Here is a 144,179-nt window from a genome sequence, read left to right as displayed (position 1 = left end):
TTTATTTCGGTATACTCTTTATGAGTACAAGAAACCAATTCGCCAAAGATTTTTGATTAGATGAGGAGATTGTGGGATGCAACTTTTGTATCCTCCTATTATTTCTTTTAGCATTCTCTGTTTTGAATTTCAAATCTATAGAAGGCACAGATTAAAGCAAAAATCTGAATTTTGTTCATAAGGTTCATAAAGTTTATAATTTAAGTTAGCTATGCGGGACAGCAAAGAATTTCAGCGGATATTAGAAGAGATATAAGAAGATATAATACTAATGTAATTACTCAAACAGTAGAAAAGAACAAAGGTTTAAAGATAATGAAAAGAGAACTCACACAAAGTAAAAAAGAAATATACAAGCTAGAAGATAAAGACGGAAAGGCAACAACAGATAAACAAAACATTCTGAAAATAACTAGAGAGTTTTATAAAGACCTCTATACCAGCCAAAGATCACAAGAAAATTTACCGACACGAGTAAAGACTCTCATAAATCAGGGATCGGAAATACTTTTACCCATTACTGTGTCAGAAGTAAGATCAGCTTTAAAGGAAATGAAGAACCATCGATCGCCTGGTGACGATGGACTCGTTATTGAGGCAATAAAAGCAGGAGGAGAAATTCTATTAAAATCAGTAAGCGAACTGTTTAATAAATGCTTACATGCGGGTACGATTCCTAAAGACTGGAACAATGCAGTGATAGTCTTGTTACACAAAAAAGGTGATATTACTAAATTAGAAAATTATAGACCCATCAGCTTCTTGACACATATGTATAAACTCTTTATGAAAATCTTAACAAAGAGACTAACACCTAAACTAGATTTCTATCAGCCCAAAGAACAGGCAGGCTTTAGGAGAGGATATGGCACAAATGACCATTTGCACACCATAAAGATCTTAATTGAAAAATGCATCGAGTACAACATACCACTGGTTCTTGCATTTGTCGATTACGAGAAGGCTTTTGATACTGTAGAGTTTGAAACCGTACTGGAAGCCCTAAATCAAAGCCGAATAGATTACAGGTACACGTCACTAATCAAAAACATCTACGAGAACGCTACATCAAGTATACGACTACACGAAGACACAGAAAAATTCAGCTTAGGTCGAGGAGTAAGACAAGGAGACAATATTTCACCAAAATTGTTCACGGCAGCTCTAGAGTCAATATTTAAGAACACCCAATGGCAAGATATGGGCATCAATATAGATGGAGAAAGATTAAATCATCTGAGGTTTGCAGATGATGTCGTATTAATCGCAGATAACTTACAGGATATGGTTTCTATGCTACATTCGCTTAAAAGTCTGTCTGAAAGAGCAGGATTAAAGATAAACTTTGAGAAAACTAAACTTATGACAAATCTCGTAATGAGTGGAAATATAACTATCGACAATAATACCATACAACAAACAGACACTTACAAATATCTGGGACACGAGATCAAAATAAACAGAGACAATCAAACAAATGAAATACAGAGGCGAATAGGCCTGACATGGGCAGCATTTGGCAAACTAAGCCATATTCTAAAAAGTTCAATTCCCATGTGTCTCAAGCGAAAAGTTTATAACCAATGTGTTTTGCCTGTACAAACTTATGGAGCAGAGACTTTAACACTCACGCAGAAATCTGCGAATAAACTAAGAGTTACACAACGAGCCATGGAACGTGCAATGCTGAATGTGAGCCTCCGAGACCACATAACAAACCGACAAATCAGGCAAAGATCAGGAGTTCAAGACGTCATCGAAAGAACCACGAGACTTAAGTGGAACTGGGCAGGACACTTAGCCAGAACACAAGATGGACGACGGACAAGACGAATTATGGAATGGAGGCCCAGAAATTATAAAAGAAGCCGAGGACGACCACCGACTAGATGGACCGACGACATAAAAAGAGTAGCGGGAAACTGGCTACAAGCGGCCCAGTGTAGAGAACACTGGAAAGAACTGAGGGAGGCCTATGTCCAGCAGTGGACGGGATTGGCTGATTGATGATGATGATGATGCGGGACAGCGGTACACAGGTCGGGTCGCGGGAAGGGACATTGAAAACAACTTCGGGACTCCGAAACAGCTCACTATTCAGCCCAATGCAGCTAAGATGAAAGTATTGAGCTTTCATTTAAACAACAGATTAGCAAACTACCAATTAAAAATCCATTTTGAAGACAGACGCCTCAGACACACTAAACACCCAATATACCTAGGCGTGACATTCCATAGATCGCTAAGCTTTAAAGGACGTCTTTCGAAGACAACTGCAAAACTTAGATCACGAAATAATATTCTGCAAAACTGGTGCAATACCACAGGGTGTTTCTCAGTGACTACATATAGACCGACAGCGCTGGGACTCATATAGTCCGTTATGGAGTACTGTGCACCAGAATGGCTCAACAGCCCGCACACCTAAAGTGTTGGCGTCTAACTAAACCAGTCTTTGTATATTATATCAGGCACAATTAAAGCTTCGTCAACGAACTGCTATTAGGACTGGGTCGCACGCCCGCAGGAAACATGTACTTGTCAGGGAATATAAAAAAATTAACGCCGATTCTGTGCTCCGCTTCCACGTTGGTATCACCGGCAGAGACATAAGTAGGCTTTGCTTAAGAAACAACCCTCTAGACTCTGTTTATCATCATCACCCAGTCCTTTGCGTCCACTGCTGGACATAGGCCTCTTTCATTTTTGTTCATTGTGCTCTATCTTGAGCACTTTTCATCAAATTTCTTGACATTTTCTTGAGATCGTCAGTCCAACGAGTAGGGGGTCTTCCTCTACTTCCTTTCCTCGGCCTCCACTCAAGCAATCTCTTCGTCTACCTTTCATTACTGATTCGGGCGACGTGTCCGGCCCAGTTCCATTTCAGTGTGGCAATTCGGGAAATTACATCGGTAACTCCTGTTCTTCGTCTTAAGTCTTCATTTCTAACTCGATAACGAAGCGATATACTCAGCATTGACCTTTCCAATTTCCTCTGAGCTATTTCCAATGTTTAAGAAATTGTAGCTGTCAATGTCAAAGTTTCGGTACCATAAGTCATAACAGGCAACACACATTGGTCAAATGTTTTACGTTTTAAGGAAATTTTAATATCGCTTTTAAAGATGTCTTTGAGTTTTCCATAGGCTGCCCATGCTAGGTTTATTCTTCTTCGTAGTTCGCATGTTTGGTTGTCTCTTGTGATCTTTATTTCGTGTCCAAAGTCCAAGGTCTATTTATTTTCCCAGCAGCTCTACTTCGTTGTCTCCAATATTGATATTTCCGCTAGGTACTAGGTTTGTCATGAATTTTGTTTTGATGTTTATTTTAAGACCCACACTGGCACACACTAATTGAAGTTCATGTGCATTGTACATATCTCCTTGAGGTTGTCCGAGAACATAACTATGTCGTCTGCGAATTTCAAATTTGTTAATCTTCTACCGTCAATGCTCAGGCCTTTCTCGTCTCAGTTAAATTTTTTACAAGCTATATTCTAGTACTGCGGTAAACAGTTTGGGCAATAAGGTATTACCCTTTCGGACTCCTCTGCCGATTGAAATATGATCCGTGTTTTATGTAGTTTCACCGACATAGTTGCGTTCTTGTATGTATTGTAAATTAACCTTGTATATCGGTAGTCAATGTGGCATGCTTGTAGTGCTTCCAGGATTTTGTAAAATTCTACCGTGTCAAGACTCTGTTGCAAGTATTTAATTGAAAGGAACTTCAAGATAACCGACCTTTGGCGAGAAGTCTTACTTACTTAATCAGTAGACCCATTTGTACCTTTCGGTGTTGGGCCAAATCGCCGGTGTTGGCGAGAAGAATGGAAGAAAAATGTTATATTACAAGCAAACCAGGTTGTTTCGACCAACAAAGATGAATCTGGGCCACACTTAATAGAATAAGAATAAACTCGGGCAGATGCTCCGATTTACTTTTTATTTATCAACTAAATGTTTACTTACACACAATCAAAGTTATATGGGATCATCTGGCATTTCTTAGTATTTCGAGCGAATTTAAAAAAAAAACAACATACGAAGTCAAAGAATATTTATTTTAAAGCAATTTAATTACCAATACATAAAAATTAAAGAAAACGGGTAAAGAAATAATAAACTGAAACCACTTGTTTCAAGGTTAATAACATAAAAATTTTCAATGTGAAACGACTAATATTTAAATTGTTTTTATTTATTTGTGTTTTTTTTTATTAGTCAGTGTAACCACCCCTAATTCTTATGCAAGCTTCAATGTGCGTGGGCATGCTCCCAAACAAATTGTCGATATTTTATTGTGGCAGGTTGTTCCATTCTTCAAGAACAGCTTGTACTAGCTGTGCCGTGTTTAGTGGATTCTCCCGGTGAGCTCTGATTCTTTTTTTAAGCATATCCCACAATTAATACTCTATAGGGTTAAGGTCGGGTGAGCAAGCAGGTCCCTCCAGAACAGTGATATGTTTTGCTTCAAGGAAGTCTATAATCACTCTGCTGGTATGTGCAGGTGCATTATGATGCATAAAAATTAAATTTTCTCCCATTGCATCTCTCCAGAGCCTAACTACAGTTTCTAGAGCCAAATATAAATATTTACGAGCTGTCAAAGTTGGTTGGATGAAAATTAAATAGGTTTTTTTACTGATCCTAATGCCTTCTCAGCACATGACACTTTCTCCTTTATATCTGTAAACAGATCTGGTAATTTCCGTTTTTACTATTTAAATGGGAATAAGCCACAATGTTTGTATTTTGAGAGCGATTTCCGAAGTGGAAATTGAAACTTCAATAAACGTACTTTAACCTTTAATTATGGCTTATTCCCATTTAAATAGTAATTACTTTAACATACCACAAGAAAATAGCTTCAGATCAATTTCCGTTTTTGCTTGTCTTCTTTGCTCTCTAAGTACACGATTTAGTCGATCATCTAATTTTTCACAAATCCTAGTTTCGACTAAAAATAGCATATTTTGCTAATTTCTGATGTTCCAGTTTTGTTGTTAAAGACACCAATTTAAACGATCAATATTGAGCTGTCTGGATAACTCAGGAACCCGTAACTGTCTATTTCTGTAAACTCCTTGGGTACGAAGTATTTTTCTTATCATTTTAACTGAAACACTTACTATTGTTCTGAAGCTATTTTCTTGTGGCATTTTAAATTAATTAATATTTAAATGGGAATAAGCCACAATCAAAGGTTAAAATACATTTATTGACGTTTCAATTTCCACTTCGGAAATCGTTTTCGGAAAAAAAGTGGAAATTGAAACGTCAATAAATGTATTTTAACCTTTGATTGTGGCTTATTCCCATTTAAATATTAATTAATTTAAAATGCCACAAGAAAATAGCTTCAGAACAATATTAAGAAACCGTTATGGGCCCAGCGTTATTCAAAATTTTCGGAGATTGGAAATTCTATACAAGAAACTGGCACATTGTCAAAATTCAATCAAATTTTTACGAAGATCTAGAGACAACAACCTAATACCAAAGGGCTTGAAGTTACGTCCAGCATATTCAAGCAGAAGGTTGAACAACATTCTACATAGAGAGAACGATTTCCGAAGTGGAAATTGAAACGTCAATAAATGTATTTTAACCTTTGATTGTGGCTTATTCCCATTTAAATATTAATTGAAACACTTACATCTGTAGCTTCCCAAAGTTACCTTTGGAGCTGTGGGTGAGAAATTGTTGGGTCTCTTCTAGCTAATTGGCCAATGAAACGATCGTGGCGAGCCATTGTTGTCTTAGTCTATTCTTAATCGTTACTAATTCCTGATACCTAGCATAAGTTTTTGACACAATGCCCTGTGTTACGCCTACCACTGCCGCTATGTCCCTCTGAGACATTTCTTATTCCACAAGACCAATAATATTTCCACTTTGGCCTGCGTTAAACTCACATAAGGCATATTTTCGTTTTTGAACACAAAAGTAAGTTTATTTATTTTCGTCTAATGTAACTAAAGCAAATAATCTATAACATACCGAGCTCTGTTATCTGATTGTTTTATGGGTTTGTTAATTTTCAATAAAAACCTTTAGCGATACATGAATTCTTGTAGCAGTGTTCAGTTATTTATTGTAGCATTTAGTGGCTCAGAATTGAAAGTTATAGAATTTTTACACAAGCAAACTTTTTCTAAAGTCATGTCTTGTCAATAAAAAAATCATAAGAGTAATCTTAAGAGTTCCACGTGCAGATTGTTTCTATTTGGTTTTGTTATCATAGTACGTTTAAAAGGAAAGTTTTTGATAAAATTGGAGCCCTTGATTATTACAAACAATGTATGATTACTTTTAAATGATCTAACCTTAATCCGATTATAATTAGGACTCTTATCAACACAAATGATATCATAAATCAAATAAAAAAACTAACTGTTAGATTGATTGTCTGCGATAAGAATATGTTCAAATTCTTGAAATTTTGAATATCGAAAGAGAAAAATGTCTCAAATCTAATTATCCCAAAATCGACAAGACAACAAGAGACGCAGAATATATCAACTCTCTTTTTCTTGTTGTTGTAGCTTTATTGAAGATAGTGATTTCTCCTAATATGTTCAACTAAATGGTTCCATTGGTTTTTATCTCCAGTTGCCCTATTTTGCTGAATAAACGACCTGTCGAATACCAGATTTGGTGAGTCCACCAGGTCGGTGACTGTTCTTTTATTCTCCTTCCTGAAATGATTCAGCAGATAATCTGTCTTTTAAATTACAAATGACAGTCTTGTTTTAATTCTAATACCCCAGTCAATTCGTGAAAAAATCATCATTTCACATAAAAAATCTTATACGGATTTTTAAAGGTTCTAAAAGGTACTTATATTATGAGGGATAGCTGATGACCAATCCTAGAAGACGTACAGCTGATTTTACTTTGTTCTTTCTTATACATGTTAGAGAAAGATAGATCAAATAAAAGTTGTAGACCTTAAAAAGTTCTTTAATTTGCTTGTTTTAAAATTAAAATACATCAACAATTGACCTAGATAATTGCAAAAAACCCTTATTTTTGCAGTAATTTATAAATGTTAATAACTTTGTTTTTTTAATAATGACATGTAATATCCTCCTCCTCATTCCTTGAACCCTTATCAGGACTAGGTGACACTCTAAATATTATTAGCTTGCTGTCTCGAGTGACTGCGATCCTATGCCTGTGCTATGGACAGTTTTATGTAGGGTTTTTTCCACCAAAATCTTCATTTGGTCTGCCCATCGTATTGGAGATCTTTCTCTTGGTCTTCGGACTTTCCTTCTACTACCAATAGTTCCATGGTCCCCGTTCTTCTAGCTATGTGGCCAAAGTAAATTAGGTATGCTCGGTTTACTTTTTTTAATAGCCTGCTTTTATATGAAGTTCTTCCAGAATTGAGAGGTTGGTTCTATGTTCTGTCCAAGACACGCGTAGAATTCTTCTATAGACCCACATTTCGAAAGGTTCGATCTTATTCCTCTCGATTTTTTTTGAGAGTCCATGTTTCAGCTGCGTACGTAGCAAGTGGAAAAATAAGAGCATTGGCCAACATAAGCTTAGTATTCCTTGTTATTGTTCGGTCTAACCGTATTTTAATCAGTTTAGCTGTTGCGGTTCAAGTTATTGCTGGTCTACGATTGATTTCTGAGGAGCAATTGCCATTGTTGGTTATCAGGGAGCCTAAGTATACAAATCTGTCTAGAAATCTGGCGAAGTCCGAATTCTTCGCTTATCTGGCTTAGTCATGGAGTGATGGTAATCATTTCGACTACATTCGCTACTAGTTTAAGTGTGTCATCTGCGTATCACAGGTTACTGATTTTTCTGCCTCCTATAGTGATTCCTCCATCGAATTTGTCTAGTACGTTTCCCATTATATATTCAGAATATATATATATATATATATATATATATATATATATATATATATATATATATATATATATATATATATATATTTCCCTCCATTTTTTTTTGGTCCCTTGCTTTCTCTCTCCAATTTCTCACGCCTATTTCTAACAAGTCTTGCTTTACTGCTTCCAACCATTTCTTCTTTGGACGTCCTCTTCTTTTTTACATCCTCATTATTTCTTTATTCGTTCATCTTCTCCAAATATTCTCTGCCGTCTTTATTTCTCCGAAGATTTTTCTGAGCACCTTTCTTTCCCAGATCTCTACTTTCTTTTCTTCCTGTTGGTTCAAAATCCACGTTTCACTGGCATATTTCACTATCTGATTATTGTCTCGTAGACTCGCAGTTTAGCTGTTCGTGACACATTTTTTTCTTTCAGTAATGAATTTAGTGACCTTATCGCTCTGCTCTCCCTTCATTAATCTTTTGTCTATCTCTTTTTCTTCTTTTTCCGTGTTCTTTATGGTTACTCCTAAGTATTCAAATTCTGACACTTTTTCAAAACTATAGACAGTCTCTGCTCCTTTCATTTTGATATATTTGTTAGTATTTGTTATGTCTCTCTGCTATGCTTTCCATATATTGCGTTTTTGTTTGGTTTATTATTAATCCGTATCTTTTCGCTTCTTCGAATTTCTGGAAAACTTTTTCTAAATGTTTTTTTGGTCTCGCTAGATTCACCACATCATCCGCGCACGCTATGCACTGTTCCCTGCTATTGAAAATAGTCCTCTTTGTGCTCATATTTGATCTTATTTGATCTTCTTGCGATTTGTTCTAATACTAGGTTGAATAAATTCGTTGATAGCGGATTCCCTTGTTTTAAACCTCTATTACCTGTGAACTGTCTTGAAAAGCTTCCTTCCATTGTTACCATATTTATCTTGTTCCTAAGCGTCGTTCTCACTAGCCTTATACGCTTTTCTGGTATGTCTAATGTTCTCATGGCCTCATATAGCATCATTCGACTTAGGGAGTCATATGCTCGTTTAAAATCGATAAATACCATATTTAATCCTAAGTTTTGTTCATAGCTATTATTTTATATTAATGTTAACATACTTATTTGATCAGTAATTGTTCTTCCTGGTCTAAAACCTCCCTGGTATTCTACTATCACTTTGTTGTCATATTTTATTAATATTTTCATAATAATTTTTGCAACCATGTTGTAGACTACTTCTAATAGTGCTATACTTCTATAATTTCGTCGCACTTCGTTTTGTCTCGTTTTTTATAGATAGGACAAATAAGAGCGGTATTTCATTGTTTCGGCATTTCTTCCTTTTGCCAAATTATTAATGTCAAGTGAAATATCCTTTCCTTCAATCTTTTACCACCTTCCTTAAAAATCTCAGCTGGGATACCACTTCCTCCTACACGTTTGTTATTTTTTAGGTCCCTTATTATTTCTTTGACTTCATTCAAAGTTGGTTCCTAGCACGTCCCTTCTTCATCTTCTTGCCAATTTTCATTTCCCTCAAGTTCCTCTTATTGGTCTTTATTTAATAGATTTTCGAAATATTCCGCCCATCTGTTTAATTTTTGTGTTGTTTCAACTAGAAGTAAGCCTTCTTTGTTTCTGCAATACTGTGGATTATTCTTTATAGTTTTTCTGGATTTCTTAAATTCTAGGTAGAAATTCTTTACCTCTTTGTGTATGTAGGCTTCTTCTATATTTTCAATTGCTTTTCTAGCTGTTCTCTTTTCTTTTTTCTGCAAATTCTTTTCACTTCCCTTCTTCTAGCCACATAGTTTTCGATCGCATTTTGGGTATTTTCTTTATCTCTTTGTAGTTTTGGCCTGTTTCTTCTTGCCAAAGCATTCCTACATTCTTTATCGATCCAGTCTTGCCGTCTTTTTATATGCTCTCTTCCTATACACTTTTCCGCTACTTCCTACATGGCTGTCTGTATGGTCTGCCACTCTTCTTCTATATCCTGTTTGATTGGATTCTCTAGTTTTTTATTTATTTCTTCCTCTAGTCTGTTTATAACTTGCTTCTCTTGAAGGCGCTCTGTATCTGTTTTTTTATTTTTCCTTCATTGTGTTCTCTGTAGCAAATTATATTAACTTTTTCCCTTTTTTATTTTATTTCTTATGTAAACTTCGTCCCCACGTTATTCTTCTATATATTTCCTCTTTTCCGACTTTCGCATTCATGTCACCAATGATTATCTTTATATCGTATTTCCGTATATTTCTTATTAGAATGCTTAGCTTTTCGTAGAACTCTGTTTTGGTTTCTAAATCTTTATCTTCAGTGGGCGCGTATACATTAATGATTAATCCTCTTACTCTCAAGTAACATATTCTGTCTGATATTGGTTGAAAATCTACAACTGCTTTGTTTAATTTCTCCTACACCATGAATCCCACTCCAAAATATCTCTTGGTCCCCCCACTCTTGACAGTGTGCTCTTTCCTATTTTTATTATTACACTTCTTAGTTGTTTCGTTTCTTGCAGGGTAAGGATATCTATTGTAAATTTTTCCCTAATTTGGTCTAAGTTCTTAAAGCTTCCTGCTCATAAGTACCTCTCACATTCCAAGTCCCAATTTTTATTATGTCCTTGGATTGTTGCCTTGCTTTTGTATTTATTTTTTCGTTTTCCATGGTCGTATTCCTTTGTCTTGCCGTTTCGGTATCATATCTCCCCTGTTGTTTTTCTTCTACTCGTACTAGTTTTTTGGCAAGTTGTATTTGGTATTTTCTTTTAGTTGTTGTTTTTCTTCATCCCATATCCATTCTTTCCCATTCACGAACAACTTCTTATGTATTTTTATAGCCTATTTTTGCCTGTTTTCCTTTATTTTTTTGTTACTTTACTATTTTAAACTATTTCTTTTTGTATTTCTTTTTCTTTTGATGTCAGATCATGGTAATGGGGGATTTAACTCCAAAGTAGGAAAAGGCGAAGTCAGTGAAGTAGTTGGCAAGTATGGGTTGGGAACAAGAAATGAGCGAGGTGATCGACTAATACAGTTTTTCCAGGAGAAAAACTTAATTATCACTAATACTTGGTTTAAGTTACCATTAAGAAGATTGTACACTTGGAGGTCACCACAGGACAGGACTGGGTACATAATTAGAAATCAGATAGACTTTATAACAATTAACAAACGATTCCGTAACGCAATAATATCAGCCAAAACATATCCTGGAGCTGATAAACTCTGATCATAATCCTCTTGTAGCCCAATTACGAGTCAGACTAAAAACCTTAATCCAGAAACAGAATAACAAAAGATTAGATATGGATCCATTTAGAAATCCCGAGATAAAAGTCAAGCTTACAAATAGCATTAATAGTAATGTTGCTTTAGCAACCAATACTGATGATATTGAAAGAGACTGGATCAACTTAAGGGACGCTATATGCAACGGTGCGAAAGAAGTCATTGGTGACTATGAGCGGAAGAAGAAGAACGAATGGATGACAGATGAAATATTACACCCTATGGACAGAAGGAGGGAAAATAAGAATAATCCCGAACAATATAAAGAACTGGATAGAACTGTCAGCAGAAAGATAAAAGATTCCAAAGAGAAATGGTTACAAGAAAAATGTCAAGAGATAGAAGAGCTAGAACGAAGACACGATAGTTTTAATATGCATTAAAAAATCAAGGAGTTTACTTATACTTACAAGAAAAAACTGTTTGGTAGGTTAATAGACGAGAACAACAAACTTATTGTAGATAAAGAAGAACAGTTACAGACTTGGGCAAATTACATAATTACGTAAGATTTGTTTACGGATTATCGTCATATTTCTACGAACACTCTTGATCTGAATGGACCAAAAATATTGAAAAGTGAGGTGATAAAAGCTATAGATCAAACGAAAGATGGGAAAGCAACAGGATGTGATGAAATACCAGTCGAATTTTTAACAGTTTTTAACGAGAACAACCTGAATGTAGTGTTAGAACTGTTTAATATGATATACGATACTGGTCAAATTCCATCGGACTCTTTGAAATGCCCATTTCTACATTTGTGCCCCTTCCCAAGAAATCGAATTCTAAGACGTGTAGTGAATATCGCCTTATAAGTTTAATGAGTCACACCCTTAAAGTATTCTTGCGTATTATCCATTCCAGAATACGAGCAAAATTAGAACACAGCATAAGTAAAACACAGTTCGGTTTTAGATGCGGTTTTGGAACTCGAGAGCCGCTCTTTGTAATACAAGTCTTGATTCAAAAATGTCTAGATCAACAGAAAGATGTTTACGCCTGTTTTATCGACTATGAGAAAGCATTCGATACTATCAAACATGACAAACTCATAGAACTATTACATCTTACAGGACTTGGCACTAAGGACATCCAGATTATAAAAAATCTATATTGGAATCAAACAGCCCACATGAAGAATGGACATATGGTGAGTGAAAACGTAACCATTTCGAGAGGGGTTAGACAGGGCTGTATTCTTTCGCGACTGCTTTTCAACCTGTACACGGAACAAATATTTCTAGAGGCACTGGAAGAGTACAACGAGGGCATCAAGATTAATGGCGTACCAATAAGTAATTTTCGATATGCAGATGATACTGTTATACTGGCCGATAACATCGAAGGTTTACAGATGATGCTAAATAGAGTAAATACAACTGGCAACCAATTTGGACTGAAGATCAATAGAAAGAAAACTAAATTTATGGTGATCAGTAAAAAGAACATTCAACATATCGACCTGAATATTGAAGCCGAACGTATTGAAAGAGTACACCGATTTAAATATCTGGGATATACAGTAAATGATAAGTGAGACCCAGACGTAGAGATTAAGATCCGAATTGAAATAGCAAGATCCAAATTCATCAAAATGAGAAAGCTCTTAAGCAACCGCCACCTAAGCGTTAACCTCCGATGGCGCGCCACGAAATGCTACGTACTCTCTACGCTACTTTACGAAGTTGAAGGGTGGACGTTAACAGCAGCAACTATAAAGAAGTTAGCGGCTCTAGAAATGTGGCTGTATCGACGCATACTGAGAATACTTTGGACAGACAGAGTGACCAACACAGAGGTATTAAGACGAATGGGTAAAGAGGTGGAATTGTTAACAACTGATAAAAGGAGGAAAGCGTCATACCTGGGCCATGTGTTCCGTAATGATAAGTACAGTCTGCTACAGCTTATCGTGGAAGGCAAGATTGAAGGTAGAAGAGGTTTGGACAGCAAAAAGAAATCCTGGCTGAGAAACTTGAGAGAATGGTTTCAAATATCAGAAGCTGCGAACATAATACATGCGGCACAAAACAGAGAAACCTATCGTTTGATGGTCGCCAACCTTCGGTAAAAGACGGCACATAAAGAAGAAGTCAGATCATTATTTATGTAGATGCGATCTTTATGATACTTCAACTTATTTTTTCTATTTAGTATCTCAATTTTATCCGTGAAAGGTTCTGTATCTATGGCATAGACTGTTTCTCCCATTTTTGTTGTGTTCCTCAGTTTTATTTGCGCCTGTAGTTCTTGTGATATGAATGTTTCCATGCTTTCTTTTAGGTTCTTATCATAATTTATATCTATTTTTAAACCCGATATAATCAAACTTTTTTTTTACTTGTTTTCTCCAGCTGTTCCATTCTGTCTTGTAATTGTTTCACGTCGTTTTTTAATTTGCTGTTTTCCTCCTTTATCTCTTGTAGTTATTTATTATTTTCCATTTGTTTTTTCCTTATTTGCTTCAATTCATTCATCATTTCTTAATTTTTTCCCATAGATGTTGTTGTTGCGTCATTTTAATCATGACATCCTCTTTCTCTTCCTTTCTCTTCATGTAAAAATGAAGAGAAAAAAAATGTCACGCGTTCTTTTTCCTGGTACGAATCCGCATTGTTCTTCAGCTATCTCTGGAAGTAGAAAGTTCTTTAGCCGTTCATTGATTAGATGTAGCAGGACTTTGCTTTCGTGAGGAATGAGGGTAATAGTTATGTAATTGCTATATACGGTTAGTGATCCTTTTTTATAGATAGGGATAAAGGTTGATGCGCACCACGGCGCAGGCCATTCACCTGTGATGCACTATATATGCCACTCTCTCCCATTGTTTTTAGAGGCTCTTCTGGTATGCCATCGATCCCTGGGAATTTTTTGTTTCTTAGTTGATTGAGAGCCTTCTGTACTTATGTTCATAATATTATTGGTTTTGCCTCTCTGATTGACTACTACTTGAAATTAGTGCAATTAATGAGTTATTGAAGTGTGCTAAATCTCAGCTAGATCGATCAAATAGTTTATTAAAATGGTACGTTTTTACTGGAGCGTCTGTTGCGAGTTGCGATTATCTCTGAGCGATCGTCGCTAAGCGATGATCGCGGTGTACCGCTTATGTGGTCTGTTACGGCGCCGTTTTGACTGAAGCGTCTGTCGCTGGAGCCGCTAGCGTCGATCGTGGCTTGTGTATGTGATTTTGAGAGTTTTTTTTTTTGAGAAATTCCTTCTGGATATGACATACAGTTTGTAGACGACTTTTTCATATGCTTTTTTAAAAAACTTAACACAAAATCAAACTGAAGTTCATTCAAACGGAAGAACTGTGGAAACTTAACAGCATCTCCCAATAAATGGTTTTATCAAATTTTCAAGTATCCTTCTTCTTGTCTTCTTTTAAATATTGCATGTTTTTCTAATCTTGAAACACTTTCTTCGTTTTTTTTCTGCTAGCAGGTATTTTAACAATAATTGTTTTCTTTTTCATACGCTCATCGCTGAAACAAAAGCACTTGTTTGCTAGACAACGGACAACTCACTAAACAAATCATCGCTTCAGTAAAAACACTCCGCTTGCGATCATCGCTTAGCGATCATTGCTCAGCGACGATCGCTCAACGATGAGCGCAACAGATGCCCCAGTAAAAACTTATCTTAAGTTATAAATTTGTTTATCCCGGCGAGCGAATATTTAAACAAAGTACTTTTCCAAACAGTGACTCTATAGCTATTTAGAAGATCTCAATCAATACTTTGAGACTTCAGTTTTAAGATATATTAAAAAATTTCAATATTTTATAAAAATTGTTATTAAAAAACCATTTGACAACTTTTTAGCTTATAAACAATTATAATAACTTTGATATTTTTCATGTCATACGTTTGTAAGTCGTTTCACTGAAAAGATGGTGATGGTGAAAAAAAAAACACAATCTTTAAAAAAAAGAACCTTCTATGACCAATAGGAACCATGATAGAATATTTTTCTTATAATCATGTTTCCATTGTTTCCGAAGTGGAAATTGAAACGTCAATAAACTTACTTTAACCTTTAATTGTGGCTTATTCCCATTTAAATATTAATCACTTTAAAATGCCACAAGAAAATAGCTTCAGAACAATATTTCCATTGTTTATTTACATTAAGAGCTTAAAATTAAACATATTATAAGTGAAGATCTAGATTTTATGATCCAATGTATAGATGACATATACAGAAAAGTTGTAAAAAGTTATAACCCGTTAAAATGATCGTACTCGTAAAATACCGCCAAGTTAAAGTGGCGGTATCTTTCGGCGGAGGGGAGAACTTTCCGAGCTCCGTTTTTTCGAATGGAACTTCAAATTGAAGCGCTCTGGAAAATTTTGCAATGTCTCACCTTCTATGGCACGCAGAACATTCATTTTTTTGAACTTTTTTTTAGAAATACTGCAATTTAAAAAAATCAAGTTTTTGCGTGCCATAGAGACCAAAATATTACAATCTTTTTCATTGTCCTCAAATTTTAAGCTCCATTAAAAAAAAGGAGCTCGGACAGGAGGTATTTTTTCGAGTACATTAATTTAACGGGTTATACTTTTTAACCCCTTCTCTGTGTATTCCGTCTAGAAAATGCATCATAAAATTTAGATCTTCGTTTATAATCTGTTCAATTTTCAGATCTTAATGCCAATAAGCAATCAGAATATGATTTTGAGAAAAAAAATTCCATCTTGGTTCCAATTGCTCATAGAAGGTTAAATTCAAAATTCTTATAAATGTTTACAAGCTAAAAAGTTAGCCCTTATTTAAACGGTTTTTTTTTAATAATAATTTTGATAAAATGTTCATTTTTTAATATATCTAAAAACCAAAGCCCCAAAGAATTGACTGCGATCTGCTATGTACCTCTAAAGTCACTCTTTGGACAAATACAGTTGTTTAAATAATCGTTCTCCGGGATAAACAAATTGAATAACTTACAAACTATTTGGTCGATCTAACAGAGATTTAGCACACATTAGTAACTTATTGATACAATTTCAAGCAGTTATATTACATGTCATTGTGCAAATAACAAAGTTATTAATATTTATAAATTACTGCAAAAATAAGGGGTTTTTGCAATTATATCGGTAATTATTTATGTATTTTAATTTAGAAACTTGCAAATTAAAGAGCTTTTTAAGATCTACAACTTTTATTTGAACCATTTTTCTCTAAAATGTATAAGAAACGTTTTAAAGAAAATTTAAAAAATAAATACCTTCGTTTAAAACATTATTCATTTTAATTCGCTTGGAGTTTTATTCGATTTCAACTATGTTATTTTTTTTTATTATTTATAATTATTCTATTTAGATTAATATTCTTTAACTAATTTTAATTATTGTAATTTCATGTTTTACTAATCATTTACTTTGGTTGTAATGTCAAACATTTCGATTGTTGTGCAGGGTTCTTAATTAGGCTTGTTAGTGTTTATACAATCGCGGAAAAAACAGGTCTTCCTCCGTCACAGCACAGATGCTTTTAAGTCTTTGACCTAGTAAAATCACGCACTGAGTTAACTCTGCAAAAATCATTAGAAAAAACGTTGCATCATTTTATGGCATATGTGTTTCTAATGAATTTCTTGTATTGATGTACTTATTACAACGAATATTTGTTGCAAATCACAGTTGTGTTATAAATTATCGTGAGGCTGTTGAATGAAATATTTTGCATAATCTCTAAGGATATCTCGAATGTGTACCTAATAGGAGTATCTATATTTTATATAAAAAAACACACAACAAATTATGTTTTCTAACAATCTACGTTCGCAGAATAAACAAAACACTCATTGTCAAAAGTTGATGATCCAATAGCCTTTTTTGGAAATGAAAATGTGAGTGTCTTTTGGGGAAGATCCTACTTAAGCTTTTTGATGGCTTACAAAGAATGGAATCTTTAGTCAGATTAGATTGGGTGAAAAAATATATAACAACAGACGCTTTACTTGTTTACCTCTGTTTATTAGCTGAAATTGACCTTGAAGATTTATATCCTAACAATACAATCTTCTACTGATTTACATACTCACTTTATTTTTTAATATTGTTTTGAAGCTATTTTCTTGTGGCATTTACACTCTGGGCCAAAATTAACCGGCCACCTTAAAAATAGGTAATTTTTGATTTCTTATATCTCCTAAACCTGTTGTCCGATCTAAGTGATTTTTTTAATATGTTATGGCCTTATTCCTTGACAATATCTTTATAGTAATATTGTTGCTAAACAGGTAAATTTTCGTTATATACCGGATGTACGAATCAAACTGTGTTTTTTTCTTAAAGTTTGCATCACCCCGTGGAATATTCTAGCATTTGTAGAATACTGAAACTAAATCGTAACTATAGCCTCATGCTTTCTTAACATTTTGTTTTTTGATTGATTCGCTTATGTTGGATAATACAAAAGTTAGGTGCTTTAACAACTAGACATGTTTTTTATCAATTTTTATCTCTGCGGAAGAGAAAAAATAATCTTTTTGAAAAAAAGTCTTTGTTACAGTAAAAATCCAATGAATAAAATCTTCGAAGAAAATTCAAATTAACAATATTTTGGAAATCAAAGTCTAATTGAAAAAAAAATTGGGTATTAATAATGGGTGTTGCCGCTTCTAGCCCTTAGGACTTCTTGGAACTAGTTTGGCAATCCATTCATGATATCCTGGATATCAGATTGGGGGATATTGTGCCACTCCTCTACCGCAGCTGTCTTCAGCTCTTCAAAGGATGCAGGGGCTGGTACTCTTGCTCTTATCCGTCTTTTGAGATTGTCCCAAAGGGACAAAGGTGGCAGATATGCTCAATTGGGTTAAGATCGGGACTGTGTGCTGGCCATGATAGAACTTGAAACCCGACCTCATTAAGGTACTCACGGGTAGATCTTGCTGTATGGCAACGTGCATTGTCATGCATTAGTCTGAAGTTATCACCAATGAATGGTGCAAAAGGCATGACATGGTCTTGGAGAACTTCTTGCACGTATACTTGGGCATTCACACTGCCTCTACCGAACACAACAAGATCAGTACGCGCTTTGTAAGAAATACCTCCCCAAATCATTATTGACCCTCCTCGGTAAGCCACTGTTTCGGTTATAGCGCATGCAGCAAACCTTTCATTTTGACGCCTATAGACACGTTGGCGTCCATCTGGACCTTTTAGGGCTATTCTGCTTTCATCTGAGAAGAGTATATTCTTCCATTCCGCCATAGTTCAGTTAGCATATTCTCGCGCAAAATGAAGTCTAGCCCTACGGTGTTGTGGGAGCAGTTGTGGTGCGTGAGCTGGACGAGAAGCCCTCAAGTTTATTTCTGACAGTCTTCTTCTAATCGTTTGTCTACTCACACTAACGTTTCTCACCTCAATAAGAGACCTACGAGCTTCAGGAGCGGTGCAAAAGCGATTTCTCAATACTTTAGTGACAATGAAGTGGTCATCTCGAACTGAAGTGCATCGTTTTCGGCCTTGACCTGGCCTGCAGTTGTACGATCCTGTCTCCCGAAATCGTCTGATGGCATCTTGTACCGTAGTTCTGGGTACATCGAGTATACCAGCGATATGACGTTGAATGTAACCAGCATCAACTAAAGCCACTGCCTTAGCAGCATCGGTTGGAACGAGTGGCATTTTTAAAATCACAAACAATAAATAAGTACTAAAATTTCATTTAAACAATATTCACTCACAATGATATAAAATTACAATTTTAATTGTTAATTTTAATTACAAATTTAATTTTATTTACAAATTGTTCAAGAATTGTTATTAACACGGAAACAGATTTGCAACAATGTCGTACAACGACTATGTCAAAAATCCTTCGATGACATAATAGGAAACAAATAAAGGTGGTGGGCTTTTATACTATCAGTATGCGCAGGAAGGGAAGCAGCCACACAGGGTAAGACCGGTTGTCACTCGACACTGAGGAGTAGGCAGATTGAGACCTCAGTGCCGAGAGACAGTTCTTATATTTATACAAAACACGATACTGGTACGTCTCGAGTGAGGGGAGTAGGCAGATTGAGACCCCGAACTCGAACGGAACCGTATCATCAGTCTTGAAAATGGCTTCAAAACGGGTGCCGAAACGTCGAGTTTTAAATTCTCAACGCAGTTCGTCCCGAGAACTTAGTAATTTTCATTCATCTGACCGCGGAAATTTATCCGAACATTTTATTCGCCTCTACGGGAAGGAATTTTTCATTCTTACTAAATCTTTTTCTAACCTTCTAACACGCAAATACCGTCTTCTCTTTGACCTTGCTTTTCTTAAATCGTGTCGTGATCATCAAGTCATTCCAAAATCTCTTCAAATTAAACATCACACTAAATCTTCATCAATTTCCAAAATTCTTAGAGCAACTGGTTTTTCGCTTCTTCGAAATTCAATTCATTCCACCCGACGCAACTTAGATACAACAAATTCCCAACTTATCAAAATTTACAATGACATCCACACCTTTAATATCCAATAATTATTATGGGACACTTTCGATCGTATTTCTCACCAAAAAGCTCAACACATTTCTGACAACAAAACCCAAACCCAGAAACGTAAACTGGACCAACTTATCTCTCAACAAAATCCAAAGCCCATTTCGAATCAACAACCTTCTACTGTTGTTCGCAATTTCTCAGATATTCACATATCCGATTCAGCTACCAAAGCTCTGTCAAAAGGCTTCAATTTTTCTGTCACTCCTCTTTCAATCCCAACTGACAAAAATTATTTGTCAAACTGAAGAAGCTATTGCTCATCTTCCTTCCGACCAAGTCGAAGTTGCCACACAAGATGTCGCCAGAACTCTCCGTACTTCCAAACCCCCACCGTCAAATATCAGTCTTTCAGAAAGAATCGCCCTCAAAGAACTTTATAACAACCCTGACATTGTCATCCTTCCGGCCGACAAAGGTAATGCCACCGTCATTCTTAATTCTTCTAATTATTTCGACAAAATGTTCGAACTTCTTAATTCCACAGAATACAAACGCGTCCCAAACGATCCCACTACCTATCTGGAAAAAAACGACCAAATCCATCATAAATAAGTCTACTCTACCTTCAGACACCAAAAAATCTCTTATACCCAGAGAAAAATCATCCCGAATTCCAAAGATATACGGCCTTCCAAAAATCCACAAATCCAATGTTCCCCTAAGACCCATCGTCAGTGCATACAACTGCCCCACTCAGAAATTGGCAAAACATCTTGCTTTATTCTTACAACCATTAGCCGAAAAAGCTTCGTCCTTTGTCAAAAACTCTTTTCAATTTATTGATCTTCTGAAAAACATTTCTATTTCGCCCTCAGATATACTAGTTAGTTTTGACATTGTTTCTTTGTTCACCAACATTCCCATCGATGAAACCATTTCCATCTTGGACTCTAAACATCAAATCCCCCAAGATACACTATCTCTTATAAAATACTGCATGTCTAATACATACTTTTCATTCCAAAATCATTTCTATCGTTAAATCAAAGGTGCCCAATGGGATCCCCCCTCTCTCCCGTAATAGCTGATATTTTTATGGAACATTTCGAAACAGCAGCCCTGCCCTCATCAAATCTCAAACCCACCTGCTGGTTACGGTACGTTGATGACACCTTTGTCATTTGGCCCCATGGTAAAGACACATTAGATCTCTTCCTCTCCCACCTGAATGGAATACATCCTAGTATTCAATTCCCGATGGAAGTTGAGTCTGAAGCATCTTTTCCATTCCTTGATGTTCTTATTCAGAAAAACCCACCTCACAGTTTTTCCTATTCCGTGTACCGAAAACCCACTCATACAAACCGTTATCTTAATGCCCAGTCACATCATCACCCCGCCCAACTCAATTCAGTTGTCAACACTCTGATTTCTCGTTCCATAAGACTTAGCGACAACAATCATAGGTCATCCGAAATCAATTCAATAAGGCAAACACTCTTACAAGTGTACCCTTTTCCTTCAAAACACATTTTGATTTTTGTGGATAGGACACTCGGATCAAAAAATATCGAATTTTTACCGTCGAGCTGATACAAATTTTATTGAACATTGATTTCGCTCGCGTAACTGACATTAAAAATTGCCGATCCCTTCAAGCGTTGTTTCTGAAAGAACGGTTCATTCTACACAAAAATGCTAATAGATATTTTTGTTCAAAATTATCATAGCTACATTTTTTATTTGAAATATTTTTTTCTATGGCGTACAGATTCTTGGTCTTGGTAAATCGGGTTTTTTCCGTTTTCCCCGTCTACGAGGGGGGTTTTAAGAGAAAGCCCGAGGGTAAAACTGGTAAACTTTTTTTGTAAAATTGACATTCTTGGCAAAATTCAGGTTGTTCGTATGATTTTTAGAGGTTCAGTGGCATTTTCGTCTCTGACGACTGGAATAAATTATCAACTTGTAAAAAAAAATTTTGACCAAAAACAAATTTTTAACCAACCAGCCATGCTTTGTAAGTCCTACATTCAATTAAATACAAACGCTTCATTCTTTTGAATTCAGCTAGCCTAAAGAGAAAGTATTCCTTTGTATCAGTTTGGATGCAGGTGGCATAAATCATCAAAGTTATTTGTATCTAATAGGATACAAATTGCATTAAAGTGTCAAACGTTTAGGATGGTATCTTAGGTATGTTAGAGTAAATTATATAATAGACTCTTTCTTCTTTGATAAAACAGTAAACGGGGAAGTTTATTTAGATTTTTTAGTAAATCATTTACTTATTTTACTTAAAAACGTGCAACTTACTATCCATTAACTATTATGGTACGTATTTACATGACGGAGCTACTTATCATCATAACGCACTTATCCAATGTGAATTGAATGAGCAGTTTCCTGACAGATTGATGGGAAAAACGACCAATTCATTGGCGAGCTAGATCACCAGAATTAAGTAAAGTCAACTTTTTCTTCTGGGACTATATTAAAGATCTAGTGTACCGTGAACCTCCAACAACAATTGATGACATGAAGGTATGAAAGTAAGAATTGCTGATCACTATATCAGTTGATCTCCTAGCAATGACAAGGTAGCTGTCATCTTTATCTAATATTTCTATAACCCGCAATTTATCTTTTATTGTTAATGTTGAATGTTTACGTGGCGGCGCCATAATGTTAGCGAGCGAGCTAAATTGACACTATACCAACACGAAAGGCGATAAACAAAAGACTGGCGACAGGTTGGCTCACGGCAGCCCCCGCAGCTACACCCGCGCACGAACCCATTGCCCGGCCGGATTACAGTGATCACGGAACAAGAAGTCCGGATTAACGAGGAGACCTACTGTATCTTCAAAACTATTAAGTATTTGCATAGGAAATAATTAAAAAAATTAAACTACATTGACTTGTGATGGTGATACAAAATACAAGCATTTAAAAATACTAAGCTAATAATAAATTTGTATTTTGACTTACCCTGTATCGCATTTAAACAGTATTACAAAATAAATCCTTTTTATGAATTTTTGAAAATCATTTAAAAACTATGGCTACAACAGATCGTTGCTTTTTTGTCCCTTTTCAATTATACAGGGTGTTAAACTTTGTTGCGATTTTCATTGAAAGACTATACCTAGCGGGATAAGATGGTAAAATGTGCACTCGGTTTGATTTTTATTTGGGGTTATGCACTTGAAGGTACATATTTAGAAACCTCTTTTAGTGCCCAAAAACCCTCTAATTTTTTTCAATTTTTTGAATCAAAATAAAACTCAGAAAAAATATTTGAATTTTTCAAAAAAGTTTTAGGTTATGTAGGATGTAGGTAATTTTTGGCAAACTTCTAAATAATCATTTTTCGTGTATTTTTTTTTCTGTCTTTTGAATGGCTGGGTTAGATTTTTTATTTTCGCTCCGTAAAATCGTCAAAATTTGAAAAAACCCATTTTTTTATATTTTTTCCGATGTTTTAAGCACATAGCCTCATTTAAATGTGACAAATAAAGATTTCTGTTTCTCTCCCATCTTTATTCGAGTGGTGATTATCATTTAAATATTTTCATGGCCAAAAACACTCTTGAGGAAAAATATTTAAATTTTCAAAGAATTTTTAGGTTATGTAGGTCATTTTTCGCAAACTTCTAGATAATTATTTTTCTTGTATTTTTTCCTATAAAATCCTCAAAATTTAAAAAACCCTTTTTTTGTTTTTTTGCCATGGTTTTGGCACATAATCTAAACTGTATGTCAATAAATACCGATTTTTGATTCGATCAATTTTTTGAAAAATTCAAATATTTTTCCTGAGCTCAATTTGAATTAAAAAAATCTGAAAAAAATCGAGGGTTTTTTTTCGAAAAAAAAAAAAAACACATTTTTTGCGATAGGGGACCCCAGAGGCTACAAATTTGATTTAAAGGTGTTTCTAGATATGTACAAGTGACCAACCCCAATTAAAAATCCAACCCAGTGCGGATTTTACCTTATCCCGCTATAGTCTTTGGTTATAACTTTTAAATACTTTTTAATATCTTTGATGCGGTACGGTGTTATGGAAGACCCTGTATATATTTGCAAGTAATTTTAAAATATGAAGTTGATTACAGTTGATTTTGGTATAAATGTAGAAAATAAAACTCGATTTAAACTTTTTTAATGAAAAGTTGTCTTTATTTCTGTTATAATTTCCAAAATGAACATAACGAATACATAAATGGAATAATCGTCTAACAATTTACAAAAAAAAATGAAAAGAACTATCACTATATCACGTAACACAGTTTTAGGACGTCAAATCGAAAACTGCTCTAAAAATATTTACAATTGTAATGAAATTACGCAGAAGCTTCTTGGAGCTTCTTGTCGTAGAGCCATTCGCCAAGGGCTCCGTGTTCTCCCATCATCTTTTGTAAATTGGAGACTTTTCCAGCTAAGTCTCGTTGTCCATGGTATTGTTCCTCCAAGAAGTCGCCAGTCAGGTAATCAACAAGCTGAGGACAAAAAGAAATTTTAAACAACTGATTAATTTTAATGACTAATACTACACGTCTATCTATATCTTCTATAAGTATATATTTTCCTATTTACAAAAAATTAACTTTAGTTCCTATATAAACTAGAAACCTGTTATGTTGTCTTAGAATGTGCGTTTGAAGAATTCCTTCTTCTTCAGCCTTAAGTAATCCAACTTTGGACATAGGCCTCCCCCAAATCAATTCAGTGTTTTCTATTTTGCGCCACTTGCTTCCAGTTGTGTCCTCCGATCTTCTTAATGTCATCAGCCCATCTCATTTGTGGTCTTCCTCTACTTCTCTTTTCTAACCATGGTCTCCATTGTTGTATTTCGTGGTTCCATCTTTTATCCTTCTGTCGGGCATTGTGTCCTGCAAAGCTCCATTTTAATTTGGTAGCATGTTCTTCTGCGTCTTTTACTTTGGTTTTGCTTCTAATTCTTATGTTTGTTTTTTTGTCTATAATCTCACCCCGAGCATTGATCTTTCCATCGCTCTTTGTGTCTTTACTATTTTATCCATATTAGACTTGGTGAGTGTCCACGGCTGTGAACCATACTTAAGTATATGGAGGATACATTGATCGTAAATTCTGGTTTTCAAATATTGTTCTATTTTAGTGCTTTTCAAGATCCAACTCTGTTTTCCAAATGTTGCCCACGCTAACCTTATTCTTCTGGTAATTTGGTCAGTTTGATTTTCGTTGTTAACTTTCACTATCTGTTCCGGGTAGATGTATTCGCTTACTGTTTCTAAATTTATGTCGTTCAACTTTATTTCTCTAATATTCGGTGTATTTGTCATTAATTTTGTTTTTGTATTTGTCTTAAGTTCATCTTAAGACCTACTTTTTCCGAAGCTTGAAATAGTTGCGTCATCATGGTCTGTAGTTCTTCGAAACTTATAGCGAATATTGCAATGTCATCAGCTTATCTCAAATGACACAGTTTTCTTCTATTAACATTTATTCCTTTATCTGCCCAGTTATTGTCTTTGAACACGTCTTTGAGTCCAAGTGTGAATAGCTTTGGTAAGATAACATCTCCCTGGCGAACTCCTCTGTTGATTGGTATAGCTTTGGTTTTCGCATCTATTTGTATTTTCATTGTAGCTTTCTTGTAAATATTACGTATGAGCATTCTGTAACAACTGCAGGATAGACTCCCGATACAGAATGCTCATTCAAGGATTCCTACAGTTTGTAAAATTTCTCCAGGAGCTTCAGTATAGCATAAACGCAAAATATTACTTCAGATAGTTTCTGCAATGTTTTTCCAATGCAATAATAAATAAATCAATATGAATGACTTTATAATGACTCCAAGATAATTTATTTTAACAGTTTTTACCGCCTCGTTTGAAGGGGAGTAGGTATATACTTCTTATTGAAGTTATTATTAGCATATAAACGGTTTTTTATTGATGTTGCTTTCGGATCTTCTAACATCTCAACGTCTTCCAGTGGGTGTCAATGGGATGAGTATCACTGAGCCATAAGTTCTCATCTCTTACCGTACTGCCCATACATTGGCCGACCTGGTTCGATCCATTTTGGATTTTAAACTTTTGGACTGTGGTATATTAAAACTAAACACATGAAAAATGTCTAAGGAACAGAAAGTTTTTTTCCTATAAGTATATACATACATACATAAATTTTGATTGGATTTTAAAAAGTGACATTTCGTTATAATGCCTGATTAGTCAGCAAAAAAATTCAGTTTAATTTTAGTGTACTGTGATTTCTTTATGATGAAATAATCAAACAATAGTTACGAAGTGTACTAATTTAATTACAGCTTGACACCTCTTTGGAATGCTTAAAATTAAATTATAAATTTCGTTTTAAGGCACCATTCCTGTTTAAGATCTTAAAGACCTTGTCTAGTATAAACATTTTGCAAATGAGGAGCAATCTATTTCTGAATGATATCTCATACATGTTCGATGGGATTAAGATCTGGCGATTGTGCTGGCCACACTAAAAGTGTAATATCCTCATTATGAAACCAATCTCTTGAATTAAACACACTGTCTCTCTTATCGACCAGGTCCTCTCCAAACTCTCACTCTTCCTTAATCAGAGTAGAGACAAAACTTAGCTGCATCTGTGAATAACACACAACTCCATTCTTGTAAGTCCCACTCCACATGTTCTTCACATGTTCTTGTGTCCACCTTAATCTGACTCAACATAACATGGGAACCCTCAATGAACCTCTGGTATGCAGATCAGTTTCATGTAATCTATTCCTCAAAGTTTGGTCACATACAGTAATGTTGTGGGTATTCTCTAGGGCCCCATAGAGTTCACGCACATTTTGATGAGATAATCCTACCACATACCGATCCTGTCGAGGATCGATATGTGTGTCGAAATCACACACCAAGACACGTCAAAATGATGTTCAACATCAACTGGTGAAAGACCAGCCTAATTCATATTCACAGCATTTAACATATGTGTTAAATGCAGATGCTCCATGACTATCTTTGCGTTTAATAATCTTGTTTTGGTAAAATTTTAAAGTAAATTGAGACTATCTATGAAATTTGAAGAACTATTTATTTAAATTTGAAGCAAGCAATTAATCGTATAAATTCGAGGCGCTGTACTTTTGCCTTAATAAAACAGTGCAATTTGCAGATTAATTTACATGGCATACCTTGATTTGTAGAGAACAAGTTTTCAAATCGAATGGTATGTATTACCAAAAAATATTTTACGTTTTTAATGAAAAAAGTGGAATAATAATGGTGTTCCTTAGACACTTTTGATGTGTGTATAATAAAATAATGATAAAAACTTTAAATCGATGATATCAGATTCGACTGCTTTGGCTGAAACGAAATTTTACTATCTATTAAAAGGAAAAGAAACTTACATGATAATCGTTGAAGTTTGAGCCATCTTCGCAAACTTGGATGACATCTCTGATCTTTCTGGTAACTGAAGCTTCCAGTTTAAGAGCGTGTTTGAGGGCGCTTACTCCGTTTTCCCATGTTGTGACAGCAGGTGCAAGCTATAAAAATGGGTATGTTAAAAAAAAAAAATAAACTAATACAAATAAAAGTTTTATTGTGTTTATTTTATATTAATTGCAAATGGTATTTAATCTATTGAAAATATCCTAGCTTATTTATATCGTCCATTACAGCAAATGAGGCTGTTTAATTTAATTTTATTTTTATTGTATTTTATTTGGATTTTATTTTCATTTTATTTTGATTTTTATTTGATCTTAATTTTATTTTAATTTATTTTCATTTTATTTTTATTTTTTTTTTTCGTTCTCGAGAACTAGAATCAATACTATCTGCTGCTTTAGCTACAACAAAATGGTTGGGTTCTGACATCCGTACCATAACCAAATTTTTGTGTTATTTTAAAGAAAGAGCTTAAAGGAAAATTGTGGATTTTTCCACCATATAATCTCGTAAGTATTTTTTAAAAACTTGACCATACTCTGAAGATGGCTATATAAGCCGAAAGCACTCAGGTAGGAAATAAATGTTTACACATTTCAAAAATACTTCATTCCACTCTTTAATTTATTATATTTTTGCAAAATTTTGGACTGTGTTTAATTCGTAGAACAATTTTAACATTTGTTAATACAGATTTCCGTCCTCTACAAATAATTTCTCGTAACTTTTGATGTTAAATAATTAGAGAAGCAGGAATTCAACAGTTAAGAATTTCCATTGAGTTTCCTGTCGCCCATTTGACGATTCACCACCCAGTCTAGTATCTGCTTTGGTAAAACTTCTCTCATTCTCTGAAAGCGATCGTACCAATTTAATTGTTTGTATTCTTAAAATTTAAAACCAGTTTCTTAAAATTATCACTGAGATAGACCAAAAACATTAAGTTACTTCCATCCAGTAAAGGTTTGGAAACAGCACCGACAAGCATTATCGTAGGACTGTAACCGTTTCAAAAAAATTGTTATAATTTCGAGTGGATATTCAGAATAAAGTTGCTCAAGACATCCGTCCGCCGAGTGCATTTGAATTGCTTCAGGAACCCTGCTGTATTCCCTAACATCTCCGATAGATGCGTTCGTTGATTCGTCTCGATTCCCGAGCGAAATTCCTTTCCCTCCATCTTTATCTCCTTGAACGTCAAACAGTCAAGACGTTATTTTGTTTAGGTGGTCTCTTAATGACCTAAGCCGAAAAATTCCTTTTCTTTTATATATTTTCAAATAAATATTTATTTTAGACCCATAACCGGGAGCTATATCTTTTTTATGGTGTATAATATGTTTCCTGCTAGATAGACCCAAGGTTTCGGTCAGCCAATTACCTAGAGGGTAAAAAGAAATAAATGATATCCCTTCTTCATGACAACCAGCTTTTGATAATACCAGCTTTGGATAAATCAGGTTGTAAATATTTTATATTTTTTTCTATTGAGCAGTGAAGAATATTTATGAACTAAATAACAGTGAAGTGATTTATTAGTGATCTTTTAATTATAATAGAAGAAGCAGATATTTAAATTATAATAGAACTGGTAGAGAAATATACGTATTTGGGTCACGAAATAAGAATCAGCAGGGATAACTAAACATGTGAAATCCAAAGACGAATTACTTTAGCGTGGGCGGCCTTTGGAAAACTGCGAGACACACTTAGGGCCAACATACCAATTAGCCTCAAAAGAAAAGTATTTTACCAAGGCGTATTACCGGTCATGACCTATGGGGCGGAAACTATGACTCTAACCAAGACTACAGCTTCGAAATTGAGAGTGGCACAGAGACGAATGGAACGATCTATGCTGGGAGTGGCGTTGCGGGAGCGAATAAGAAACGAAGATCTGCGAAGGACGAGTATTGCTGATGTTGTGGAACGCATAGCGGAACTTAATGGAATTAAGCAGGCCATGTAGCGAGAATGCATGACTCACGATGGACGAGTAAAATTACACATTGGAGGCCAAGAGCAGACAAACGTAGTAGAGGAAGACCACCTACACGTTGGGCTGACGACATCAGGCGTATCACGAAAAATTGGCAACAAAGAGCACAAAATCGCAAAGAATGGAGGAGTTTAAGGGAGGCCTTTGTCCAGCAGTGAACGTGATAAATGAAGGCTGGATGATGATGATGAATTATAATAGGCATTCTACCTAATAAATAAATGTATTTTTATGTGAACTAATTTCGAAATTTGGGATAAAGTATAATTTTAGTTTTGTATAAACACTTCTCATGGTAACTAAAAGGATAGTTTTGTTTTAAAATCTACTTTTCAATTTTTTCAACTTGTTCCTTACGAGAATAAATTTAAGGATGGTGCCCATTACATTTTAATTTTAAAGATAATACACAGCTTCTATATGATTGAAAGAACCACGCCCAGTCTAAGACATAAGCGAACGGCCTTGATCGTTTGTATACCAAAGTAAATAGTTTTGCCAGGTTACAGGTCTAATACAAACACTCTTTACATGTATTGATATACGAGGCAAACCCATGAATATTCGCGGAGAATAATTGAAAATATATACTCTTTGGTGAACAAAACATATATATAAATAGTTGAACGGACGGATACTCCTGGAAGAAAATCCAGCATTACTGTTTTAACACCGCAATAATCAACAAATATAAACTATTTAAAACTCGATCAAGATGGCAACTCATAGACGTGGCCAGTTTTTTTAGTTCCAACGCTGAAAATCGCGCCCTTCCCCTGACCCGCCCCCCCCCCCCTTCCCCATATACTTTTTATACTTTTTATATTTCCAACAATGACATTTTCATATATGAAAAACAGTTTTCAATTTTTTGATCATTAAATTCTTTCTGACGAGTAGGTATAAAACCTATAATACTCTGTCTAGGTGTTGTTTCTCTATTTGTGCGCCCCTCGAAAGTTAGTGTGGGTTCCACGGCACCCACTGTGACCACGCCTATGTGGCAACTACCCAAATTTGTGAAAATATGTTAAAACCAGAGAAACATCAAAAAAAGAAAAATGGATAACTGTATGAAAAATGTAAATGTAGAGGAGCTAAAGAATCCTGAATGAGAGAACTATATGAAGAGATACAAGAACTGTAGAGTATGATCACTTAATTGTGCCTTTATACTAACTTTATATTAATTACCTTTTTTATTTTTATTTAATCAATAATTTCTATGAAAATATGTAAAGAGGGCATTCCTTAACTTTTAAAATGTGCACAAAAACAAATTTGTAAGTCATTTACTTATCAAGCAAACTCTTTATATCACTGCTATCATTTCCTAATAATTCCTTTGTACAGACATAAACAATGAAACATTGTTTACTGCTAATAAATAATAAACATATTTACAGCTGCTTTCAAAGAAAAGCAATTATATAAACATTAATATAACTTGCCAAGAAAGTCTTAAATTAAATTAAATAATAAATATGTATCATCAATTTTGATAAATTTAAAATCTTTATTCCAATCTATAAACTGAAACAGTTTACACAATCTTGACATTGTAGTCAACACTTCAGATAGGCATTATATTTATATGTTACAATATTATCTGACCAAGGTAATCAATGTTGTAATTTAAAAAATGATCTGAACAATGAATCAATGTTGTAATTATAAAAATGAGAACTTTATACGAAAAAATATGAAATACCTTTTTAATTTTTGTTGTTACTAAGCAATTCTGGGAAGTGTGACATACTTGTCTGTATAGATAAATCCCATACAATTTAAAAAATACACTTTCCATATGGGACTCCTTATCTGCATATTATACGACTTATCGCTGCTAAGCACGCGAGAAAAGAATGCTTTAATAACATTTTAACAAATTTTAAAATATACTGTTGTTTACAAAAAAATTATCTAAACTGAACTTGAATATTCGAAATTTCATATTTTAAACATATTTATTATAGGCTTTCTTAGTTTTCTTCTTTTTTATAGGCCTGTTTCCTTTTAAACAAGCTATAACAGAAAATTAATGTAGTTTCATCCTGGTTGGATTTGATTAAATCACATTTCCACAGTACTTGAGTATGAAGTTATTTTCTTGCGGCATTTTAATGTAGTTTACTATCTTTAATGAAAATTAAGCACAAATTGCCTATGTATTTTAATCAAGTTACTTCTGTAAAAGTTGTTAACAAACTGACAGAGTGATTTAATGAGGGGTAGGGCAGGGGTTTATTGATAAGATTGGTAGTAAGATTGATAATATAAGGAAAGATAAGATGAGGAAGGAATTTAGGAAGAAGGAGAGTTTAGATGCAGTTCAACAGAAACTCTTCAGAGTAGCACTATATAGAGTAAAGATAGTGATGATGATATTGAACCTCTGATTGAGAGACGATATTTAAAGAAGAAGAAGAAGGCAGGGTTCATACTTTCTCTGTTGCTCTTTAACCTGTACTCAGAACAGATAGTTCAGGAAGTAATAAAAGGAACATCAATAGGAATTAAAGTCTACGGAGAACCTATCAATAATATCAGATACATGGATGATCAGAGAGTCAATTGCAGAATTGCAGGTTCTGATGGATAAGATTGTAGATAGTAGCAAGGAGGGTGGACTAACTTTAAATATCAAAAAGGTGAAATTCGTGTGCATTGCAGAGACACATCAAGCGAGGTTATGGATTAAGGGCGAACTTGTTCAAAAGGTGGACAAATATACATGCTTAGGAAGTCATATCTAAAACAACAATTATATGCAAGAAATTACCAATTCTTGTAACGTTATAAACGTTACATTTTTATTTTAATTTTAAATTTTATTTTTTCTCAACACTAACAATATTACTTGTAGTTTATTTTTCCATTTTATACCCCACTTCAGAAACAAGTCCGTTTAAATGTAGAATCAATGACAGTTTCGAGCTTGCCTTCCAAAAATTCACAGAGATATCATTGAGAAACCATGGACTAGAATTGACCAAAAAAACTTTCAACTGGGTCATCACCTTTTTCAATCAACCAACAAACATCAGTCGATGTTGACCTTACAACAACATCAAGCTGCTGCAGACCTTTCCTTGAACACCTGATTAGGAGAAGAGCAGTCATCATTACGAGAGTTAAGTACATTTTAAAGTTGCTCGAACTTTCTTTGTTTGATTTTCTCCGACATTGTAGTTAACACAAATAAATGATGTAGTACAATTACCCTTGTTCTTATTGATCAACCTATACCTCACTTATTTATTTTATGCAGTAGGGAACCCAAAACCTTAAATATAGAGTATTATTGGTGTTATGAAATGGAGGCATGGACTCTAAAAAAAGACATTAGCAACAGAATACAAGCGTTTGAGATGTGAGCAAAAGGAGAATCTTAAGAATAGGCTGAGGGGATAAGATTACGAACAACAATGTTTTAAAAAGAGTGAAAAAGGAAAAGGTTTTGAATACAATTAAAATAAGGATATTGCACTTACTGGGCCATGTGATGAGAGAAGAGATATATGTTGCTGCAGATACTGGATTATAAAAGGAAAGATACTGGACAGAATAAGCAAAAAGAAAAATTACTTATATCCTGGCTAAATCATTTGAGCCAACAGTACAACCGCAACTCAGTTGAGCTCTTTAGAGCAACATTATCAAAGGTGGAGAGAGGAGAAGAAGATATACAAATTGTGATTAATTCCCATTATAGATAATAAATAATCTCCAGTGTCTCATTATTTGATCGAGATAAAAATATGTAAAATTTGACATTAGTGTTGCTAATGAAAAGTGACAAAATATAATAATATTGAGCTGTTCAATTTCCGAACATTTATGAATAATAATTTTGTTTTACTTTCAATTGAAACAAAGTGAAAAGGAGTAAGTATATCGATGATCCACATTTGGTGATAAGGAACTGTCCAGAGAACAAGTTTTTCGGTGGTATCAAGAATTTAAATTTGATTAGAGTAGCCACAGAGATAAGTTTTGTGAAGGTAGGCTGACAACATCAAAAACAGCAAGAAACATTGATATTAAACTTGGATGGCATTGTTTTCCAGACAATTTAACTGGAGATTGAAAAAAGGATACAAAAAAGACTTGTTCACTTGTTCAAAAGAACTGTTCAATTCAAGGCCATCATACATTATTAGTAGCGATGAAAGTTGTCTTTGTGCATAAACCCAAAAAAAACAAACTCAAAGCTTTGGATTTTCCAAGACAAATTAAAACAACTTTTAATGTCATGAAATTTCACAGTGTTTCCCAGAAAATAATTGGGCTGTTTTATATCATGGATGATCATGGAATTGTAAATGTAGAATGGTATACATATTATTTCTGTATACTTTTCGGCAGATACTATTTTTTAAGAGATGATTTCTCAGAAATACTCAAAATAAATAAAAATGTTGAATCATTCTGGATCATGACAATGCAACTATCCATACAGCAAAACAAACAAAGAACTTTTTGATGAGTAAGGACATGGAGTGGATGTGGAATAGATGTGTCATTATAGGAATAGTAAAATAAAAATGAAGAACTAGAATATGAGAATATGTTGTATAAACCTAGCAGTTGTATAAAAGGAAACTTACAAAAAAGTTTATATGTAATTGGCCATTTAAAAATGTAAGAACTTATGGAGGCTATTACAATGTCAAAGAATAGAAAAGCAACTTGAATAGACCAATATTACTTGGCATTTCTTCTTCAATATTAGCTTCCTAAATTGTTTAAATTATCGCAACATCTTTTTCTTGGTCTGCCAATACTTCTTCATCCATTTGGTGACTTATCTCGTGCTATTCATACTATCCTATCCTCTGCCATTCTACTAATGTGTTCGCTCCACTCCTGTTTCCGTTTTGCCATCCATCCATTTATGTCTTCTATATTGCATGCACTTCGTATATTCATCGGAGTATTTTCATCTCTGTTGTTTCTAGTAGTCGTCTCGTTTTAGATGTGTCAGGTCTTGTCTCTGCCGTATATGTTAATATAGGTCTAATTGCTGCTTTATAGATTCTTGTTTGTGGGTCTTGTCTTAGGTGTTTGTTCTTCCAGATTTTGTCATTAAGAGATCCCACCGCTTTACTTGCTTTTAAGCTTTGTTGTCATACTTCTTCTTCAACATCTCCGTAACTAGTTATATCTACTCCCAGATATCTAAACCTGGCTTCCTGCTTTATTTTCCCATCAATTTCGATTTTACATCGTAGTGGGTATTTAGATGTTGTCATACATTTGGTTTTTTCTCCTGATATTATCATATTGTATTTCTTAGCTGTTGTATTGAAGATGTGTGTTAATCTTTGGAGCTTGTCTTCTGCCTCGGCGATTAATGTGGCATCGTCTGCATAACATAATATTTGGATTTCTTTGTTCACCATTCTGTAACCATGACCTTTACGTACTGCTTGTATTATTTCGTCCATTATTATATTAAAAAGAAGTGGGTTTAACAAGTCACCCTATCTGATTCCGCTTTGTACTGATATACACTGTGTTTGTTTTCCATTTATCTTTGCGTGACTTTGTGAAAACTATAGAAGTATAAACTATTGAACACAATCCATAAATATACTCCAAATTGATTAATGACTTATTAAAAAATATTACAGATGCCATTATAGAAAGAGAATAACATGACAGGAGAAAAATAGATATCTAATTACATTTCTAAGATATATCATGACAAGCAAAGATTATAACTTGTTAAACAATCCACACAGAAAAAGAGGAAAGAGTAAGAGAAGAAAATGTGTTCCTTTGTTGAAAATTTTGAGACTGGATTAAATACAGATGTTGACCTGTTTAAACACAGCATCAAAAATATAAATTCCTGTGAAGATTGCCAACCTTTTAAAGAAAATAACAGAAGAAAAAATGTAATAATATGCATATGTGATATAACCTCAACCTCAACCTGCAATAGATAATTTGATTTGTGTTTAAATGTATCCATCAAAAATAAATACAGTTTTACTAAAATTAGTTGTAAATTATTTCCTAGTGTTATTTCTGAGTAATAAAATTATCTGAAATTCCTAATATAATAGACATGTGGACACAATGATATCAATGTTTATCGAACATACCAACTAAACATATTAAATAGGTATAATATAAGAATTAGTCACCTTTTTGATATCTCCAACACAAAACACAAATAACAATATGCCCTATTTGGGAATTCATGAGTAAAGTTCACAGTTCAACTGAGTATCTTAAAATTTGTGAGTCATAAGATCTTTCAAATAATTCAATGCATTTCTTTTAGAAAAATAAACAGTTTATAAAAGCATAACAAAAAAAATGTCCATATTCAGGTGCAAAAAAATGTTGATAATACTTAAAACTTCATAAGAAAAATATAGATATGGCATGGCTGAATCTGATTATAATAAAAGTTCAAGGTTACTTCCTTAGTTCATTTTAAATTATTTTTGTGAATTTTTTTGCATATATTATGTTATTCAAATAAATAACTAAAGTATTAGTTGGAAGATGGTTAAAAAAAATAAACAGGTTTTCACAATAGAAATAAAAGATTCCATAATTATTTGATGTATAAAATCCTTTTGAATGGTAAATATGTATGCCAACATTTTGGAGTATCATTTATAGAATTTAAAAATAGACACTGAAATTATCTGAGAAGCTTTGTATTAAAAGAAGCAAACAAAGCAAAAGCAATTAGATTTGTTGCAGGACAAAATAAAAAATTGTAATGTCAGTAAGTATAAAAGTAGTAAATGGCTCATATTTTTGAACAGCTGTTTTTATAAATATACACCATTTCTTAAAACACCAGCACATTTTTTTACTTACATTTCTTCTGATGAGATCACTGATGCTAGAAGTAAGTTCTCCTCTCATGAGCAAATAATGGATCAATTTGATGGCATGCTCCCTTTCTTCACTAGCAGATTTAAAGAATAAATCAGCAAAACCAGGTCTGTTCACTGTGTCTTTTGAGAAATAAGCACCCATGGCCATGTATTGCATTGAAGCTTTAAGTTCCTCTTCAACTTGGCCTCTCATCTTTTTCACGCAAACATTGTTCATATCAATCCAATCTTTTGGGATATCCAGTTCTTGGTGAGCACCTAAAACAATTTCATGAATTTTGTATTGACATATATCCAAAGCCTGAAAGATGATTAGGGAAGAAGTGATCCATGGTGCCTTTAAATTCTACAATGTTGTAACTGCATTTAGGTAGACTGTAGACCAATAATTAATATACAGTATACTCCCTCTATAACGAACACAGTTATTACGAGTTTTCGCTTATAACGAGGTACATTAGATGTAACGTGAAATTTCTATTGAACTATAACCCTCTATAGCGAGGTAAATTTGCTTATAACGAGAGAAAATAAGATTGAAAAACGTGTTTTTTTACGTTTTGGCCCGACTGTGGCTATAAATAAATACCCTTTTTAAGTGCCGTCCGCAATATATACTCCCTCTATAATGAACACGGTTATTACAAGTTTTCGCTTATAACGAGGTACATTAGATGTAACGTGAAATTTCTATTGAACTATAACCCTCTATAGCGAGGTAAATTTGCTTATAACGAGAGAAAATAAGATTGAAAAACGTGTTTTTTTACGTTTTGGCCCGACTGTGGCTATAAATAAATACCCTTTTTAAGTGCCGTCGGCAATAAACTTCTTACAATTTATGATTCTTAGTCGGAAATATACAATTTATGATTCACAATTGTCATTGTAGGGGGTTGACCATTCACACCTAATAATATAGGTCCTAATAGACAAGATGTGGAAAGTGTTTTAAAGGTTATCAGAAACTGTATCCAAAGAAAAAACGCAAATGAAGAAGCATAAATCTGTTTCACATCTTTAGTAAATATGATAGATAGAATACTGGACAATTTAAAGCAGTTAAAAATGACAGACTTCTTCCAATTGCAGACGCAGTAGTTTGTTATTCTTGAAAATATGCTTTATACAGATTTACAGAATACAGATTTTTTGTTTTAACATATATCATTGACAATAAAAGTAAACAACTCTTTTTTGTTTTAATGTATTTCATTGACAATAAAAGTCAACAACTTTTTTTCAAAAACGCCATACAAACAATATTTATTAGCATCTTATATTGCTCTGAATGGCTTCACTATAGAAAGTTAATGTTTTAGAAAACTAAACTAAACTGCACAATATTCATATGTATGCACAGTATTATTGTTGTTGGATATAACGAGATCCGCTTATAACGAGGTAATTAGTCTGCCGTTTCAGTTCTCGTTATAGAGGGAGTCTACTGTAATATCAGAATAGCTAGAAAATTTTGTAATAAGTGTAAATATTTTATATTCCTACTAAAATTTGTGTTTATTACAGATTGTATGACTTTTTTATTTGATGATTTATAGTTATTTTTTATCATGTGGTCTATTTAAATGTTGTATTAGAATCTAACATCAGGAATTGCAATGTCATACAGAGAGAGATTGTGGTATAAAGAATATATAGGTAGGTCCAGCATTAATTCTTTTGTAGATTTGGAAAAATGATTAAAAATATATCAATAAAAGAAAACACATAATTGAAACAAGCTTGTAATATTTAGGAAAATTAAACAGCAGTTTTTTTTTGCTATACTAGGAACCAAAGTCAATGACATTACAAAGTGACTTATCATTTCTAATTATGGAAATATAAATAGCACCAACAACAAAGATAAGTTTTTTATTACATTCCAGTTGTAGGCAATGTGTAAATAAAAATGTGGTTAATGTATTTACATTTTGTTTACTGCTGATAGTACTAATAATAGTACACACATTCATATCAACATCCTAATAAACAAGATTTGGAAGAGAACCAAGCATACTATTTATGATGAAATATACATTTTTTGTAGAATTATAGCCTATTCATTAAAATAAAAATCAGCAGTTTAAGGTATATGACATTTCCAATTTAAAAAAGTTGTTTTTCAGTGCTTTGTGCTGAAATTCGTTTTATTTATACTGTAATCTAAGAAAAGATGAAATAACAGGTTGTTGTACCAAAGAATTAAATCATAAATACTAAATGTTTCAAGGTTAGTTAAATTACAACAATTTTTATTGTTAATTTGACAAATTCACGATTCGTAAATGTAAAAAATGACCTTACAAGAATCATTGAATATTATGGAATGGTAGCATGACGTGAATATAATAACTCGCTTATGGTTACGGATATTGGTTGCTTAGTCACTACCGGAATTTTAAAAAATAGAAAACTATCGACCAAAAAACATTTTTTTATTTGTGATACAAATGCAATACTTACATTTTAGCTGGACAGCATGTAAACCTGCAAAGCAGGCCAAAAATACGAATACCGCAACGGACTTCATGTTGTTTTATGTATGATGATTAGATGTACTAGAAATATAACGAAAGTTTATTCAATAATAAAGTAAGTAATCACTGTAGTCTGCCTTTACACTCACTGGTGCAGAAGGTGGACTATGACAATACAACTTGAAAAAGTTAGATTATACGTAAATATTATATTTTGCGCACAGCACTACCATGACATTATCTCTGTCTCATACTTGTTTTCTACGACGGATGCTAAATTGTAAACATTCACGTCGAAGTCCATTACACTGTTGCCGTGGCACATATATATTCATAATAATCGCATCTTTCAGAAAAGTCTAGGGGTTTTTATTATATAAACGAATAATATATTTTATAACATAAAATTAAAGTAACTAATCGTTAATCATATTCATTTTAAAACATAATAATTAGGTTAACATTTTTTATAGTTTTTAAACCTATTCGTGAATTCAAACTTTATTACTTATGAATCATAACTATAACTAATCATAACCAGTTGTGTTGTACGTTGTAGCAAAGAATATAGACGCATAGAATATATGTAGATGCGTCTATATTCTTTGGTTGTAGTCTGACCCTATTTCCAGAGGAAGTGGTCCAACATTATTTTATTACCTGAACCTTCAGTGAAATTGTTAACCAATGCCATAAATACCTGAAACAGCCCTTTTAGAACGTGATCGGGTGTCTAATAAGGACTGTAATAGCTATTTTTGACTTAAACATATATGCATGGTGTACACATAAAAAATCTTTCAGATCGCAATGTAAAAAGCTATATAAGTCTAAGCGACCACTTTGCAATCTACAATGGGAACTATTAGTCTCCTGTAAATCTAGTGTACGAGTATTTTTGATAGGCTTGGTCTAATATATCAAATTATGATTACCTATATTACTAAACGACACTTGTTAGAATAATATTTTTGTAAACTTAGTAAAACATTTTTATGGAAATAAGTGAAGTCAAGTGTTAACGATTCATGTTGTTTATGATAAGTATTTTCATGATCATGATTTACCTAAAGTATCTGGCAACGTTGCCGTCGTCAATAATCCTGACAAAGCACTTTCTTGTGGTTGCGGAGAATTTTCATGCGCCCGACACAGTTGCGCACGTCGTTTCCGATTATTCGATGCGTAGACAACAAAATATAACAAGAACTTGAATCGTTTATTGTTATTCATGATTACGCTGACGAGATGCCAGGTTAGTATTCTTAAAGCTTTCGATAATACCACATTAGTGATTATTGTTCATTAATTTTGTTTGTACTAGGGATCATGAAGACTTTCATTGTACTATCTTTCCTTTGCGTCGCCGCTTTGGCCTCCGAAGATTTTTGCTATCAAGACGCAGTTACCGCATGCAATCCAACTGCTGCGAAGTGTAAGTAATCTTTTATCCATATTTAGTTCTATTTTTGTTTGACCTTTGTAGAGATTGCAAAAATATTTTGGAGAGTTTCAAAAACAAAAACAGCGGTGGCTACTGCACCGCCCAAACGAATATATAAAAGTAATGTCTATTCTCATTGAGAAATCATAAATGCTAACTTTTTATTGACATAACTGCTCTTAAAGTATAATCAAGTATGGTATTATTTATTAATTTTAGCTGATTGTGTATAATTTTTTTATATATAACCCTCATCAAAATCAGAATCCTTTGTTAATTTTTTTGTGGATACAAGGTTACTCTGTGTAATTTAGTAATTATAATTCAACAGATTGTCAATACTATTTTGTTGATAGTATTACATTTCAACCTTATATTAAATAGTTTCTTCCCAATTTTATTTTCAAAATAGCTTATAGTAATTTGTTCATATAAAATTTCTTTTAGTTTTACAGCAAAATGTCATTAACTTTATATGAATAAGTCATAAGACTCCCTATTTCTTATTGATTGTTAGTGAAAAAGTAATATCTCCAGTAAAATTGAAATGTATACTTACAAAATATAGATAAAAAATTGTTTATCATATTTTAATTTAAGATAGATATATTAATAATTATGTAATTAGTAGTGAATATTGACATATTACTGGTGTCTGGTTTGCTTAATTCATAAATTTTTTTGTCCCTGCAACATTTCCATGCACTTTCCACTTATTATCTTCCAAACAGAAAAAAGTATAAATATATTTTTAATCTGATTGGCTGGAAATTAGTTGAAAATGTTTACAGACAAAAATGTAGCATTAAGCAGACATATTACCTTTAATTTCAACCAAATGTTTATTCATAGATGTAAATTTAAACTACTAAATAAAAATTTTATTTTGTAATAATAAAAAAATATTATTTACAGATGTTGACAAGTTGAATTGTACAGCCAAATTTGGAGCTATCGATGCAGTTGAATCTGATCTACAGAAATTCATAAACCATCATTTTATCAGATCCTTTGAGTATCTACTTCTAGCAACCAATTTTGCCACATATGAAAGAAACCGAGCAGGATTTGAAAAACTTTTCCGTGGCTTGTCTGACAACAAATGGCATGAGGGTATTGAATTTATCAAGTATCTTACCTCTCGTGGTGGACAAATGAACTTCAATGCTATTTCCAAAGACATCAAAAGTGAAGAAGCAGAATCTCGTAGCTTTGACTTGCGTGAACTTACTGCTATTGCTAAAGCTTTGGATATAGAGAAGAAGTTTGTTCATGAAGCTCATTCCATCCATCGTGAAGCCACCAGAAACAACAAACAATTCCACGATCCTGAAATTTCCGATTATTTAGAGAAAGAAGTTGTGCACAAGGAGAGAGATCTTATCAGAAAGTTAGCAGGGTACAGTACTGACTTGGCTGGCCTTCTTAACGGACCAGATAGTTCATTGGCTCTGTATATGTTTGATGATTATTTACAGAAGCAGTAAATATTTATTTTTAAGTTTGTGATTTAATAATATTCCATAGATAGGTTAGAATCACTTTTCGATAACTGTATCATCTTCTTGTGATTATTAGCAACTAAGAATGTTTGTACATTATTCAACAAATGTCTATAATAATGTTTTTTAAATAGAAAAATAAATACATCCACGACAAATACTAATTGGCTATTTGTTTTATTACTTTATTCCATAAAGTGTTATCTTATCGAGTATGATCTAGGTAGCTCCTATGTGATTTTTTCATTACAAAAAAAAACATAATTCATTTAACCTTTCTAAAAGGATCAAGGAAAGTGCAGGTTTATAGAAACATAAGAAAACTGGATGTTTTATCTAATAGATGAATAGGGAAAGTTGGTATTGGAAATAAAAGAGAAGAATATTTGAACAAAGTATCTTAGAGAAAGTTTTCACGATGTACATCGACCAATAAACATAAAATACAAAACTAGACCTCCATTGACAATTGAGGAAGTAGAAAAGAGGGCAAAGCAATGATTTTTCACTCCTAATTTTTAAAACTTGACAACGCCGTAAAATGGCTGACAAATATATTTAACCCTATATATTGTACAGGCAACCCCAAATGTGGTTAGAATCAACTTTTATAAATCTTCCAAAAAACCCACTGCAGAAAATGCGAAGATCAGGATTAAAAGCCTTATTGGCCATTTACTTAAAACATTTTGGAGGTCGTACTCAAACGATACAAGTACACAGTTCGGGTTCAATGACGCTCTGAGAACACGAGGGGGCCTTTTTATCGTACAAGTACTATTGCAGATATGTAATTTGTGAAATATACATGTGCTTTATAGATTATCAAAAAACTTTTGGCAGAGTAGGTACGTCACGACAAATTAATAAGGGAAATTGGAATGACAGCAAGGACCTGAGAATTCAGAAACATTTATTACAAATAAACGATCAAAATTAAAATGGAATATCAAGTTAAGTGATAAAATTATAATAGTAGATATGATAGAGATGTACTTGATAACACCAAGTATCTTACTTATTCTACCTTAGAATTAAAAAGTTGAATTGTAAACAAGAAAAACAAATCAAATAAGAACTACAAAAAACAGTAGTTAATTGCTCATGCGAATGAGTGATTAATTATTATCAATTGCATTTAATTTAGAAGCATTATACTAATTGTAGGTATCAAAGCAATAATTGCTTTAATAAATATAATATTGTTATATTTTTATTAATCTTATTTATTATCAAAGGCTCTATTTATAACACTTACAAATTTATTAAAGTCTTTATTACTAATTTACAATTATATTTTCGGACTCAAACTAACTCGATATTCAAAAACTAACTGTTTACAACAAAATTCCTCTTTAAATATAAAATGCCGTTATTCGAGAATTGCGGCGATTCCCCATCGAAGATCCGAGAAGGTCACTCATTCTGGTTTTATTCGGCCTGCTTCTGGAAATTTCGAATCGTCGGTGACTCATCAGAATTCAGGTTGGCAAACAGGTCTTTCAACTGAGCGGCGAAATTACTGGAATAGAAAAGAATTAGAAATAATATATTTACAGTTTTATGCGCCATAATATTTATCGTAACATTGCCTCCCTCTTAAAAGATGGTTCCTCCTGGAACCTTGTCGGGACTGGAACTGGAACGGTATGCTGGTATGGGCAACTTGACCCTCTTTTACAACTTCCAGTTGTATAAAAATGACAAGGGACGGTTTTCTCTCCGCGCCAGTAACTATGCGGATTGCAACAGACTAACACCTGGACTTAGGTGTCTTTAAAGATCTTCTCCACCATACTTCGGATAACCCTCCATAATCTAATTGGCAGCACTCTAACTTTGGCATGGCTAACTTTTGCACGTCGGACTCTAGTACTTGCTCTCTCAATTGAAGTAAGGCTTGCCATACATCTCGGTAGGTAGGTTGGTCACGGGCAGTGTCTTTTGTTACCAGGTAAAAAAGGTAACGTGATGCATCTTGGAGTTTCAAGGCTTTCCCGGGAGCTGGCACTTGGCATTGAAGTTCTGCAACTCGACCAAACTTCCTTCGAAAGACGGATGCCAACCCTGGTGCGTCTTTGATACTGGCCGGGATGGGAAGGGCCAGTGAGTAGTCATCGGGAAGCGCGAGTAGATCTTGCCTTTCTTCAGTGGTAACACCATGTTTTGCTTTACCGGTACCTCCATAGGCACCCATGAATTCCTCAAACGTGAGTCAAACACATCTTGGACTTGGTTTACTTCCACTTCTTCATCTACGTCGTGGTCACCCTCGAAAGACGCCAGCCGGTTATGGTGTACTATCATCGGCTTTCCCCTCGGAATCTTGCTTATTCGGTAGATGACATCATTGATCTTCTCCATAATGAGGTATGGACCTTCCCAAAACTGCTGCAGGTTGGGAGAACAACCTTTTTGCTTCTTGGGATTATAGAGCCAGACTTTGTCGTTCTTCTTAAAACATCCCTTTTCGGCTTGCGTATCGTACCGTTTCTTCATTCGGTCACTAGCGATCTGAAGATGGGAACGGACCAACTCGTGTACATCGTCTATTCTCATCTCCGTAATTCGTTCACATAATCTTCACCAGCTACATCTTCTCCAGGTTGACACCCAAACTCTAGATCACAAGGTAGTCGCATCTCGCGAATAGGACTCTGGCTGGTGTCTGGCCTGTTGATTCGTTAACAGCAGATCTGTAGGCCATTGTGAAGAACGGAAGATATTGGTCCCAGTCTCGCTGATGATCGGACACCATCTTTGTCAAATACTTTCCAACTGTCCTATTCATCCGTTCTACCATACCATCCGATTGCGGATGATATGCTGTAGTTCTTGTTTTCTTCATGCCTAGTCTATCACATATTCCTCGGAATAGATCGCTTTCGAAGTTCCTGCCTTGGTCACTATAGATCTCCAAAGGTACTCCAAATCGGCTGATATATTCTTGGATCAACTTATCTGCAATGGTGGTGGCTGTCTGATCTGGAAGTGCGTAAATCTCGACCCACTTAGTAAAGTAATCCATTACTACCAACATGTACTTGCCTCCATTTTCACTTTCTGGAAATGGCCCAGCAATGTCCAAAGCTATTGTTTCAAACGGGCTTCCAACATTATATTGTCTCATAGGAGCTCTCCTTTTTCGGTAAGGCCCGTTACTCGTAGCACAAATAGTACATTTCTTAGACCAGTCTTTTACGTCGTCGGAACTGTTCATCCAATAAAACCGTTCCCGAATTCGCTGAAGGGTTTTCTTTACACCAAAATGCCCTCCTGATGGACTATCGTGTAACTGACGAAGTACTTCGGCTATTCTGCTCTTTGGGATCACCAACTCTCTTCTCTTTTCTGAACCGTCATCATTTTCCAGGACTCGTTTGAGCAAGCTATCTTCCATGATAAATGAGTCCCACTGGGCCCAATACGTCTTAACTACTGAGTATAGGTTTGATATTTCTTGCCAAGGTGGTCGACGGTTTTCCTCTTTCCATTTTCGAATTTTCTGTACTACTGGATCTCTCTCTTGTTCTTCCCTTATCTTGGTAGGCGTCCAGTCGTCGTTGACCATCGTTGTTCTTAGCACTGCTGCTTCCTTGGATTCCGTTTTGTTGCAGTGGGAACACTCTACTGGGCATGGCCTTCTGGAAAGAGAATCAGCGTTTCTGTGGCTAACTCCGGCCCGGTTCTCAATCTTGAAATAGTATTCTTGGAGTCTTCGATCCACCTGGCTATCTGACCCTCTGGATTCTTAAACTGCATCAACCAGTTAAGGGCGGCATGGTCGGTTCAGATTAAAAACTTTCTTCCATAGAGGTATTGATAGAAGTGCTCTACTGATTTCACTACTGCTAGAAGTTCTCTTCTCGTGACGCAATAATTCCGCTCAGGTTTTGAAAGAACTTCACTAAAATATCCGAGGACCCGTTCCTGTCCTCCTTGAATCTGAGACAGCACTTCTCCAATTTCCACATTACTTGCATCTGTATCTAAGATGAACTCTCCTTCTGGCATTGGATACCCTAAAATTGGTGCAGTGATTAAATGCTTTTTCAAGGTCTCAAAGGCATTTTGGCAGTCTGTATCCCAGCTGTAATCCTTTGCTTCCTCTGTAAGTCACGTTAATGGCTCAGCGATATCTGCAAACTTCTTAATAAACCTCGGGTAGTAAGTACATAGTCCAAGAAAACTTCTCACTTGATGTTTGTCCGTTGGTACCGGCCATTCCTTAATAGAATCGATTTTTCACTTATCCACGGCCACTCCTTCTTTACTGACCAAATGACCCAGATAATTGACTTTACCTTGAAATAGCTGGCACTTCAGGGGGTTTAACATTAATTGGGCAGCTTTAAGTCTATTAAAAACGTTTTCTAAAACCTCAGATGGATGATTATGTCATCCAAGTAAAAAAGGCATATTTTCCAAGATAACCCTCTCAATACATTTTTCATAAGCCTCTCAAATGTCGCAGGAGCATTACCGGGTCCAAATGGCATATCGTTGAATTGCCACAATCCAGGTCCTGTGGTGAAGGCTGTCTTTTCTTTATCTACTGGGTCCATTTCTACCTGCCAGTATCCAGACTTCAAATCCAAAGTAGAAAACAATTTACTTCCAGCCAATGTGTCCAATGTATCGTCGATCCGAGGCAGAGGATAACTATCTTTCTTGGTAACGTTGTTCAGCAAACGATAATCCACACAGAACCTCGTCGTTCCGTCTTTCTTCTTAACCAGGACCACCGGAGAGACCCATAGGCTCGTAGAAGGTTCTATCACCCCGTTTTTCTTCATTTCCTGAACAATCGTTTCAGCTTCCTCTCTTTTCGCCTGTGGTATTGACCACAGCTGTTTGACGAATTGGCTTAGCATTACCAGTATCAATTTTATGCTTAACAACGGTTGTTCTTCCCGTCTTTCCTCCTTTCGGTACGAAAATATCACGATACTGCCGAAGAAATTCACTTAATTTTCTTTTCTCCATCTGCCTTTAGAGACTGTCCCGCAACTGCAACCATTTGGTCGAATTTGTCGTTGGAATTATCAGATGTTGTCGCCTGACGGATTATGGATGTCACAGGAACACAAGTTCCTACTTTTGTCTCTTTCTTGATGGTCACTAGGTAGTCGTTGACATTGATAAGTCTCACAGGAAATTCTTTAGCCGAAATCACCAATTCCATTCCAATTATGATTCCACGGCCAACCTCGTCGTCATGGTTCCAAGGCTCCATCATAACAGGTGTCCCTTCGTCCACAATTCCCTGTAGCCGTGCTACTATGATCGTTTCACTTCTCGCAGGCACGACTGTATCTTCTTTAATGGCTGCTTGCACAGTGTTGTCATCATGTGGATGAAGAAATACCTCCTCGTTGCTAACTTTGATTACCTTATTCTTAAAATCCAATTGGAATCCATGCATATTCATTACGTCCATTCCTAATATAACATTCTCTTCGATGTCAGCAACTATAACAGTATGGACGAACTTTTCTGCTCCAATTCCCAATTGTATCTGGATTTCTCCATGAATGTTGGCATTTTCACCTGTAGCGGTCCGAAGTCGCAACCTCGTTGGTGGCAGTTTCTTATGGCTGTTTATAACTGTCGGGCGTATAATGGTTCTGGTCGCTCCGGTATCCACCAACAACGTATGACTTCTTCACGACATTTCAAAGAAGCTATTAGTATGAGAGAGTCTTTGGAAAAGTTCCGAGTCGTAGCTGCCCCCCTAAGGCCGACCCGTTCTAGTTTTCCTGATGGTGAGTTTCTTGATTTGCGTCGTACCTAGGGTGCTTACATGAACTTCGTACGTGTCCTATTTCGCCACAATTCCAGCATCTTATAGTCTTTGTTTTCTTGTATGTCATACTCTTAATCATATTAACGAGCTGGTCAAGTTTATCTTCATCTTCTTCCTCTTTTACGGTCCTAACTTTACTGTACCCGCCAGAGGCCTGCGTAGCTGACTCGCATTCGAGGGCGGCGGATAAGACATCAACTAGCGTCTTGTGACGAGCTAATCGCAGTGTTCTCTGCTTTTCATGATCACGAAGACCATCAATAAACGTTTGAACAGCCAACTTTTCCATCATGTCTTCGGGAGCTGTTGGATAAGCATATCGTACTAATCTGGCAATATCTACCTCATATTCTTGAAGAGCTCCATCTTTCTTCTGTTGTTCGAAATCATCCGTCTCCTCTACGGCTATGGTCTGAAGCACATCTAAGGCATCTCCTCGAAGAGCGATAGTCAGGTTTACAGCCTTTTCTTTTTCAGACCATCCGTTCGCTCTTGCTGCTGATTCGAACTGTTTCATGTAGTTGTTCAATGATGATTTTCTGTCGAAAGTTGGGACTTTAACATGAACAGAACCTCCACTTCCTTAAAATTTCGGCCGTGTTTCCAACTTACATTTCGTCTCGTCTTCTTTTGTCTCTACTGTAATTGGATTGTATCCTCTCTCTGCTGTCCCTGTTTCCTCCATCTTCCTTTCCATCACTTTTCATATCTTTTCTTCGAAATCCAACATATCGGCAGCAACTTGGTCTTTTAACGAAGACATTCTATCGTCGAGGGCAGATATCTCAGAAGTGACTTAGGATATGTTAGCAGAAACTTTGCTTTCCAGAGAAGAAATCTCGTTAGAAACTTTGCTTTCGAAAAAAGCGATGTCGCCGGAAACTTTGTTCCCTAATGATACGATGTCACCAGAAACTTTGTTCTCTAATGATGCGATGTCACCAGAAACTTTGTTCTCTAATTTCGAAATCGACGAGATGACAGCATCTTCAAATATATAAGTTTCTGGATCAAAACCCTCTTCCTCCAAAGCGTTCTTTAGTCGTTGGACTAACTCAGCCTTTTTTCCGGTAGAAGCTAATTCTCTATCCTCGAGATATCTTCTTGAATTCGTAACTGTGAGCTCATAAATCGTAGTCATTTTTACTATGTATTTTATATTTCACTTTTGACACCAATGTTATATTTTTATTAATCTAATTTATTGTCTTTATTTATTATCAAAGGTTCTATTTATAACACTTACAAATTTATTAAAGTCTTTATTACTAATTTATTTCACAATATTTATTTAGGTATATTTATTTCCGCGTACAATTATATTTTCGGACTCAAACTAACTCGATATTCAAAAACTAACTAACTGTTTACAACAAAATTCCTCTTTAAATATAAAATGCCGTTATTCGAGAATTGCGGCGATTCCCCATCGAAGGGTCGAGGGGGTCACTCATTCTGGTTTTATTCGGCCTGCTTCTGGAAATTTCGAATCGTGGGTGCCTCATCAGAATTCAGGTTGGCAAACAGGTCTTTCAACTGAGCGGCGAAATTACTGGAATAGAAAAGAATTAGAAATAATATATTTACAGTTTTATGCGCCGTAATATTTATCGTAACGATATTATTATATACGGTTTTGTTTATATACATTTTTGATTTTTGGCTAGGTATATAGGTACCATTTTGGCTAAAGAGCTTCTCGGAATTAAAAGAATTTATTCAATCGGCCACTGTTTTGCGATTTATTCAGTGTCTTTGATATGATAGCATTATGTACAGATACATATAAAGAGCAAACGATAAAGAGTACACGGTGGTTTTGTTCTATTTTTGAAAAGTGTTGTAAAAATTATACCTACCTTGACGGGAGACTAACGGACCAGTCGGGCTACGGGGAAATTATGTGATGGTTTTGAGCATCTAAACAGAAATTAATAATTTATTTACGATTAAACAAAAAATATCAGAAAGTAAAATCTTGACAGATGGTGTGTTATGTGTCACATAGTCTCAAAATTGAAATATATGAATAAAAATTTAATAGGGGTAGTTGGTGTGTGTCCTGTGATCGAGATTATCGGTATTCGATTTTACCTATTTTGTTTATTTTAATCGAGTTAAAATCGATTAAAGCTAACCTGTAAATCCTAACCTAATAACAAAACAAATGTTTTCAATTTTTAAGCTAAAAGTAATAAGCTTGTTTCTAAGGAATTTGGAAAAACTTCGTTGAGATGAGGTATGCTCAATTAGTTATAGGACCAGCGGGAAGTGGAAAATCAACTTATTGCAGTGCTCTAGCTCAACATGGTGTAGATGTTAGAAGAAATATAGACGTAGTTAACTTAGACCCAGCAGCAGAATATTTCAACTATCAACCCATTGTTGATATAAGGGAATTAATTCATTTACAAGATGCCATGGATGATGAAGAACTTCAGTGTGGCCCCAATGGAGGCCTCGTTTTTTGTATGGAATATCTCACTGAAAACCTTGACTGGCTAGAGGAAAAACTAGGTTTGTATAATATATAAATTTAACGCAACAATAGTTATGGTAGTTCCGTTGTAATACAAATACCTTGAAATATTATTAGCAATTGACTTGAGTAATTGGTTTTATTAATATTAAATTTTTTTATGTGATATCCCTTTTGCAACTTTTTTTATTCGTGAGATTTATATTGTGAATGAATTAATATCTGCTATGAGCACATTAGCTAGGTTGTATAGTAATCTCCAGCCACTTCCAGTTAAAGTCAAAATTTGACCAAAGATTTAATTACTGGACAGTTGGGACTAGGTTCAGTGAACATAGTATATTAAAATCTCGTGATCACTTGTTAAACCGTTTGAATTAGAGACAAATAATATGCAGGAACAAAGAAACTACATTAGATACTAAGTTGTTTTGCTTTTGTTTTCTTGTGATCAAAATCAAAATACAGCACCTGTTGTGTGACTATAACTAGTGATACTTTGTGAAATTAGTGATGTAGGCTTTAATTGATTGTCCAGAAATGAACACAGTAAATTTCTATGTTCCTAGTTTTTATAAAAAAGTTACATAACTTAAGCATTAACAATCTATTTATATTTTAGGTGATCAAGAAGATGATTACATATTATTTGATTGCCCTGGACAAATTGAATTATACACCCACTTAACAGCAATAAAAAACTTAGTGAAAAAGTTACAGATATGGCGTTTTAATGTGTGTGCTGTTTTCCTTGTTGATGTTCAGTTCATTACTGATGGTGCTAAGTTTATTTCTGGTACAATGGCAGCGCTAAGCGTTATGGTAAATTTAGAAATTCCTCATGTTAACATTTTATCTAAAATGGACCTTTTAAGTAAATCAGCCAAAAAAAGACTTGATAGTTTTCTAGAGCCTGATTCTCATTTTATATTGGGTGATATTGAAACTTGTGGGAATTCTGCTTTTAACACAAAATATAGGAAGTTAACAGAAGCTATTGCCAAACTTATTGAAGATTATTCTTTGGTTAAATTTATTCCTTTAAATTTAAAAAATTTAGAAAGCATTAATGATGTTTTGTTGACCATTGATAATGTAATTCAATATGGAGAAGATCAGGATATTAGAACTAAAGATTTTGAAGAAAAGGAAGAAGATGATAATGATTGAAAAATTGTTTTTTAAGTTTTGTACTGATTTAAGAGAAATAAACTTGAATAATACTGGTTTGGGTATTATTTAATTATAACAATTTACAGTAAGGATGTCTAGTATAACACTGGTTTATTTATGGCAGATAGTTGTATTTTTCGGTTTATATAGAGGATATACTTTATAAACCCTAGTTTTTAGTTAAGTCCATTTGTTATCATAGTTGATTTTAAATTTTATTTTATCTGACAGTAGCTAGGTACAGATGCGGTCATTGACTAGTTTGCACGCTAGTATTTTTTACCAGTGGCGGACCCGAACATAATAGATTGATTAAAATTTAAAAAACAAAATAAAATAAATCTACTTTACAAAATGGAAATTATTTTTCTGTTTTTGCTATTCTTCGAGTTTGGCAATTGCTCTTGTTTGTTGCATGCGATTCAAATGCATTCTAGGCATTTTGGACACATTTAATAGCTTTTTATTTTATTTTTCAATATGCACAAAATTTTTGACAAGCACTTTGACATTTAGCAAATCCGTACGACACTGCAATTTTACAGTATTACAATGTAAAACATTAAGGTGTAATCTATTCATTTATAGCAGCTGTACATAAGAGCTCTTTGATCACTTACTTTATAACAGTCTAATACTGAAATAATAATGAACGGTAGAAAAATAATTTTCTTTTATTTTAAAATATGTATATAATCAGTGAGTAAATAAATTTCTCTATTTTTAAATTTTCTGTCAATAGTGCTATACACTGAATCCATTTCCCTTTGACTGTGTTCTTTTTCAAAGAATTTATCAAAATCTTTTTATCTGTTATCCTATTGCAAAAACTGCATCTATATACACAGTTTTTATTTTGATATCCACAGTTGTCACTGTATATTGTGATATTGCTAGTATTAAGCAATTTTTAGATGTAAAAGTACTAATTCAATACCACCATGCCTTTCATCCCAAAGACAACAAGTAACATTCAGCGACAGTTGTGAATGGAAAGTTTTATTATGTAGTGGATGGCACCAAGGGCAACCCAGGATCAAATTTAAGGGGCAAGCCATGGTCGTTCAGGTTGTAACATTTTAGTACGGAAAAGATAAATCAAACCAAAAGCTTAAGAAAATCCTTATAAATAATAATTAATCATCGAAATTTATATACCCGCGTAACTTCAGAATGACTACCCCAAATTGGATAATTCTTTGTTCTGTTTGGTTATCAGGGCAAAGTTTGTTTAAAAGGAATTTAAAAAAATTATACTTAAAGACGTAAAAAAACAATTTTTGTCTATTCTCTCTAGACATTAATAGATATTATTATTATTTTAAATTACAATAATGACGCCATTACTATGATTAACGAAATAAATGTTAGTATTGATAGATTGACATTTATTCATATTCAATTAGGTACCGGTTCTTTTGTATTATATAAGCAAAATTGGGGCTTTATTTCTATACTTCGTGCTGTTCTTTCCCCTGAGGTTTGGTGTGTTTTCGCTTTCGTCGATGACGTTTCGACGTGTTCGACAATAATGTTGTCTATGTAAACGTCTTCTAACTGTTCGAGACGATATCGCGACATTTCGAACATCTGCTAGTTCATTTTTTAGCAAATTTCTGGTGACTCTCCTATTTCTGAGAGCACGTTGGCTCAAAAAACGATCATCAATTTGATTAGTGCAAGTTTTCGCCCTTGCCCTGGTCTTTGATGGTACGACCCTGTTTCATTATATCGCCCTCACCTTGCGACTGATGCTGGAAATAGCTGGAATGATGTCTTTCTAACAAATCTGCAACGTATCGCATTGAATATCCTTCATGTAGGAGAGTCGATGCTCGCACTGCCTTCTCCATTGACAAATTTCTTTGGCGGTCCATTTTTTTATTTGATTTTTATGCAAATGAACTTCCAAATATGCATGTGATGAAAAATATCACAATAAAAGCTTGTTTCTCACAAGCACTTTGCTTTAATCTGCACTTCTTATAAAAAGTATAACTCACATTTAGACTAAAACGAAGTTTAATACAAATTATTTTTAAAACAAGACTATTATTAGCTTACATAACAATTGCCACTGTCAAACAAGGTCCATAGGCAACTTGTCGTACAGTAAATTATCAATAAATAAAGATTATTGAGAAAAATAAGAGTTGTCCGTTAATTTTGTCCAGGAGTTTATCTAAGTATAGGTTTGATTGAAGATACTATAAGCATAGTAAATTTCAAAAGCGAGGATGTACCTACCTACTGATTCTAAGAGTAGGTACCACTAATGCCAACCGACTTTGGTTTTGAATTTAAGTGTGTCTTGTTTCCGGCGAGCCTTGCATTCGCAATGTCAATTAATAAATCCCACGGACAATTGTTACAAATGTATGGAATAAATTGCCTTTCTCTCCATATGGAAAAACAAAATATTGTACACTGTAAGGCATTACAATAATTATTCATTAATTATTAATACATTTAATTTTATTTTTAAACGGAAGATTGTGTCTCATTTTTTTCATTAGGTACGCAACCCGTGTCAAGCGGGGGCGGGTAGCGAATTATAAAATAGTAAAAGTAGCTACCTTTTTTTAAACCGGTCAGTACAACCATAAGCACTGCAAGAAATTACCATTTTTTGGTATAACATTTGTTTTTTTTTACTACAATGTTTAGTTTAATAACAGTAAAATTTATGTATACAGTACAAACTTGTTCAATACACGAAGACGGAGTACATCTGAACGCAGTTCCCTTTTGGTGGTCTCGACCCCGGATGCATCCATGGTACCATGCCTACCAACTAAAGCTACTCTCAGCTTACGCGCTTGCTGTGGCGATTTAATTTTTTTTTTAATTATATATAAAGATTATACAAACATTCACTTTTCAGTCACCTTTCAATTGGAGGGAGAACCAATCGACCCTCAATACTGGATTTGTCACTGCGTGCGTGACGTCTTTCCAGGCCATTCTCTCGTGAGCGCAGACCCCCTTTTCTCTCTGTTGTGTACGTTACTTATGTTTATCCGTTTTGTCCCTTTCTAAAATCTCTTTTCTTTTAACGATTTTTGTCACAGCCTCCAACACTTCTTTAAACTCAGTTTCCCCCTTTCTCACTACGGTCATAAAATGGTGTACTCCTAAGATACCAACTCTTGCGTATAGCTCCGCTCTTTCGTCATTGTGTAACGAGTCCGTTACTTAAAGAACCATTTACCTTTTGTCACTGGAATCCTTTAATTTAATTATAAATTAAATTCATTTTTGAAATATTCTTAAACCAAATATTTAAAACTCCAGTAAATTTTATTTTCGAAAGTTGGCATTAAATCCCGCCCTCTGTCTAAGACTCTGAAAGTACATCGTCGTGACAGCCGTAGCACCGTCAGATCGCCATTTGTGGCTGGAATTTCGTCGAGTGAACATCGTTTGTTCAAGGCGGCTGTAGGTGCCATTTTCATGAATTGGGTTTAAGTTTATTTTTTATTTTGTGGAAAAGCTGTTGTGTTGGAAGAAGCCATTTGTTATTTAGTTGTTTTTTTTGTGAAAGTACTTTAATTTTGGACCACCTCAGCCGGTAAGCTTAAAGTTATAAATAAATTATGTGTAAAAACATGTCATATCATCCGCCATTGTTAGTGAAATTCAAATCTATTTTAATCCTCTCTCGATATATATTCTATCTTATATATGTCCTATTTCACTTATTTCATTAATACCTAAACATATTACAAGTATTAGATTTTATCATTATCTCAAACTTTATTTCTTTCCAAAGATGAAAACCAACAATTATCTATTTCAATTCCATACCGTTTAAACCGGCTAATATTTCTTTTTTTTCTATTCTATAATATGTATAGACCATGCTTTCCGAAAACCTATCTATTTAATATATCCTATAAAACATTGTCATACCATCCCAAGGTTATTTTTTACAGAAAACCAGTATAGTTTTTATTTCAATTTAAAGCAACTTGTTGACCTTTCTTGGTTTTTCTTTACTTTCTTGTATGAACAAAGGACTTGGAGTAACACAATTGTTTTTTTAGCCTACTTACGGATTCCAGTGCAAGTCAGGGAAGAATACTTATTTTTTTTATGAAGAATTTATTAGGACAAGGGGATGAGGAATTTTAAGTTTATGGGTTTTATGAAGAAGAATTTAATGGACTTGGTTTAAAGTACCTCTTTTTTTTATATGGAATCCAGGTTTGGAGTAAATTTACCCACCTGCAACTAGTTCTTCACCAGAGGACCTTCCAGGGAAACCGGCAGGAAGAACTTAGTTTTATCTTTTTGTTTCTTGTTTAAATATCTTTAATAACATTACGTCCTCTTCAAGGTTTTAACTTTTATATCATTAATAATAATTACATTTACTTTTCCTAAAACAATAGTCAGTACAATTTAATTAAATTATTTATTGTCTACCAAGGGATGAGATTTTGACTCTCCCTTGAATCTCTCTTCATCAGGTTATCGTGTGCACACATATCCGGAGAGTTTCATTTCATTTCATTTCAAACTTAAACATTTATTAAACGAAAACTAAACTATTATATTAGTGAGTAGTATTTTATATTTATATTATCTTATATTTTATTTTATATTATTTATACATAATTATTGAGTATAACCTCTGTCAAAATTTAACATTAATAGGTACGTTAGGGGGGAAATTGTTTATCATTATATTCTGGGATTTTACTGTAAATATAGATAAGTTAATTGTATATAAGAGGTGATGGGTCATATATAAGTGTTTAAAATAGTCTGTACATAAAATTGGTATTTATTAAAGTTGGGTTAAAACAATTCAATATTTCAATTAGTACCTATCTTTCATATTTCAGAAATACAAGATATCTCGGAAGAAAACATTTAACTTCCCTGCGCCCAAACATTCAGTAGAGCAACTTTATCTTTCATCTGTTTATTTCTTGGTGGTTTTCTTGTCATTAGTTCTTATATCTTACGGTCTCTGTAGGGCATGCAAATTGGCCGAATCCCTCTTTGAGTGTCGAGTGGTCATTCTCCTGCATAGTCGCTAGCCAGCATTAATTTTATTATATTTTAAAATTCATATATACCCTTTATTTATTTCTTTTACATAATTTATTTCTATCTAATCTTTTCCATCTTCTGTTATTCCACATATTAGTTCGTTGGTGTATAAAGGTACATTTTAGAGTTTACCCTATTTCTACACTGCACATTTTTGCTACACATTCCTCATTTTTGTTACATTTCACTCTTTCATCAATATTTGTTACAGTCAAATTTCTTGTTACATTACTCATTCTTGTTACAATTGAAGTTACTGCATTCGAACACACAGTGTTTAGCTATATCGCTTATTCCGCAGTCCACACATATTGTTTTGTATATTCTCTCTAGGTATGCTCTAAACGACCCGTGTCCCGTAAGGAATTTCATGAAGAAGTAGTTTGCGATCAGACTCCTTATACCATTTTCTGATGGTTTCTGTCCTCTTTTCTGTCTTCTTTTAATTACTCTTGCCGTATATTTTGGCTCTCCCTTTAACCTGCTGGTGTATTGGCGCATACGAATCTTAATAATAGGGATTTTCTTTGGGCCTTCTTTATGCTATAACCTAGATAATGCATGTTCTTTTAAAGACGCCAATGCAAAGCCTTCAAAAAATTTGACAAGTATGACTTCTTTGTTTGATTTCTTTGGATGGAAGGCCAAGTTATCCTTATCATTTTGGCTAATCAGGTCCAGGTGTGACCTTGTAGTCTGTATGCAAGGCCACTTGTGATTTGCGTTATCAGTTATCTCTTTTAAATTAGGGCGTTAAAGAGGACTAATGTGTTGAGTTGTATTAGGATCTTCAGGATTGTAGGGAGGGATCATTCTCTCTAATCAGCTCTAACAAGCAACATTAAACCATTGGCAACTCTTTACATAGTTATCTCAGTTTAAGACAGTGGGGGATACACGGGTGACTAGGGAGGAAATTCCCTCTCCCAAAAAGGTCCAAATTTAAAAAAAAATTGTTGAAACATAATTTTTTTGTTTGGGTTTAACTTTTTTATTTCTTTTGGTTGGTGTTTAATTGGAAGTTCCCCCAAGCAAATTCTAGATCCGCCACTGGTTTAAGGAAGATTGTATTACCTTTTTTTATTTACAAATCCGCGTCAACTCGAAGGTTATTAGCGAGAAGCAAATCTTTACAATATTAAATATTAGAGCAATGGAATGACCTAATCTAAGACGAGATATTGTCACTTGATCTCTTTTTTTGGTGGGGAAACATCTCTAAGGTTTAATGTTCGGTTTAATATTCCGAAAATTGGATACTGAAAATTGCCACCGGTTTTGCCATTCACTTAGGAACCGTGATTTGGTAATACTTGCAACGTTATTAATTATCACATATTTTACAATCGTAGAGTGAAATGAGTTGACGTCTTCACGTGCGCACTTATCTGCTTGACCTAACCTAACCTAACCTCGGATTCAAATGTGTGATGGGATCCTAATGAAGATTACCCCCTTATTAAATTTTTTTTATATCTATCAGATTTTGTTTGATTTTTCCTAAAATGTGATTCCTTGAGTATATTTTTTCTATGGATTGTAATGAGTTAAGTGATCAGTCAAAATGATGTATTTATGTTGTGGTGAAGATATAATATATGTGAGTGCCCTATATATGGCAAATAATTCTGCATTAAGAATATTGTAGTGTATTGACAGCTTATATTTTTGGCATCTATTAGAAGATATAACTGCAGCTCAAGCGCCATCTGTTGATTTTGAAGTATTTGTATATCGCACCCTTATTCAAAAAGAGAAATAACTCAAAATTTGCGTTTATTTAGTTTTCATCATAAAGTGAAATAACTATGCAAGGAGAATGTCTAGTTCAACCTTTGGCGCCTTACGATGAAAAATGAAGGAGATAGATGACAGTGTTTCTCTTTTTGACTAACAGGCGGGAACAAGTTGATACCGATAAAGTGATCAAATTTAGTAATGAGTCGGCTTTAGGAGAGGTAAGAGCTGTGCAGTGAGTTAAAAAGGTGAAGTAACACGAAATCATTTGGTGTTATACTATCAGGTAATTATTTAATATACGTTTATTTTTTCCAAAAGTGCATTAATTTAGAGTTGTTTCACTTTATTAGAAAGGTTGACATCGTTTTTCCTGTAACATTGTGACTTATTACAGTTTAGTATAAATTACATCAGAGGATTATAAAAAACATTTTAAGTTAATGCATTTTTTGATTAAAATATTTAACCAAATCATGAGTGATTAAGTATTGCTTCAGTATTATATTATTTAGATATCAGAAAAATAGTAATTTTTTGTGTTACTTCTGTTTAATAATTATTGTCCAATTATTTTATAATTTAAACTTGAAAACTAATTATTGTTAGTAAGTGGTTATTTAATATCTTTTATTATATAAAACATAATTTTAAGTGGTATCTTTATTTTTAGACTTTAAGATGTCTTCGAGAGCACGAAAAATACTCGGCTTAGTTGTTGAAAATACTGTGCTGAATTCTAAAATTATGTCATCGGATTATAATTCAACTGAGAAATCTAATCATGAGGTGAGTATTTAAAATTTTTACATAATATTTAACTGAGCATTGCCTCTAATTCCTCTTTTGGTTTTAGTTATTAAGTGAAAATAGTTTCGCTGTTGAGATCCAGAAGAATGTTAACATGGAGGTTAAAATGGTACCGGTGTGATGGATAGCTCTTTCGGGGCAACAGACTCAGTAAAACACAGGTTTGAAATAAAAATAAATCTATTAAGTATATATATACAATAAATAAAAACTAAAAAAAAGGAATTCTACGTTGTATACTTATAAAACAAAAATAAAATGAATTCTACGTTTCCGTCTGGGTCCCGCGATGAATGAATTCCCCGGCAAACGTCTATAAAAGAAAAGAAATTAATTAGTACTACTAATATACTCGCTTTCGCTTCAATTCAGCGAAAGCTCCGAATATGCTCGCAAACAAAATATTTAGCTGTGCAGACCCACGGCAATGTTCAATACACAATGCCGACGGGTTCCGCTTGGCTAAGGACAGAGTATGATCCTCAATACGGAAATCTCTGTCCCGGTTGGTTCTGTGCAGATCCACGGTAATGCTCAATACGCAATACCGATGGGTTCCGCTTGGTTAGGGACAGAGTATGATCCTCAATACGGAACTATCTCTGTCCAGAATGGCTCGCTGGTTGACTACACCGGCGAGTCAGGGAGCCTAGAGCGCTAGCTACAAGACTGTCTAATTCCGCTATTCACACGCCTTAAATAGCCGTTCTGATTCCCACTACACCGTCACGTTGTAGAAGTGGATGCGCAAATATTGACACTCCCACGGTTCGAACTGTTAAACGATCAGAGCATCGTTACACCCCCTTCTCTTTGAGAAAAAAAAAGTAACATACCTTTTTTTTTGTGTATATGGTGTCTACAGCCTTTTGATGTCATCTATCCTTCTCGGTATCTTTATCACAATCTTCCTACCCACGGTTTTAAATCTTTTACATGTGCCGTCATCTGCTTGCGGCTACTACTATCGGCCAATTTCAGTTTTACTATTACTGGTGATATTACTGACGTTACTATGTATGGTCCTGAGTACTTCGGCGCTAGTTTGCTGGTGAAAGCTGCACTAGCTGATGATAGATGGTGTTCCTTTTTCATGACTCGATCTCCTGGATGTGGCTGCCAGTCTCTTCGTCTTAGATCGTAATGTTTCTTTTGGTCCTCGAAAGCGTGTTCCATGTGCACTTTCGCTAGTTCTCTTAACGCTTCTAACTTGTTTAAGTTTTCTGCATACCCCTGTATATCTTGTCCATTTGTCGCCTCTGTTGTGTCTAATTCCCTTCCGAAATTAAGAAGCGCTGGTGAAAATCCTGTTGAATCGTGTCTTGACGAATTTATGGCGTAGCAGAATTCTGGTATGAATTTGTCCCAGTCTTTATGGTTATCCTCCACGTAAGTAGCTATCATCGTTTTCAGTACTTTGTTCATTCGTTCTACTGGATTGCATTGAGGTGAGTACGGCGGTGTTAGAATGTGATTTATGTTATAGGACTTTAGGAACGCCTTAAAACTTCCGCTTGTGAACTGCGCGCCGTTGTCCGAGATGATTTTCTTCGGGATACCGAATTGCATGACTACCTTTGATCGTAGAGTGTCGATGATTGAGTTCGTAGATGCTGCTCTTATTGGCTGAGCGACGACCCATTTGGTAAACCGGTCTTGCACGACTATTAAGAAAATGTTTCCTTTTGCAGATCTTGGGAATGGTCCCATTAAATCAACTGAGACAGTATGCCAAGGCTTTTCTACAGTGGACGGTTGCATTTTCCCGGCTGGTTGCATTTGAGACGGTTTATATTGGAGGCACTTCGTACAGGCTCTAACGTAGTCTGCAATTTGTTTAAACATCTTAGGCCAATAGTACTTTTGCGCTATTCGGCAAATTGTTTTTGCAATTCCTAAGTGGCCTGCTGTGGTCGAGTCATGATTTTCCTCCAAAATATCTTTCCTTTTATATCTTGGTACGCATAATTTCCATGGGTTATTAAACTCTGGGTCGGCTAAATTACGGCTGCTCCAAACGTGTTTATATAATTTCCCGTTTGATATTTGTAAATCCGGAAAATCGTCTGGATTCTGGAGTACATTCCTATATAAATTATCGTACCAACTGCATGATTCTAGTTCTGATGCTAATAATTCCGACTCTGGTTCTTCGCTCTGGTTTTCTTGTGGTTGTCGTGACAAAGCATCTGCTACCTTGTTGAGGACTCCCTTTCTATATATTACCTCGAAATCGTACTGTTGCAGTTCTAAACTCCACCTGGCTAATCGACCTGACGGGTTTTTAAGGTTCTTCAGCCATTTGAGGGACTGATGGTCTGATATGACCTTAAAATTGTATCCTTCTATATACGGCCTCATTTGCTTTATCCCGTACACGATGGATAGACATTCTTTTTCCGTTGTGGAATATTTTGTCTCGGCTGGTGTGAGGGTTCGACTAGCATATGCAATTACTTTATCCTGGCCGTCGTATTTCTGTGTTAGTGCAACTCCAAGTCCACAGTTCGACGCATCTGTTTGCAGGTAAAATGTTTTCGAAAAATCGGGACATGCTAATACTGGGGCCGATGTAAGTTTTGATTTTAGCTCTTCAAACGCGTTTTCCTGCTTATCGGTCCATTTCCATCTTATCTTCTTCTTCAGAAGCATGTTTAGCGGTCCTGCTATTGTCGAATAGTTCTCTATGAATCGGCGGTACCATGATGTTATTCCTAGGAACCGGCGGAGTTGACGCACATTTCTCGGTGCTGTAAGTCCGGTTATCGCGTTGGTTTTCTCCGGGTCGGTTTTTATTCCTTCTGCTCCAACCACATGTCCTAAGTATCTGAGTTCTGACTGGCAAAACGTGCATTTCTCGAAGTTCAGCTGTAATCTGGCTTCTTTCAGTCTTCGGAAAACTTCATGTAGGTGATTTAAATGCTCTTGGAGCGTTTTAGATATTACTACGATATCATCCAAGTAGGCAAACGCGAATTCCATATCGGGAGGTATTACCTTATCCAGTAGGCGTTGGAAAGTGGCTCCTGCGGAATGCAGTCCGAATGGGGTGGTTTTAAACTGAAAATGGCCTTTTCCGGGTACGCTGAATGCTGTCACTGGGCGGCTTGTTTCTTCTAGGGGTATTTGAAAATATCCCTGTTTCAAATCGAGGGTCGATATAAAATTTGCTTCCTTAAGTCTATCCAGAATTTCCGATATTCTGGGTAACGGATATGCGTCCTTATCTGATAGTTCGTTGACTTTTCTAAAGTCAATGCAAAATCTGTACTAGTTATCCTTTTTCCTAACTAGTACAATCGGTGAACTCCAACCACTTGTGGAGGGTTCGATGGTTCCTTCTTTTAACATCTTGTCCACTTCTTGGTTGATGATCTGTAGCATTGCGGGATTGTGCCGCCTGTAAGGCTGCTTGACTGGATCGCACTTTTTCTTCAATTTTATTTCGTGTCTTATTAAGTTGGTGGGTCCTGTTATGTTCTCAAACTCCCTTAGTTCTTTTCTTAGGAACCTTTCTAACTCCGTATTTTGAGTGGAGTCTTTTAAAGTTTTACAAGTCTCTTCTTGATGTTGTATGTATTGTTTGGTCGTATGTTTATCGAATTTAAGTTCGATAGAATGGTTCCTGAGGAATTCCACTCCTATTAATGCATCTTCCGTCAACCCTGGCATTACTATTGTTACGTAAAAATATGAGTCATAGTTTTAACCTGTAACATGTTTATATTCTAATATGTTTTAGAATTTACGAGAGACTCCGATTTACCTGAGCGACCTTCCAGAACCGATGCGAGGGAAATCCAGTTTGCCTTTACCGTTTCGCCATCGAAGGTTTTAGAGTTTTCGAGATAACGGCACTGGTATATAATAACGGAACTTTATTTGGAAGGGACAGTTAATTCTGAACCCGCGCTCGCGAATTTGTTACGTACGGATATATATATAAATTATTGTCAGATAAGTTAATATAAATAAAGAAATAAATTAAATCCGTAAGTGTTATAAATATTGAACCTTTTAATAAATTCACAACAAATGGTGTCAGAACAGTGGAATACTTAGATAAATTGCGAAAATAAATTACAAGTGAATATAAAATAAATTGTGAAAATGGCTACGATTTATGAGCTGACAGTGACTAATTTAAGAAGACATCTTGAAGACAGAGAATTAGCTTCTACCGGAAAAAAGGCTGAGTTAGTCCAACGACTAAAGAACGCTTTGCTAGAAGAAGGACTAGATCCAGAGACTTATATATTTGAAGATGCTGTCCTCTCGTCGATTTCGAAAGTTTCCGGTGATGTAGCCAAAATTTCTGGTGACATCGCATCATTAGAGAACAAAGTTTCCGGCGACATCGCTTCTTTGGAAGACAAAGTTTCTAACGAGATTTCTTCGCTGGAAAGCAAAGTCTCTGCTAATATCTCTTTGGAAATCTCTAAAGTAACTTCTGAGATGTCTGCCCTCGACGATAGAATATCTTCGTTAAAAAACCAAGTTGCTGCCGATATGTCGGCCTTCGAAGAAAAGATTAAAGAGATGGAAAGGAAGATGGAGGAAACAGGGACAGCAGAGAGAGGAAACAATCCAATTACAGTGGAGATAAAAGAAGACCAGACGAAATTTAAGTTGGAGACACGGCCGAAATTTGAAGGAAGTGGAGGTTCTATTCACGTTAAAGTCCCAACTTTCGACGGAAAATCATCATGGAACAACTACATGAAACAGTTCGAATCAGCCGCAAGAGCGAATGGATGGTCTGAAAAAGAAAAGGCTGTAAACCTGACTATCGCTCTTCGAGGAGATGCCTTAGATGTGCTTCAGACCATAGCCGTAGAGGAGACGGATGATTTCGAACAACTGAAGAAGAGGTTAAATATGCGATATGGCCACGAACATTTGGAGCATGTATATCAGTCGCAGCTTAAAAATCGTAGACAGAAGAAAGATGAGGCTCTTCAAGAATATGAGGTAGATATTGCCAGATTAGTACGATATGCTTATCCAACAGCTCCCGAAGACATGATGGAAAAATTGGCCGTTCAAACGTTTATTGATGGTCTTCGTGATCATGAAATGCAGAGAACACTACGATTAGCTCGTCACAAGACGCTGGTTGATGTCTTATCCGCCGCCCTCGAATACGAGTCAGCTACGCAGGCCTCTGGCGGGTACAGTAAAGTTAGGACTGTAAAAGAGGAAGGAGATGAAGATAAACTTGACCAGCTCTTTAATTTGATAAAAAGCATGACATGCAAGAAAACGAAGACCATAAAATCAAGAAACTCACCATCGGAAAAACCAGAACGAGTCGGCTTTAGGGGAGCAGCTTCGACCCGGAACTTTTCCAAAGACCCTCTTATACTAATAGCTTCTTTGAAATGTCGTGAAGATAGTGTATATGTAGATGGAGAAATAAATGGTAAAAGACATACGTTGTTGGTGGATACCGGAGCGACCAGAACCATTATACGCCCGACAGTTATAAACAGCCGAAAGAAACTGTTACCAACGAGGTTACGACTTCGGACCGCTACAAGTGAAAATGCCAACATTCATGGAGAAATCCAGGTACAATTGGGAATTGGGGCAGAAAAGTTTGTCCATACTGTTATAGTTGCTGACATCGAAGAGGATGTTATATTAGGAATGGACGTAATGAATATGCATGGATTCCAATTGGATTTTAAGAATAAGGTAATCAAAGTTGGCAACGAGGAGGTATTTCTCCATCCACATAATGACAACACTGTGCAAGCAGCCATTACAGAAGATACAGTCGTGCCTGCGAGAAGCGAAACGATCATAGTAGCGCGACTACAGGGAATTGTAGACGAAGGGAGACCTGTTATGATGGAGCCTTGGAACCACGACGATGAGGTTGGCCGTGGAATCATAATTGGAAAGGAATTGGTGACTTCGGCTAAAGAAATTCCTGTGAGACTTATCAATGTCAACGACTACCCAGTGACCATAAAGAAAGAGACAAAAGTAGGAACTTGTGTACCTGTGACATCCATAATTCGTCAGGCGACAACATCTGATAATTCCAACGACAAATTCGACCAAATGGTTGCAGTTGCAGGACAGTCTCTAAACCAGATGGAGAAAAGGAAATTAAGGGAATTTCTTCGGCAGTATCGTGATATTTTCGTACCGAAAGGAGGAAAAACGGGAAGAACTACCGTTGTTAAGCATAAAATTGATACTGGTAATGCTAAGCCAATTCGTCAAACAGCTCGACGATTACCACAGGCAAAAAGAGAGGAAGCTGAAACGATTGTTCAGGAAATGAAGAAAGACGGGGTGATAGAACCTTCTACGAGCCCATGGGTCTCTCCGGTGGTCCTGGTTAAGAAGAAAGACGGAACGACGAGGTTCTGTGTGGATTACCGTTTGCTGAACAACGTTACCAAGAAGGATAGTTATCCTCTGCCTCGGATCGATGACACATTGGACACATTGGCTGGAAGTAAATTGTTTTCTACTTTGGATTTGAAGTCTGGATACTGGCAGGTAGAAATGGACCCAGTAGATAAAGAAAAGACAGCCTTCACCACAGGATCTGGATTGTGGCAATTCAACGTTATGTCATTTGGACTTTGTAATGCTCCTGCGACATTTGAGAGGCTTATGGAAAATGTGTTGAGAGGGTTATCTTGGAAAACATGCCTGGTTTATTTAGATGACATAATCGTCTTGGGGGAGACATTCGAAGATCATTTGAGGAATTTAGAAAACGTTTTTAATCGACTTAAAGCTGCCCAATTGATGCTAAACCCCAAGAAGTGCCAGCTATTTCAAGGTAAAGTCAATTATCTGGGTCATATAGTCAGTAAAGAAGGAGTGGCCGTGGATAAGGGAAAAATCGATTCCATTAAGGAATGGCCAAAACCAACTGACAAACATCAAGTGAGAAGTTTTCTTGGACTATGTACTTACTACCGGAGGTTTATTAAGAAGTTTGCAGATATCGCTAAGCCATTAACGCGACTTACAGAGGAAGCAAGAGAATACCGCTGGGATATAGACTGCCAAAATGCCTTTGAAACGTTGAAAAAGCATTTAATAACAGCACCAATTTTAGGGTATCCACTGCCAGAAGGAGAGTTCATCTTAGATACGGACGCAAGTAATGTGGGAATTGGAGGAGTGCTGTCTCAGATTCAAGGAGGACAGGAACGAGTTCTCGGATATTTTAGTAAAGTTCTTTCAAAACCTGAACGGAATTATTGCGTCACGAGAAGAGAACTTCTGGCAGTAGTGAAATCAGTAGAGCACTTCTATCAATACCTCTATGGCAGAAAGTTTCTAATCCGAACCGACCATGCCGCCCTTAAGTGGTTGATGCAGTTTAAGAATCCAGAGGGTCAGATAGCCAGGTGGATCGAACGACTCCAAGAATACGATTTTAAGATTGAGCACCGGGCCGGAGTTAGCCACAGAAACGCTGATTCTCTTTCCAGAAGGCCATGCTCAGCAGAGTGTTCCCACTGCAACAAAACGGAATCCAAGGAAGCAGCAGTGCTAAGAACGACGATTGTCAACAACGACTGGACGCCTACTAAGATCAGGGAAGAACAAGAGAGAGATCCAGTTATACAAAAAATCCGAAAATGGAAAGAGGAAAACCGTCGACCACCTTGGCAGGAAATATCAAACCTATGCTCAGTAGTTAAGACGTATTGGGCCCAGTGGGACTCATTTATCATCGAAGATGGCTTGCTTAAACGAGTCCTGGAAAATGATGACGGTTCAGAGAAGAGAAGACAGTTGGTGATCCCAAAGAGCAGAATAGCCGAAGTACTTCGTCAGTTACACGACAGTCCATCGGGAGGGCATTTTGGTGTAAGGAAAACCCTTCAGCGAATTCGGGAACGGTTTTATTGGATGAACAGTTCCGACGACGTAAAAGACTGGTGTAAGAAATGTACTATTTGTGCTAGGAGTAACGGGCCTCACCGAAAAAGGAGAGCTCCTATGAGACAATATAATGTTGGAAGCTCGTTTGAAAGAATAGCTTTGGACATCGCTGGGCCATTTCCAGAAAGTGAAAATGGAGGCAAGTACATGCTGGTAGTAATGGATTACTTTACTAAGTGGGTCGAGATTTACGCACTTCCCGACCAGAAGGCCGCCACCGTTGCAGATAAGTTGATCCAAGAATATATCAGCCGATTTGGAGTGCCTTTGGAGATACATAGTGACCAAGGCAGGAACTTCGAAAGCGATCTATTCCAAGGAATATGTGATAGACTAGGCATGAAGAAAACAAGAACTACCGCGTATCATCCGCAATCGGATGGTATGGTAGAACGAATGAATAGGACAGTTGGCAAGTATTTGACAAAGATGGTGTCCGATCATCAGCGAGACTGGGACCAATACCTTCCGTTCTTCACAATGGCCTACAGATCTGCTGTTAACGAATCAACAGGCCAGACATCAGCCAAAGTCCTATTCGGACGCGAAATGCGACTACCTTGTGATCTCGAGTTTGGATGTAAACCTGGAGGAGATGTAGCAGGTGAAGATTATGTGATCGAATTACGAAGAAGAATGGACGATGTACATGAGTTGGTCCGTTCCCACCTTCAGATCGCTAGCGACAGAATGAAGAAACGGTACGATACACAAGCCGAAAAGGGTTGCTTTAAGAAGAACGACAAAGTATGGCTGTATAATCCCAAGAAGCGAAAAGGTTGTTCTCCCAAATTGCAGCAGTTTTGGGAAGGTCCATACCTCATTGTGGAGAAGATCAACGATGTCATCTACCGAATAAGCAAGATTCCGAGGGGAAAGCCGATGATAGTACACCATAACCGGTTGGCGTCTTTCGAAGGTGACCACGACGTAGATGAAGAAGTGGAAGTAAACCAAGTCCGAGACGTGTCTGACCTCACGTTTGAGGAATTCATGGGTGCCTATGGAGGTACCGGTAAAGCAAGACATGGTGTTACCACTGAAGAAAAGCAAGATCTACTCGCGCTCCCCGATGACAACTCGCTGGCCCTTACCATCCCGGCCAGTATCAAAGACGCACCAGGGTTGGCATCCGTCTTTCGAAGGAAGTTTGGTCGAGTTGCAGAACTTCAATGCCAGGTGCCAGCTCCCGGTAAAACCTTGAAACTCCAAGATGCATCACGTTACCTTTTCTACCTGGTAACAAAAGACACTGCCCGTGACCAACCTACCTACCGAGATGTGTGGGAAGCCTTACTTCAATTGAGAGAGCACGTACTAGAGTCCGACGTGCAAAAGTTAGCCATGCCAAAGTTGGAGTGCCGCCAATTAGATTGGAGGGTTATCCGAAATATGGTGGAGGAGATCTTCAAAGACACCGAAGTCCAGGTGTTAGTCTGTTGCAATCCGCTAAGTACCTTGTGCGGAGAGAAAACCGTCCCTTGTCATTTTTATACAACTGGAAGTTGTAAAAGAGGGTCCAGTTGCCGATACCAGCATACCGTTCCAGTTCTAGTCCCGACAAGGTTCCAGGAGGAACCATCTTTTGAGAGGGGGGCAATGTTACGTAAAAATATGAGTCATAGTTTTAACCTGTAACATGTTTATATTCTAATATGTTTTAGAATTTACGAGAGACTCCGATTTACCTGAGCGACCTTCCAGAACCGATGCGAGGGAAATCCAGTTTGCCTTTACCGTTTCGCCATCGAAGGTTTTAGAGTTTTCGAGATAACGGCACTGGTATATAATAACGGAACTTTATTTGGAAGGGACAGTTAATTCTGAACCCGCGCTCGCGAATTTGTTACGTACGGATATATATATAAATTATTGTCAGATAAGTTAATATAAATAAAGAAATAAATTAAATCCGTAAGTGTTATAAATATTGAACCTTTTAATAAATTCACAACACTATGAATGTTTGTCGGGTTTGTAACTTATCGATCTCGCATTCGATTGTCAACTTCTGGTTAAGCTCAATTGACGCTCCATTTGCTAGTCTTGTTCTCCCGCTGTAGCTATCTAGAGAGTCCTTGTATATCTGAGCTATTCTATCCCCGACGTAATTTTTAGTAGTTCCTGTGTCTATGAGCGCTCTGTATGTTCTTTGCCCTATTTTTAGTGATGCGAACAGTCGAATGTCATTGCTTGCTGGCTGTGTAACGGCGAAAATGAATGGAGTCGAATCTTGTTTTACAGACTGGGACGACTCCTTGTTTCTCCAGTCTGTAATTCGTTTCCCTGACGCCTGAAACAGCAGTCGCTGCTGTAAACCCCTTCTCTGCCGCAACGCGAACAAAACTTTTTCCATGGGTTTTTGCAGTTTTTACGGCTGTGACCTGGCATCTTGCATCTAAAGCATGCCGTTTTCGCATCGTACTCTGCTTGGTCCGTGCGTCTCCAGTTTCCACGGCAAATCTGATTTGCTCGGGTCTTTTCGTCTTCTAGAGCTTCGTATTCTTGGGCTAAATCCTGTAATTCGGCTAAGTTTCCGAAATCCCGGCGGCGAGCATAAAGCTTATATTCTGGTAACAAATTTTTGTATATCCTTTCGAGTTCTTGGTTTTTGGAAAAAGAGCCTTCTCGTCTGATTAATGTTTGAATCTCCGTGATATATCTATCTACTGGTTCGTTCTGTCTCTGTCTTCTGTTTCGGATTTCCTCTTCTAGTTGTAGCAAATATCCCCTGGGATAGAAAGCTTTTTTAAAATCTTCGCTGAAATCTGTCCATGACTTCCAATTTTTGTTATTATTTCTGTACCATAACAAAGCGTGGTCTCCTAATAATTCTGGTAATGCTCTTAGTAGATCTTGTTTATCGATCTCGTAGGCCAAGCATAATTCGTCTATCCTCTCTAAGAATTCTATTGCATCCGAATGTTTCTTGTCGAAGTGTGTGTTCCACTTTCGTACTTGATTTAGCAATTCTGGTTGCCCCATTTGTTTCGTTATTGTTAATTCCTGTAATTGTCTTCGGATGCCCGAAATTTCCTGGGTCAGTGTGTCGGATTCTGTTCCCTTGGAAGTTTTTTCTTTTGGGATTGTTCCTGTAGCTTCCTCGCGATTTTTAAAATAGGTTCTGAGTCGTGCTCTCAATTCGTCGACGGTTCCCTTGGGATCTAAGCCGCATTTTTCGGCCTCGCTCTGCAATTCCTCTTTGCAAAGTCGATTTATCCACGACGTACCTGTTACTGAGTCTGTGTCTTTATCTGTCGGCATGTTATTAATTTTTGCTCGGGCGCCAGTTTGTGATGGGTAGCTTTTTCGGGGCAACAGACTCAGTAAAACACAGGTTTGAAATAAAAATAAATCTATTAAGTATATATATATACAATAAATAAAAACTAAAAAAAAGGAATTCTACGGTAGACTTAAATGCACTACAAATATTAATATAGAGTGTAGGTACGACCTTTTTAAGAAGTTTTGGGATTTAGGTGATTTAAGTAAACAAAGAGCATACATAAGTGCCAGTATGATTGACATTCAGCCTAAATACAATTATAGCAATGCTCAGAGACCCAGACACAACAATAAAGCATTTCATTTCATTGTGAATAATACGACGATTAGAGTTTGTAAAACTTTTTACAAGGCTACATTGGACATCTCCGATAGGATGATATTTACGGTACAGAATAAAATGAACAACAACGATTTTTCGCAAACTGATTTTAGAGGCAGACATGACAGTCATAGAAAAATTAGTCCAGAATTACGAGCTGCAATCATTGAGCACATTCAATCTATCCCTAAAATTGAATCACACTACCTTCGAGCTTCTACAACAAAGGAATATATTGATGGCAGCAAAAATATCAAAGATTTGTTCAATGGTTTTAAGCTAAAACAAGAAAATGACAATAGAGACGCAGGTACTTATAGTAAATATTATAAAATATTTACAACGGAATTTAATCTCTCCTTTTTTCAACCAAAAAAGGATCAATGTGATCTATGCACCTCGTATAATAATTCTAATGCTGACCAAAAGAAGAACCTGGAAGAAAAATACCAAACGCATATAAAAGAGAAAAACTATAGTAGAATTGAAAAGTTTAATGATCGCAGAGAAATAAATAAAAATATCAAAGTTGTGTTTGATTTAGAAGCGGTGTTGCAATGCCCAAGAGGTAACTCTTCTTTCTTTTACTATAAGTCTAAGCTTAATTGCTACAACTTAACTTTAACCGAATTAACACCACAGGATTTTAAGATAGCCTACAAAAATGTAGACTGCTATTTTTGGTCGGAGAGTGAGGCTAAACGTGGGGCTATAGAAATCGGATCATGTGTATGGGCATATCTAAAAGGTATAACTGATGAAGACGATGATGAAAAGGAAGTAATTTTCTATTCGGACAATTGTTGTGGCCAGAACAAAAATAAATATTGAACATCTCTTTATCTTCATGCTGTGCAAACATTGACAATAAAAAGCATAACACATAAATATTTAATAAGGAGACACACGCAGAATGAGGCTAATAGTGTCCATAGCCTAATTGAAAAGGAAATTAAAAAAAAATTAAAATCTGGTCCGATATACACACCAGACCAATATATTGCTTTAATTAAAAATGCCAAAAAATCTCCACCTTCGATAATTGTTCATGAACTAAATTTTGAATCATTTCACGATTTAAAATGATTGCAAGAAGAATGGGGATATAATTATTCAACTAATACAGAGGGACATAATGTTAATTGGATCGAAATTAAAATTTTGAAAATCGCTAAAGAAAATCCTTTTTCCATTTATTATAAAACATCATACAAAGATGAAAATTACCGGGAAGTAAATGTTAGAAATAAACGGAAGAAAATGAAACTAATTACAGAAATAGAACTTAAAGCAGCCTATTGTGATAAACAAAAAATAAGTGACAATAAGAAAAAAGACTTACAAGAACTAATTTCAAAAGGATTAGTTCCTTCATTTTATGCTGGGTTTTATAATTCTATATTTTAAGTTTTTTTTTTTAAATATATTGATTATGACTATTATGAGTAAGTATAATCAAACTTAGGTATTAATTGTTTAATAAGAATGTGTTATTTAATTTTGTATATTCCAATGTAAAATGTTTTCTCTAATAATTATAGATAAAACAAAAAAAAACACGACTTTTTATTTACAACAATCGTATTATATTTGTGAACAAAGATTAATATTTCAGTGGTTTATTTTTTTAGTATAAGCCAATACCGCAATAAGTCTAAATAGTTCACCTACATGATACGTGACTTTAATATAAAACTGCATTATTTATAATTGTTTCGACTTTGTCTAAATTATGATATTATATTTTTCATCAAAGAGTAAAATAAATATGAACTTTTTTTATGAAATTAATTTATACGTATTACAGTTTAAAAATATAATAATATGGAACCACAATATAATAATGCATTAGTTACACTACCCACTCCTACTTTTGGAATTACTATAAAACCATTTTTATATTTTTTTTTTGCAAATTAAGTTGTCTATAAAATATTATCAAACTTTAAATGCGTTTTCCCACCAAATTGAAATTTTGAGTTATTTTTTTTTCTGAATAAAGGTGCGATATATTTGAGAGAAATTTGTATAGTTTGATAAGTTTTGCAGATTTTGATGTATTGTAAATTATGGTTAGTAGTATATTTGTCCAATGAAGTTAAGGTAATTATTTTAACTACTCTCAATGTACATAGTGCAGCAGGTTCAAAACTAACGGGGAATCAAGGAGGTAAGGTGGCGTTAAGAGATGAGAGACCCGTTTTAACGTAGACGTGGTTTAAGGTGATTATATTTGAAGGTGTGTTTCTTCGCAACTGCTTCGCAATACAGGTTTTCTATTGGTGTGGTTCTGAAAGCTCTCAAGACAATGCAGAGTGCAGCATTGTGGATTGTATCTTAAATTTTAAGGAAATACTCAGTAGCCGATGAATATGCTATCGCATCATAATCTAATTTAAATCTGATTAATGTTCCGTAGAGGGAGACCATAGTTTGTCTATATGCTTCCCAGTCTTTTTTAGAAAATGCTTTAAGGATATTAAGTCTTGCTTGGCATCTGATTGCCAATTTTTTAGTATGTTCTTTCCAATTTGGTTGTTGGTAGAATGTCATTTATAAATTATTATTATATAGTGAGAGCGGAGGGTGATTAGCCTTCTTAGAAAATAATATAAATTGCGTTTTTTTTTGTAGAAAATTGAAATCCACAACTATGCAACCATTTCTCTAGTTGATGTAAAAACGTTTGATGATGTTTTGATGTGAGTTTTGTATTATCTTTCTATGAGCAAAGACCTTGATATTTACAAAAGTGTAAAAAATTAAAGTCAATATAATTGATGTTTCAATAAAATTTGTCTTTATTTTTGTTATAATTCCGAAACTTTTTTTTTAAATAATACGTTATGGTAACATTAAGATTTACAAAAAGATAGACTTATGATCTAATACGGAGTTTTATGTTGTTAAAAGCCAAACTGATTTAAATATAGAAAACATTTATACGATGGCTTTATTTTGAAGTTTCTTGTCGAAAAGCCATTCTCCAAGAGCTCCGTGTTCTGCCATCATCTTTTGTAAATCGGATACTTTTCCGGCGAGGTCTCTTTGTCCATGGTATTGTTCTCCTAAGAAGTCGCTTGCCAGGTAGTCAACAAGCTAAAACAACAAATATATTAATAATGAATACCAAATATATCGTAATTGAAACAATTATTGCATTAAATAACAACAATGTACTATCCACTAAACAAGTTGCTCCATTTGTCAGATAAACGCCTTTTTCTTTTCTCCTGATATTAATTTCAAGATAATGGCTTCAATATTTGTTTATTATAATATTATATTACGCATTATAATCCGTAAGTATATACAGTTACATATCTCAGATATCTTAATTAACTATATGTACTATGCTTTGCTATAATAAAACCGTATAATTCGTATTCTTTCTCTTACAGATTAACTCCTCTCTTATTAATCTCTTTGGTTATCAGGCATGATTTCATTAGAAAATCGAAAAGTTTAAGTATCCATCAGATATTATCATACATTTACCATTTACTGACAAAACATTATTCATCTCCTTTTAAAATTGGAATTTCACGCCAATATACCTAATAAATTATAGCAGCATGTAGAAGGAAATTATGAATTTATGAAGAAAATGCATTATTTAGTTATCTTAAAAGAAAAACAAATAAGAAAAACTTACATGATAATCGTTGAAGGATTCAGCTTCTTCACAAACTTTGGTAACATCTCTGATCTTCTTAGTAACTGAAGCTTCCAATTGAAGAGCTTGCTTTAAGGCGCTTACGCCATTCTCCCAAGTGGTAACGGAAGGTACAAGCTAAAAGAAAAGAAATTTTAAATAGTACATATTAAAAAAGTAAAGCTTATGTGTATTGGAAGATGCTTAAATAAGTAGGGGAGACCGGGGCATATAGGAACATTAACAGATATGAAATGATTAATTTGAATTTTGCGCTGAATTTGCTATTCGGTGGTTGGCACCGCTGCTGTAAAATGTGTGCACGTATACCTCTCTCACCTTCATTTTACGCGTTAATCGGTAATAAACTTTTTAAGAGGTTATATTTGATAATGTTTTTCGCGTGAAATGGTGCAATGAGGACCGCCTACGTTGGGGGATATAGGACCGCTATATGCGTCTATACATTTAGCAAAATTGCTTAGTGTATGATATCTTTTCAAATTCGGAATTACAAGAAAAAAGGCTTCGCCCAAATGAAACAAAGATACAGCAAATGAGGATCGCTGTTTAGAATGGTAGGAGTTTGAGAGCTGCAGCTGAAAAATTCAAGATTTTAGTAAAACATCTTTTCGATATGTTAAACATATTTTCAGGAACTTAACCAGTTGATGTCCGTAGAATTGCTTTCGACTTAGTTAGCTGAAAGACTTAAAATTGGCTGGTCGGATTGTTAAAACGTCACCCTCAGCTTTTAGTATAAAAGCCTGAAGCTTATAGTCTCAACAGAGCGGTTGGTTTTAATAGAAATTAAGTTAACCATTTATATGACCTTTTAAGTGAAGTGATGGACAAATTCAGATTTTCAGCTGATAATATATATGATTTTGACGAATCGGGAATTAGTACAGTACAGAAACCTAGTAACATATTAGCTAAGGAAGGTCAAAAACAAGTTGGTCGAATTGTAAGTGCTGAAAGAGGTTCCAATATAAGTAGGATGCGCAGTATCAACTTCAGCTTATATTCCGCCTTTTTTTCTATAAGCAAATGGGTCTGGTTGGACGGACAAAGACCATTTTCTCATATCTCAATTATTTAGTTCTGTTAATCTTGAACGGCCATATTAGTCACAGACAACTGGAAGCTGTTTTAAAAGCTAGAGAAAATAACATTATTCTTTTAACATTACCTCCACACTGCAGTCACCAAATGAAGCCGTTCGATTGCAAAGCTCGAGAACATATTTCTAGTTTATCAAAAAGATCGGTGTTTGAGTGTTCCGCTGCAGAGGGGCGAATTAATAAGAAGATTGTAATCCTACCCATCTATCGAACAGAAGACACACACAATTTTAATAAACAAATTAGACCAAATACTTTGTGATTTAGTTGACAAGGACTCGCACCATTTTTCTGGCTGGTGATTTTAACTTAGATATGCTGCTTGAAGGTGCGAGGTAGCCAGACACATTAAAAATGTTTTTGAGCTCCTTTGATATTAAACCTTCCATCAAAGACTATACACGTATAGAAGGTAACAAAAAATCTCGTATAGGTAATATTTTTACAAATCTCGACATACATATTTGATTCTGTTTTATTCAATCCCCATAAATCTGATCATACTACTCAAAAGGTAAAATTTGAATTACATAAATTTGAGTCAAATATAATAAAAAAACGAATATTTAGCAAGGAGGATAAAGATTTTTTTTAACTCATGTTGGGTAATGTAGGCTGGGTATCTGTTTTTGAGACATTAGAGGTAGATAATCAGTGGGATGCTTTTATGAATATAGTTCGGAACATTTTTATACAATGTTTTCCACTCACTCAAAGAGATAAATACAGCAAATAAAAAAATCACAAAAGTACTTTAAATATGATGATATAAAACATTGTAAAACTGGGTTTGATGTTTTTCACTCAATCTCGAAAAAAAAATGTTATAAAGAACGAATTGAAAATAGCAAAAATAAAACTAAAATGGCTTGGCAATTGGTAAAAGAGATTAAGGGTAATTCCAAAAATAAAGGTAATTTCTGTTTAGAGGGTGACCCTCGGGTGCTTTCTAACGAAAGAAATCAATTTATGGCAAACACAGCGCCGGAAGGTGTAAAGAAAATAAGGCATGTCAAAAATTTTCAAATTAATATCGAAAAAAATAAACATTGGATGTTTCTAAGTCCCGTTTCAGAAAAAGAAATAAACCACATTATAAATAACTTAAAAAACAATCATAGCTCTGATTATAATGAAATATCAACCAACTTAATTAAATATGTTTCATCAGAGATTTCTCTTCCTCTTCCTTTTTTATAGTTAATGCTTTTTTCAGACAAGGTAAATTTCAAAGTTTAAGACTGATAATTGTCAAGTCACTACATAAAAAAGTTGATGTTACTAAGATGGAGAACTATAAATCAATAAGCTTTCTTCCATCATTCTCAAAAATATTCGAAAAAGCGATATGTTCCAGACTACAAAACTTTTTTCCTACAAACAACTTATTTAGTAGTTCGCAGCAGGGTTTTAGAAAAACTAGAGGTACAGACAAAAACACTAGGTGCTTTTTTGGGCCTATATAAGGCCTCGATAGCCTGGATCATGTTTTCTTATTACAAAAATTACATCCACAAGGAAACTAAGTTCCTGTAGCTGGCTGTATACCATGTATCACAAAAAAATTTATTAAAATCCTTTTTAAAAGGTATATAATTAAATACCTTTAATTATATACCTTTTATAAAGGATTTTAATAATTTTTTTTTAAATTACATCGTTATGGAATACAGGGACCGGCATTAAAATGGATAAAATCATTTCTCACAGATAGGTCACAAAAAGTATGCTTAACCGTAACTTATCGTAAGTATATCTACGGTAGAATTATGCTGCAAAGCTTTTCAAAAAGTAGCAACTGTTAAAAAGAGCAACAAAGGATTTGAAAAAGTGGCATATTTCCGTAGAACAGAGATATATTTGACGAAACTGACTTTCTGTCTTCAACAATATTTAATACTTCTTCCCAAACTTAAATCTCGGAAAATTTGCACTCGTCAGCATTGCACGAATCTGTAATAATTCGCCCTTCTAGACTTGCCACTCCAAATCAGCAATTATCTGCAACTTCAACCGGCAAACGGGCTCAACCTGCACCAGTAAGCAGGCTGATGCAGAAACCAATGCTAGTTCTTTCACAGACATACTTCAACTGCTGTCTCCAAAACCCAGCTAATGTAACTTATAAGAAAAAACACAACACCAATACTAAAAAGGAGATATCGAAAATTTTGGCAAGCACCCCAAATAAAGTTGATCTTAAGAAACAAAAGAAAATAAGGAAGATTAAAGGCAAGATAATAAAACCAAAACCTCGCAAAGAATTGCAGAAGCAGGTTCAAATTTTGAAACGAGCCAAAGAAAAAACAGCCAGTGACAGTAGCGAAGATTCAGATTCGGAATGTATCTATGTATCTTCCTAACCTAACCTTATAGTCGGAGTAAGAAGGAAGAGAGCTGGATAAAGTGTTATTGATGCAATAAATAGACACATGATTCATGTGCTGGTGTGGATACTGAATGAAGACTAAAATATTATGTCTCTATGCGAATTTTGCAAATACTAACTGATGGTTCCATTTGCCCCGCATAGTGGGGTATATGTACAGGATCGGACGCCATTTTCACTTTAAGTTGTAGTTTTTTTTTTTAAAGGTGTTTGCGTTTTTTTGTTAAGCATTATAATAAAAACTGTTATTCAAAACTATGGTTAGGGTGGTGTTTTCATTACTTATTAAGTTTAGTAGACGCAAGTAAAAAAGTGTTAGGTGGTCCTTTTTGCCCCGGTCTTCCCTACCTACTTATTTATTAAGAACTTAACAAGTTAGATGATAAAAAAAACTAAAATTTTGAAACCAGTTGAGAGTCAGCTTGCGTATTTGATTAATCAATGCCTTAGAAATAAAAAGTATGGAATTAATATGTAGAACTAGGTGTAGAATACCCATTCACTATACACAAACAAACGATAGGACGGACAGATTGGAGATAGGACGGCCCAAATTTATTTAGGACAATATTCAATAGTAAATTGTATTGTGAGATATATCTCATAAGTAGCATATTACAAAAGACTAAACAATCATTTATCACTATCAGTTCTCGGAACTGGACAAATATCAAGATATTTATAATTTTAATGAAAAAAAAAACGATAAAAAAAGCAGAATCCGCATCATCTTAGACAAACAGTGATCCTGGTTGAAGAATAAGAGAAAACGTTCGAGCAGAGGAGTTTAAAAAAAGTTCTTGCCGACCGTCGATAAACCGAAAAAGATATCCGAAAAAAAAAATGAAATTTTAGCAAAATTCCATTGTGAAAATGTTCTTTGAAGAACACTTGTTTTTATAATGCTCCAGAACTTATTTCTATATTCCATAAAATGTACAATAGAAAAAATATATACAAGGTGTGTAGTTTTTGTCAACCATAATAACAGAAGCATCAAATATTATACTTTTATGTTTACCAAACTATATAATTAGTTTTCCCCTTTAACGACCTAAACATTTCGCTTACCGAACATTGCACTATAATCTCATTTATCGACATGACACTTATCATTAATGATTGTCTTGAACACGTCATTCTTAATCTCCTAATACTTACATTTCTTTGAATGAGCTCGCTGATACCGGATGTAAGTTCTCCTCTCATGAGCAAATAATGAATCAATTTGATGGAATGATCTCTTTCTTCGCTGGCAGCATTGAAGAACAACTCAGCAAAACCTGGTCTGTTTATGGTGTCTTTCGAGAAATGGGCACCCATGGCCATGTATTGCATTGAAGCTTTAAGTTCCTCTTCAATTTGGCCTCTCATTTTGTTTACACAATCTTTGTTCATATCGATCCATTCATTAGGAATGTCCAGTTCTTGGTGGGCACCTAAAACAGATGTAATCTATGAGATGTCCTAAAAATACTAAAGAAAATGTTAAATTGAAATGAGTAAAGTAAAAATACTGAAAAATTTGTAATTAGTTTGTTAAAATTCCTGATCATTGAAGGACGCGAAGGTAGTACTTATAAAAAGAAGATAAATCCAATTCAAAAGGTAATATAAACTTGTCACACTTCTTTTAGACAGTCGGGTTTCCGACGAAGTTCGTCCACGATTTTATCCCTTATGCCTTTGAGAGTACTGAAAAATGTAATCAAGGAGAGAAAATATGTGAAAACTGTATGATTTCCTCGGGAACTTTTCGTAAAAATTGATTTAAAAAAAATTTCTTTTGTAAAAAAAATTTTTTTTGTAAAAAAAAAATTCTCCATTGTCATTTTACGAATCGATAGAGTAATACTGATTTATTTTTAAAAAAGTTGGCATAAGGAATACTAGTGCCCTATAGGTGTTAATTATCACGTAATGCTTTTAACACTCCGTTCGACGATGGTGGTCTGCCAGTCTGTCTGTATAACTCTGTAAGTCTACGACGTAAAAAGTTATTTTCTTAAAAATAAATAATCTACACTGTCGGGATTTTCAGTACCTTTAATAAAAATGAACACCTACATTTTACATATTTTACAAAAAAAAAAATAGTTTCATTTTTTTCAAAAAAAAAAAAATACTTTGTCCTGATAGACCACCGTCGTTCGTTTATTTTTTTCATATACAGGAACTTTATTTTTTATTTTATTTTCCCTCTAGTCTCGGATATCTAAATTGATGAGTAAATCGTAGAAATTTATGTAAATATTATACAGATGGTATTCACTGGGCTGGGTTTCCCCGATCGAGAATATGCACTGTAATTACACACTTAGATATGCCTCAGTTGTTATTTTGGTTTTGTGTGAAATACGTCTGATTTTAAAGTGATTGTTTGCTTAGTGTGTGAATTTGCTTATCTTGTTTTTAAGGTTACTTTTAAGATAACTCTATATGCAGGAGTAACTTGGGATGTAGAAAATAATTCCAATTTTATTGCTGACGATGATAAAGAAGAATTTAGTGATCATGACACTGAATCTGAGCAAGAGGATATCCCGGAAGCAACACCAACCATTGAAGAACAAACAATTAATGAAGAACAATCTGACAGGAGATTATATTATTATGCGGAGGATGGAACTAAATGGAAGAAATTTGTTCCACCTACAAATATTCTTACACGACGGGAGAATATAGTTCCTCACTTACCAGGAGAAGCAAAAAACGCAATGAGTCGGATTGAATCGTGGGATCTTCTAATGCAAAATATTGAACTTGTAGAATACACCAATATTTATATTAGAGAGATATCTGGAAGATACAAAGATCAAAACAACGTCAAACTTACGTCTAGATTCCTTAGATGAGAAATGCTCCAAAAGCACCTCAAGCCGTCGAACCCGAAGATGGCCCTTAACAATTTTTTTCCGTGTATTGGACATTTCTGTAGCAAATTCACACATTCTACATCAGTGCTATAAAAAAATCTAGTAATCAAAGAAAAAAGTGTTTTGCTTTGGAGTTGGCTATGCATTTAGTGGAAGATCACATGAAAAGACGAATGGTAATGACGAACATTCCACGTCAATTACGTATTACAATAGCCAGATACTTGGAGCTCAAGAAGAAGAAGAGGACAATCAGACGGATGTTCTTATTTTAGAAAAACACAAGATTTGCAGTTTACGTCCGAGTAGAAAGTGCAGGATAACAAAATACCTGTGTTTGCGTTGTAAAAAGCCTGTTTGCTTTGGATGTACAAAGCCACTACATAAAAATTGCATATAAAAATGGTAAAGTTTGATGCTGAAAACAAACTTTTTTGTTCGATTTTTATTTTACTTTGTAGTTTTTTGTTAAGTGTGAAGTTTGAACATTTATCATAGCAATACACTTTTTTTCATGTGGTTTTTTATGTTTTTTTATTTACTTTACAAAACTATGTACTTGTTTACAAATATTTGTAAGGATTTCAGTTTTATTTTAATATTTTTTTCTTAACCCGAATAACGCCAAAATCTAATTCGTTTATTTTTATATAAATATATCAGGGTATGCTCATAGTAACATTTATTTTAATAACAAAATTATTTTTGTGTGTTGTTTTGTATTCTTGGAAACAGTAGTTTAGAAGACTACGCCGGACCAGTTACACTACTGCTACAGTACCGGACCAGTGAAGGGATAATAAAAAAATAATGTAATTAATTGATGTTTTCAAAGATGCCACCATAATTTGGCGGTTGTATTCCTACATAATTCAAATTTAAATAAACCAAATCTGGTTAATTAAGATATTTTCAAATAGAATTTGTAAAATAACAAAAAAATGCTCTAATAAATACTTAAATATAGGTATAGGTATCAAAGTTGAATACTTACATTTGAGTTGAATAGCATATAAACCTGCAATGCAAGCCAAAAATACAAACAAACCAACGGACTTCATGTTGTTTTAGTGTTCAAAACTTGATATAATAGAAATATAACGAAAAATAAGAAGATTTTGGTCGCTATAGTCTGCCTTTACACTCACTGGCGCAGAAGGATGACTATGATAAAACAATGCAAAACGCCGATATAAATAAAAACAATATTATGCGCACCGCACCACCGACATAATTATGATATGATATCATAATATTATTTGTTTACTATGATCCTCGGGAAAGATAAAACATTTGCAAGACCTACATATATTTAAAATCCTTGCATTGTTGCCATATCATATATTTTATAGAGTTTTTAAAAGAATATTCGTTGTGGAAAGCGATTTGCTACACGAGAGAGGCAAACCCAACCCATGGCATTTTAACTTAAAAACAGTAAACAGTTGTGTCCCATGATTTTGATCAGATACGTTTTAAAACCAACCATCAAGAGTTTATCAACTTATAATCAATTTTAAATAAAAAATTAAGGAAAAACTAAAAGGACTAAGAAATTACTATTTTTAGTTAGATATCCCACTTTACAAGATTTCAATAAGCATTCCAGATTAGGTATAGCGAAATGCGCATTACTCAATTACGTCAAGTGATAAGTTAACAAAAAGGGGCAAAATAAATACAAAGAGAAGCTTTAAAAAGATCGATCTACAATATAGTACACATTCTTGTCCTGCCCGAGTCCGCTTTTAGTTGTTTTTTCTGAGAAAATGTACTTATCTTCCTTCACATAAAAAATACATAGGTACTTATATTACAGTTCATGGCAAATATACTGTCCAAATTGGACATTAGTAATACAATGTCTGGAGTAATCACTATAATAGAGGTGGTTAAGCAGTAAAACTAATATACCATATCATATTTCATCTCAATATTTTTATCACAGGAAAATAGCGATGAATGTTTTTGTAGTAGTAACGTTACCGTTAGTACCCTAACGGCAACGCTGTCATCTCAACTTTAATCTAATGAAGACAGAAGCACTCATTCTGTGAATTTGTGAAGTACTTTAATGCGCCCGACACAGTTGCGCACGTCGTTTCATAATATTTTGATGCGTTTCTGTAGAATATAAAATTAAAATCTTGATCATTGATTGTTATTCATGATTACGCTGACGAGATGCCAGGTTCGTATACTATTTTTCTTTACTATATAACCATTTTATTTATTCTTTTACCAATATTTACTGTAGTTATTTGATTTATTTACGAGTATTTTCTTTAATTTAGGGATCATGAAGGCTTTCATCGTACTATCCATCTTTTGCGTCGCCGCTTTGGCCTCCCAAGATAGCTGTTATAAAGACGCAGTTACCGCATGCAATCCAACTGCTGCGAAGAGTAAGTATATTACCATTATTCACATTCTAAATTCATTGCCACTTTGCTCTTCTTTTTGCTAACGGTTTGAAATTATGATAATTTGATATATTTTCAATTTGAACTAGATTGTACAAGAAAATATATTTTTTCATTCTTTAGATAATCGCAGTTATACAGTAATTATGAATGTCCATGTTCTTTTTGAGTTCATAGAGTATCTGGCTGGTAATTACCCTAGATCTCTCTTTCCCTCCCGTTTTCCCTGGAGTATTAGCATCCCAATATCGTCGGCACGGGTGATGCGACAATGTGCCAATAAAAACGTGTAGAAATTTTATCCACTATATTTTTTTTTCTACCTAAGCAGGAGCGCCTTATCAATATTAGATTTTTTTTGTCTTTCTCGCATGCTTCCTACAGGAATTTGACGATTATTCTCATTCTTCATCTCGATGTTGAATATCCCTAATCATATGTAATATACTCCTTTATATGGGCATCGACATAGGCCACATTTACATAGACTTTTTCTAATACATTAATTTTTAATGGACCCCTTTTTGTTGTTTGCTCATCCAATAAAAGCATTCACACCTCTATAACGTTACTTTTCCCTTTAACTGCGCTATATTAGGTAAGTATAAAGTGACATACATATATATGTTAAGTTTAAGTTTTTTCAATAAAAGCCCGTCTCAACTGTTTCAGTATTAATTACTGTACTAAATGAAAATTAACCATAATTCTTATTGTTTAGATTTCCAACCCAGAATTCGAAACCTTAACTATAAAGTCTTTTATTAAAATTATTGTTTATTCATATTGTATATAGTGATTAATATAAAAATATCAGCTTAAAATAATTTCAAAAATATGTTTCAATCTTTGCTATAATTCTCGTTCAATATTTCCTATCAGCGTTCTATCATCAGCTTATACTAAGTACCAAGGAATGTCTTGTTGGAATTCCCCTTTATCTCTTCCAACTTTAATTGGAGTGTGTTGAAATGAACTTGTTCAAATGTTTAGTCTAGAAGAATGCGATAAGAAAATATGCGAGTAATTATTAGTTTATTTATCTTAATATAAAAATATAAAAATACATGATATATATATATATATATATATATATATATATATATATATATATATATATATATATATATATATATATATTTCATATATATTCAAAAAACCTATACCAAAACAGTTTCTGAAAATAAAGGTCAACAACGTTCTTTCCAAACCGTTTGGACCAAAATCTTGCGTATTGTACCAAGAATCCTTCTAAGGCTGTATTGTATCCAGTGGCGACGGGTGATATTTTTATTCAAGGGGGCGCTGATTCTAGAATCCTAAAATAAATTACCATTTGCCAAAAGCCTACTGAGGCAGAAATTTCTCCAACTAAAGTTTTTTTGGTGGCAAGCGCCGTCAGTCTTTCTTCCGACGTTGTATTCCTTAGAAACATATTGAAAAAAATGTTAAATTCAAACTATATGACACTATTAAATTTAAAGTACGTAAGCAACCGATTACATTTTCGTTTTGTTGTGTTATTTGTGACGACGTGCAAAATATTGGCAATTCCAATTTAAGTTCATATTTTTCAACCATTGGAAATAAATGAATTACAAAAGATATCAGTGTCTTCTAAAAGTAGTTCTTTTCTATAATGTTCATAATTTTCTCTTTAAAATAATTTTTACAAATATTGTCACAAATTGTCAGATAAATTTAAATTCTCCTCAACGCCGTACCCCTCTCTCTGGTCCTGCCGATTTACAGAGAGGATGCTGTTTCTAACGTTAACAACTATTTTTTTAAACTGTCAACAGCATATTTCAATTTCACAGAGTTCGTTTCAATTTTATGAAGTTGGCGACTTGAACTGTGGTTTTCGTGGTATATATTTAAGATTTCCAGACTCATTATTTTCAAAACATTCCAGGATGTTGTCTCAATTTTCAAATACAGTTTGTATCACTCTAGACTAAAAATTAAAAATTACATCGTGTTTGTAATGGTTTTTAAATTCGTTTGTTTATCACTTGCTTTAACGCTGTTGTTTTGTCCGGAGAATTAGACAAAAATGCGGATATGTCTCCATGTTACCAAAAATATGCGGACAATAAAAGTGCTGGACATCGCATTTTGCAATAATTTGTTAAATTGATGCGTGTAACAAGGTATATAAATAATATGTATTTCTTTCAACGTCTCGGATTTTAACATTAACTTTTCTCAACTGCCCACGCATTACAGCAGCGCCGTCTTAAGTTTCTGCAATTAATTTCTCGCGAGGGTCTTTTAAAATAGGATTAATTTGTTCCAAAATATAGGACGATATCCCAAAAGCATCTCGACTTTCCGGATTTGAAAAACTATCGCTCTTTTTCTCGCCAAAAAGTAACGGACTAATACGGAGTCAAATATATACAAAAATATTTATCCTGCGAAGCTTCCGCGGCATCTTTTTTCAGTTCTGAGCGCGCTTGTTCTGCTCGCCTTAAATGCAGTTCTCTTTCTGCCTTTAAGTCGGCTGTCTTTTTCTCAACGGATTCAGCACGGATTTTTTTAAATAACTTGTCACACTTGCTGCAAGTGTCCTTTGAAGGAGGTTTAAGGTGCAAGTTAAATTTATGATTGAAGACTTGATAGTAATATTTTTCTTTCGCAGGATTTCTGTTCTCACTTTCACATCTCTGTTTGTATAAATCATACATTTTTTTAATATTCAAATGTGGCTCAAGTATCTTTTGTTCCCATTTTCCTTTCTTATGTACTGGCTTTGATAGCAGGAAAATGACTTTATATGATCAACAATATCTGAGTCGCCAATTTTACGCGACGCTACTTTTCCCCTTGCGTCAATAACGGCAGCAACTTCTGTTTTATTTAAAAATATGTATTATCTTCCCTAACTTATTTGTTATATGGAAGATGTAACAGATTGTATGTTAAAACAAAAAAAAAATGTTCATCTGGATTAACGTACTGGTACATTTTTGATTTTGCTTCTCATGATCCGTCTCTTGTCCGATGCCTACTGACAGTTAAGGCCTTAACTAAGCCTCGCAAAAAACAGTTTTGTTTTGAGTAATCTGCCAGTTTCGAAAATTAATTAAAAAAAGATTTCAAGGTAGCGTCAGAAGGGAACTTCTCACGGAGCTCGATCTCTTTAAAACAAATTAAATTGCAAAAAATATTTTCTTTTTTTATTACCAATTTATTTTAAACATTGGATTTCATCATCCGCTGTCAGCAAGCATCAAAATAATGGTTTTTTTAGGCTTTAGGTCTAGTTAAAAACTCATTGAAACAATATTTCATGCATTTAAATACCTTGCTCCGTTGATGTACTGAGTTGAGTCAGATCATGAGAAATGTTTTCGGTTAACAGGCTCTTAGTTGGACGTCTCCGTTTTAATTTGGCCGACAGTACAGTCTTTTTGATGAAGTATCACCTTCTAAAAAAATATATGAAATTAAATGTTTATTGCAATAGGTCAGGCATTTCTGTGGTTCACGTTGCACCAATATCAAACACTTTGAGTAGCAATCCTAAACTAAACTATAACAAATTGTATTTACCTGTGTCAAATTCGTCTGGCAACCACTCTTCATACTATAACTTCCCATTTGGATCGCCAACCTTCGAAAGGAAACGGCGCCATGAGAAGAAGAATACTACAACTAACCGTCAAAAATAATGTGTAATATACTGCCGAAAGCTCTATTAAAGGGTTTAAAGCATATCAACACAAAACACAGTACACAAACACTACCTGGACTTGGTTCAGTAGTATTCTGAAAGAAAATAACAATCTGTAACTTAACACCAGAACTTGCTGCTGCCTAGCGGATATTATCAGAACTAGGACTTGGTTCATTATTACACTGAAATGTTACCTAGTTGGTGCTGTCATAGCGTTATTTACTGGTAAATGACAAAAAGTGGGCTTGGTCGATTTGTATTCTGAGCCTTCCAGATATCATTCTTCATTTCACAACATCAAATGTAAACTAATCTCTTATTTTATTTAACTATTTGTCGTCATATATCTATTTTAATAGAAGAGTTTTCTCCAGCTTGCGCTGTTTCCCACATCCTAATTTGAAGCGTTTTCTGTAGAAAGCAATCTTCATTTTTTAAATTTCTGGTGGTTATTGCATTTTCTACATCTTCTTTCTAAGACTATCTTGGTCTATCTCATTTTCTTCTAGTGGGCGGAGTTTATTTTTCCATATTTTTTCGTCATCTATTTTCAGGCATTCCCTGCAGGTGTCCAGACCAGTTTTAGCTTCAATCGTGTCTATTATTTCTAGATCAATTTCTATTTCTCTCCTAATATCTTCGTTCCTCACTCTATCAAGTCTAGTGAGCCGGCAACATCGTCTCCGATATTTCATGTCCATGCTCTTAATTTTTAATTTTTTTTCTTTGATTTATTTCTCAGAGTTCGGCACCGGACAACCCAATACTTTCTATTTTGGTATTATAAATTTTTCTTTTGTGATTATTCCAGAATAGTCCGTGTAGCTGTCTAGTGGCTTAGCTTGCTTGGCCAATCCTGCAATATATTTCTTCGTTACTTCCAGCTTTTGTCTAGGCAAGTATCAGTAATGGGTGAAGTAGTAGAAAATCCTATTAGCAATCAGAAGAATGAATCCAATGATTTTAGAGAAAACACTGAAATGATCTTCAACAATATTACACTCAAAAAGTTTTCCATGCGCTCGATATACGAGGTTATGTCAGACCTTTTAGGGTCAAACTGTTCAATATTACCAATTAAAGCCATAATTTTCACGGCACGTAGATTCGACTATCCTTGTCGCCAAATATATTAGGATACAAATAGATATTCATTAACTACTAACAAAAAAAAACACGTGGAACTAAACCAACACATTTATTGACCTTCCTATGACTGCCGACTGACATATGACAAGTATACATATAATCTAAGAGGTCTTTAAAATAGTTATAGTTCAGCCAGCTTCAACTAAGGGTACTTTCATAACAGATGTTATTTGGACTTCCAAGTATTTGAAGGTTTCAGTTGATTTTATAGTTCCTATTTCAATTTGTAGGTTTTCTGGGTTTTCCCCTACAACTAAGTACTCGGTTTTTTATATATTAATTGTAAGTCTAAACTTGGTGTACTCCTTTTCCTGTTTTCTAAGCATATAGTCTATATTACTCTGATCTTCAGCTAGAATGGCTTGGTCGTTAGCGAAGTTTATCGTGTACAATTTCTCGTCGTCGATTGGGATGCCCATATTGCAGCACCCTGCTATCCTGAAGACAAACGTCTTTACATCTTCCAGACTGTCTGCAAACCAAAAATTACAGTATCTTATTTGTGTTCGCATAATTTTCTTTTATATGTCTTAATTTATTTCCCTCGTTGTTTTTCCATGAAAAAATATAGTTTTTATGTTTGTTTGTCTTGATTTGGAAGTAAATGGTCATAATTTTTTCAATTTTGGGTACAGCTGCACGGAAATAGTTGGTCGAGCTGCAGTCAAACTACTCTCTTAAATTTCACAACCATTAATTTTCTTCTCTCTATACCTCTTTTTCTCAGAATCTTTTCTTGAATGACATTTTGTAGAAGTTGATGTATGTTCTTCCTCATAAGATGTTCAAGATATTGAATTTTACGATTTTTGATGGTTAATAGTAGCTCCATTTTTTTCCATTCTTTTGAGTTTTTCTAAATTTGATATTTTATTTATTTAAGATACTTCACTATCCTTCTACAAATCCAAATGTCGAAATTCTACTATAATATTGTAACAGTTTTTATTTATTACCAAAGATAGTTCACTATACTTGATGATAAATTTAGTTTTCTTTACATTCAGTGTTTGGTCATATTCTTTATCAATTTTTACTATCCTGGTTAGTAATCTTTGTAAATTGTTTGGATTTTCTACCATGATGATGGTATTGTCTTCATATTCGATATTGTTAATTGGAATTGCATGCACTTTTATACCATTATTTTGATTTAACAGCGCTTCATTAATGATTTGTTCTGAGTATAAGTAAACACTTACTCCAGTGAACTGCTTCAATTTATCATTTATAATAATCCTAATTATGAAATTTAATTTTTAGTATTAATTATCTCTGTTTTTTTCTAGGTGTTGACAAGTTGAATTGTAATGCAAAATTCGGAGCAATAGATTCAGCTGAATCGGATCTTCAAAAATTCGTAAACCACAACTTCATCAGATCCTTTGAATACCTGCTTCTGGCTACCAACTTTGACAACTACCAGAGAAACCGCGCAGGATTTAAAAAACTTTTCCGTGGTTTGTCTGATAAAAAATGGAACGATGGTATTGAATTCATCAAATACCTTACTGCTCGTGGAGGTGAAGTCGACTTTAATGCCATTTCTGAAGGCGTTAAAGAAGAAGAAGCCCAGCCCAGAAGCTTTGACTTGCATGAATTAACCGCAGTTTCAAAAGCTTTGGACTTGGAAAAGAAATATGTCCATGAAGCCCACTCTATCCATCTTGGAGCTGCTAGAAGCAACAAGCAATTCTACGATCCCGAAGTTACCGATTATTTAGAGAAAGAAGTTTTACACCAACAAAGAGAAATTATCAGAAAACTTGCAGGGTATAGCACTGATTTGACTGACCTCCTTGATGGACCAGACAGTTCATTAGCCCTATTTATGTTTGATGACTTTTTACAAAAACAATAAATTTTAAATATCTTGTTTAAAATTTATTCACTTTCTAAAATGTATCTTCTTTATTATTAGCTATTGTATATTATTCAACAAGTCTATAATTTCCAAAACAAATACACTCTTAAAACTATTTCGTTCGTTGTTTTATTATTTTCAAAATGCCATATCCAAGAAAGAAAATAAAAATTTATAATTAATTACTTTGGTGTAGAGAAAAACGTTTTATTAGTATACGTAAATATAAAGAAGTATTTAGTTTATAGTAGATACAAAAACACGATTATAACAAATTAATTAAATGTTATCATTTAAAAACAAAACAAAATACAGATTAGATAATCTTACAGCAAATAGAACTAAAATCGATTGCGTCGTAGGTATATACATTTTACGTGAAAAATATACTGCAGAAAACGTTTTAAAAGATATAAATGGAGCATAGTGATCTCAACTTGGAAATGTATTTGCACCATAAAAGTCTTGGTGATCTCGAAGCATAGAAAGAAACTTTAGAATATATCAAGCAACAGAAAAGAGCTGACATTATAAGACCGTTATCGTGATGTTGCGACGGAAGTGGCCATCTTACTGTGCCTTTTAGAACTCATAATTTAATGTCGTGAAGTCGCTTTTGAGCTGTCCCTTCTTTTTCTTTGCCTAAGGACCTTAATTATGAACAATGAGAGACCCAGTAGATTATAGATTTTGGATAATTTCAATATGTAAAAACCATTTTTTCAATAGAACAGAGGTAACTAATTCGTTTTTAAAAACTAGTAGGTATTACGTACCCAGATACTTATTCGTTAAAGTCAAATATACATTGCAATAATCCTCTCATGTTGAGAAAAAATAATCATACACCAAAAAGTGTCCAAACTCTCCCTTACTGCCCCTGTTGTAATGACCAAAAGGACGCTGTAGAACAAAGCTTTAAAATGAGATAGGCATGCTTTGTGTTCTCAGAAAACTATATAAGCGACAGTACCTACAACACTGACATAGCATAGCACCATCATAGAAAACTCAACCATGTGTGCTACGAATATTAAATCCTGATGACATAGGTGAAAGACTAGGTGACCTCGTTTTGCGCATTCATATAGGTATTAACCGAAATATATAATAATATACCAAGAGTTATGTACTGTGCACTGCACTATGGAAACCACGAGTGATCTCAGATCTCACGTCGTTTTTCGTTATTTCGGCGACTCAGGATGTACCGCTTTGAGAAACAAATCGTCTTCTACATGTAACATAATTTATTTAGAATATAAAACCGCGGTTTTATATTCTAAAATATTATATTACATCTATGATACGACTATTGAAGTGAAGTTTCTATACTGGCAATGTATTACTTTTTCTTTATAGTAAAATGCTAAGGCAAGCGTCACGGAAGTATCGCTACGAAACACAAAATAGTGGTTCCTTTTCGTAGTCACAGTAAACAGTTGAAAGGGTCCATCTACGCGACGAGGGAGTCCGTTATACAACATATAATTTTTTTCAATTTTATTAAAAATCTATAAAAAACGTAATAAATAAATAATTTATAGCATTCAATTTTAAAAATAAAGGAAACAGTATGAAAATTCGCGCTAGTCTACAATACCGCCTACTGTTCCATTTTTTTTAAATTTCCAAATTATTCCATTGGCGCTAAATGTGTTAAGAACATCTGCAAACATTTGATTTGCAAATTATTAAAAAATATAATTTATAATAATTATTTTTAAATAAACAGGGGAATTTGCGTTTTTCATTTAGTCTTTCGATTCTAAATAATTCGATCTCAGTAAATCGATTTCTTTTGATACGTCAAAGCCTGTTGATAAAGAAAGTGGAAATTTGTGGAAATGACCTTGAAATGACAATCTCTAACCACACTTTTTTTTAATTTGTAATTTCCTATCCTAGAGATTAGATTTATTTCACACACACATAAAACGTATCACAACTAACTGTAATATTCAAATAATATAATCTAGAATGTCTCGCCAACATTGGGATGAATTTTATGCTACTAATTCACCACCTAGTAATTATGACGATAGTCAAAAACAAATAAAATTGTTTTGTGAAAAACACCACCATAATAACCAAAGAATAGTTTTAGTAACGGTATGTAATTTAAACGAAAATTTTTTTAAGTTGTAATTTCAATTTGACGATTTTAGTTCATTCCTATAATCTGTTTAATTTCTAAAAGATCATATATCAGCAAACTATTACTCCATTAATTATTTTACCATTTTTTGCCTTTATATGGTTAAATATATTTAGACCGTGATATTCTGTACGACTTTTAAATATTTAAATGGTCTAATTATGGCATTTTAGGAAAGTGTACTTTAAACCTTGGGAAAGTACAGAAAGTAGTATACATCTAGCTGTTGTCTACTTGTAAGGCAGTTACTGCATTAGAAGCTATCTTATTAAAAAATGTTGGAATGAATTTTTTACAGTACTATGTATTTTGCTAAGGTAGTCAACTCATTCATTATCCACCAGGCTCTTGTTGCTTGTTGCCAAGGTAGCTAAGAGGAAAGGGGAAGGCCAACTCTACTTGTCTACTAAAATTTCTCCAGATTAATTTGTAAGGGAGCATTAATATTAAAAATTTATTTTTAGTCTGGAGGCACAACAGTGCCACTGGAACATAATACAGTCAGATTTGTAGACAACTTCAGTGGTGGTGTTCGAGGAGCTGCTTCTACTGAGTATTTTTTGAAATGTGGTTATGCAGTGATATTTTTACATAGATTTAAATCAGTAGAACCATTTACAAGACATTTTGGTGGACAGAAATTTTTGGAAATGTTGGACATTGACAAAAATGAACAAGAGACCTCAATAACAGGTATTTACCTTTTCATATACTTCTAGATGTTCCAAGTATCTCATCATATACTTCTTGTTAAAGGAGGTCACAATAACAGAATGCTCAACATATTCTTTTTAATATTATACAATGTATGACAATTTTGTGTAGTAAACAAAATCCTTTTTTCAGTTAAACCTGAATACATAAAGGAATTAGCTCCAATTTTAGTTAGTTACAAAACTGCCCACAAAGAAGGTAGATTATTATGTGTGAATTTTACAACTTTGTCAGACTATTTTTGGTTGTTGAGGGCAGCTTGTGAAAGTCTAACAGTTTTTGGATCAAATGCTATGTTGTATTTAGCTGCTGCAGTTTCAGACTTTTTTATTCCTCCTAACCAGATGGTAAGTATTATATATTTTTAACCAGCCATTAAAATATTGTAATTAAAGCAGGTCTTTGTATATGTTTTCCTTCCTTCGGATAGTTAGTCACTCCCACAGAAGAAATTCAAAACAAATGAAAAAAAGTACTACATAAAGTAACTTGTATATTTATACTCGATTATCGGATTTCTCCATAAACACCACTATTAAAAAACTTGAAGCATTTGAGATGTGGCTTTATAAAAGAATGCTGAGAATATCATGGACAGCAAGGATCACGAACAAGGAAGTTCTAGAAAAAATGAAGAAGGAACCAGAGATTGTGTTTACGATCAAACGCATAAAATTGCAATATCTGGGACACGTTATGAGAAATCAGCACCGTTACTCCCTGCTGCAGTCTATATTGCAAGGTAAAGTCAAAGGTAAGCGAGGACCCGGTAGAAGGAGAATATCATGGCTGCGGAATTTAAGAACATGGTTTAAGAAAACCTCAACGGAGCTGTTCCGAGCCGCAGCGAGCAATGTCATGATTGCCAATATGATTTCCAACATCCGAAATGGATAGGAACCAGAAGAAGAAGAAGAATCTGATTTCTTTAAAACAAAATTTTAACAAAAAAATCGGTTGCCTGTAAAGTCGGTTTTACGGGCGAAGATTTTACGTGACAACGTCTTTTTCTCGGTAGAATATTTATTGATATGAATATTATTAAATTGCACAATAGGAACAAGGAATTGAATGAAAATAAGAATTGCACAAATTTTAACTATAGAAATATATTTTGTTTACTAAAACATTGTACATGTAAACTTAAACTTAACTAATTTCTATTTGAGTGATTTTGTTGAGGATAGGACGATGATAGGAGAAATATGAAATGAAAGGAAGTGTTTCTGCTGTAATGTGTCTTGAACGCCAAGAACGCTCGAGAAAGACAGAGACCAGTGATGTTCTGTGGAGCTTATCCAATATCGGGAGATGCCTTCGGCAAAATTCGGTAGATTTCGGTAGATCATATGCAATGACGTAAATTATATATATATATATATATATATATATATATATATATATATATATATATATATATATATATATATATATATATATATATATATATATATATATATATATATATATATATATTATAATACAGTGCGTCCAATTAAGTGAACACCATAATGGAATTTTTTTTTAGTTTTATGACCTAAAACCTAAAATCAATCATCAATTAAATTTTTTGAGCCATATACACGAGGTTTGTCAAAAAATATGAACATAAAATTCATATTTTTTGATAAACTGCCTATATTACTAAAAAAATTTAATATCTGATGATTGTATTCTAAGTTTTAGATCATTCAGAACTTTTTAGAAAGAATAACTTTTTTCCATAAAACTAAAAATAGAAAAGTTTCCCATTATGGTGGCGACTTAATGGTTCAAAAGTTAAAGACCTTAAATAATTATGCTGAACTAATTATTAGAAATAACCATAATTCATTGAATTTTGTTTAATAAATAAAGAATCAAATTATTGGGACCAAATGCTCACATCAGCTATTATGATACAAATAAGGTTTAATAATATTTTGAGAAATAGTTATAGGTCATAATATTTACAGAAAGTTCAAACGTTCTGGTTCAAATAGATGTAACAACCATTATCTGCTAATGGATTAAGTCGGCAGTCAAAGAAAACCGACAGCACACACACCGTCATTTAGCTAATAATTTATCACTTGATACTTGAGATTCTTTGAGAATTGAAGAGACGTGTGTGAATGATTATGATTACGGAATGATGTTTATACAATATGTTATTATTAGGTATAAAATTACGAACTTGAATCTCGGGGTATTTCGCTTTCTTTGCATCTTTGCAAATATATTTTTAAACACTATAGGGAAGTATCAAATGAATTTTAATACAAACGTATTAAAAATACCAAGTATTAGGTTACACTGAAAAGTTTTTTGATGGTAACAGAAATAAAAAGATAAATTGTATTATCCGAATTTATTTTCAAGTCATTGTGATATTTGTTTTAAAATTAGGTAGATTCAAGGGGCAGTTCGGTAGATCGGTAGATAGGAATCAAATTCGGTAGATCTACCGAAAAATCGGTAGACGGAACAACACTGACAGAGACACAAGCACGGAAGCACGCACCGATTCAACGCGCCTAATTCTCTAGTGCTGCGCGCGCAGCGGACCGATCATGTTTGAGTGGGAGAGAGACGCAAGGCATTCGCCGGTCCGGCGGGCCTCTCTCTCGTTCGGTGACTCACTGTAACAGACGTGAGCGGGCGTTACACTTTTTCATGAATGACTCCGAGCCACAACCTAATTTAAGACGTTGTCACGTCAAAATAAAAGGGTCTAAAATACATTTAAACCCTTTTGTAATAAAATGTAATAAAATTTATAAACATTAATACCTATAAAGCAAAATCTCATTAGACTATTTAAACCAGTATTTACACTGCATTTGTTTTATAATCTTTTATTGGTTTTATAACAAATTAGGCTATTTATTATTTATTTAGATTGTATCATATTGTCTTAAATATTTTCAGAGTACACATAAAATTTCATCAGATGCTGCTCCAAGTATACACCTGCAATTAGTACCAAAACTACTAACACCTATTGTAAGTGACTGGCTTCCCAATGCATTTGTAGTCTCATTTAAGTTAGAAACAGATCCAAATATTTTAATCAACAAAGCCAGGGGGGCTTTAACCAAATACAAACATAAGGTAAATAATATAACATATTGTTGGTGTTACTGCAATAGGTTGTATGCCAAAATAGACTATTTTTCAGGAGATGAAAAAAATAATATGAATTTTAGGATTTTCGAATTTTTGATCTGCTTTTTGGGCACTTTTATATTAGCCGAATTATATTAATTAAGAGTTAACCTTGGTTAGATCAACTAACCAGGGTTTAGAAACCCGTTTTTAATGACTAAGATAATTTGCTTGCTACCGCTTGGTTACATTTATTGACATATGATGTATGTCAATGGATGACCGAGGCCTAACTGTATGGCATTTAAAGGTTTTATTTTCTAAAATAATACAAGATAAATATTTTCGACACAAAATACAAAAATATTTTTTTCTTACTAATAAAATTAATATTATATTAATAACAATAACTATTTAATAAAAATTTATTTATGTAACAAATTTTCATAAAATACTCTGCAATCTGCAGGAATAAACCCTTTTAGTTCTTGTAAATGGGCATATTTCATACTCTTAATTGGACACATGCCTTTGTAAAGGCAAGACCATTGATGATTGGTAACTACAGAACGCTGACAATGAGGCATATCGACCCAAGTATCTGAGAACTGCAATTTGTACAAAATTAATGATTTTGGTTTGGAAAATGCCTTAAACTGAGAGGAGCATAATTTTGACACACGACCTATTGCAGTAACAGCGATGATATCTCTATTGTATTAGTTGTATAGTTGACTTGTCTCATTGTTGAAGCATCTTTTGAATTGCTCTTTCCACTTTTATATCAATATTCAGTTCTTTTCACTAATTTTTACCTACTATACCATAATCTTTTGCCATATTAACCAAAATAAGCAATAACGCGATTATAAATTATATTAATATCTTTTGATCAATTTTCTTACAGCGCGGCGACAATTGATCCAGTAAAATCTGTCTCGAACTCTGGCCAGTGTTCTTTTGACTTCAAAATGACCTCCAGAAAGGCTGCTATGAAGTTCTTGCAACACACTTTTAATGTATGATTTAGGTAGTACCACTTGTTGAGTTGTACATACATCATCGGGACTGTTCCACTTCCGTTATAATATTCCATTGGAAAGATACAGAGATTCTCATTGAGTCCAGTAGGCCTTTAGAGTTCCATTGTATTTGGTTATTTCCTGTTAAATAGGTCTTACTCCATTTTAAATCATTCTCATATGACTTTTAAGTCATTATCTTGCTTTTAACTCTTTTTAAGGTTTTCCGGGGATTTCCGATTATCTTCTTCCTGTATAACTGTGGTTACCTTCTTCAGTTATGTTCTCTTTCCCTTTAAGTCTTATACAGTACTGGTTTTGTCGTTCCAAACAGGGTCGCCTAGAAAGAATATCGGCATTGGTATGGAGATGCCCTTTTCAATGTACTATGTCGAAGTTATACTATTGGAGTCTCTTTATCCACCGAGCAACTTGTCCTTCTGGCTTAAGTAGTAAATTCTGTACATTTTTATTTAAAGTGTAAGTGCGAATTTGGTGGCTTTTATTAGATACAGCCGACGCCCTCCTTTTTAGTGTCGACTTTTCCCTGGCTATTGCTTGCATGTCTGTGGTGAGTTATGGGAGATCAATTCCTTAGAGATCTATCTCTACTAGTATTTCTAGTAGGACTATGTAACGGGCTTCTGGATGTAGATCTGGGCAACCTTCTGACCATATTTTTTGGTTCTTCTTTCCTTGCCTGGGATCAGCTTCTGTAATTATTTTGCAAATGTCCCATTCTTCCCCAATTAAAACATCTTTTGTTTTCAGTTTGAGATTTTTGTTGAATATTTTGCAATTTGCTTAACATCTGGGATAAAAGTTGTTGATTATCTGTGAAAGTAACTTCCTCACTTTCTCGAAATTTTATTTCTTTTAATTTTGGGCGAGATCTGGAAATACTTTTCGCCGCTTCATACTCCTGGGCTCAGATTAATGCTCCATTTAGCGTTTAGTGATGCTGTAACCGAAGGGCTTGTTGTATTTTAACATCCTGTAGCCATCTATGAATGCTTGTATACCAATTTGTGCCTGTTGGTACACCAAATGCAATAATATTTTAACATAGACTTCATATTCTTACAGGCCTTCGTTATGCTGATATAACTGGGTGCATCCTGGAGAAGAAATTTTAAGACTGTTGCTGCCTGTCCTCGAAACGACACCAAGAGTACCAAGAAAGCTGCCATTTCTTTCTCAGTCCAGATATTTTCTCTAGCTACACCTTCCAATTGAAAATGATAATTTTCCCATACCGTTTGGTCATCGAATGTGGGTGGTTTTAAAATTTTGTTAGATCTTATTATGCCTGGTTTAACTATGGAAGACGATGAAGTTGTTTGTTCAGATTCGACATTAGTTACTAAAACCAGCTTAGTAAAGCTGTTTTTAGATAAAAACAATATTAGATAAACCAGCTAGAGTATTCATTTTTCTTTCTAACTTCTTTCTAAATTAAATTTTAAATCGTTTTGTTGTTGTTTCATTTTATTTTCTAAATTGGTTTTCGTATCGTTTTGTTGTTCTTCTAATTTATCTATTCTACTAGTAATTTGACTTGCCTCTAACTGAAAATTTTTGTGAATTTGAGATATGCCATTCATGAGTTCTATCTCTACTTTTCTACGCCTCCCTTCTTCTTGTCTACTCTTCTCCGTCACCTCCCTACGCTTCTCCTTTTCCTCTTTCTCTTTAATGTATAAAATAATGATAATTAATATTAATGAAATCACAATATGAAAAATAGTTCAGCAACTTCTTCTTTAAGTGCCGTCTCTGAAGAGTTCTATAGAACTGCATTTAAACCAGTCCCTTGAATTCTTCAACCATGACACTCTCCTTCTTCCTATACTCCTTCCTCCTCTTATCATTTTACTTTATATCTTATCAGTTCAGCAACAAACAAACAATTGTAAATTTGCAACGATTAATATCGTATAATAATGTAAATATTTTACACAAGTAAACCTACTTGTACATCGGCAACAATATAATGTATATAACCTTGTGAGGTGGCTTTTGGCCACAAGGAACTGCGAACACCCTATTTGTGCGAGTTTTAGGAACAAGATGATGAGTTGAGATCGCGGGTAGTTTATATTTGGGTGGCTGCATACCAGAAATCTAAGTGGGGGCGACTATTAACGCCAATATCGCGCAATTCTTGCAGTTATTGGTGTTTTTTTCTCATTTGATTCGTACCTTCCTTATTTATATGGGGTTATCGGACGACGTACAGATAATTTTCATTTAATATTTAATTTAATATTTGTATAAAAAGTTGCGAAACTTCAACAGTTTTAATAAAGATTTTACTTTTACAGTTGGTAATTGGCAATATGCTACATACTAGAAGAACGGCAGTGATCTTTGTGAAACCGGATTCTAGCGAAGAAGTGAGAATCACTCAAGAACAGGCGGCAAACGGGGTCGATCTAGAAGATAGTATAGTAACTAAAGTGATAGCTGAGCACAGTTTATTTATTGAACGAGAAGGTTGAATTATGAAAGTTTTCAATCATGACAGATATAATAGTATTTTTAACCAATTTAAAACTTTACTACGACAATTTTTGTAGGTTTGTTTTGTAATTTTATATTTAAATTGTTTATCTGTGGGTACCTGTTTTAAAAGAGTAGAGCAAATATAATTGGAAGTTAAGCCAAACCATATTCTATTTATTGCTAAATGTAGGACTTCTTGTTAATCTCTAAAAATGTCGTTAGGTTTCTAAATTCTTTCTAAATCTTAACTTCCAAATTTTAAATTGATTTCATCCAATGTCCTTATTGTTGTTTATTTATATATTTTTTTTTTTTCAATATCTTATACGCATCGGAAACCCATCGGTTTGCCGAAAAGTTCTATTTTTTTTCCCTTATGTGAGCCGTTCAGACGTTAACATCAGTTTTATTCGCTTGTTTTCTCATAGACTTTTGGACTAGTTTTTCCTGTTAAAAATCACTAGGACGATCAGTTTTTGGTACATCCGTATTGAACCTGTATTTATCAATCAAATCCTGTATTTATCCAATTTATCAATGAAATATCCGTATTAAGACAAATGACAAACGAATTATAGGTAAATTCAAGTACATCATCAAATATGTTCTCACATAATTCTGCCTCGAAGGTCTACTCATGGTCGAAATCGAGTTGGAAGCCGTGTACGTCAGAAAACTTAAAAAATCCGCTTACCGGTACACTCAAGTACCAATAAACACCAAAGCTTTACAAAAAAAAAACTCGGAGACCGCACAGGGAAAGGCATCTGACAGTAACCAGCCGATCTGACCACTAAAGTCACATCCCAATCACTCCTGATAGTTCACACCCCAAAGTTTACTAAATCTTTGCAACCAATGTAAATTCAACCAATTCTTTAAAAACCACAACCTTCTTATATCCAACCTAGACTCCCATAAAGCTAATACATCCGACCAAAAACACAATCAACACTCGAGCTCTACAAACACAGGATTCTAGAACGATGAAAATAACCTCTTTATCTCAACTGATTCCTACCAAGAAATCCAATCTCCTGCCCCGAAAACAACCCAGAAACCTACCAAAACCAAACCACCCCCTACAACAACCCAGCCCTCCCTTCAACTAACTTTAACCAACAGTGAATTCTACAACCCATGACCAACCCAGACAATCATTATTCGAAACGCACAACTCTCAATCGTCTCAAGGCTCAAGTCCTACCACATCACACATCCAAACCGCCCCTACAGTCCAACAAAACCCATCCAAATACTGGATAGAAAACATCCCAGCATTTGCCAACAAAGAAAATTCTTCCTTAGCATAAAATCTAACGAGCTTCAGTTTGAACAATATCGCTTCTCTCAAAGTTTAGACGTCAAACTAAACAACTAACTTCAATACTTTCCAACCCATGAATGTTGGGTGGTGAGTAGGCGACAACCTAGTCACCATAGGCTCCAGACTCTCTCGTTAAGCCACCTACAATCCAAATCCCATATCCAGAAAGATTCAACTTTCACCTAGTAATGAACGTCGTGAACAAATACCTATCACAAAAAGACATCCAGGATAGCTTGTCCAAAATTAATTTTCCATACACAAAAGTCTTCTACAGAATTGTCCGCTTTAATAACATTCCAATCAACTTGGTACGAGTCTTCACAAGACTCAAAACCCAATTCGCTGAAGCAATCTCAAGAGATATTCAGATTAACGGGGAATCACTACATTGTCAGATCAGCAAGTAAGCAACGCCCTCAAAAACATCGTATCTGTTCCAACTAGACAACAACCAAATAACTCGCATACTTTAAATCATTCACGTCGTCGATGATCCTTTTCAACGTCTTTCCAGAAAAAAGGAATGACGACTCCGATCTCGGTAATGAGATTTCACAAAATATGTAGATCATGCTATATCGACGTCGACATACAACCATACCATGAATCAAAGTGCAATTTACTATTTTTATTCAAAATAAGTCAAAATTTCCACTTCGGAAATCGAAACGTCAGAATAAAATTTTCAAGTAAAATTGAGGCTTATTCCCAATAAAATAGTAAATTTTATTAAAATGCCACAAGAAAATAGCTTCAGAACAACATAAATCAAAAATTCATCCAATCTCGATATTAATCCTAGTTACATCCACTCCCTAAGCGTCCAGTTCCCAGAGGACACTCGCTCGCCAACCACTACCTACAATGCTAAAACACACATTACCCTGAAGCCACTCGTTGGAAAGTGAGCGCCTCAACATACTCCTTCATAGTCGAGTCAACACACAAAGGACAAGGAGAGATTGGTTTTCTATAATTTTCCAATCTCTTTTCACGATACCCTGTCCTAGCTTAGGACCTAGCCACAACCAACCTCCACGCGTTTACTAAAGCCAATCAATTCTGAAAATAGTTGACGAGCCACCTTGTCCTCGGTCCTCGCCATGCTCTACTTCTGGAATTTTCGGTAAATCAGTATTCACCCCAACCAAAACAGGAGCTTATTTCTTGAAGAGGCTGTGCTGACTCGCTGTTTATATGACTCTGAAATAAAGCAAAGTAGGAAAAGCAGTCAATAGAAAAAACATGGACTGAAGATAGGCTAAGAGGCCTTAAAAAGTTGGTGTTGTTCCCTTACCTTGTCAAAAAATTATGTATAAGACTCCCAACTGCATGGAAACCAATTCTACAGAAAACCGTAAAAATTAGATTGGCGTATAAGACCCTGCCCAATCGAATCCACACATGGTCGATCAGAAGAAGCGCAGCAAGATACTTAAGCACAGCACACAGCGGCCTAGAAATCATTTCTCAAACATCAGGAAGACACAGAACTAATCTGACTTGACAATGGCAAGTGTGACCTTGCCTAAACGGCGTCAAAACAATGGTTTTTCTGAAAACCATAACAATTCAACGCGGAGTCAAGCCCGAAAAACCACAGAAATCACATATAACTCTTGATAAATGAAACAGGAATGTTAGGCTAATCCACATAAAGTGGATCAAAAGAGCGATTTTTCAACGCACTGTATCAAATATCTGTAAAACCAAAAAAGGCATCTGTTTTACTTAACTGGTGTATTTGTAAAATTTTTATACTCTGTAAACGGTAGTTCTCCAAGTATATATCGGGACATAAGATTATCTGTGTAGATTCATGATTGGTTTTATTCAAATATACATTTGAATGATAAGTTTTAGGTAGCATTTTACGACTCTTATATTTGCAGAAACCATTATGTTCTATATTTGGACATTTGAAACTGTAACTGTAAAAAAAAGTAGGTACCTGTTGAACAGTTATTGTGACAAATGGAAGTATTGGTTATTGAGGTTAATTTGTATTATAAGCTTGGTTAAAGGTTATAGAATATGAGCTACTGTAACGTGAAATAAAATTTTGTTTTTGTTTATTTTATTTTTTTACTATTAATTTCCAATTACACCAATCAAAAACAATTCGGTGTGAAATCTGTTTGAAGATATCGGTAAGAGTAGAACCTCCAATTATGGCGTAAGTTCCTTCACCCATATTGTAAATGGGCCTAATTTTGGCAGGATTGGCAACTAAATAGTGGCGGGCCGCCCAAGTTCTAATCCCTTTTAGGGATATGGTGACACCATACCCTCAATTATTAAGTATTTTTGTTTGAACCACCTAACGCCTTGGAGCCCTTCCCTTAGGTCTTTTTTCTTCAAGTCAACTCTCGATTATCAGTTTTCCATCGTAACCGAAGTACTTTTTTCAGATCTACTAAAAGTCTATCTGAATTAGCTTCTTGTGTACTAAAATTAAACACATTAAAAATAAATTTCAATTTTAGTTACAAAGTATAACCGTTCCACTTCAAAGAAATATTTAAATATTTGACAACTGCAGTGCATTTAACGTTATCAACTCGATTTTTCGTGTTGATGGTGAGAGATGAAATGAATTTTGTTATAATATAAAATTTGGTTTAGTCGAAAATAATAAAACGGATTTAGGTTCCAAAATTCTTTTATTTCATAAATAATACTCAAAATCATTATAATATAAATATATAATATACTACATTACATTACTTCATCTTAAGTTTCATATTTTACCCACTTTTATAATCTTCTTCATTTTATTTACCACATCTTTTTCGAGGTATTTGTTGAGATACAAGTCAAATATTCTCTCCTCACTTAGCATTTTATACAATCTTTCGCCATACTTTCTGAAACAAATTGGAATAAGCACAAAGTTGGTTCAACAGAAAAATGTATAACAAGAAGAAATATTGATTAACCAAAAAAAAGTGAAAAGGCAAGATTCCGTTTGGATTCTATATTGGTATTGGTAGATATCTGCCGATAAAATGTTTTCAGGTTTTTGTAAAATCGTTCCATAATAGAAATCTGCATTTTTATATCTAAATCCAAATGTGACAATTTGAAAATAAAAGTTTTAAAACAAAAAAATAGTCACTAAATTTTCTTCTTTTGTTTGTTTTTCTTTCTGTACACGTTATTTTCTTTATTTTCGTTTCTCCAAGGTTTGTAGTTGGTGTTGTTCTGTTGTTAAACTTTGTGGTTGACATTGCCATAATTTTTGCCTTGGTTTTTTTTTCTTCCATTTTCTTCCTCCTATTTTTCTTGCTCACTGCGATTAGTGTTTTATAGAGTTTAGCAGTTGTTTATAATATGTATACAATTCATCTTTCTACGAAAGTGCTAAGATTTTTCGCACCAGTGACAAAGAGTTTAAACCAAAAAGAAGAAGTTGCGTGTATTTGATAATACTTTTGTCGAGTGAATACATAGTGCACTGATGAGAAAGAAAATTAACAAATATAAAATGCAAGTGGATTATTTAGATGCTTCAGGGCAGAATTATATCCAGAGATACGTATGAATGTGCCATAAACTTAGAGCAACTAATGCTTAATTATATTCCACATTTTAGTTTTATCAATATTAATTTCATCCGCTACTTAGCAATATTTTATTGTGGCAATAATTTTTAATCACCTAGTCATGAATTTTTGAATTTTTAAAGATAAATTTATTGAAATAATACTGCGATTAACTCAATTTGACAAGAAATTAATTGTAGAATATAGTTCGAGTTTTTTAGACGTTTGTTAGTGTCCGGTTGTATTGATTTTGCAGCATAATTGTCTTGTGTGGTTTTTACCAGTTACTTCATACTGTCCCATTATTAAGTTGTCACTAATTTTTATATATTTTGATAATCCCTTCTTCTTTCTTCTTGTATGTAGGCTTCGTCCATTTGGTGACTTATCTCGTGATATTCGTGCTATCCTATCCTCTGCCATTCTACTAACGTGTTCGTTCCACTCCTGTTTCCGTTTTGTCACTCATCTATTTATGTCTTCTATGTTGCATGCTCTTCTTATGTTTTCGCTTCTCTCCCTTTCCAACAGACTTTTCCCTGATAGTTGTCGAAGTATTTTCATCTCTGTTGTTTCTAGTAGTCGTCTCGTTTTAGATGTGCCAGGTCTTGTCTCCGCCGTGTATGTTATTATTAATATTATCCCAGATTGAGCCATACGGCTCTCACTCCCTCTAAGGGGAAAATCCACTCATCCCAGATACCTACGGTATCAAAAGGATTGAGCTCTGGTGGGACTCTTGCCGTGTTATCGAGCCCTAGGTGACTTGGTATGCTGGGGTATCTCCCAAAAATTTTCGTACACATCTGGACGTTGAGAGAAGTACAGCTTTCTGCATGGTCTTGTAGATATGTTCATTCAGACCTAGCTTTCTTGTTGTTTCATGTTTTCTAGGAGGTTCTTCGGAATGACTCCAGTAGTAGAGAGAATGATAGGTATTGTCTGGGTACTTTCCATTCTCCACTGTCTTCGTATTTGAATTTCCAGATCCCTGTATTTGGCGATCTTTTCGTTTTGTTTAACACGACGATTATTGTTGTTGGGTATCGCCACATCAATTAGTGTTGTTTGTCTCTTTAGTTTATTAACTAGTACGAGATCTGGTCTATTATGTGCCACTGTTTGGTCTGTTAGCACAGTTATTATTATTCAGATTTAGCCATACGGCTCACACTCCATGTAAGGGGAACATTCGCTCATCCCAGATACCTACGGTATCAAAAGGATTGAGCTCTTTCCTCTCCACTCTTTCTCTTTCCATGTTATCGAGTCCTAGGTGACTTGGTACGTCGGTGTATCTCCCAAAAATTTTCGCACGCATCTGGACGTCGAAAGTAGTACAGCTTTCTGCATGATCTTATATAGATGTTCATTTAGACCCAGCTTTTTTATGTTTTCTAGGAGGTTCTTCGGGATGACTCCAGTGGTAGAAAGAATAATAGGTATGGTGTGGGTACTTTCTATTCTCCATTGTCTCCTTATTTGTATTTCCAGATCTCTGTACTTGGCGATCTTTTCGTTATACTTAACACGCAGATTATTGTTGTTAGGTATCGCCACATCGATTACTGTTGTTTGTCTTGTTAGTTTATTAACTAGCACGAGATCTGGTCTATTATGTGCTACAGTTTCGTCTGTGAGCACAGTGCGATCCCAGTATAGCTTCTAGTTGTCATTTTCAAGCATACTCTCAGGAACGTATAGATAATATGGGAGATGGTTTGTTTGTAAACGTCCCAGTTTAAAAGCTATCTCTTGATGGAGGATCTTCCTTACTGAGTCATGCCGTTCCTTATATTCAGTTGCAGCAAATGCCTGGCGGCCCCCGGTAACATGTTGGATAGTTTCTTGGGCTTGACATCCATATCGGCATTTGTCGTTTTGGACCTGAGGGTCTTTGACGATATATTTCAGGTAATTTTTGGTTGGTATAACCTGATCCTGAATGGCGAGTAATGAACCTTCTGTTTCAGGGAACATCTTTCCTGATGTCAGCCAATAGTTCGATGCTACATTGTCGACATAGTCTTGACTGACTTCATTCGGATGTCGCCCGTGCAGAGGTTTACCCATCCAGATGCGCATTTTTTCGTTCTTAGTAAGATGGTTTATGCGCATTTCTTGTTCTCTCAGTTTGAGCGGTGTTGTGTCATCTACTGCACAAATCGCGCGATGAAGAGTAGATGTCTCCGCCTGCACCTGAAAATAAGTTCGTAAATTATTAATCTGTTTTTCTAATTGCTCGCTTATATCAGTAAGTCCTCGTCCTCCTAAATACCGCGGTAATGTCGTTCTTTCTACTGCACTTCGAGGATGGTGTTTTTGTGCCTTTGTGAGGTGTGTTCGTACTTTTCGTTGAAGGGTTTCTATATCCGTTTTAGTCCACTTAATAATCCCAAATGAGTAGCTAAGCGCGGAAAATGCGTAGGTGTTTAATGTCTTAAACAAATTTTTACTATTAAGATGTGAGCGGAGTAGCTGTTTTACTCTTCGTATGAACTCTGATGTTAATTCAATTTTCATTTGTTTATGGTCAATTTTCCGCGCTTGCTTTACTCCTAGATATTTATACATGTCATTTTCGCCCATAGCCTCGATGTTTTGGCCATTTTGCATATCGAATCCTCCGGGCTGAACCTTTCCCTTGACTATATTTAGTACACGACATTTGTCTAACCCAAAGTGCATACTGATATCATTTGAAAACGTTTCTACAGTTTTTAGCATTTGATCTAAGTGATTTCGAGTGGAAGCCATTAGTTTCAGATCATTCATATACAACAGATGATTAAGCTTCGCCACTACAGTATTGTTGTTTTTAATGCTAAAACTTGAGTCAGTGGAGTTCAATAGCTGGGATAATGGGTTCATCGCTAGACAGAACCACAATGGACTCGGCGAGTCTCCTTGAAATAGGCCGCGGTTAATTGCGATATTTTCCGTTTCGATATTGCTTTCACCAGGTATTTGGAGGCGAATTTTAGTCTTCCAATCTGTCATTATATGTCTTAAAAAGGCCACTATATTATCATCGACTTTATATATTCTTAATATATCTACACAATTCGGTTCAACACAGAACTTAGCGGGTCAACACAATTCGGTTTTAAGGGAGGACTAGGAACAAGAGAGGCAATTTTATGTTTGAACACCTTAATACAAAACTGTTTAGATCAACGAAAAGATGTCTACCTCACCTTCATCGACTACGAGAAGGCATTTGACAATGTTAAACATGATATCATGATGGAACTACTACATAGGGCCAACATTGACCAGAAGGAGATCAGAATTATTCAGAATCTATACTGGAACCAAATGGCAAAGGTGAGGATTGATCAAGACCAATATACGGATGAATTTGAAATCCGGAAAGGTGTCCGCCAAGGCTGCATACTCTCTCCGATGCTTTTTAATTTATATGTTGAAAATATATTTGCGGAAGCATTAGAAGACACGGAATTAGGCATTAAGGTGAACGGCATACCAATTAGCAACCTACGCTATGCGGACGACACAGTGATTATAACTGATAATTTGGAAGATCAGCAGTTATTACTTGATAGGGTGAATAGCATAGGTAAAAAATATGGCCTCAAAATCAACATTTTGAAAACGAAATATATGGTCATTAGCAGAAAACCCGATAATATGCATAGGTGACGATCAGATAAAACGCGTGAAAACTTTTAAATACCTTGGCACCACAATCAATGACCAATCGGGTCCACAACAAGAGATAAAAACCCGAATACAAATGGCAAGACAAGCTTTTGTGAAATTCAGACCGCTCCTATGTAATCAAAACCTAAATTTCGAAATACGCTACAGAATGGTCAAGTGCTACATATGGTCCATCTTGCTTTATGGCATGGAAACGTGGACTTTGAAAAAAACATCTATTAACAAACTTGAAGCATTTGAAATATGGTCATTGAGAAGAATGATGCGCATACCTTGGGTGGATAGAGTTCGAAACGATGACGTCCTTAAGAGAGCCGGCGTGGAAAGAGAACTCTTTGAATTAATTAAAAAACGCAAGATTGGTTACCTTGGGCACATATTGAGAGGAGCAAAATATGAAATACCACAGTTAATCCTACAAGGGAAGATCGAAGGTAGGAGAGGAGCCGGCCGCAAACAATTATCCTGGTTAAGGAATATTAAAGAATGGACAGGAATACACAATACAGGCGAACTGTGTCACGCCGCCAAGAACAGAATTCTAGTAATGAGATAGTCGCCTACGCACTTTGGTGTATGGCATGTTAAGAAGAAGAAGAATATATCTACCAGCCATTCATGCGGCACTGAGTCAAAGGCTTTCTTATAGTCAATAAAGGCAGTGAAGAGGTTCCTTTTTTTGGTGTATGCCTGGTTAGAAATGACTGAGTCGATAATAAGTTGTTCTTTGCAACCCATGGAACCCTTAGCGCATCCTTTCTGTTGAGGTTCTATGATATTGTTTAGTGCGCAGTGTTGATAGATACGCTGGGCTACACAGGATGTGACCAATTTGTTCCCTGAGTTAGGAATTATGGTATTTCCTGCAGATTAGAAATAACACGATTAATTAGTGTTGACAAGCACTCATGAGCACTCCAGAACTTCTTAAGCCAGAAGTTTTGAACTCCGTCTGGTCCAGGAGATTTCCAGTTATGAAGCTCTTTGATGATATTTGAGACTTCTTCTGTGGTGAAGGGTTCATAGACAGTTGTACGGTAGTGTTGACAGCTGTGCGCCGTATCTTCTATCCATCCAGCATTGGTGTTAAGAGCAGCTGGTGTGGAAAGTTGATTTCCCCAAAACTCCTGAATTTCTTCTTGGCTTGGGTATGCTTTATTGGCACTTTCGACAGTGGAATTGAGTTTCCGATAGAACGCCTTCTCGGCATGCTCAAAAAGTGCATTGTCACATTTCCGGCTGTTACTAACTTTGTACCTCCTTAGTCGTCCTGAATAAACGGAGAGTTTTTGTTGTATCCAGGCACTGTTGGGCTGTGTTGTTTTCTGGATCATATTGCGAGTGTCTTGCAGTGCTTAGCATTATTTGATCAACTTTTTTAATGACTTTTCTACTTGTTGTTCCCCGTATATATTCTGTCATTTGACCAATGTCCCTACGCAATAATTCAATCTTGTTTAAATTATTATTATTATTATTAAGAGATCTCGCCGCTTTACTTGCTTTTAAGCTTTGTTGTCGTACTTCTTGTTCAGCATCTACATAACTAGTTATATCTGTTCCCAGATATCTAAACCTTGCTTCCTGCTTTCTGATTTTCCCATCAATTTCGATTTTACATCGTAGTGGGTGTTTAGATGTTGTCATACATTTGGTTTTTTCTAGTGATATTATCATATTGTATTTATTGGCTGTTGTATTGAAGATGTGTGTTAATCTTTGGAGCTTGTCTTCTGTCTCGGCGATTAATGCGGCGTCGTCTGCATAACATAATATTTGGATTTCTTTGTTCCCCATTCTGTAACCATGACCTTTACGTACTGCTTATATTATTTCGTCCATTATTACATTAAAGAGAAGTGGGCTTAACGAGGCACCCTGTCTGACTCCGCTTTGTACTGGTATACACTGTGTTAGTTTTCCATTTATCTTTGCCTGTATTCGATTATGGAAGTAGATGTTTTCGATGATTTGTATAATATTGATTGGTGTGTTTCTTTTATACAGTAAGTGTAAGACGTCTTCGACTTGGATGCGATCGAAAGCCTTTGCCAGGTCTATAAAATATAGATATGCTGGTTTATTGTACTCGATAGCGCTTTTCTGTGATTTGTCTTAGTACAAATACGGCGTCTACGCAGGATTTTCCGGATCTGAATCCTTGTTCTTCATCTGATAAAGTTGTTAGTTTATTGATTTTGCTGGTTAGGACTTTTGTGGTAAGCTTAAGTGCGATGTTCAGTAGATTTATACCTCTATAATTGTCTTCTTTATCTCGTTTCTTGAACATTGGTATCATTATGCTGTATCTCCATGCGTCTGGTATCTTGCAGTGCAATATTCATCATCATCATCATAAGTGGCTCGACAATCCGTTGTGGATCTTGGCCTGCTCACAAAGAAGTCGCCACTCCTGTCGATTCCTGGCAACTTCCCTCCATCTTCTAACCCTTAGAATCTCTAGGTCTTCTTCCATATCATCAATCCATCTCATTCATGGTCGTCCTCTGCTTCTTGTGCCCTCTGGTTTTGAAAATGTTTTAATCTCTTCGTGTATTCGTGATCTGACATCCTAGCAATGTGTCCAGCCCATCTAAGTCTCTGCACTTTAACGAATTTCACATATCTGGATCGGTGTATAACTGATATAGTTCAAAGTTGTATCTTCGACGCCATAGCCCATTTTCATTTACGGCCCCAAAAATCTTTCCAAGAATTTTTCTCTCAAAAATACCAAGAAGTCTTTTATCATTTTGAGATAAGATCCACGTTTCAGCCCCATATATCAAAACCGGTCTTATTAAGGTCCTGTATATATTAAGCTTTACTGCACGTTTTATATTTTTATTTTTTAAATGTTTCTGGAGACCGTGAACAGTTCTGTTTGCTATTGCTATGCGTCTTTTTATTTCGTCGCTTGTAGTGTTTGTTGTGTTGTGTTTACTAGCGATCCAAGATATGTAAATTCTTTCACTTGCTCAAAGGTATGGTTGTTAATTTGAATTCTCTGTTGGATATTTCGAGGGTTTTTAGAAACCAACATATATTTGGTTTTTTCATCGTTTACCACAAGTCCTAATTCACTTGCTGCGTCCGCAAGCCTTGTAAAACACTGCACCATGTCTCTCATACTTCTGCCTACTATAACTATATCGTTAGCGAATGCGAGAATTTGCGTCGATCTATTAAAAATAGTTCCATTCACTCTAATATTTAATTGTCTGATTGCCTTTTCCAAGGCAATATTAAAGAGCAGACACGCCAACGCGTCCCCCTGTCTTAGACCATTATTAATGTCAAAGAACGTAGAGTTTTCTCCTTCAATTCTAACGCATGAGCTTACGTTTTGCATTGTTAGTTGGGTCAACTTAACTAACTTAGGTGGGATCCCAAAGTCTATCATTGCAATATATAATGCAGTTCTTTTCACAGTGTCATAGGCTGCTTTGAAGTCAATGAAGAGATGGTGTGTTTCTATGTTATATTCTAGTGACTTTTCTAGAATCTGCCTATGTGCTTGAATTTGATGTGTAGTTGACTTTCCAGCAGTAAATCCTCATTGATATTGACCAACAATATCCTTTGTAAAATGTTTAAGTCTTTCAAATAATACATTGCCGAAGATTTTATACGCAGATGCTAACAGAGTAATGCCTCTATAGTTCTTACACTCCAGTTGATCACTATTTTTATACAACGGACATATTATTGCCTTCAGCCACTTTTCTGGTACCCATTCATTCTGCCATATAAGTGCAATATTAGTTTTTGTATAAGTTTTGTCATCTCTAGGGTTATACTTTCTCCCCCGTGTTTTAGAAGCTCGTTGGTTATTCCGTCTGGTCCTGGTGACTTTCTATTTTTGAGTGAATTTGTGTCTATACTTCCTGAAAACTGATTTCTATTTCGTGTCTTAATTCAGGTACGCTATTGTGTTGATTATTATTTTCCTCTTCTTTAAACAGTTTCGTTAGGTATCTTTCCCATTCGTTTGCTGGTATGTTATTGTATTCCTTCAATTCTGCCATTTCCTTCCGTTGGTTTCTTATGAATCTCCATATTTGTTTTTGTGTACCGTAAAAGTTGCTTTCCATTCTTTTTGTAAGCTGTTCCCAGTGTTCATTTTTTGTTCTTCTTACCAACTGCTTTGTTTCATTTCGTATTCTTCTATAGGTGTCTCGGAATTCTGGAGTATTTGATGTTTTGCACTTCGTGTAGGCCTCTCGTTTCTCTTTACATTTCTCTTTTTTTTCATCTCTCTCTTACATCTTCGATGTCGTCTATTTGTTTCAGCTGTATCTTCTGTGCTAGCCTCCTTCGGAACATTTCTCTTGTAGAGTCGTTCCACAGTGATTCTACATTCAATTTTCCTCGGTGATTTCATGTAGAAAATGTTTTGGTGTTATTTTCATTTTTATTTTTGCTAGTACTAGTTTGTGTTCACTCCCTGCGTCTACTGAGTTTAAAGTTCGGCTATCTAGAATTTGCTTTGGGTGGATTTTTCTATTAGTGACTATAAAATCAATCATAGATTGACAATCCAGATGCCCCTGGAGTTTTTAAATGTATATTTATACTAGAGCTTATGGTCGAAAAATGTATTATTGATTTTCAGTTCGCTAAAACCACAGAGATTAGCCATGAGTTTTCCATTTGCGATGACATTCTTTTCATTAAATCTTTGTTTTACTCCTGGAACTATTTAATTTCCGATTCGTCCATTAAAGTCATCCATAAGAATTAAGGGTTCTTCATGAGGTATTTCATCCAGGATGGTTTGCAATTGTTCGTAGAATGCCTCTCGTTCCTCCTTAGGTTTGCAGTCCTCGGGGCTATAGATAGATATGACATTTAATTTTTGGTAGTCCATTGTGATGTTCGTATGTATTATTCTTTCGGAGATATAACGGCAGTTATTTATGTTGTCTTTAAATTTTTTATGGACAAGTATACCTACGCCTGCTCGTGATCGTTCTTCTTTCATCACTTCACTGTATGTTAGAAAATATTGGTTATAGTCTCTTTGCATTTGTGCATTGGTGTTTTCTTTGATATATAAGTCCTGACCTGTTGATTCCAGCTTCTCTGATGGTAACTTCGAGGACGATACTGAACAACAGCGATGACAGTGGGTCTCCTTGTCGCACCCCCTTACTGACCTCAAACTTATCTGTTTCTTCGCCATTTATTTTAACCCTATTCTCTGTTTTTCGGAGTGTCACTTTTACCATTCTTATCAGTTTTTCACTAATTCCCATTTCACGTAGTGCTTTGTATATTTCTTTGCGTTTTATCCTATCGAACGCTTGTTTAAAGTCGATGAATAGGGCCATTGTAGGTTTCCCATATTCGTAGCTTTCTGCTTGTATTTCGCGCAGTAGGAAAATTTGATCCACTGTGCTGCGCCCTCTTCTGAATCCACATTGATATTCCCCTATGTCATTATCTATATTTTGAGATAGCTTATCTTTTATATATACTGCAAGTATTTTATATGCAACATTTAGTAGGGCTATTCCCCTGTAATTGTGGCATAAACTGTTGTCGCCTTTTTTGTGAAAAGGGCACAGTGTCGCTTCGGTCCATTCCTTCGGTAATTTTTCTTGTTCCCATATGTCTTTTAGCAACTTTTCCAAATGCTTAGTTAGTACTGGTCCTCCATATTTAAACATTTCAGCTGTTACTTCATCTCTTCCTGAGCTCTTATTATTCTTTAGTTTCTCTATTATTTCTTTTATTTCTTTTTCGTTAGGTGGTCTTTCCTCTATTCGTTCTTGATCGACATTTTCCTTCACTTCTTCTTCCTCTTCATATTCTGTTGTGGGAATTTCATTTAAAAGTTCTTCAAAGTATTCTTTCCATCTGCTCAATATTTCTTCGTCACTTACTAAATTTCTTCTACTTTTGTTTTTGTAGTGTACAGGTTTTCCTTGGTACCCCTTTTTCTCATTTTTCACCCCTTGATATAAGTTTCTAATTTCTCTATTTTTATAGCTCTGTTCTATACATTTTAATTTATCTTCATTGTATTTTCTTTTCTTAGATCTTATTATTCTTTTGGCTCTTTTCCTTTGTTCATTGTATTTTCTTTCTATCTCTGTTGTTTTTTCTTGCATCATTTTCATTCTTAATTTATTTCGTTCATCTAGTTCCATTTTACATTCATCGTCGAACCATTCTTTGTATTCGTGTTTTATATTTCTATTACTGGCCTGAGCTGCTTTGGTCATACATACTTTTATTTGCATCCATGTTTGTTCAATATCCCCACTTTCTGCAATATTATCTAATCCTCTACTGACTATTCTTTCATATTTATTTTGTTCCTCTTCTGTCAGTAGTCTCACAGGTTTAGTTGCTTTATACTTTTTCTTCCGCTGGCTTCTAAGCACTGGAATAAGTTGTTTCATTTATATATATATATATATATATATATATATATATATATATATATATATATATATATATATATATATATATATATATATATAGGATTCTTCGCAACTTAACACAGAATGGGAAAATACAATATATAATATCACTAAATTAAAAGAAGAAGCAAATGAGAGAGTAAGGAAAATTATTTGAGGAATTATTACAGATTTGCTATTGTGTTCTTACATGTTAAATGGGATTAATAACGTTTTCCCAGATGTTAAATGGAACTGGTACTATGCTTCTAGATATACCATTGTTCCTACATACCAAATTGAATTGCTGCTGTATTCTAGGAGTAGAATTAGAAAAAGAAACAGCCGCTATTAGTTTTCACTGATAGAATAAAAAATCATGTTGGCGTTGTAAATAAATGCAGAAGCATCGCCTACGTTCACGCTCAAGACAGGACACGTGAATTACGTTATTTCACATAACACGCCCTACACTAAAAAGAATTCAGTAATAAAATAATGAATTGAAGATAATAGATAAAATGTAACGTTTATAACATTACAAAATTTTATATAATACTTTTTTGTCAAATATAAATCAGTATCTACCTAACTTCGGCGTGCTTATCTTCTAGAAAACTAACCATCGTCTGTATGATTCTTCTCCTGGTATGCTCATTGCTTTGGGGATGCAGGATATTCGGTACAGCTAGAACTGTCGCACACACCAGTAATCTAGCAGCTGCTGTGCGCACTAACGGGTTTTTGTGTTGTGGACCGTTAGCGCAAAGGGCCCGAACGGAATGAAATATCGGAATGTGAGTCACCATACAATCTAACGCCAGGTTGGCATCGTGTCGAATAAATTTGTTTGCGGAGGCACATTTAGAAAGAAGAGTATCGACTAGTTCACAGAATTCCTGAAAAAGATATGATAGATATTATATATGTAGATATGATTCGGTTGAGATCTACAATAGATATCATGTTAGTTAGGTATTAGGTCGACTACGTCTTTATTGTTCTAGATATATTTTTATAAAAAATTATATCTATAAGATAGGATTTTAAAACTGGTGTCTGGTATATGTAGATGCCGGGAGTGGTTATTTGGAGGAAAGTATGTCATGCGTTCAAATTTAAAATTTGTTCTATTTGAGAATAAACTCTGCTAGTTGCAGTTAGTGGGTATTATAGTGCACGATAGCCTGGTAAGCGAAATGGCACGTGCTATACAAAAGTTCAATGGAACAAACCCGCTTAGTAGACCACCACTACCAAAAATAAACTCTTGTAAGAAACTATATGTATGCTATTTGAAGTCCTACCGATCGATTACGTCGTAAAATAATTGCATATACTGATTTACTTTGCAGAAATTGCTAATCTTATTAAGAGGGCATTATGATCGGAAGATAACGGGGCTCTAATATCGGAAGGACATAATAAAACTTAGTTATTGCGTGAGGATATTGGACAATTACGCGATATATTCGAGGAGTGAGAAGTAGCAAAGTAATCAGAAGAGCTGGCAAAGTAATGCTGAATAGAGCAAGATAGTCGCAACATGATCCAGAAACGACACAGCTCAATAATACCTGGCTATATTAAAACAAAAACTTCTTTATTCATATTAGTTAAGGTCATACAAAGTTAGTAACAATTGAAAATGGGACAATAAACTTTCTGAGCATTTAGGTAAGAAGTTACTATAGTAAACTCAATTCCACTGTAAAAAGTACCAATAAATTGTAATCATTGAAATCAACTTTAAACGCCAGCTACTCTTAACACCAATGCTGGATAGATCAAAGATACGAAGCACAACTGTCAACGCTGCCATAATACTTCCTATAGTTACTATGAACGCTTCATTACTGATGAACTCTTGAATATTATCAAAGAGGTTTACAACTGTGGATTTCCTGGACTAGGCGGATTACCACTGTAGTAGCAAAGTTTAATATCCTGTTATTTATGATTTAAAATGAATGGCTTCTCTCAGAATCGAGATTAAACGCTAAAAACTGTAGAAATGTTCACAAATGACATTAATATGAAATTCGGACTAAACAAAATGCTGTATCTATTCTTAATACAGTCCCAAGTAAGACTCACCTGGAGGATTCGATATGCAAAATGGACAAAATGGATGAGTAAACCTCAGCATGGGCAACATCGCAATGAAGTAAGCCAAGAATATGTCGATAATACATCGTCGAACAAAAATTCGTCAAAGATTCTCAGGTGCCAGACGACAAACGCCCATATCAAAGTCATCTGCGTAAAGAAAGCTTTCAGTTTGAGGGTGTCTCGGCTGGTCGTTTGTATATAATCAACAATAAAGACTTTCTAAAATGTAAACCTGTGGTAGCAGATATTGCAGTTGGACATTTATCGCAATATAAATTAATATTTTAATCACATTATCTTTAATAGGGATCACAATTCATCAAAATACTCGATTTAACGTTTAATTAGTAAATAGTAACAATCTAATTCATGAGTAGGGTTGTGTTATAGAGGAACTTAGTACCTTTTATCAGTACGGCCGCATCAAGCGTCATAGACGGGAGATGGTTTTTGATAACTGGAGCTCATAAGACACCAAATTCTCACTTATGGCTCCACGTGTCACACCCCGGATAACTGCGTTGGTCTGCAGGCTAAACTAAGTGAGGGTAACCAGATATGGAGAAATCACCGAACTACCATCGGTATAAATGGTCCCCTTTAAATCTACCAACAGCTTCCTTGACAAGGTGGAAGTGTGGTCTGAAGTAGGGGCACTCTGTTGCCCTTGAGTGGAGAAATCAACTCCTAAGGCGGAAGAACCAATAAGATCAACGGCATCAGGATACAGAAAGCAAGAAAAAACTACTGCATTAAAGATCCTTTATGGAAATCTTAAGAAAATCACTCATGGCAAGTAAAATCAACGACGACCCTGAGTACCGGCAGCGTAGTTAAATAAAGCAGGGTGCGAAGAATCTTTGGACTTGCTATAATGAAAAAACCGATAAAAATTGGAATATGGAAAATTCTAAGTCTACTAAGAGCAGGAAAGGTCCATAATGTAATTCAAGAGATGAGCAGGAATACTATTGAAATATTGGGATTGAGCGAAGTAAGATGGCCGGTAAAGGAAGACTACAAATTTATGACCATCTTATCTACTTCTCTTAAGGAGAAAATAACTGTCCTCAACAATATGGCGTCGCATTTATCATACACAAAAACATTGATAAATCTCTAGAAAACTTCACCCTTTACTCCGAAAGGATAGCGCTATCACAACTTAAATGTAAAAACACTATACTCAATCTAATAGAAGATGCACCCAAAACAGACAAAGAGAATGAGATAGAAGAATTTTATGTAGGAATAATGGACATCACAACAAGGCTCAAGAAATACCACATCAACATTAAACTAGGCGTCTTTAATGCAAAAATCATCAAAGAAAAAGTAGCTGATATCACTGGAGGATACGGATTAGGCACATGGAATGACAGGAGAGATCGTATGATACAATTTTGCCAAGAAGAAGAATATGTGGTATCAAACATCGGGTTTAAACTACCTCCTAGGCAAATATATACATGGAAATCACCTCAAGATAATAATCAAAAGATTGTAAGGAATCAAATTGATTTTGCTTTAATTAATTATATATTTAAGTCAAGTATCCAGAGTGCAAAAATCTACCCAGGTATGGACATAGGATTAGACCACAATCCAGTCGTTGTCAATCTCATAAAAACTAAAAACAATACGCCGAAACAAACCAAAGAAGTGCAATATTGAAATACGGAACGAAGATAATAAAAAAAGTAAAAACCAAACTTAATGAAGACCTGAAACAAATCATCATAACAAGGGACGAATAAATAGAAAAGATAATATGGCAAACCATAAAAAATATCATAGTTGGAGTAAAAAGAGAAGAATTTAAGAATACGAAAGGTAAGAAACGAAATAATGGATGACAGAAGCTTTTTTGGAACTAACGGAAGAGAGAAAAACACAAAAACAACCCACATCTAGATAATCTATATATAAAGAAATCTAGAGAACCATAGATTCAAAAATTAAAGAAGCAATAGAAAGTTTTCTCAATAAAATTTGTGACGAAATAGAAAACCTAAACAACAAATATGATACATTTAATTTTTACAAACAATTTAAAACAACTCCAATAATAACAAGAAACTAGCTGGCAACAAAAGAAGAATAATTATAGAAAGAAGCCAACAAATTCAAGTATGGGAGAAATTGATCGAACAATCCTTTGCATATGACAAACCTGAATTACAACAGATGTCGACGGGGGAAATGGAAGGACCCCAATCCTAGACATAGATGTAAAACATGCGATACAATGTGCAAAGTATTGGAACGCTTGTGGACTAGACGAAATAGAAATAGATGTAATAAGACTAATAGATGATAAAACTACTAACTCATTTTTTTAATAACATATATGAAAGTGGCGTAATACCAAATGAATGGCTTAAAAGAAATCTTCTTCTTCTTCTCTTCTTCTTCCTTCTTCTCTTCTTCTTCTTCTTTTTATATAGACATGACTCTGTCTGTTTTTCAATGTGCCTCCAGTAAGTTGTCGTTCTATCGTTTTCGTGGTCTTCCTACTGATCGTCTTCCTATTGGGGAACCGTCTCTTGCCGTCTTTACTACTCTTTTTGTTGTCATTCGGCTTATATGATCGTTCCATTCTACTCTTCTATTTCTTACCCAGTTCTTAATGTTCACCTTGCATCTACGTCGTATATATGTACTTCTAGCTTTGTCCCATAGTGTCTTACCATAAATTTTTCTAAGTGTTTTCATCTCTGCTGTTTCTAACATCCTTTTTGTCCTCTCTGTGTCAGGTCTTGTTTCTGCCGCGTATGTCATTATTGGTATGATGACTGTTTTGTAAATTCTGCCTTTCGATATTTTAAAACTATATCTTTTCCCATATCTTTATTTCTCCGTATTGTTTCATCCAGGCAGCCTGCGGCTCTGTTTGCTTTATTCGTTTGATCTTCCACTTCAGTTTCGAGCTTTTCGTAGCTAGATAATGGGATGCCTAGATATTTAAACTCCATCACTTATTCTATCATCTGACCTTCCAACTCCAATTTACATCTTAGTAAATTTGCTGTTGTAACCATGCATTTTGTCTTTTTGTGGAAAATAACACTTGCTACGTCAGTTTGAATCGATCTTAGCAAGCGGAAGAACAAGGGAAATCTTATATTTATTTTAAATAAATAAATAAAATGTTTTAAAAACCACATTTTTAATATTTTTTAGATATAAATTAAATTCTTAGAAGTCAATGATATTTGATTATTTGTAAAGATTAATAAATGATTACACAAATATATGTCATTGAGAGATATAAAGTCGATAACCAGAAAGTTATAATTCCAACATTGTTTATGAATTTTCAAGTAATCATAAAAAATAAAGTATTAATTAACACAAACACTTAAAAATGAGAGGTAGGGATATTTTTTACAGCCAGTTCTTTGCATAAATTTGGTAACTGGGTATAATGTCGATGATAAAAACAAAACTCATCGCATAAATCGGTAGAAAACTATAAAAGTACTAAATAATTTGATACTTTAAAATATTTGATACTTTATATCTTAGTTGTTAATTATTCTTACTGGCCTTCTCGTGTCCTTAGCGTATTCGAAGAGATGTCCAAGTGCCTGACAAGAATACCTACTGACATGGGATCGGGAACTTTTAATTAAGTCTACTAATCGTTGGTTTATCATAGTCATGTGTGGATAAATTGATTCTATCTCGATCACTTTGCAGAGCTCTATTATTTCACCTAGACCTCGTAAAGAGATATTCCTACAAAATACGAGCAGTTACATTCTCTGAATGATGTATAATAAATTTTATTATTAGTTTACTTAAATATTTACGTATATACTGGATGGTGAATCGTGAAACGGGCCATAGTAAACTCAATGGAAAATTTTGGAGTATTAAATTCCTGCTTCCCTAATTATTTTTCATCAAAAGTCATGAGATACTATTTGAAGAGGACTGAAATCTGACTGAAAAACAAATGTAAACATTTTTCAAATATATTACAATATTTATAATACATTTGCCAGAGTAATTTTGTAAAAGTTAGGCCACACGTAGTGTACAATGTGTATAACGAGTTGCTTTCGGTTATAATGATGTTATACTTGTATATTAACAATATTTGAATAGTTAATATTTTTATTTTGTGATTTATTATTTAAAAAACAATAAAGTTTATAAAATGTACTCAGTTGAGTAGAAAGTAACAACAATAAAGATGTTTTATTCAGGTAATAGTGCGCGCACTGTCAGTTTGTTATTTAGCGTATGATATCCCAATAGGCCAAGTCAAACGATTTTAAAAAAGTTTAAAAATACTGGTACCGTGATTCCTAATTGTACATGTACAAACAATATTGCTGAAGTACCAAGAAAGTTAGAAAATCAAAACGAAATCAATCTATTAACATTCCGTAGTTGAAAATCCTACAATAAGTTCTCGAACTATTGCAGACCAGTTTGACATTCATAATTTCATAGCCTAAAAATTTTGAAAATAAATCAATTCCGTTCGTACAAATTTCAATGTCATCAAGAACCAAGAAAAGAATAGGTTGAGAGATGAGCAGAATTCTGTTATGAAATTTTGGAAAGGGCTAATGTAGACAGATCATTAAAAAAAAAACATTTTGTTTGTTGGTGAATCTACATTTACATTAAATAATGCATTAAATAAAAGGAAAGACAGTTAAGATTTGATTTCACGTATAGTGCCTCTGTATATCAGCTTATACGTATTTCATCCTAAAAGGAATCTTCGGAGCGACTATTTACAGAAGCTCTGAATCAGAAATCACGAAACTAGAAATCCAAAGATTTCTAATTGACGAAACCAAAATCCAGATTTTTTGCTTTAATCTGTGCCTTCTAAGAATTGCAGGGCAAAACAGACGTTGATAAAGATGTAAAAAGAGAAATGAGGAATCTAAAATTGCATTCCACAACATATCTCCTCAACTAAGCAAAAATCCTTAGCGAATTGGTTTCTTGTACTCATAAAGAGTATATCGAAATAAAAGGAAAGACAGTTAAGATTTAATTTCACGTATAGTGACTCTTCGTTCGCTTATACGTATTTAATCCTAAAAGGAATCTTCGGAGCGACTATCTACTGACTTATTAATGAATTAAATGTTTAAGATTATAGGATTTGGTCGGCAAGAAAGCCTGAGAATATTATTTAAAAACTGTACCTAATATCGTCGAAAAATAAATGTCTGGTTAGGAATATTTAGACACAATATTATTGGAACTGAAGCCATCAACAATACACTAATCTCAAAGACAAAACAGCTAGGAAAAACATGGGATGACTGAAGAAACTCTCAATCTTGTAGAAGAAAGACGAAGACTTAGAAACGGCACATCAAATTCAAAACAAAAAGAAATGGAGATATGCATCATCAATACAACTATAAAACACAAACGCAGAAAGGACAAAAATAATTATATTAAAAACATATGTGTACAACTAGAGGAATATGCTGACCGCCAAGAATCTAGAGAACTTTTCTCAAAAGTCAAGTATCTAGCGAGAGAATTCAAATCACAGACACAGATCATTAAAGATATAAGTGGAAATACCATAACAAACCCAGACGGTATCGCAGAGGTGTGGAAACAATTTTGCGAAATACTATTCTCTAACAACGACCCAGACTATAATACAGAGAAAAGGAGTTGTGAAAAAGAACCTCAAATATTGAAATCATAAATTGAAGCGGCAATTAAAAAGTTGAAATTCAGAAAAGCAGAACGAGAAGATGGAATAACAGCTGAAACACTCAAAGAAATGGGAGAATTAATGACGGAAGTATAGCTAATGGATTTTGACAAGAGCTATGATCTTGCTATGAGCTATGAGAATATCATGGATGGACCGCGTCACTAACACGCAAGTACTCCAAACTTTAGACAAAAGATGCGAAATTCTAAATGAGATAAAAACTAGAAAGATGGAATACTTGGGGCACATTGTGAGAGGTGAAAAGTACGAACTTTTAAGAAATATCATGCAGGGCAAAATTAAGGGCAAAAGAAGTGTGGGAAGAAGAAAAATATCGTGGCTTCGTAATCTACGTGAATGGTTCGGGTGTAGTTCGATTGAACTTTTTAGGCGCGCTGCTAACAAAGTCGCAGTGGCCATGATGATTTCCAATCTCCGCTAGGAGTGGCACGAGAAGAAGAAGATGATCTTGTAAACAACAGGTACACTTGTGTACTGCATCGGCATGACTCATAACTCTTGTCAAAATCCATTACCTCTAATGCTTAGAATTTGTAATGAGATCTGGAATACCTGAAAGTGGTCAAATGACCACTTTCAGGGTAAACTCACGTTTATTCCCATATATAAAAAAGGTTCACCGACAGATTGCAGTAATTACCGTACAGAAGCATTGATATCACACACGAGCAAAGTACTTCTAACCATCATCAATGAAAGACTAAAATTAATTCTTTTACCACAAATTCCCCAAGAACAATGCGAATTCGTTCCAGGTAGAGGAACAAGAGAACATATTCTTAATATTCCTCCAATTTTCGAAAAATCTCGAGACTTTAACATAGAAACATATTTATGCTTTGTTGACTATTAAAAGGCCTTCGATGCCGTAAAATGGAATAAAATGTGGCGTATACTTAGAGAAATGGGTACGCCAGAACATCTCATTTATTTATTACAAAAACTATATATAAATAATACCGCTAATGTAAGAGTTAATAATGTGGTTTCGAAAAACTTCAAATTCAAATCTGGAGTTCGACAGGGATCCATATGGAGCAACGATAGAAGAAGAAAAATCAAAAACCTACGTTATGCTATTGACACTATTATATTGGCGTCATCACCAGAAGAACTGGAACAAATTATAAATAGGCTAGGCACGGTAAGTACAGAATATGGTTTGAAAATAAATATTCAGAAAACCAAAGTGATGATCATCTATGGAATCAGAAACAACCAAGCAGAGTTAAGAAACATGGCAGGTTACGAAGTGGTCAGGCAATTTAATTACTTAGGCTCCGTTATTATTAACAGTGGAGGATGCGAAGACGAGATCCGTGGACGCATCACAATGGCCAGATCGGCAACAGCCAAACTCACAAAAATTTTGAAGAACACTGACATCACAAAAAACACAAAATTACGCATTGTTTGAGCATTGATATTTCCTATCGCCACCTATGCTTCACAAACTTGGACATTAAAAAAAAAGCCGATTCAAAGCGTATAATGGCATTTGAAATGTGGGTCTACCGTAGAATGTTGCACATATCATGGACCGCCCATCGCACAAATAACTCAATTCTAGCAGAACTTAACATAAACACTAGACTCACTTTAACTATCAACCAAAATATACTGAGATATTTTGGACATATAACCAGAAGAAGAGAAGGCATGGAGCGAATGATAGTTGAAGGTAACGTAGCGGGTAAAAGATCCAGAGGAAGATCTTCAGTACGATGGTCGAACCAAATAAAGTACATGACTGGTTACTCATTCTCCGAAGCAAAACAACATGCACAGGAGAGAGATAATTGGACAGAAATAGTCAAATAAATTACATAGCCCCACCACATCCTTAGGAAGGACAAAAGATAAAGGAGGAGGATTATAGGAACGTTCTTCAACAAGGAAAATTTAAATTCAGAAAAGTTTTTGGACTTGCGTATACAAAAAAAGGCGTTTCTGTTGTACTCTGTTTATAACATGCGCGTATGGTCTGTGATAAGTGTTACGATAATACTTTCAATACTAATTTTATTTAAATAATCCCTTTATAAAAGTTATAATATAAAAACCCTATCGGGCTACATCACAGTACGTTTTCGGAATAACTATTCCATCATCAGTGCTATCTGGATGTATATGTTTAAAGCCACTGAATATGTGGGTAAGAAACCCTTTAAATGTAGTTTGATTAACTTTGAGTTACATCTTTGATAATTAAAAACTATGATGTTTAAGTTACAAAAGGAATTAATCACATGGCAACGTAAGATTCCACTGAGGTTGCTAGTCCTTAGACAAAGTGTCTGTGAGGATTTGTTGATAGCAACACTATCATCAACATTCTGCACACCTAACTTTTACAACAATACTCGCAAAATAACTCACAATAAACGCAAAATTTTGGAATATGTTTAATTTGTAGAAGAATTTTAACATTTGTTTTCAATACAGATTTCGTCCTCTACAAATAGTATCTCATGAGTTTTATAATTATTTTACATCAATTCAGATTTCGTTCTCTACAAATAGTATCTCATGAGTTTTGATGTAAAATAATTAGGGAACCAGGACTTCAAAAGTTGGAATTTTCCATTGAGTTATATATATATATATATATATATATATATATATATATATATATATATATATATATATATATCTTGTTTGGATACGTACGCTATGCAGCATGGAAGGCGTACATGCTGGTTGTCGAATGTACAGAGATCCTTCTTCTGCTCTTCTTATTATAGTACTGACAATCAGATATGCTGCACCAGTTTCGTATGTCTCTGAACCATGAATGTTGCTTTCACCTAGGGCCTCTTCAACCTTCAACTTTACCCATTAAGATGACATTTCGGAGAATAATTTATTATTTCATAGAATATGGCCCAAGTATGAAACCTTTCGCTGTTTAACGAGCTCTAACAATTCTCTTTAGACAGTAGCTCTTCTTAGGACCTCATCATTTGTTACATGGTCCACCCATGTAATTTGAAGTAGCTTTTTAAGATAAGACAATTTAGAGATCTCACTTTAAGCGACCATATGTAGCATTTCAGCACCTGGATTCTAAGGGTTCAAGGACCTTCAAGGCTAATGAGATATTTATCAAATTTAACGAAGGCCTTTCTAACCATCGCTACTCTTATCTTCAATTTCAGGTCACAGTCCCACGTGCTGTTTAATGTAGCTCTAAGGTATTTAAATCTTTTAACCCGTTCAATAGCTTTATTATTTATATTCGGGGTTGTCTGCTGATTATCATATATTTGACTTTTGCTATGTTAATGTTAAGCCCGTACTCCTCTCCCGCTCTACTACTACTATTTATGATATTCACTAAATCTTGCAGCTCCTCTGTTCGCTATTATATATATATATATATATATATATATATATATATATATATATATATATATATATATATATATATATATTAGGTTATTAATAGTCCATTAATTTTGATGACTTTTTTGTTTTATTATGAAAGCTGAAATATATTTTCTTCATAAATGTTGAACAGTAGTGGAGAGAGAACACAACCCTGTCTTACACATTTCCTTATCTCCATTTCCCCTGTGTATAGGCCGTTAGCGGTCCTTAGTTCAGATTTTTTATTGCAATATAGTTGTTGAATCATTCGAATATCTTTGCCATCAAATCCAATTTCGCTTACCGTTTCTCTTGTTCCCAAGCCATTTTGAAACCAAATTGAGTGTATCATGTTCTTTCTTCACATTTGTTATAAATTCGCTTATATATTATTTCAGGAACGCTTTTAATGCGTGACCGATTAAGCTAATTAAACGTCGTTCTTTCTATCTATTATCTAATCTAATGATTTCATAGCGCCAATCGTCGCTGTCCACTTTCAAGACCCTCCGTCTTCTTCTATCTGCCACATTTCGTGGTCCAAGAGAATATTTTGGGTATTTCACGTTTTTTTCTCTCACCTGGTTTCAAATTTCACGCTGTTTTCTTAAGAGACGACTCATTCATTCGGACTACACGTCTACGCCATCTTAAAATTAGCCTTGTTCAACATCTTTTCCGATTGTTTTTCGAATCGGACCTAACGATTTCTTTTATTTGTTCGTTTCTAACTCTGTCCCTGTATATACCATATATAATTCACCAAAATCTCATTTAAAGAGATACAATTTTTTTGTCTCTTTAAGAGGTTCTTGACACAGCGTTTCTGAATAATTTTAATGATTTAAAGATTTAAAGATTAAAAATTAAAATAATGTAGTTTAATAATGTGATACATACTTACCAATCAGGATCCCTCAATTTACACAGCGCATGAACAAGATTTAAATCTGATATTGATGAGGTTGAGCATTCACCCTTGAAGCTTAAATCCTACAAATAAAATAAGATTACATATATGCTATATTTATATAAGTTGTGTAAAATATGGAAAGTAGATTAAGTAGAATTAAAACGAAACTGCAAAATATTATCTGGCATTTTAATTTAGAAAGAAAAAAGTTTATTCAGGAATGGAAAAGAAAACAGATTCAACCTGCTCAGGGATGAACACCAACAATCAGAGACTAAGTGTAACTCGTACGTACTCAATATGTCCATTGATGGAACCTCCTTAATGCTTACAATTGTACCACACTAGATAACTAGATGAGTCACATTGAGCTGAAGCTCAATGATGAACCACAACACATCTGCCAAGATGTTAATGACTATGATGATGAGATAACCAGATAAGAATTCGAGCCTTTTGCTGCTAAGTGATTTCAATAGTGCTGTATGGTGCACAAACCGGTGCTAAGTGGACCGGAATGACAACCAATATTCTGTTCAGATTAATAGTTAACAAGACTACTTGGACTAAAATGACAGCCAACATCCGCAGAAGGTAGATAATAAAGAAGAAAAAAACCTACTTATGACATATATGTCCAACATCATGTCCCGTAGAGTGGAGTAGGCAACGAAAACATATTTACAATCGAAAAGAGAAGCAAGCAGATTAGACTTGAATTAAATATACTAAAGAACCAGAAATCAAATTAAAGTAGAGGACGATTTTAAAATAGTGAAGAGCTTCACATATCTAGGAGGCGAATTAAATGCAGTGAGAACAAAAGAAAGCGAAATTAAAAAATAATAATAAGGTCTATTTTTCACTGAATGAAACATTCCGCTCCAAAATCGTATATCAGAAATCGAACATTAAGGTCTATCTTCTACCATGAAAAGAAAATTAGAAATTTTCGAAATAAAAACTTTATGGAAGGTCTTTCGACCTGTCACCGAAAATGGTATATAACTTGATCTAGATAATAGTTTTTTAGTGGATTTAGGGATTAAGAGAAGTAAACGTGGTTTAACTAACTTTGTTTCAACTCCAAAAACAAACTCACTTAATTACATATATCATAAATTCTAATTATATTAATAATTATCGGTACAATTCACAATGGTAATGCTTACGCTGATACTAATTCAATTAACTAAAGGTCGTCTCAGCGGGCCTATATAATAAAAACATCTGTTCTAGAAATAGTCAGCAGAAGACGCTGGATGAATCAGCGCGATAACACGAAATTCCAGAAAGTTACCGCGACTAGAACGTCGATACAAACGATGCGGGGAACATTCGGGGGGAAAGACTATTCTCGGCTTCGCCAAAGAACAGGACCACAATTAGGGGCATGTAACACAACAATACAAAGTGACATTATGAGAGACTAACCATGCACGGGAAGGCGGATATTATAGAAGAAGTTTAGGTTATGCATACAGATATTGAGACTAACATCATGGCATCTATACTCCTGGCGGAGCGATTGTCGCCGTCTTTTGGCTATTCCGATTCATTTATAGCGAGAAATTGTTCTGCATTAACTTTTTGGTTTATAATTGGTTGTGTGACTTAACCTTTTGTACAATATTCTTCATGCTTTCCTCTTGTTGTATAGATTTCTGTTCTCTAACTCTCATCTTCCTAAGGTCCTTAATTATCTGGTTCTCCCATCTCGTTTAGGGTCTTCCCCATCCCCATGGTCTACCTGTTACTGTTCTCCATTTGGTGAATTTCTTGATAAATATTTCTGGATATCTCCTTTCTAGATGTCTTGACCATCTGAGTCTATGTGCCTTGGTAAATCTGACGATGTCTTCTCCTTTCAAAGTTCTCTTATTTTGTGAAGTTTAGTAGACCTGCTATTCTCCAAATTATTTTTCTCTCTAGGATCCTAAAACTTCATTCATCTTTCTATGTCAGGCACATTATTTCCTCAGCATATCTGATTACTGGTCCAATTGCTGCTCTGTATGTTTTCAGTTTAAGTGAGCTTCTTATCTTTAAGAAAGTTGTAATTTCAGTAAGTTCTGTTTCCTGTCAGAATTTCTTTATTGGTTACCATGCTTCTACCAATAAGTTTACCATTATGATTAGTTTCATTAACTGAGAGCCGTAGGTACTTAAAGTATTCTACCTTTCAAACTCACATTCACTAATATTTATCTCTGTTATATTAACTCTATTTTCCTGGAGCTTACGTTACTTTATTATGTTATTTTGGTTTATTTCAAATCCCTCTTGAACGCTTTCTGTGCACAACTTCGCAAATTCTTCCTTTAAATTGTTTAGATTTTGCTAATTAGTGCTATGTCCTCAGTGTTTCCTTCTATTACGACATTACGACATTAAATAGTGAGGTTAATAGTGAGTCACCTTGTTTTACTCCAGTTGCTATTTCTACATTTTTGGAGATTCCATCATAAATTCCATTGGCATCTCTAGCTTTATCATGTCTTCTATTAGGTCTGGTCTTATAAGGCTGCCAAATGCTTGCTTGAAATCTATGAAGAGTATGTGTAAGACAGTTAGTCAACATTATGCTATACCTTTTCTTAATTGACTGTGTGATTATATATATAGCATCTGTTGTTGATCTTCCCTCTTTAAATCCCTGCTGGTAGTTTCCTATTTTAATTTCAATGTATTTTGGGAGTATTTGTCTGATTAATGGTGTCATTATTTTGTAGCAGTTGTTTAACAACGTTATTCCTCTGTAATTGTTGCATTATACGCTATTCCCTTTCTTTAAAATATGAAGTATCTACCCTATTTTTCATTCTTCGGGCATTTCTTCTTCTTCCCAAATTCTTATTATTAATTCTTTCCCACCTCGTTTTTCCCACCCACCTACTTTTCGTGCTTTAGATTTCCTATCACTACCAAAAATTCCTCGTACGAAGGATCTTCGACTTTATTTTTATCATCAAGTGTTATTTCTTCTGTGTATTCCTGATTTCTTTCTGTAGACAATAACTCTTCGTAATGCTTCTCCCATATTTTGGCTTCAATCTTAACTATTGGGATTTTCTTGTTTTGTGATTTTATATATTTAAATAAAAATCATTATTTTTTATAGATTTATAGATTTTTATCTTTGAACTTCTTGTAAGATTTTTTGATTTTATGAGCTTATCCAGTGCGAATAGACAGCGGTTTGCAGATTGGATTCTGTCTTTTATTTCTTCAGTAACATCGTTGTCAGCTGTGATTACGGTCCCCAGATACTTAAAACGTTGTACTTTTCGAAATTGAAGGTGTTGACCGTCACATTTTGTTCTATTCTGTCTCTTCGTGTCGTTCTATTTATACACATATATTTCGTCTTCTCTTCATTAATCTTCAGCCCTACTTCACTTGTTGCTCTTTCCACAAGAGAGAGATAACGCATCACCCTGTTTGAGTCCACTGTTGATTTCAAAGCTGCCAGACAGTTTATTATTTACACGTACTTTAGATATTCCACCCTCCATACAGACTTTGGTCATCCGAATGAGTGTCTTTGGTATTGAGAACTCCGCCATGGCATTCCATACTTGGCTTCTTTCTACGCTATAATATGCCTGTCGAAAATCTATGAAAAAATTGTGTATGGGTCTGTTATACTCCCATCCCTTTTCTAGAAGTTGTCTCAGCGTGAATAGTTGATCTATTGTTGATCTGTTTGCCCTAAAACCGGCTTGATATTCGCCTAGGACATTTTCAGCATAAGGGATTAGTCTACTAAGAATGATGTTTGAGAGGGTTTTATATGCCGTGTTTAGGAGTGAAATTCCTCTATAATTCGCGCATTTTGTTTTGTGCCCTTTTTTGTGGATGGGCACTATTATGTTTTCCTTCCATCGTGCTGGTATCTTTTCTTCTAACCATATGTGCGTTATTAGCTGGTGGATTTGGCGATGTAGTGCATCTCTCCCATATTTCAGAAGTTCTGCTGGTATCTCGTCCATATCCGGCGCTTCGTGATTTTTCAGCTTATTTAAGGCCTTTTGGGTTTCTTCAAAGGAGCGATTTTTGACGGGCATGTCCGCTGTGCTATAGATCTCTTCTTTGTGCTGTTCTTCCTGTATGATGTTAAGAAGGTCCCTAAAATACTCTTTCCATTTTTCAGTTACTTCTTTACTGTCGATTATCATACGGCCTTGATTGTCTTGTATGGATGGAATTGGTTATCTGTCATCTTTTCTCAGAGGAAATTGCTTTATAGAATTCTCTGGAGCCTGGTTTGGGCCGGTCTCTCTCCATAGCTTCATATTTTTGTTGTTCATAGTTTCTTTTCTTTGTGCGTATTATTTTTCTTGTTTCTTTTCGGCAGTCGTCATATTCCTTTTTTACTTTGGTCTGTTTGCAGTTGTATCCAAGTCTTCCTTACTGTTTGTCTTTTTTCCAGCTGTTTCCGACATTCCTCGTCATACCATGTTTTTGCCCTCTTCTGCCTACTCCATTCAAAGATCTTGTCCGCTGTCTTGGTTATTATTTCGGCAGTCGTTTCCCATAGCTGTTCTATATCATTGTATTCTTTTTCAGAGTTCAAGGTTTGTTCAAGTTGTTCTCTATAGTTTTGTTGTTTCTCTGTACTGTGCATTTCGTCCATGTTCCATTGTGGGTTTATTGTTGTTTTATTGTATTTGCGGCTAGATATTCTGGATTTGACTTTTGCTCTGACTAAGTAATGATCTGTGTCTCCATCTATTCCTCTCAGGCTTCTTACGTAAGACGTAATGAAAAAATGCTAGAAGAAAAATAAAAGAGAAAGGAGAGGTAATGGGACTAAAATTAAATCAAGAAAAGACAAAAATATTAAGATTAGGAAAAAAGTCAATGAAAGAAAAAATCAAAATAGGAAGTTCTGAGTTTGAAGAAGTAGAATATTTCAAATACCTAGGAGTTTTTTTTATTTTTTTTTATTGGCTTTAAGGTAAATACCCACACAGCCAGACACACATTTTTAAAAACAAATACAATACAAGAATTACACAGGGATTGCACTCTTCTCGCCCAGGGGCCGATCAGGGCATTTTTATAAACGATAAAAGGTAGGCCTCGGACAGATAGGTATACATACATTAAGGAAAGACATCAGGAATCAACAAAGGTGGTTATATGTGTATATTCGTTGTTCTGACGAAAAACAGCAAACAATCGTAAATTTCTTTTCTGTCTAAAGCAAGAAGATGTAGTGTATTATGTGGGCATTCAATGTTTAATTTTAAAAGTCTTCTGAAAAGCTCATTAGATTGAGCTCTATATTTTAAACAATTAAAAAAGATGTGGTCCAGGTCATCGATTTTATTACAGGCTTCACAAAGATTACTCTTAAGTATTTTAATTTTAAATAAATGTGCTGGATAATATGCGTGACCAAACTTCATTCTGCTGATAGTAGTTATACATTTTTGACTGTAATCGTACTTATTGTATCAAGGTTTTTTCCTTAATTTGGTTTCAAGTCTGGTGTAACGTGTTGGATTTGTAAAACTGTACTCTTGCCATAAATAGGACCATTTCTTCATCATTCTCTGTTTTGCTATGATTATTTGTTCATCTGTGGATAATTCGTTATTTGTTTGTTCCCCCATTACTATGCTTTCTTTGGCAATTTGATCTGCAATTTCATTGTTTGTTATTCCTGCGTCTGCTTTGACCCAGAAGAGTTTTATATATTTATTTTGATCTTGTAAATGTTTAAGTATTGCTTGGATGCTAAAAATAATGTTATTGGTTGTGTTTGAGTTTGATTTTAAAATTTTAAGAACGGAAAGTGAATCGGAAAAGATTATAGCATTCTGATCCTCTTCCTGGTAAACATATTCTAGTGCTTTTAGAATTGCTATTGCCTCAGCTGCGAAAATAGATGTGTTTTTGTTTAACTTATATTTTTTCTGTATACGTTTAGGTATAATGAAAGCGCAACCTGTACCTTCGGTGTTTTTTGATCCATCAGTGTATATAGTGGCGTAGTTTGGATGTTCAAATGGTGTAGATTTCATTGCTCCCAGACATATTCCGAGTGATTTGTTTTGTATAATATCCAGCTTACGTAGATTTGTTTTATTGGCTGTCCCATAAAGTGTACAACCATAATCAATTATTGATCTTATGCAAGCTTTATAGAAGGTTAGAGCAGATAGGTATACATACATTAAGGAAAGACATCAGGAATCAACAAAGGTGGTTATATGTGTATATTCGTTGTTCTGACGAAAAACAGCAAACAATCGTAAATTTCTTTTCTGTCTAAAGCAAGAAGATGTAGTGTATTATGTGGGCATTCAATGTTTAATTTTAAAAGTCTTCTGAAAAGCTCATTAGATTGAGCTCTATATTTTAAACAATTAAAAAAGATGTGGTCCAGGTCATCGATTTTATTACAGGCTTCACAAAGATTACTCTTAAGTATTTTAATTTTAAATAAATGTGCTGGATAATATGCGTGACCAAACTTCATTCTGCTGATAGTAGTTATACATTTTTGACTGTAATCGTACTTATTGTATCAAGGTTTTTTCCTTAATTTGGTTTCAAGTCTGGTGTAACGTGTTGGATTTGTAAAACTGTACTCTTGCCATAAATAGGACCATTTCTTCATCATTCTCTGTTTTGCTATGATTATTTGTTCATCTGTGGATAATTCGTTATTTGTTTGTTCCCCCATTACTATGCTTTCTTTGGCAATTTGATCTGCAATTTCATTGTTTGTTATTCCTGCGTCTGCTTTGACCCAGAAGAGTTTTATATATTTATTTTGATCTTGTAAATGTTTAAGTATTGCTTGGATGCTAAAAATAATGTTATTGGTTGTGTTTGAGTTTGATTTTAAAATTTTAAGAACGGAAAGTGAATCGGAAAAGATTATAGCATTCTGATCCTCTTCCTGGTAAACATATTCTAGTGCTTTTAGAATTGCTATTGCCTCAGCTGCGAAAATAGATGTGTTTTTGTTTAACTTATATTTTTTCTGTATACGTTTAGGTATAATGAAAGCGCAACCTGTACCTTCGGTGTTTTTTGATCCATCAGTGTATATAGTGGCGTAGTTTGGATGTTCAAATGGTGTAGATTTCATTGCTCCCAGACATATTCCGAGTGATTTGTTTTGTATAATATCCAGCTTACGTAGATTTGTTTTATTGGCTGTCCCATAAAGTGTACAACCATAATCAATTATTGATCTTATGCAAGCTTTATAGAAGGTTAGAGCTGTTTGAGGTTCTGCACCCCACCAAGTTCGCATAATGGATTTTAAGAAGTTTAGTCCTTTATTGCATTTTGTGTCTATTTGTTCAATATAAAGTTTCCAGGTTAATTTTCTGTCTAATGTGATTCCTAAGTATTTGACATTGGTATCCACCGGAAATTCTATACCATCTATTGTAATTTTCTGCATCGGTTTCATGTTATGCCTGGTGAAGATTACAACTTTGGATTTTTCTGAGGAGATTTTGTAGCCCTAAATCACTTATGGATATTAAAACGAGTTTCGTGCTTGAATTCAAACAATTGATGCATTCATCGAGATGTTTGCTACGTGTATAAACAACAAAATCATCGGAATATTGTATAATAGTTGCTTTAGATAAGGAGGTGTGTAAATTAGTAGTATTTATATTAAAAAGTAATGGTGCAAGGACAGATGCTTGTGGCAAACCTAAAATTGCAGTTTGGTATTTTACTGGGCACAAATAATGTCCTCTGAGCCCTACTTGCCTGTTTATATATAATTTGCATATCGTGTTAGCAACTTCTTGAGGGATTTGTAATTGTATCTTTTTTTCCCGTAAGATGAACCAGTTGACATTGTCGTAGGCACCTTTAACATCTAGAAACATCGTTCCATTATACTAATTTTCAGTTAAGCCTATTTGTATGTCTGTAACTAAGTGTGTCACCGCGTCTATGGTGCCAAAACCTTTTTTAAAACCATATTGTGTAGTTGGCAGTTGGTGTAATCGGTTTTTTTTAATTATTCTTTCGAAAACCTTGAGTATACATGGCATAAGTGCAATAGGTCTATATGAGTCACAAAGGTGGGGGTCTTTGTTTGGTTTGTGTATTGGTATTACAATAGCCTTTTTCCATTCTTCTATACTTTCCCCATTGATCCAGATATCATTTAGAATTTTGATTAGAAACATCTTGGCATTGTTTGGTAATTGGAATATCATAGGATATCTAATATCATCATATCCAGGAAATGTATTCTTTCTGTTTTTTATGATATAATTTAATTCTGGTAAGCTAATTGGTTGACTAAAAATCTTATGGTTGGTGTTATTTTGTCTTTGTTTTGGGAAAATGTGTGAGGTATCATCCAAAGCATTAGCTGGTGTAATTTTATCTAAAAATTGTTCTTGCGATTCATAATTCCCCGATGTATTACCTTTCCCATAGATCCTATTCATTTTTCTGGCCTGAGTCCATATGTTTGTCAATGGTGTATTTCTATTTAAGTTTTCGCACCAGAGCTGCCAATGTAATTTAGCTTTAGATTTTAAAAACTTTTTTGTTTTTGAAATTTCGTTTTTACATTTCCCATAATTTTCCATGGTGCTTTGTTGCTTATACGTGTTGAGCATTTGTTTTCTTTTTTTAATACCCTCTTCGCAACTTTGATCCCACCATAGTGGAAGAAGAGTTTTTTTGTTCAGTTTAAAGGGTTGGTAAATGGGTATAGAGGCATTGGCTGCCTTATTTATCCCTTCAAATAATAAGCTATAATTATGTTCCGCATTATTGCTATTTTTAATGTGTTGTGAAAAATACGTATTCGCAACTTCTTGATATAGACTCATCTACTTTATTCAAATTCCATTTTGTTTTTGGATGTATTATGATGTCTTTACTTTCCATGCCTTTGTTAATTTCTATAATAATTGGAAACTGGTTTTAACCCAGTACATCAGGTAAAGTTTCCCATGCACAATTAATTGCTATATCTGGAGTTGCAAAAGTTAAATCCACGACTGAATTATTCCCATTGTTTGTAAACCTTGTAGGTGATACGGTGTTTAAAAGTACTAACTCCGTATTGTCTGTAGCGGTTATAATTTGGGTGCCTTTGCTGTTACTTTTGTATGATCCCCATGTTGAATGATGCGCATTAAAATCACCTCCAAATATACTATTTGACTTGGTACAGTTAAGAATTGCGTTCCAATCGGCAGTTGTTGTTCGTATGTTAGGTGGGCAGTATAATGAGAAATATGTTAGCGTTTATTTCACTGTTATTCAGTATTTGTATACCACACATTAAAATATTTTCATTAATTTTTTTTTAATTTTAATTTCTTTAAAACAAAATACATTTCTGACAAGGATTGCCACACCTGCATAACCATCATTTCTATCTTTACGAATAATATTATAATCTTTGAAATTATATTGTTTATCTGGCTTAAATCATGTCTCTGAAATTAAGGCAATATCAATTATACTTTCATTTAAACATTTAACTAAACTCAGTTTATTAGCTACAGCCGATTGCGCATTCCATTATAAAATCTTTATTTTATTTTTTACTCTATTAGCCATTACTTAAATTTGTTGAATTTGTTAATTTTATCATAAATGTATGCTTTATCTAACTTTTCCAAATCGCTAAAAGAATCAAACTCTTCGAGTACACTTTTAAAAATATTGAAAAATATGTTTATAAATTCATCTGTATTAGGATCAGGATCGGCACTGTGTAAAATATTTGAGGGAAGAGGGATGAGAAGGATGGTTTACGTAAATGTTTGGTGTTAGTTTGACTTGGAAGAGGTGGAAAGCTTTCATTATTTAGCATACCTAATACTTCAAAACTATTCCTTGTACTAACAGCAGATGTATAAGAGTTTTTTAGACTGTCCTTTGCTTCTAAGAAAGTTAAATTTTTTTCGACCATATATCTTTTAATTTCATTTTGTTCTTTAAATTTTGGACATTGTTTGGAAATGGATTTATGCTCATAATTTTTACAGTGTATACAATAACTTTGGAATATATGCTTTTAGTTGTTACTCTTTTAAATTTTCATTTTTTACTAAATTGTTTGCATCTTTGGGGCTTTTAACTTGTACTCTTACCCTATTCTTCCCTACTCTGTCAATACTAAGAATATTTTTGAGTGCTAATTTTTTATGTAAAATATGACCTATCTTCAAGGATACAGTTTGCCAATATTTTCTTCATTTGCCTTTTCAATGAATACATATACCTTATCCGTATAGAGATAACCTTTTTGTAGATTAACAGCTTGCTTCCTTTTTCCTGTTCCTTGGTCTGTAGGGATTCTTCCACTTGGTCCATATTTTGGGTCCCCCCTTTGCCAGGGGGAGAGTTTTCATCCATTTTTGTAAACTACCACTACATACACACAAACAAAAACAAAAATATACAATTAAATAAACACAAAAACTGGGTTTATTTGCCGGGAGTGAAATTGGTTTATTATTAATAGTCATAAAAAACTGGTCTTAATCACTATTTAAGCACCTGTATATTTACGTGTACTCGCTATGAATGATCAAACAAGACTGTACCTAGGAGTTACAATAGACAAAACCGGAGAAAGAAAGTCCGAAATAAAAGAAAAAATTATAGCAGCGAATAAACCTCATTTTGCAATTAAAAGATTACTTAAAAGCAAAACACTGACTAAGAAAACTAAAATGAACATTTATAACACCATAATTAGGCCAATATTATTATATACAGGAGAAACAATGACGATGGTCAAAAACGATGAAGAAGACTTAAGAATAGCGGAGAAAAGGAATATCAGAACTATAGTGGGACCAATCAGAACAGAGCAAAATAAATATAGAAGTAGAACAAATGCAGAGATTAAGGAAGAACTTAAGGAACACATCGTGGCTAAAATAAATCAATGCAGAGTTAGATGGTTAGGTCATATTTGGCGAGCAGGAGATGAAGCAGTGACATACGGAATGATAGAATGGAATCCAGGAGGAAGAAAGAGAAGGGGAAGACCAAGATCAAAGTGGCTGCAAGAAGTTGAAGAACACCTCTAAGGGACAGGAGTCAGAGAATGGAGAGGAAAAACTAGTGACAGGAAAAAATGGAGAGATATCGTCCAGAAGATAACATAAACAAAAGGGACTGATCCACCCAAGAAATAAAATCATGCTGGGGTGTATAGCCATTACATATATAGGTAGAATTATGAACTGCAAGACAATAGACCATAACAAAGGAATCAAATTTGACCATATCGATATTTAAAGAATTTGTACCACACAAATTTTGCAAGATCGTTTTAAATTAACATGGTTCAAGTATCTGCAAACAAAGTCAAAATTGCCATGATGGCGTGAAAGCTATCATGATGGTAACCATCATCCGGGACCATCAGAAGAAAAATATATATATAGCAAAAGACAGAAAAATTTAACGCATATGAGTAAAAAATTACCAAGGAGTTGGCTTACTTGATACGAATTCTTCTCATTTTGGCTGGCATCTAATGGTTGTCTTTGTAATTTGGGGGCAGGTACTCGAATATTCGCTTTAGTTTTATCTCTCAAAGGAGCATGGCTATACGAGCAATCACGGACTCGTGTTAGTTTATTGTGATTCGGACTAATGGACCTTCCTCTTCGAGAAGGCGAAATATGTCTCTGTATAAAATTATTCTTAAGAGTGGTGTGTTGTTGTTTTAGTAATTTAGCACCGGATACTTGAACCGATTCTTTATGTTTATCTATAACAGGAACGTGGACGTATGAGCTATCACGAGACCGTGATGTTTTATTATTCTTGACTGTAATGGATCTACCTAATCGCGTTGGGGAAATAAGTCTTTCTATGGTTTTAATATGTAAACTTTGATTTTTTCGTTCACTGGCAATTGTAGGAGACATGAAGGAATACGTTTTGGCTTTTCCTTCTGTTTGGGTAACTTCGCTGACTTTTAAAAAATAGTTTTTTGGAGATTTATTATTTTTATTTTCGAATACTTCACTATTTTCATAAAATCTTTGGGGTTGTTTATGTATTTTACAAAAATATGGTTTTTCTACATAAGACTGACTTTTTAGCATATTAGCGGGTCTTATTCCCAATGAAGGTTCCATTTCTAGGTTATGTTGTTTTTTCAATTTGTTTTTATTTTTTTCTAAGTATGTCCGCGTTAAAACGGTCCCAGAAAGAAGGGCTTTTTGTTGCGGTTGTCCTTGTTTGAAAAAATTCACAACATTAAAAGAACGATCGAATGGTAATGAGGCCAAGGTTCTGGGAGAGACATATGATTCATCTCTAACATTAATATTCCTATTCTCACCTTCGTGGCACAATCCATTATGTAATTCTTCACGTTCTTTAGTTGTATGTTTTACATAATCAATAGTACAAAATGGATTGTTACTCTTACAAATACGATTAATAGGACTTAGAATATCGGGGGCTGATTCAAAATTACTAGTCTCTGGAATCAATGTTTTACTCGTTTGGGTGCACAAATCCTTAACGATATGGGTTTTTCTAGGAGTTATATAATGTAATTTGGAGTATGAATTATTTGTTTGCGTAAATGATGTGGTTAATCCATTCTTATAACCAACATTATTATCTGAATCATTTTCTGCTATATCGTACTTTCCTGTATCAAAATTACTTCTTTCCATAAGTGTTTCTTCGTTATTAACATAACTGGATATTCACCATTTTCCGGTTGACCAAAAATACTGCGAATGGGTTTGTGTAACCTATGTTTCAATCAACTATGTGATAGATTTATTAGTTTCGAGATATGCAGATGACCTAAACTTAATGACATGAAATATTGTGATTAAATTGTAAATTTACATATTAGGTTGACATTTTAAAAAGAAATAAACAGAAATTTCTTCTTTTTCTATTATTGTCATGGCCTTTTACCTTAACATACAAATAGAAAATATTTCATACGGAATAAACTACAATAATTATTTTAGCAAATAGGGACAAAACTAGAGCTATTTAACACAACATCTATACAAGTAATTAATTTTAAAAACTACGAAATATAGAAATAAAAATAAATATGATAAATGAAATTGACTAGCACCGCAGCACCTCAAAACAATACGGAGCACGGTAATGTATACAGTGTGTAAAAGCCAAATGGAATAAATTCATTATTTAGGTTACTGTACATATTTATAAAAAATCCCGAAACACGTAAAATTTAAATTATAACTTGACATTCTTTAACGTGAAAATGCAACCCCTAAATTTAACCCCTTTAGAATGACAGGTACAACCACCAATTTTTAAAATAGGAAGTATATGCTTGTGATATATCGTTTGAAAGGTCTTTTCATTCTCCATTCAAAAATGTTGTCGCTTTCAAGTTTATTAAGATTAATTAAGATAAAATAAATTAAAATCATGTGGTTACCGAAATTCGCTAAAATATACTCAAAACTTATTTCCCGTTTGGGTCTTGATAATGAGAAAGTGAACAAAAACCATAGAAATGTGGTTTTTAGATGGTAACCATTAAAAAACTTTAAAGAATTTCCGTGGCAACGTTGTTTTAACACGCATTAGTAAATTGTTTTATTTAAGTTGTCAGTATTTTAATTTAAGTAAAAAGGTTCGTTCAATTCAATTCTGAAAAATGGTTAGATTAACGGAAATGCATAAAATAACAGTTTTACAAATGATTGGTTACGGAGATAACACCCGAACACAGCAGGAAGTAACTCGCCTATTTCATGAGAAATTTCCTAATTTACCGCCTATATCCCAAGGAACAATAAGTAAAATAGAGAAGCAGTTTCGCGAGTTTGGTCATGTAAGGCAGATAAAAAAAGCAGCTGCCAATGCACTGAGTGATGAACTCAAATTAGATGTGTTGCTTGAGTTTCAGGAAAATCCACATACATCGAGTAGACAGGCATCCACTACATTCAATGCTAGCCATACATCGATAATAAAAGAAAATAAATTGCATCCCTATAAGATGATACCTACTCAGGAGCTCATGGAAGACGATTTTGATAGGAGAACTTTTTTTTGTGAGCAAATGATGGACATGTTGGATAACAATATTATCCAATTAGAAGACGTTATGTTTTCTGATGAGTGTACTCTTTCACTTAACGGTCATGCTAATTGGCAAAATTGCCTCTACTGGGCCACGGAAAATCCTCACTGGATGAGAGAAGAACACACTCAATACCCTCAAAAGGTTAATGTTTAGGCAGGGATTGTAGGAAACAATATCATTGGTCCCTTTTTCATTGAGGGCAACTTGAATGGCAACAATTATTTGGCACTACTTCAAAATGATGTCATTCCAACGTTGGCAAATTTATATCCTGATCCAGGAAACCCTCAAGTTCCAGCGAATACGATATGGTTTCAGCAGGATGGAGCACCACCACATTACCAACTTAATGTCCGGCAGTACCTCTATACAATATTTCCCAATCGGTGGATAGGGAGGCGAGGATCGATTGAATGGCCAGCGCGATCACCTGATCTTACATTATTAGATTTCTTTTTATGGAGATATGTGAAGAGGCATGTGTACAAAACTAAACCTTCTGATTTAAGTGACTTAAAAGAACGAATAACGCTTGCGATTAGGTCGATCACGCCTGTTATGTTAAATAATGTTAGAAGACAGTTTTATTTGAGATTAGGATGTTACCAAGACGTTCGCGGTGAACATTTTGTACATCTACTTCATTAACATTCATAGTTTTTTTTTCGTGTTCTACATTTTATTACGTTTTCGATTACATTTTAGTTTTTGATTGTATTGTAGCGAATTTCGGTAACCACATGATTTTAATTTATTATCTTAATTAATCTTAATAAACTTGAAAGCGACAACATTTTGGAATGGAGAATGAAAAGATCTTTCAAACGATATATCACAAGCATATACTTCCTATTTTAAAAATTGGGGATTGTACCTGTCATTCTAAGGGGGTTGAAGGTAGGGGTTGCATTTTCACGTTAAAGAATGTCAAGTTATAATTTAAATTTGACGTGTTTCGGGATTTTTTATAAATATGTACAGTAACCTAAATAATGAATTTATTCCATTTGGCTTTTACACACTGTATAGCAGATAATATTAAACGACCGACGATTGGTCAAATTTATAAGTATTATTAACGGATATTTATACAGGGTGTTTCATGACAAGATTTCTCTATCTATATATCGAAAAATATTTACACACTATTATGGGGGTTATATTGTTTACAAGTTATGGCGAACTTAAAGAAAATATTATTAAAGACATGGCAGTTCCGGTTATACCGAAAATGAACAATAACTTTGGCATTTTAAATAGACTACTACTATTTTTAGATTTTTCGTAAAATTCTAGATAAAATCTGTAGAAGATATCATGGGTCAAAATTTTATATTTTTTGTTATTCACGTTTTTTTCAAAAATTTTGACAGATAGAGACAAACTTTTTAAAGTTAATAGCATTTATATACAAACATAATATCTTAAAAAGATTTGCACATAAATAGTAGGTGACGTTCTTTAAATAATTTACATCAAAATCAAATTTCTTAATATAGGGTGTTCAATTTTAATTAAAACACATTGTATTTTATAATTTTAATGAAACAAAGTCAATTCTCTTTTAAATATTATTAGGATTCCCTATACCTTAAGTTATAATTGTGGTTTAATGTTAAAAGTAAGATATTTATTCTTTTATTTTAGCAGGCCATGTACGAAGATATCATAATTGTAATAACAATTGTCGTTATTTCTGTTTACTGGCACTTTTAACCCGTAACTGGTGAGGTGGGGTCATCTACGACCCCACCACTGCCAAATATTGTCGATATCTCAAGGTTACGGCTATGTATATTCCCGACTGCGACTGGTTTAGGGATGCCTCGGTCAATTAGTTGTATGAGAGCAGTTGCGAGGAGGTTAATTATTATTTTACTTTTATTTCGTGCAAATATTTGCTGGGGTACGTCAAGGCACCACATCACTGTAAGTGTAATTTTTTTATTATGTAATTACTATTGTTTGTAAAAAAATGGCTAGTGGGTCATCAAAAAAAAGTATCCTACAATGATCCCAACTTTAAGGAGAATGTTATGCAGTGGTTAGCGATTTAAATAGCGATATAGAAGAGGAAACAAATAAGGAAGTAGAATTATTTGACTCTACGTCCTACATAGAGCAAAGCGAAGGAATCAATGACGAGGATTTAACAGTGTTGGAACAGTCTTCCTTTGAGAGTAATGAATACGAACAAGCAACTAATGAAAGAAGAGCATTTTATGGGAAGAACAGATATAAATTGGCAAAGGAACCTGCTCAGAGAACTCATGCAAAAACTCTTTCTGTTAATCTAAAGAGGAAAATTGCTAGTCTCAAAGGTAATGCGAGGTCTTTAGAAAATCCAACACCACTAGATCTTTGGCAGTGTATCTTTAAAGACGATGTCCTCTTTAAAATAATAAGAAGGACAAATAAAAAACTGAAACTGGCAAGAATAAAATATAAGGACCAACAAAAAATTGAATTAGTTGATGTTGAGCTGGTAGAACTAAAAACGTTCTTTGGCATTTTGTTTTTCTCATCTATTTTTAAATCGAACAACGAAGATCTTGATAGTCTTTATGCCACAGACGGAACTGGGAAGGACATTTTTCGCTGTACAATTGCGCTAAAAAGGGTTCAAGTTTTGTTGGCATGTTTGAGATTGGACTGTGCTGATAGTCGAAAAGAAAGAGAGAAGACAGATAGGACAGCAACAATATCATGGATTTTCAATAGAATTGTTGAAAACTCGCAAGAAAACTACTACTTGAATGATTTGGCATGTATTGACGAAATTCTTATTAGATTTAGAGGCAGATGCAGATTTAAAATATATATGCCAAACAAACCTAATAAATATGGCATCAAAATTATGGCCTTATGTGACGCTCGCACATCATATCTATTCAACGCGTATATTTATTCTGGAAGAGGTAGTGATGGTCAAGTACTAAGAGCAGGTGAAAAGCAATTATCAGTTCCAACTCAAGCTGTTTTACAGTTATGTAAACCCGTCTATGGTCCTAGTCGAAGTATAACTTCAGATAACTGGTCCAGCTCCGTTCAAGTAGTTGATAAATTATTAGAGAAAAAGTTAACTTACGTTGGAACGCTAAAAAAATAAAAGGGAGATACCCATCGAATTCTTGCCATCAAAAATAGAGCTGAAAACTCATCCTTATATGGATTTACATATAATAAAACACTTTTGTCTTATGTTCCAAAAAAGAATAAGGCAGTTTTAATGATTTCTTTCATGCATAGAAACAAGGCTACTGATTCTGAGGTGTAAGACTATCGACCCCACCTTTACTCATGTTTCTGAGTGAAACATGAGTAAAGGTGGGGTCGATAGTCTAGCTCTATAGAAAATGTCACACCGAGAGTGCAGTACGGCTAATATAGGAATGCACAATTGCCGGATTTCACGCCTTGTGCTTGGCGATACAAACAGGTCCAAGTGGTAGTCACAGAACCGTACCCAGATCTCTACGCCGGGCTCTGTTATTTATTATAAAATAATATATTGATAAAATAATTGCCTTCAAGTAGCCAAATAAGAGGCATGAATTTGAATAAAAAGACCTTAAGTTTTTAGCGAAAATTTTATTATAAAACCAATATCCAAGAAAAACTTTTTCTTTTGTAAATATGTGAAAAATTATCAGGAACGGGAATATCGAAAAAGCTTTACACCTTTTTTAATCCCGGCGATGTTATTAAAAAAACAAGTTGCGCACTTGAATCACTGCGAAATTTTAACACCTACTATGAAATTTTTTTTTGTGGAAATCTAAAGTGCCGTTTTTGTCCTTGTTAAAACATAATGCAGTCTCGCATTTTTTACACACAACATAAGTTTACCTAGTTCCTTGGCATAGCAACCTGCTAGTTTTCAGCGAAACTTTGTGTTATTCCATATGGGATAATGGTTTTCCTTGCCCACACTTGACCAGATGAGCAGGTATAAGGTTTATAGTGTAAGTTATTTAACATTATATTATATTTATACTTTATTAAACTAACAAATATATTTTAAATTACATTTCTTGATAACTATAAATATACAGGGTGGAACCTCCGGGAACTCGATTTCCGTGCACCCAGCCCAATATCCGAAAAGCCCATACTCTGATTGGACTGGTAACTGCATTTTATTGGTTATACAGTGTAAAATAATCGAGGTTACTCACAGATATTCAATTAATTATCGTCATCTTGCAGGTTGTCCGCAGTCCACATCTCAGTTTCCGTTTTCTCAACAACATGAGTGACATAATTGCGCCAATCAACTGGCGTACCTCGTCGTTTTTAAAAGTGGTATTATGGGTACCTACATATCGCTTAACTTGGTTCCACACCATTTCTATAGGATTCAATTCGCAGTGATATGGAGGAAGCCTTAAAATATAAACAT

At 34.5% G+C, this 144,179-nt stretch overlaps 7 protein-coding genes across 8 annotated transcripts; 4 read left to right on the top strand and 3 right to left on the bottom strand.

Annotated features, from left to right (window-relative positions):
• Nucleotides 1-23,770: 23,770 nt before the first annotated feature.
• On the bottom strand, nucleotides 23,771-38,663 carry LOC140445442 (ferritin heavy chain-like). The gene is made up of 4 exons (XM_072537455.1): nucleotides 38,400-38,663; nucleotides 35,914-36,191; nucleotides 27,026-27,163; nucleotides 23,771-24,119 (listed from the first exon to the last, which is right to left on the bottom strand). Exons 1-4 carry the CDS (start codon nucleotides 38,464-38,466, stop codon nucleotides 23,964-23,966), a joined length of 639 nt encoding a protein of 212 aa, XP_072393556.1. The 5' UTR covers nucleotides 38,467-38,663; the 3' UTR covers nucleotides 23,771-23,963.
• An 850-nt stretch (nucleotides 38,664-39,513) lies between these two features.
• Nucleotides 39,514-41,523, top strand: LOC140445438 (ferritin light chain-like). The gene is made up of 3 exons (XM_072537452.1): nucleotides 39,514-39,668; nucleotides 39,738-39,848; nucleotides 40,773-41,523. The coding sequence occupies exons 1-3, from the start codon at nucleotides 39,662-39,664 to the stop codon at nucleotides 41,342-41,344; spliced, it is 690 nt and encodes a 229-aa protein (XP_072393553.1). The 5' UTR covers nucleotides 39,514-39,661; the 3' UTR covers nucleotides 41,345-41,523.
• Nucleotides 41,524-49,249: 7,726 nt separating this feature from the next.
• Nucleotides 49,250-50,870, top strand: LOC140445437 (GPN-loop GTPase 3). The gene is made up of 2 exons (XM_072537451.1): nucleotides 49,250-49,682; nucleotides 50,267-50,870. Exons 1-2 carry the CDS (start codon nucleotides 49,400-49,402, stop codon nucleotides 50,812-50,814), a joined length of 831 nt encoding a protein of 276 aa, XP_072393552.1. The 5' UTR covers nucleotides 49,250-49,399; the 3' UTR covers nucleotides 50,815-50,870.
• A 21,865-nt stretch (nucleotides 50,871-72,735) lies between these two features.
• Nucleotides 72,736-81,185, bottom strand: LOC140445441 (ferritin heavy chain-like). The gene is made up of 4 exons (XM_072537454.1): nucleotides 80,997-81,185; nucleotides 78,288-78,565; nucleotides 73,614-73,751; nucleotides 72,736-73,057 (listed from the first exon to the last, which is right to left on the bottom strand). Exons 1-4 carry the CDS (start codon nucleotides 81,061-81,063, stop codon nucleotides 72,899-72,901), a joined length of 642 nt encoding a protein of 213 aa, XP_072393555.1. The 5' UTR covers nucleotides 81,064-81,185; the 3' UTR covers nucleotides 72,736-72,898.
• Nucleotides 81,186-82,037: 852 nt separating this feature from the next.
• LOC140445439 (ferritin light chain-like) lies at nucleotides 82,038-89,235 on the top strand. Its single transcript, XM_072537453.1, has 3 exons — nucleotides 82,038-82,193; nucleotides 82,297-82,407; nucleotides 88,546-89,235. Exons 1-3 carry the CDS (start codon nucleotides 82,187-82,189, stop codon nucleotides 89,115-89,117), a joined length of 690 nt encoding a protein of 229 aa, XP_072393554.1. The 5' UTR covers nucleotides 82,038-82,186; the 3' UTR covers nucleotides 89,118-89,235.
• Nucleotides 89,236-90,997: 1,762 nt separating this feature from the next.
• Nucleotides 90,998-102,011, top strand: Ppcs (phosphopantothenoylcysteine synthetase). The gene is made up of 5 exons (XM_072537450.1): nucleotides 90,998-91,232; nucleotides 91,743-91,971; nucleotides 92,125-92,339; nucleotides 94,903-95,085; nucleotides 98,426-102,011. The coding sequence occupies exons 1-5, from the start codon at nucleotides 91,101-91,103 to the stop codon at nucleotides 98,600-98,602; spliced, it is 936 nt and encodes a 311-aa protein (XP_072393551.1). The 5' UTR covers nucleotides 90,998-91,100; the 3' UTR covers nucleotides 98,603-102,011.
• Nucleotides 102,012-102,591: 580 nt separating this feature from the next.
• Nucleotides 102,592-138,567, bottom strand: LOC140446786 (uncharacterized). 2 transcript variants are annotated; one of them, XM_072539373.1, is made up of 5 exons: nucleotides 137,175-138,567; nucleotides 125,692-125,780; nucleotides 119,233-119,428; nucleotides 114,164-114,474; nucleotides 102,592-102,803 (listed from the first exon to the last, which is right to left on the bottom strand). In XM_072539373.1, exons 1-5 carry the CDS (start codon nucleotides 138,366-138,368, stop codon nucleotides 102,677-102,679), a joined length of 1,917 nt encoding a protein of 638 aa, XP_072395474.1. In that variant the 5' UTR covers nucleotides 138,369-138,567; the 3' UTR covers nucleotides 102,592-102,676. The 2 variants fall into 2 exon arrangements, with proteins under 2 accessions (XP_072395474.1, XP_072395475.1); XM_072539374.1 differs by having other exon boundaries at nucleotides 102,661-102,799.
• Between the last annotated feature and the right edge of the window lie 5,612 nt (nucleotides 138,568-144,179).

Source organism: Diabrotica undecimpunctata, chromosome 7, assembly GCF_040954645.1.
Source record: "Diabrotica undecimpunctata isolate CICGRU chromosome 7, icDiaUnde3, whole genome shotgun sequence".
Classification (NCBI taxonomy): Eukaryota; Metazoa; Arthropoda; class Insecta; order Coleoptera; family Chrysomelidae; genus Diabrotica; species Diabrotica undecimpunctata.
This window is presented reverse-complemented; position numbering and strand designations above follow the sequence as displayed.

Coding starts and splice junctions, on each gene's coding strand:
- LOC140445442 (XM_072537455.1), bottom strand. CDS start 38,466: ATGAAGTCCGTTGCGGTATTCGTATTTTTGGCCTGCTTTGCAGGTTTA. Junction 36,192..38,399: donor ACATGCTGTCCAGCTAAAAT/GTAAGTATTGCA, acceptor AAATTGTTTTAG/GTGCTCACCAAGAACTGGAT. Junction 24,120..27,025: donor CAAACTTCAACGATTATCAT/GTAAGTTTCTTT, acceptor TTTTGTCCTCAG/CTTGTTGATTACCTGACTGG.
- LOC140445438 (XM_072537452.1), top strand. Junction 39,849..40,772: donor CAATCCAACTGCTGCGAAGT/GTAAGTAATCTT, acceptor TATTATTTACAG/ATGTTGACAAGTTGAATTGT.
- LOC140445437 (XM_072537451.1), top strand. CDS start 49,400: ATGAGGTATGCTCAATTAGTTATAGGACCAGCGGGAAGTGGAAAATCA. Junction 49,683..50,266: donor CTGGCTAGAGGAAAAACTAG/GTTTGTATAATA, acceptor TTTATATTTTAG/GTGATCAAGAAGATGATTAC.
- LOC140445441 (XM_072537454.1), bottom strand. CDS start 81,063: ATGAAGTCCGTTGGTTTGTTTGTATTTTTGGCTTGCATTGCAGGTTTA. Junction 78,566..80,996: donor ATATGCTATTCAACTCAAAT/GTAAGTATTCAA, acceptor CATCTGTTTTAG/GTGCCCACCAAGAACTGGAC. Junction 73,058..73,613: donor AATCCTTCAACGATTATCAT/GTAAGTTTTTCT, acceptor TTGTTGTTTTAG/CTTGTTGACTACCTGGCAAG.
- LOC140445439 (XM_072537453.1), top strand. Junction 82,408..88,545: donor CAATCCAACTGCTGCGAAGA/GTAAGTATATTA, acceptor GTTTTTTTCTAG/GTGTTGACAAGTTGAATTGT.
- Ppcs (XM_072537450.1), top strand. CDS start 91,101: ATGTCTCGCCAACATTGGGATGAATTTTATGCTACTAATTCACCACCT. Junction 91,972..92,124: donor ACAAGAGACCTCAATAACAG/GTATTTACCTTT, acceptor TCCTTTTTTCAG/TTAAACCTGAATACATAAAG. Junction 95,086..98,425: donor TAACCAAATACAAACATAAG/GTAAATAATATA, acceptor TTACTTTTACAG/TTGGTAATTGGCAATATGCT.
- LOC140446786 (XM_072539373.1), bottom strand. CDS start 138,368: ATGGAAAGAAGTAATTTTGATACAGGAAAGTACGATATAGCAGAAAAT. Junction 125,781..137,174: donor ATGAGAAGAATTCGTATCAA/GTAAGCCAACTC, acceptor TTTTATTTGTAG/GATTTAAGCTTCAAGGGTGA. Junction 119,429..125,691: donor AAATTGAGGGATCCTGATTG/GTAAGTATGTAT, acceptor CGTATTTTGTAG/GAATATCTCTTTACGAGGTC.